The sequence below is a fragment of the Lolium perenne genome, chromosome 2, assembly GCF_019359855.2.
Source record: "Lolium perenne isolate Kyuss_39 chromosome 2, Kyuss_2.0, whole genome shotgun sequence".
Classification (NCBI taxonomy): domain Eukaryota; kingdom Viridiplantae; phylum Streptophyta; class Magnoliopsida; order Poales; family Poaceae; genus Lolium; species Lolium perenne.
The window spans coordinates 283,799,033-283,943,211 of NC_067245.2; the positions used below are offsets into that span (position 1 = coordinate 283,799,033).

Here is a 144,179-nt window from a genome sequence, read left to right on the forward strand (position 1 = left end):
ACCGCTAGGTGACCCTCCCGCAGAAGATGAATCCGATGAAGTAAAAGCTGTTTACGCGACTCGGAAAACTCGGTACTCTCAAGTTCAGTGTGCCATCCTGTGCAGTCTGGAATCCGATCTTCAAAAACGTTTTGAGCACCATGATCCTCATGAGTTGATGAATGAGCTGAAAGCTATATTCGAGACTCATGCGGTAGTGGAATGCTATGAAGCATCGAAACATTTCTTCAAATTGTATGATGGAAGAAGGCAGCTCCGTTAGTGAGCACATGCTCGCCATGACCGGGCATGCGAAGAAACTCGTTGACTTGGGAATAGTGATTCCTAACAGATCGGGATTAATCGTGTCCTTCAATCACCGCCACCAAGTTACAAGAACTTTGTGATGAACTACAATATGCAGAACATGAACAAGGAGTTACCTGAACTTTTTGGCATGCTAAAAGCTGCTGAGATTGAGATCAAGAAAGAGCACCAAGTGTTGATGGTCAACAAGACCACCAGTTTCAAGAAACAGGGCAAGTCTAAGGGAAAATTCAAGAAGGGTGGCAAGAAAGCTGCCACGCCTCCTATGAAACCTAAGAACGGCCCTAAGCCCGATGCTGAGTGCTATTACCGCAAGGAGAAGGGACACCGGAAGCGTAATTGCTCCAAGTATCTGGCTGATCCGAAGAGCGGCCTTGTCAAGAAGAAGAAAGAAGGTATATTTGATATACATGTTATAGATGTTCATTTCACTGGTTCTCGTTCTAGTACTGGGTATTTGATACTGGTTCGGTTGCTCATATTTGTAACTCGAAACAGGAACTAAAGAATAAACGACAACTGCTGAAAGATGAAGTGACGATGCGCGTTGGAAACGGATCCAAGGTCAATGTGATCGCAGTCGGCACACTTCCTCTACATCTACCTTCGGGATTAGTTTTAAGCCTAAATAATTACTATTATGTACTGCGTTGAGCATGAACATTATATCTGGATCTTGTTTAATGCAAGACGGTTATTCATTCAAGTCTGAGAATAATGGTTGTTCTATTTTTATGAATAATATCTTTTATGGTCGAGCACCACAAAAGAATGGCTTATTTCTATTAGATCTCGATAGTAGTGATACGCATATACATAACATTGATGCTAAGCGAATTAAACTTAATGATAATTCTACTTATATGTGGCAATCGCTGCCTTGGTCATATTGGAGTGAAACGCATGAAGAAACTCCATACTGATGGATTACTTGAATCACTTGACTTTGAGTCACTTGATAGATGCGAAGCATGTCTAATGGGTAAAATGACAAAGACTCCATTTTCTCGGTATGATGGAGCGAGCTACTGACTTATTGGAAATCATACATACAGATGTATGTGGACCAATGAGCGTAGCATCGCGCGGTGGTTATCGTTATGTTCTAACCTTCACAGATGATCTGAGTAGATATGGGTATATCTATTTCATGAAACATAAATCCGAAACTTTCGAGAAGTTTAAGGAATTTCAAAGTGAAGTAGAAAATCAACGTAACAAGAAGATCAAATTTCTACGATCTGATCGTGGAGGTGAATATCTGAGTTATGAGTTTGGCATGCATTTAAAGAAATGCGGAATACTTTCACAATTGACACCGCCGGGAACACCTCAACGAAACGGTGTGTCCGAACGTCGTAATCGAACTCTCTTAGATATGGTTCGTAGTATGATGTCTCTTACTGATTTGCCGTTATCATTTTGGAGTTATGCATTAGAGACAGCCGCATTCACTTTAAATAGAGCACCATCAAAATCCGTAGAAACGACACCGTATGAATTATGGTTTAATAAGAAACCTAAGCTGTCGTTCTGAAAGTTTGGGGTTGCGAAGCCTATGTAAAGAAGTTACAACCGGACAAGCTAGAACCCAAAGCGGAGAAATGCGTCTTCATAGGATACCCTAAGGAAACTATAGGGTACACTTTCTATCACAAATCCGAAGGCAAAATCTTTGTTGCTAAGAACGAAACCTTTCTTGAGAAAGAATTTCTCACTAAAGAAGTGACTGGAAGAAAAGTAGAACTCGATGAGATTGATGAATCTATACTCGTTGATCGCAGTAGCGCAAGATCGGAAGTTGTAACTGTACCGCCTACACCGGCAACAGAGGAAGCTAATGATAATGATCATGAAACTTCGAACGAGGAAACTACTGAACCTCGCAGATCGACAAGGGAACGTGCCACTCCTGATTGGTATGATCCTTGTCTAAATGTCATGATTGTAGATAACAATGATGAGGACCCTGCGACGTATGAAGAAGCGATGATGAGCCCATATTCCAACAAATGGCAAGAAGCCATGAAATCCGAAATGGGATCCATGTATGATAACAAAGTATGGACTTTGGTAGACTTACCTGATAGCCGAAAGGCTGTCGAGAATAAATGGATCTTCAAGAGAAAAACAGATGCTGATGGTAATATTATCGTCTATAAAGCTCGACTTGTCGCAAAGGGTTTCCGACAAATTCAAGGAGTTGACTACGATGAGACTTTCTCACCTGTAGCGAAGCTAAAATCTGTGAGGATTTTGTTAGCAATAGCTGCATTTTTCGATTATGAGATTTGGCGAGATGGATGTCAAAACGGCGTTCCTTAATGGAGATATTGAGGAAGAGTTGTATATGGTACAACCCAAAGGTTTTGTCGATCCTAAAAATGCCGACAAAGTATGCAAACTTCAGCGTTCAATCTATGGACCGAAGCAAGCATCAAGAAGTTGGAACCGACGCTTTGATAAGGTGATCAAAGACTTCGGGTTTATACAAAGTGTCATGGAGAGGCTCGTATTTACAAGAAAGTGAGTGGGAGCTACGTAGCATTCCCGATATTATATGTAGATGACATATTATGGATCGGGAATGATATAGAACTATTAAGCGGTATTAAGGGTTATTTGAATAATAGTTTTTCAATGAAAGACCTTGGTGAAGCATCGTATATATTAGGCATCAAGATTTATAGAGATAGATCAAGACGCCTAATAGGGCTATCACAGAGTACATATCTGGACAAGATTCTAAAGAAGTTTAGAATGGACGAAAGTAAGAAAGGGTTCTTACCTATGTTACTGTGCAAGGTATTGAGTAAAACTCAAGGACCGGCTACGGCAGAAGAAAGAGAAAGGATGTGTAACATCCCCTATGCCTCGGCAAAGAGGATCTATCATGTATGCCATGCTATGTACTAGACCGGATATAGCACATGCTGTTAGTTTGACTAGCAGATATCAAAGTGATCCAGGAATGGAACATCGGACAATGGTCAAGAATATCCCGAAGTACTTGAAAAGAACTAAGGATATGTTTCTTTGTTATGGAGGTGACCAAGAGCTCGTTGTAAACGGTTACACCGATGCAAGTTGGAACACTGATCCTGATGACTCTAAGTCACAATCTGGTACGTGTTTATATTGAATGGTGCTGCAGTAAGCTGGGCAAGCTCGAAGCAGTGCACGGTGGCGAAGTCTTCAACAGAATCGGAGTACATAGCGGCTTCAGAGGCTTCATCAGAAGCGGTATGGATGAAGAGGTTCATTGTAGAGCTCGGTGTGGTTCCTAGTGCATTGGACCCATTAATCATTTACTGTGATAACATGGGTGCCATCGCCAATGCACAAGAGCCAAGGTCACACAAGAGGCTGAAGCATATCAAGCTGCGTTACCACTCGATTCGCGAGTACATCGAAGATGGAGAAGTAAAGATTTGCAAAGTACACACTGATCTGAATGTAGCAGATCCGTTGACTAAAGCTCTCCCTAGGGCAAAGCATGACCAACACCATAATGCCATGGGTGTTAGGTATATTACAATGTAATCTAGATTATTGACTCTAGTGCAAGTGGGAGACTGAAGGAGATATGCCCTAGAGGCAATAATAAAGTGGTTATTATTTATATCTTTATGTTTATGATAAATGTTTATATATCATGCTAGAATTGTATTAACCGAAACATTAGTACATGTGTGATATGTAGACAAACAAGAAGTCCCTAGTATGCCTCTTAAACTAGCTTGTTGATTAATGGATGATTAGTTTCATAATCATGAACATTGGATGTTATTAATAACAAGGTTATGTCATTGTGTGAATGATATAATGGACACACCCAATTAAGCGTAGCATAAGATCTCGTCATTAAGTTATTTGCTATAAGCTTTCGATACATAGTTACCTAGTCCTTATGACCATGAGATCATGTAAATCACTTATACCGGAAAGGTACTTTGATTACACCAAACACCACTGCGTAAATGGGTGGCTATAAAGGTGGGATTAAGTATCCGGAAAGTATGAGTTGAGGCATATGGATCAACAGTGGGATTTGTTCATCCCGATGACGGATAGATATACTCTGGGCCCTCTCGGTGGAATGTCGTCTAATGTCTTGCAAGCATATGAATGAGTTCATAAGAGACCACATACCACGGTCCGAGTAAAGAGTACTTGTCAGGAGACGAGGTTGAACAAGGTATAGAGTGATACCGAAGATCAAACCTCGGACAAGTAAAATATCGCGAGACAAAGGGAATTGGTAATATATGTGTATGGTTCATTCGATCACTAAAGTCATCGTTGAATATGTGGGAGCCATTATGGATCTCCAGATCCCGCTATTGGTTATTGGTCGGAGTGAGTACTCAACCATGTCCGCATAGTTCTCGAACCGTAGGGTGACACACTTAAAGTTGGATGTTGAAATGGTAGCACTTGAATTATGGAATGGAGTTCGAATATTCGTTCGGAGTCCCGGATGAGATCCCGGACATCACGAGGAGTTCCGGAATGGTCCGGAGAATAAGATTCATATATAGGATGTCATTTTATGTGAAATAAAATGTCGCGGAAGGTTCTATGGAAGGTTCTAGAAGGTTCTAGAAAAGTCCGGAAGAAACCACCAAGGAAGGTGGAGTCCACAAGGGACTCCACCTCCATGGCCGGCCAGCCCTAGATGGGGTGGAGTCCCAAGTGGACTCCACCATAGGGGGCCGGCCACCCCCCACATGGGAGGTGGGAATCCCACCTTTGGGTGGGAGTCCTAGTTGGGCTAGGTTTCCCCCTCCTAAGGAAGGTTTTGGTTTCGGGTCTTATTCGAAGACTTGGACACCAACACTTGGGATCCACCTATATAATGAGGGGCCAAGGGAGGGGCCCGGCCACCCCAAGACCATAAGCTGGCCGCCCCCCATAGAGTGGCCGGCCACCCCCTCCCAAACCCTAGCCAAGCTCCTCCACTCCATATTGCCCGCATTGCTTAGCGAAGCTCCGCCGGACTTCTACACCGCCACCGACACCACGCCGTCGTGCTGTCGGATTCAAGAGGAGCTACTACTTCCGCTGCCCGCTGGAACGGGGAGGTAGACGTCGTCTTCATCAACAACCGAACGTGTGACCGAGTACGGAGGTGCTGCCCGTTCGTGGCGCCGGAACCGATCGTGATCAAGATCTTCTACGCGCTTTTGCAAGCGGCAAGTGATCGTCTACCGCAGCAACAAGAGCCTCATCTTGTAGGCTTTGGAATCTCTTCAAGGGTGAGACTCGATACCCCCTCGTTGCTACCGTCTTCTAGATTGCATCTTGGCTTGGATTGCGTGTTCGCCGTAGGAAAATTTTTGTTTTCTATGCAACGTTATCCTACACTCCCTTCCCTCAACCACCATCACCATCACGGCCGCCACACCCGCCACAGCCCTGGACTGCACCGCCGGCCGACCTCCGGGCGCCGGCAGAAGCACCACCGTGCCCCTCACGGCATGCCACTCTTTTAGGTGGAGAGGGTATCCAAGCTCACGACGCTCTATAGCGGGCCGTTGGACCAACACAACGACCCTAATAGTGTGACGTTGGGATATGGACATCATCCTCGCCCGCTACGGCTACATGTCAGCATGTCCTGCCCAACGATGCACACCGGTTGCTATCCCCATCCCCAGGCCTCCACACTCTGTGTCGAGGTCTTCATCGTCGTGTTCCTCCGCATCGCGCACTTCATCCACCCCAATGCCTAGCACATCTGGTGTCACCTTTCTGAATGCCACTAGTCGCCCCGAAGTAGGAGAACGTTCCCCTCCTCGTCCCCAAGAAGGAGAAGGAGGCAACTCCTGCCATTGCCGCCAAAGAAGGTGAAGTCGTAGCTGGAGGATAAGTGGCTAAAGGATCTCCGGCTGCAGGCAACACTACACGATCTAGACAATCCGACCAACTAGTCGGTGGTTAAGCATGCTCTTAGTGAATTGGTGTATGTTGTTCTGTTGGCGACTAAAGAGTTCAACAAATGGTGGTTGACGCGCGGTCATCGACCTAGCCGACAACGACGATGGTAGCAGCGAAAATAGTGGCCCGAATAGCCCTAGCAACCTCTCGTCGTCCTTTTGGGATGGCAATGACAACGACGACAATGGCGACAATGCAGACAATAGCGTCCTAGACCGGAGTGTGTCCGCAAGCAGCTCTAGGTTTTAGGCTGTTTCAAATTTTCCGTTCAGATTTTTATAAATTTCTAACTATTTGATTATTTTTTTGTTGGTCTGTTTGAATTTTGCTTTTAACTTTTTTTTTTGGGTAGACTGTATTGGAGGCGCCGCTTTGGATATATGTCAACAATAGAGTGACATTGTGTTGGTGCCCCCAAAACGGCTTGTCAAATGCTGTTTTGGGCTTCTATTTGGGGTTGTTCGGTGGAGATGATGTAACCTTGCACTTCGTGTTATTGTTGCTTGTAGTTTTGTGATGGGTACTTAGGGCTTCTCTGGTTGAGGGCATGCTTGGTTTGCAGAATTCTACAAACATAATAAATATATAAAACACAAGAATATGATAGAAATGCGCTTCAAAATATAGGATTGACATACACACACGAATTCAAAATATAGCATCCAGGTGTTGCAATTGCATGCATCTCCGTTCCAGCAAATAAAGGTAACATACCATGCATGACCATACTCCCGTCGGTCGGGTATATTAGTATTCCTATAAATTATCAATTTACTTATTACGAAAAGTCTCTTTGCCTTCTGAGCACTAGTGAGCCCGTTGTTATAAAGAGTATAAAAAATATATATTTACAAGTTTTTTTTTTTTTTTGAAAAGAAATCCTACCATAGCCAATGAAGTGAACTACAAGTATGCAAAATCGCAACGCGAAATTGTTTGTATTGCGGGCTACACAAAAATGAAAATTTCTGATAAATTTAAATATTTTTAAATATGCATACTCAAATCCACATGTTTGTCATTGTTGTGTAGCTTTGAATACAAAGTATTTAAAATTAATGTTTTGCACGTTTGTGGATACATGATTGGGTACATCCAGATTTTTTCAAATTATTTTGAAATTTGTAAATATGATTTCCGGATTTATTAAAATAATAGGATCTTGGTGCCCTGGAGCCAAAAAAAATTCCACTCATATATATTGCAAAAAAATATATCACTATAAACTTGAGATGTGATTTATATTATATAGGTGAAGTTGATTCTTAGGGATAATGCAAAACTAATAAACCCAACCGAGGGAGTAAGTAATCACCCTTTGTTGTTATACACGCATGTCATGTTTAATTGATTGCATGCGGCTAGTACTTTGCTCGACCTAGAACTAGATAAATTCTATGACATCACTAAGTTTTATGTGCAATTCATGTGCACTGAGAAAAATATGTGTAATTGCACACATATGTGCAATTCTCATGTGCATGAATCACGATACAAATTTAACGGTACTAGAGTCGACTTAGAACTAATTTAATTGTGATCGACTAGAACTAGCAAAAGGGATATGATTAGTCAGAATAGAAGAAAAGTGTCCCAATAAAACATACATCAAATGTGAAAGCCCTAACCTGCAATACTGCAACCTAATCTGAAAGAATGTAACAGTGGGAGTAGGGATATGACACTAGAACTTTATCTTCACACAATCTTGTGAGCCCCAGTGCTCGCTTTGTTCCCCGGCAAACTGGACCTGCTTCTTGCACAGTGTGCAATAGCTGGCTTGGCACGACCAGCAGAAAATATATTTATCATCATCCTGAATGCATATGGCCACTGGTTAGATGCAATAGAGGCAAACTGGTGATCTGTAATGTGGAACAGAATGTTCCAGTCTGAAAAATGATGTGGTTCATTACCTTATAAATTTTTTGACGGCATTTTGGACATTTTATGGTACTGCCTACAGGTTGTTTTTCAGTACGTACGCGATTTCTTGTTTCTAACTGTTCCAGCAGCTTGCCCCAGTCTGTTGTGTCTTTTTCTTTATGATGAAAGAGGTCACATCTCCCGCTGCAGTTTGTTAAAACATGCATGCATAAAGATAAGTAAGCCTAGATTATGAACCTTTGTCTTTATTTATATAAAAGACCCTGCATAGTTCAGACTGCCAACCTGAAATGGGCATAGCCAGCGATGATAGCCTTGCCACAGCGGAAGCAGAATGTCTGACCACAGCTGCTACACACAACTTTGTTGCATCCGTCAGTTTTGCTGATGGTCATTTGACATTTTGGACATGATCTAGCATTGCTGTAAAGCAGTTTTACACTAATCATGTCCTCCACCATCCCCCGTGTGGCCATCTTGCCTGATGCCTGCAAAGATAAAATTGAAGACGGCAGATGTTCAGTAACCTGAAGTTATATTTCAGCAGTCAATATGACATGTAATGCCCCCAAGGAGGTGCCAAAAGCGTATGACACTCTACGAAGATCTATGAGAGATTTGCAGATCAAATGCATATTGGATATTTGAAAGATTTGGAAAGAAAACAACAGATATTTTATGAAGGTACACCGACCCCGACTACGAAAGTGAGGACCAATTGCGCGGTATAACAACAGATGCAAGTTTCAAACATACAACATTAAAGATTTTAGATGTATTTCTACCTGCTGCCGCTGGAGCTTTTCTTCCAGAGTTAGACACAACTTTCCTGGATGGCGTGGGTCCTTGCACACCGAACAGAAAACAAAACAACATTTTGGGCATTGCGCATTGCTATCCTCGTCCTCCAAGCAACTGATTGCACACCTTGGACACTGGACCACGTCTGACATTGAGTCCAATGCCTTCTCAAGAGTAAGCTTATCCCAACGCTCAAATTCTTCCTTGCCCAGAAGCCTCTTTAGCAAATACGGCGGAATAGAAACATTGCACTTAGTATCAGGGCATACCAACTGAAAGAAAGTACCATCCTTCACATGCATCCTGCATAAGGTCTCCATGCACTTGACACAGAACAAGTGCTCGCACGGAAGCTTGATGAAGTTTGAACCTGATTTTTCCAAATGAAAGTTAGTCTACAAGGAGGATAAAATTCCATGGGCCCAATTGAATTTCCTAATATGCTTAATTAGAAGCCAGACGGTTCTTATACTATCTACTGTGAGCTATGAAAATTTTAACCGCAGATTGGTACCACCGTGGGACAGTTCAAGAAGAGCTAGCACAGCGTGGAATAGATGCCATAGAACAAGTGGTATTCTTCCAAGGAAGACCCAATAAAAGAAAATAATAACTTTTTTAAACATTAGGCATTACGCCCAGCTTTAAATTAATAAAGCCACCAACGGCCAGAAAATAATAACTAGGCATGCTCATTATTTGGCACTACCGCAGTAACAGAAAAGAAGTCAAAAAAGAAAAAAACTTACCTTTGCTCTGGTTAAGGCAAATCATGCACATGTGGAGATCCTCAAGAAAAACTTGATGACACTTCCTACTATTGTAATCGAGCATCAAAGGGATCATGAGACTCCAATGAGAGACTTCTAGAGATTGCACGGCTATCTCCTTTGTGCTTAGGAATATCTGGACCTAATGTTATTTTGTTGTCGAACCCGAGGTGTGGCAAAGAAGAAGTGTGTATCCACTCAACCCATCGGTACACAACTTCTTCCCCCGGCAGCTCTGCCCAAATGGTGTCAAGCATCTCACAGATCTGAGAAACATTAGGCCCGTCCATCCATTTAGCGGTGACTGTAAAATATGGGGGCTCTTTGCTTGGATAGGACTGCGGGAGCAAGCATGTCAATATTAGAGGGGGTAGGTGCTCAAAGCTGCAAGAATAGGAGAAGTCATCCCCTTTATCCTCCTCGTGTTGTTCTATACAATCATCAGGAAATCCTCTGTCTTCTCCAACTCTATTGACTGAGAAAACCTAGCGCACACTTCAGCGGCATTTTGCAATTCGTACCGTATGTAAATCTGGAATTAAAGAAATTTAAAAAAAAATCATCAAAACAAAGTTTTTATCACCCAAACAAAACACTGATGGACAGTATAAGTAACCTGAAAATGGCGGAGCGCTCCTTTGTTTTCTAGTACAGCGAGATCGTCCCCGTATATTGCCTCCAGTGCCATCATCTGTAGTGAAGATCAAATGAGGAAGCAAAAATTAGCCATGCTAGTATCGTGAAGTATCAAATTGTACAATGAAGCAACGCTGTTGGCAAACCCTGAAGCGACGCAGTTCGTAATTCCAAAAGCAACGCCATCACAACCTCAAAAAGTCATTTTTTTTCCTTTTTTTTACAGTATATGCGCAACTTATAAGGAAAATTAGCTAAACTTCGTTTCTTAGAAATTGAAATACGAGAATATCCCAGTTTTACAGTAAGTAATCTAATATCCACTCTATGCAGTTTTCAGCAGAACCTTCCAAAATAACAAATCAGACGCAGCGTCACGACCGTACGAATTGAGAAAATGCATTGCAACTTTTCGCTATAGCTCAGATCAAGATCATAGGTAAGATTAGTGATGAAAAATTCCAATTTTGATTTTGGTAGACCGACCTCGTCGTCCTGTCGCAGCAGGTTGTCCCGTATCTCATCTGCTTCTGCCTCGTTCTCGGCGCAAAGACGGAGTCCCGCGGCAGCCGCGGCCTCCTCCAGCCTCGAGTCCGCCTCAGCCGGCGCGACCCACGGGGAGTCGAGGTGGAGCTCGCCCTCCTCGGCGCCGCCATCAAAGGACACCGGTCCCGCCTCTGCCTCTGCGGCGCGCGATGAGGACGAGGAGGGCGCCTGGGATGACGGTTCCGGGGAGGCGTTGCGGTGGGGTTCGACCGCTCGCGAGGTCGCGGCGGCGACGGAAGCTGCTGCCATGGCGGGAGCTCGGAGTTGCCGTTGAGTCGGGGTCAGTCCCTGATTCGGGGGAGCGGTGTCGATGCTGTTTCGGTTTTTTCGGCCGATCGTCCCCCGTTGCGTTTGTGTAGGTTTCCTGGGCCCTGTTTGGATGTATACGCAATTATACTTTTAGGTTTGTACCGAGTTGAAAACAAATTCAGTTTGAAAAACTTTATAAAAAAACTCGTGGTACGAGTTTCAACGGCAAGCTATGTACACGGGCGCCAAGGAGTTGGGTGAGCTGGCCCCCAAATCTTACCCGCTACGCTACAGCTGTCACGTCCGCGATTGACTTGGTAATAATTGCGCGCGGGTTTCTTGACTTTCTTCCCACGTTTGTTCCGTTTCGGTGCAATCAAAAGAAAAGAAAAAGAGACTGCGTTACGAAAAAATAGAGAAAGATGGTTGGGTTCAGCCGGCTGGTTCCGCGCACGGCCGATCGATGCATGGAAGGCACTATTTGGATGCCGGCCTCCTTTTTCTTTTTCTTTGTTGAAGCGATACATTTTCGCGGAGTCCTACCACCCTCTCCTTTTTTTTTTCTTCTTCGCCCAAACAAATAAATAGCGCGTGCACTCAGAATCGGCAAACAGCGTGCGCGCTATTTAGCATCGCCCTGGTTCGGTCACTGTTTGCTATACTTCTTTTCTTTTCTTTTCTCCCGCAAATAATATCAAAGGAAAAAAAATAATAAGACGCGCTCTTTTGTTTCTTCGCTCGCTCCCTGCACGCTAAACCACAAAATCAAAGGAAAAAAATAACTACTTACTGTAAACACGGGCACGACGATACAGCGCACAGGTTCCCGTTTCCTTCCTTTTCATCCGTTTGCTTAATCCAATCAATTCATTATTATTATTATTCAATCAAGCTTGACGCTTTTCCCCGCGGGTTTGGTTTTTTACTCTGCGCCACCCAAACTTGCCTCTTTAACTGCGTCGATTGATTTTCAAACTCGCCCAAGTACGTGCACCCCAGCGGCAGCTACTACTCGACTCCATTTATGATGTTTCAATCATTTTCTTTCTTGATCCATCCATCGATTCCACCATCTGTACGCAACGAATTCCTGATTGAACCAAACCTATTTTTTCTCTTCCTCCATCCATTTGCAAACTTGCTTTGCTTCTTTCAATCGCACCACCCACTAGCCAAACCTGCTACAAAAACAAATCGTCCAAACATATACGTACTACTAAATAAGTGTTAATAAGAAACGCCCAGGAAATGGAGGATTTATTTTTTCAACCGAGTACTAATAAGGTTGCAAACCGAGTACATACTATCAATTACAATCTCTGAAATAAGACTCTACAGTACAAGACTTGAAGCACTAATCTTTCTACATAAACACGGCACCAACAGCATCATCTCCAAGAAGCAGCAGAGCCTCACTCTCACCCACGCCGTCTTGTACTTGAACACCATTAAACTTTCGCAAATCTGTACAGCTCTTCAAAACTACACTCTTCCGACAGATGGATACCAAATGGTAATTTTCTTCGTGCATTGATCAATCTTAGGCTTTAACTACTTGCTACAACCCACCTCCCTTGACCGGGCCGACCCGGAGCCACTCCGCCGGAATAGCCGGCCGGAGGCGGTGAAGGTGACGCGCCGGAGTAGTCTAGGTGTAGATCTTAGGTTTGCTTTGTAGTTTGGGCGCATGCCCCTTAGTGGAGGCGTCGGCCGGGATCTCCGCCGCCAGATCCAGGCCATCTTAGGGCTGCTGCTGCTTCTTCCTCTACTCCGATGGCTGGAGGGAGGAGACGCATCGAGCAGCATCGCCTTCCCCAATAAGCTGGTGGCTGCAGGTTCCTCTTCTTCCCTGGATCTCAGCACAAGTGTTGCACTCCTGGCCGGCCGTGGTGGCGTGGGGGGGAGTGGTCCTGGTGCTGTGAGGTGTGTCTCTTCTTCTCTCCTGGCCGGCCATGGTGGCGAGGAGGAGCAGAGGAAGGGCTTGCCGATTTTGGCCTGTGGGGAAGGATCCTGCCTTCTCTGCTGGTGTGGAGGCTGTCCGAGTTCGTCGTTCCCTCTTCTTGCTCTGGTTTGCCGCGGTGGTAAGCTGAGAAGTGACGGGCACACGGATTGGATGCTTCCTCATCGGAGCATGCCTGCTGGGTGCTACGGAGCTTCATCGTCGGAGCTCCTTCGTGCGGAACACGCGTCGCTCCTCGTCGACGGCGCGATCCTTGGCCGAAAAGGCGGCCCAACTACAACCTCCATGACGGAGGCCTTCTCTGCTTCATTCGCCGGAGCTCAACGCCTCTCCACCGACAAGTGGTTCCGTCCCCGGAGGAGGAGAGATGGCTGGCGGATGCTAAGCAACGCCGGAAGCGTGCTGCTGGGCATATCGGTGCCGTATCTCGACGGAGACGTCTGGAGATCACCGGCGTCTGGTGGTGGAGACATCCTTGGATCTGATTGCTTTTCCTATTCTAGTTCCAGGGTGTTTTTTGTAACTTTCGAGGTCCTTTCTTCAAATCCTAGGTTTCTCAGTGCGAGTGATGTAAAAGGGCCTAGATGTAATTTGTACCCGCCACGTATGCAATGAATTCTCTCTGGGGTCTTCCGGACCCCTCTCTTGTTCAAAAAAAAAAAAAGACAGATGGATACCATTAAAACAACAAAGGGCATGTTTCAACAAGCAAAGCTTCAGCAAAACATTATGCCAGCAACACTAAACATTTTGTATACATGCTGCTCACATGGTACGTGTATATGCATTCATTTTGCATTTAAAAAGCCGAAACACAACAGGAACAGATTTGCTACATAGTTGCATGATCACTACGACCAAATTCAACCAGATTCAGCCAAGGCGGGCATCCTAACATGACAGGCAAGGACAAACTGCCAACACATACAAGCTCTTCTTCACACGGACGGTCCATAAAAACACCAAAGGCCCATGTTGCAACTCCCAGCCAAATTGTGTACATTTCGATACGTGGTCAGATCAAAATCTTTCCATGCCATTAAATGGTTATACATCACTCTGATACAACAGCCTGACCTGATGCATGGCATGCCAATAAACACTTCAAATAATCATGTTCATGACATAGGCTCAATGGTAGGAACCAGTAACTTACCTAAACCCATGGGCATCGAAGAAGAACGCCTACGATGCCAGCGCAAGCCAGCAAGGGCGGAGGTGGACGTCGCTGATGACATTGAGCTTACCTCCCTTCTGCTCCCCTCCCCCTCCGATATGCTATGAACCTGAAAAATATGTAACCCATACATGCAGGCTTCCTCTGCTGCCTACAAATTCAGTTTATTCAACAGGAGAAAAGAAACAATTTTTTGGAAGCTAGAGATGTACATGAGACTCTAATCCAAGATGTCCACACAAGATTTGTCCAATCCACCTACTGCTCGAGCTGCTCAATAGCCGATTAGCATAAGTGAACTTCCTAACATAATAAAATTAACAAGCTACTAAATCGACCTCCTGGCACGCCAAAGCAATAACATAAACAGCTGATTGCACTACACTGTCCACTTCAATAAGAAACAAACTTTGATCTTTTTTTCACCAACCTAAAGTTTCAGCTAACTAATTAGAGCAATTGGTGAGGAAACTAGTATTAAACAATTGAAATTAGCTAACTAAATAGCTGCAGATAAGGACAGTTTGCTAACACACAAAAAATCCATGCTTAATTTACTAAACTGAAACAACTCAAATCTCCTTATAAATTGTTCAAAATGCATATTTCCCAAATGTTCACATAGACCTGGTTTGCATCTATCTGCAACCCAAAACGTGGAAAGGAGCTCTATTTCTGCTCCAACAAAAATCAAGATCTTGGGTGTACAGCTAGATTGGTCTCAGTAGTAGGCAAAAAAAAATCAACCTTGGTGGCCGTGCTGGTCGTCGGGGATGAGCGCGGACGCGTCCACCTGCCGCACGGCCATGGCCTAATTGCCGTCGGCGTCCCTTCCAGACGCCGGCGAACTGGCGCACGGCAAGGAGTCGGGCTCCAACGGCCATGCGCGCGACGCTGTCCGGCGAGCTCGACGGTGCCGCGCGCAACGACGCGCGCGTGCGCCGGCGAGCAAGCCGACAGCGCCGACATGGTTCCGGCGGACGAGTTGGAGCGCCGCCGCCGCCTCTCTCGTCGCTGGAGGGGACAGAGCGAGAAGGGGAGCAGAGAGGAAAATGGTGGGTAGGCTTAGGGTTGGCCGAATAAATCAACTCCAGCCGATGATCTTCCAAATCTCCACCGAACGGTGCCGAGCGCGAAGGAAGCAGAACGGGCCTCCTTGCTCCAGGTTGGCCGAATTTGGCTATGTACCCCGGCCCACATTTTCTCTATTTTCCATCTCCACTACACTATCTATTCTATTAGTATTGCGTTCGAGGTCGCCATTAGCTAGCTGATGCCTTAACAGCTTACATGCATGCATGTCAGCCGGTTTGATTAGTATGTAACTGCTTCTGATTATCTTTTTTTGTTGTTGAGAAATTCTGGTTTTCTTTCTTTCTTTCTCTAGCTAGCAAGGCCACTCATGGATACTCACTCTTTGTTCATGGCTAATCCTTGTGATCAAATGTACATTGGCTCTAGCTTCTACTTTTTTTCCTTTAGCAAATGCAATAACATCCACTAATAATATTTTTTCCATTTTTCCACTTTCACAAACTAATGCAATCGGTTTTATTTTTCAAACATAATTACTCCTTGACGAAATATCTAGAACTAAAATGTGTGTAGATACATTCATATTAGAGTCAATTAATATGAACCAGAGGGAGTATTATCTTTTGACATCTATAGACCTCTTCTTGACGAAATTGGCATCGATGGGTGGAATGACTATCGGGTGCACTACCTCGGAGGTGAGGTAGCGGTCTCAAAGCCTAGCATGTCACGCTCAAAGGGGTTGTCTCACGACATGCTTCCATGCACTGTCTAGGCTCTTAGCCGGACCAGTCACGTGCATGTCCGGTCGCGTGTACATGATGCACACAAACAATGGACACCTAAGTATATACGCATGGCGAAATCTCCTGGTAGACCCCCGCTGTTGAACCCACATTGTGATTATTTTAGTTTTGTTAATCTTGATCATCTAAATTTGATGATTGTCATGACCAACAATGGAAAGTACTAGTATATATTTCATGGATCAGTACTAGCAAGTAGCAAGTGTCGTGCATGTGATTGATTCATTGGTTCTAGTACACTAGCTATCTTTTGGTGGCGGCGCGACGAATGGGCGGGGGTGGGAGTGGGAGGGAGCCAGACATGTGGGATTAAGTAGTGTGGGGAGCCGGGGAGGTGAGGAAGAGGATGTGGCGGTTTTTGTTGGTAGGTCATGTGGAAAAGTCGGCGACCTGGCCCAATGGGCTACGTCGCTGGTATGTGTCAGCGGCGTCGCCTAGTGGGCCACGCCGCCCTTTTTCTGTTCGGGGCAGGTTGCCGGGCCCCACAAAAGTGACAGTGTGCCACCAATGGTATTTTGTCCAAATACCGACATCATGGAACTTTTATAGCGCGCCACTACTATTTTTATGCCTATAAGCTAATTCCTACTAGTGATACAACTACGAACTGACAACTTATTATTTGCAAGAAAAACTACCCGATAGGAAGATTGTGAACTCATAGTGCAAACTCCCGCTCTGAAGCCATCGGCCCCACTCTTGTTTGAACGTGGCCTCTTTTTGGGATGATTGCGTTGCAACGACATATTCTAGAAGAAAGGAGGTTATGTCACATGAAATAACCACTTTCGATGAAAAGCTAGGGGTGATATTGCTCACGGGTCAGGGCTTCTCATGAAAATGTGTGAAAAAGGGTCGAAAACTCTCCTACTCTTGCATGAGGTCCTTATATGGGTATATAGGGTCCTATATAGAGAAAAATCTAGCGCTCAACTTTCAAGTGACACTTTCTTCACAAACAAAATTATCATTTAAGAAGGTTCTACACTTATAATGCAAACTTTGAGGCCATCGACCTAACTCTTGTTTGGACGCGGGGTAACTTTTTTTTGTGTTGGTCATGCCCTTATGAAATATTCTAAAATAAATAAGGAGTAATTAAGTCACATGAAATAAGCATTTTAGGTGAAAAGCTAGGGGTACACGTTAGAGAACCCACGAATTAGGGTTTCACATGAAATATATGCGTGGAAAGGTCGAGAACTCTCGTCCGCTTGCATGGACTATTTTTGAGTTGGTGTTGCTCCTATGTCATATGATATTATTACTATCAAAGAGAAAAGTCACACAAAGTCACCGCTTTGGATGAAAACTTAGCATATTTATGAGTCGTATATTAGGGGGACACATGACATCACACCAAAAAACCGTTAGAAACCCAAAATAGCCGGTAGGTTGTGTTTATGGTGTCCCATGCAAAATTGCTTGGGCGTCTTGGGGTGGCGCCGGTGACTTTCGACCATGGTGGCAACACTTTGACGTTGCATGTTTGTGGTCGGGGGAATATGCATACACCGATTGCTGTCACATACTCTTATATATTGAATGCCTTTTGATCGCTCCATGGACACTCCAATGTGTTCTTGTACTTGATGTATGCATATCCCCTTTGGTTCTTCATGTGGGATTAATTCTTGGCACCTTGGGTGTTGTCAGGTTCTCGATTAACCATGTAGAGTCTAGCGCTTCATCTCAAGGTTTTCCAACGTGTCGTCTCGGTTTGTGTCCGACTCCGCATCGCCTTTCGGCGGGCAACATGCTCATGCACGTGGCTCGGTCTGGGCTCCCTAGGTCATCCACAATCATGAGATCACAAACCGCTTTTTCGAGATAAAACCTTTTACCCTCATTGCCACAATGTAGTGTGTATAACATATTTCAAAAGTCAAAAGATGTAATGTTTGAATAAATTTGTAGATAAAATTATTTTTTATCTACAAGACTTAATGTATACTGTCGTTGCCTAATCGACGGTACCTCGGAGGAGGGATCCTCACGAGGGGGAGAAGAAGTAGGGGCCATAGGGCGGAGTGCACACGGGACGGTGGTACGCGAGTTACCCAGCTTCGGAACACCTGCACGATGACAGGGCCTACTGCTGCTTGTCTGGAATTATCTGGGCGCTTTCGCGTTGTTACAATGAGTTGTGGTTGTGCCTCTAGGGCTCCCGGGATCCGGCTTATAAAGGCGCACGGATCTAGGGTTTACATGGAGAGTCCTAGCCGGATTACAGACAGCCTAGCTACGGTACAATATCTTGCCGTGCACGTCACGGATCCGCCTTCCATACACGTCGTACTGGATCCGGGTTCCTCATGGGCCTCCCTGGATCCGGGTCACTCCTAGGTCGGTACGGATCCGGCCTGCTGATCCTGGGCTGGACTTCTTCCTTCATGATCAACAGCAACTGGGCCGCCCGATGGGCCGCATGCCTCATCACCGTCTATGGGCCACCCGGGCTTGCCGGATCTAGCCACTGTCGATGGTACACCCATGAAGTATACCCACAACAGTAGCCCCCAGAGTTCTCCGAGTTTCACCTGCAGCTTCCGCCATGCTTGTTCCTTAGGTTTCCGGCATCGTCGGCAACGCGGAGAAACTTGAAGAGCTCAAACTTTGCATTTTATTCTTTTTCCAACTTATAGCCGGAAAATGCTCTCATCCTGCGGGACTTCATCCATCGACGTTCCAAAGAACATTTCCGGGTTACTCCCTGCTCGCGAACAAGAGCCAACTTATCTTCATGCACTTACCCGGAATCTTAAAAGACTCAAACGGTTCCGCCAATTCTGGCGCCATTTTCGCGCGATCCGCGCGGTAACTTATCTCTAGCCATTTTTACCGCTAGGGTTTGGGACACGTGTCACGCATCCAACGGCGCGACGCTTGCGTTCCGACCACAGGATGCGGAACACGAATCTCATCCCCTCTGCCTATAAATATCAGCCGTCGACCCCTTCTCACCTTATTCACCCTCTTCTTACCTCTCTTCCGAGCGCCGCCCGAGAGCCATTCCTCCGCCGCGCCGGAAACCACCGGAAAGTCGCCGGAGCATCGCCGGAGCGAGCCCTCCGCCGCAGTGTTCTTCGTGTTCTTAACTCCGGCGAACCACCGCGCGGAAAAACTCGCCGCCGGCAACTCCGACCACCGCACGCGCCATTACGGTAAAACCTCGAGCTCAAACTTCGCGCCGTAGTTGGTAGGGATAGATTTGGGGAAGACGAAGTGAGATCCGACTAAGGAAAGTTTCCGCCAACCTTTTTTCTTCAGATGTCTTCGACGACTCCGCCTCCGAGCTCGGAACCGATCATGGCGACGCCAATTTCCTCCGCCCCTCCTCCCTTTGTCCCCATCAGGCTGGACCCTTCAAAGGATTCCGGCAAGGAGACTGAGGGGACCTCCGCGCACCCGGAGAAAACCTCTGGGGCGGGCCAGTCGGAGCAGCAAACAGAAGAAGCTGCCAAGAAGTCAAAAGCTCGAAAGCGCGATTCCGAAGCTAAGGGGAAGTGGTGGCCCTGCACCACCACCGAGATGGAATTGAAGAATCTCGAGTCGGAGGGCTTCCTGCAACCCGGAAGCTGGAGGACAGTTCCAGATGAACCAGCTCCGGCTCCAAGGGACGACGAGATGGTGGTGACGAAGGCACTGGTGGAGCGCGGATTTTCATTTCCGCCTTCAGATTTCTTCCGGGAGATTCTGAAGACGTATGGACTCCAACCCCACAATATATCTCCGAACAGCGTGCTCGCCATCAGCAACCACGTCGCTCTCGCGAAGGTCACCTCCGGGTAACTCCGCGCTTCCCCTCTTCCAATACTATTTCTCTGTCAAAAAGGAGAAGATCCGCCAAACTTCCGAGTTGGCGACTTGCGGATCTATCACCTTCATCATCCGCCCGGGTCGCGTCTATCCCCCCACCGACCGCCATGAATCCGCGAGATACTGGTCTGGGGGTTTCTTCTATCTAAAGGACGTCTCCGACCCCGCGAGCGATAAGAAGCTACCGCCTTTCAAGAACTGCCCCGCCACCGAGCTTCCGTCTTGGACGCACTGCCCCCACTTCTCCGACTCGCCACAGCTGACCCGCGCTGTCAGGCGGATCTGCAAGCTCACGGAGGAGGGGCTTACAGGGAAGGATTTAACCCTTTCCTGGTTCACGAAGCGGATCCAGCAGCTGCAGCACAGGACCGCCTGATGTTTGAATACACAGGCGCGACGATCCGATGCGCGCCACCAAGGATAATCTCTCCGCCGACGCCATCGACAAGAGGATCCGGGTCCTCATCAAAATCCCACGTGAACTCCACGTTCACGTATGCAACAAAGACATCCACACGGAGGGAACCGGAACTGCGGTACGTCGTCTTGACTTTGGTTTATCGTTTTTCTTCAAACTTTTGCTAAGTGTAATTTTGAACTAGCTCGAGGCGCTTGAGGAAAATGAGCTCGGAACTCTCCTCCGAGTCCCATCCACCGGCCACGCGGATCCGGAGGCCACGTCAGAGGCGGAAGCTCCTGAAGCTCCACGTCCCGCGAAGAGGAAGAAACCAGCCCCTTCCAGCCCTTACGCGAAACGCCCCCGCGAAACGCTCAGCATCGCGGCTACCCGGAAAGCTGAGGCGGAAAAGAAGCGCCTCGCGCTGATTAATACCAGCAACAAAGGGCAGCCTGCCATCCAGCACTTTTTCAAGCCTTCCGGGTAAGCGTCTTCTTCCGAGACCCAAGTTCTGGTTTAACACTTGCTCTTATACTTGTATACTTTTCCTGAAGTTCCGGAAGCCAACCTCCCAAGGCCCCAAGGGTCATCAAGAAGAAAGTCAAACCATCTCCGGCTTCCTTCCCTATCACTCCTGAGGTGGAAGTTCCGCCTAAGGCTTCATCTGCCAGCAAGCCAAATCCGAAGGACATCATTGACCTCGATGACCTTCCGGAAGACCCTGCCCACCATGGCGACTCCGCCCAGAGGACCTCCTCACCCGTGCCTCCACCAGATCAACCAAGTTCCGCTTTCGCGGGACCTACTGATGAGGAGCAAGAGCAAAAGGCCAAGCTCCTCCAAGTTACCAATGCGACCCGCGTCAACCTCGAGCCAACTCCATCCCTCCAAAAACTTACACTCGCAGAGCGTCACGCGGAAGTTTCCGCCATGCTGAACAAGGTATGGGGGAAGCCGGAGGAAGAGGTGGGTTATCTCGCGGAACTGGAGGACAGCCTGAAGGAATTTTTCGTCAAGCACAAGGAAGTGCGGCAGGTAATACTAGCCCCCAAGCATTGGGTGATATAGTTCCGTGTAACATGTATTAGCCGATGCTTCTCAAAATGTACTGTTAGGCGGAAATTTGAAATCTTCGCCAAGTCTTCGAAATCTTTGCCAGCCCCCCAGATTTTAATATCCGACTCTCTCTGCTGCTTCTCAGTCCACGCGGAAACTGCACGAAGATTTGCGCATTCACGTGCTGGAGCAAATCAAGGAGATCGAGGGACTGCGCGAACACGCGGAAAATAGCCGAAAGGCTATCCAGCTGCTTGAGACCCGACTTCAAGGTACGAGATCCGGATCTTCACTTTTTGTTTTGCGCTGACAGTTGTTCAGGGTGCATAACATGTTCAATTCTGCTTTCAGAAGAAACTGCCAAGCATTCCTCGCTTGATGAACTTTCCGCCAAGGTCAAGGTGCTTGAGGCGGAGAACGAGTCCCTCCAAAACTTCATGAAAGAATCTTCAAGCAAAGAGACTGAGGCGAGGAAGGAGCTCTCCGAGAAGCACGCCCTTGAGAAGGCTGAACTGATCGACAAGCTGGAGAAAAGCCAAGGCCGCGCGCTCTCCCTGATTGCCAAGAACAAAGCCCTGGAAGCGGAGGCGGAAGCCATTGACAAGCTTATCTTCCGTAAGCATTTTTCCGCGTCGTTGCTCCGACCACCTTGCATGTTTTCTTTTGACGGAACTGAACCTCTTTCTTTCACAGCAAGCCTTGGCTTTGAGTGGACAAAGGACTCAAACCTGACGAGGACGGAGGCGTACGATGAAGCGCGGATCTCAATTGATGCGCTGTTTGGAGCTTGTCGCGGGATTGCCACGGCTCTGCGGCTAAAGAAAGCCAAAACCACAGTTGTCGACACGATGACCAAACTTATGCGACAGGTGCCGGAGTTCATGAAGGACTGGCAGAAGTCTTCAGCGCGCGGAGCCGCCTCCTTAGTCCTGGCCACCTGCAAGGCTTTCTTCCCCTCACTCAACCTGGCGCAAGTTGCACGCGGAGCCCCCGAGAGTTCCGACATGAGCGCCCTCCTCGCGGAAACTGAAGGCTATGAAGAGCTGTTTGTCAGGCGAGTGGATCACTCGTTCTGGTACAACAAGCACGATCTGCCCGAAGGTTTTTCCGATGCAGAGGAGGAAGCAGGCGAGCCAGAGTTTTATGGGGAAGGTTCCGGATCCAGCAGCGAGCACTCCGGAGAAAACTCTGGAGAAGACTCTGAAGCCGGATCTGGTGGCAGCGACGACGGCTCCAGCTACCAGCAATCTGAAGAGGAGGACTCCGAGTAGAGTTCCTGTTTGAAACATTGAAACAAGTTGCATCATTTTGGCCCCGGAGTGGGTTTGTAATAAGACTAAATTCTTAAGTAGCTAGGAACGAAACGATAATGCATGGGGCGGAAACACTTATCCTGCTATCCGTTAAATATTATGTGCATGTTTCGTTTTATGTCGGAAAGCAAGCGCTGACTTCGTTATTTTTCCGGCTTGCTCGCTTGACCTTCCACGAGCCGAAAAACCTTAGCCGGAAACGCTCGCCAGCGGCGACGAAGCCCAATGGCAGTCCGTCCATAACCGCGGAAACAAGCCCCCAGGCATAGGTGCCGGAAATCGCTACTAGGAATCCACGAGTTTGCAGCAGATAACAACTTAATCAGAAAACTTAAGCTTACGTCCTAAAGGACGATTTTGAAAATCACAACTTTCATACACGCCTAGGCGGAAATATCCAGCTCTGCGGTTTTAGTCGGAAAAAACATACACGATCTAAAATGAACAAGTAAAGGAGGTAAAAGACTCAAAGAGTGAACCAGAAGCTTTATTTCATTGATCATGTATAACTATTACAGAGTTTATAACTCGGAAAATATATGCTAAGTGTAGAAAGGACGTAGCTGTGCGATATTCCAGGGGCGATCTGTTTCATCGTAGATGTCATCCGGATCCTCACGCTTGCGTTTCCGGTGCCAGTTAGCAGGTCTATCCCTTAGCTCGCGGAAATCAACAAGGTAGTACGACCCGTTATGAAGCACTTTGCTAACGACGAAGGGTCCTTCCCATGGAGATTGCAGCTTATGGTCTTTCACCTGTCGAAGGCGGAGGACCAGGTCTCCTGCCATGAAGGAGCGTTTCCGAACTCGACGACTGTGATAACGTCGGAGCTTTTGCTGGTAGATGGCGGATCTCTGGTCTGCTAAGTTCCGAGCTTCCTCGATCAGGTCCACAGATAGCTGTCTGGCCTCGTCAGCTGTTTCTTCATTGTAGGCGGAAACTCGCGGTGAATCGTGGATGATGTCGGAGGGAAGCACGGCTTCGGATCCGTATACCAGGAAAAAAGGGGTAAACCCTGTTGATCTGTTAGGGGTAGTTCGTAAACTCCACAGAACAGCCTCCAACTCATCAGCCCAAGCTCCAGCTGCTCGTCGCAGCGGTCCTTCAAGGCGTGGTTTAATTCCTGATAATATTAGGCCGTTAGCCCTTTCAACCTGACCATTGGACTGTGGATGAGCCACAGATGCGAGGTCCAGTCGTATCCCCATTGTTTCACAATAATCCCTCAATTCTCCTTGAGCGAAGTTCGTGCCATTATCTCGTGATTATGCCGTGAGGGATGCCGAATCTCATCACGAGGTTGCAGACGAATTTTAGTGCCGTAGCACCGTCGGCTTTTCTCACTGGCTTAGCCTCGATCCATTTGCTGAACTTGTCAACAGCGACCAGGAGGTACTCAAAACCGCCAGGAGATGATCTTTTTAACTTACCAACCATATCGAGCCCCCAGACCGCAAATGGCCAGGTGATAGGTATGGTCTTCAGCTCTTGGGCTGGAGCGTTTGGTTGAGTAGCGTAGTACTGACAACCTCGGCAGGTCTTGACTATTTTATCAGCGCCTTCTTTAGCTGTAAGCCAATAGAAACCTAACCGAAAAGCTTTTGCAACGAGTGATCTGGGAGCGGCGTGATGCCCGCAGTCCCCTGCGTGGATCTCTCTGAGGATTTCAATGCCATCTTGATTGGAGACGCGTTTAAGAAATACCCCTGCTGCACTTCGTTTGTAGAGGTGTCCATCAACTATTGTGTAGGTTCTTGCTCGTCTGACGATCTGTCGTGCGAGGACCTCGTCCTCTGGCAACTTCTGATCGATGAGGTAGTCCAGGAAAGGCTGGGTCCAAGCCGGAATGATAGCCATCACTTCCCTAGCCGGAGACACTGCCACCTCTGGGTTTTCCGGGTTAGCGCCCTTAACTGAGGGTATCCGGAGATGCTCCAGGAAAATGCCAGGCGGAATTGGTTTCCTGCCGGATCCGAGCTTGGATAGCATGTCTGCCGCTGTGTTATCGTCTCTCCTGACGTACTTGACTTCGTATCCGAGGAAGCTCTTGGCAATCTCATCAACTACCGCTCTCGAGGCCGCCAGGACGGCCTTTCAGCCGTTCCAGGTTCCGGCTACTTGTTGTGCCACCAGGTCGGAATCTCCACAGCATATGATGTGCTTGATCCCAATTTCCTTAGCGATGCGCAAACCGTGTAGTAGAGCCTCATATTCCGCCATGTTGTTGGTAGCTTCGAAGTGGATCTGCAGAACATACTGCAGTTCTTCTCCGGTAGGGGATTTCAGGGTGACTCCGGCTCCTGAGCCTTGATGCTGCTTGGATCCATCGAAGTGCATGACCCATGTTTCTGGTTCCGGCTCCAGACTTGCATCCGGAGCTTCTGTCCAATCTGCAACGAAATCTGCGTAACCTGAGATTTTACCGCAGTCCTTGGCTTGTAAGCGATGTCGAAGGCGGATAATTCGATGCCCCATTTAGCCGTACGTCCTGTTGCGGCAGCGTTGTAGAGAATGGTTGACAGCGGAGCCTTGCTCACGATCACATCGGATGCTCTTGGAAATAATGCCTCAGCTTCCGGCTGCCTAGGAACACGCCATAAGCTAGCTTCTGAAAGTGAGGATATCTCTGTTTTGATTCCGTCAGCACCTCGCTAATGTAGTAGACAGGTCTCTGGACGTCATATTCATGACCTTCTTCCTTTCGCTCCACCACGATGACGAGGCTGATGACCTTGTTGGTAGCTGCCAGGTAAAGGAGCATTGGCTCTGACTCTGCTGGAGCTGCCAAGATAGGAGGGGAGGTAAGTATTTCCTTCAACCCTCGAAGAGCTGCATCGGCTGCATCATCCCAGACAAACTTGTCTGTTTTCTTCAGCAGCTTGTACAGAGGTAGTGCCTTCTCGCCAAGACGGCTAACAAACCTACTGATTGCCGCAACACAACCAGTTAGTCGTTGCACATCTTTGAGACAAGTTGGCCTTTTGATGCACAGGATTGCCTTGATCTTTTCCGGGTTAACCTCAATGCCTCTGTGAGAGACTATGAAGCCAAGGAGTTTTCCGGCTGGCACGCCAAAGACGCACTTCAGCGGATTCAACATCATCTTGTACCTGCGGAGGTTGTCGAAGGTTTCTGTGAGATCGCTGATCAAGTCGGATCCTTTCCGGGTCATGACCGCGATGTCGTCGACGTAAGCGTGCACGTTCCGGCCAATTTGGTCCTTCAGGCACCGCTGCATCGTACGTTGGTAAGTAGCACCTGCATTTTTCAAACCAAAAGGCATAGTAACATAGCAGTAAGTACCAAAGGGGGTAATGAATGAAGTCGCCTTTTGGTCGGATTCCTTCATCCGGATCTGATGATACCCGGAATACGCATCAAGAAAACACAGAAGTTCCGCCCCCGCCGTCGAATCAATGACTTGGTCAATGCGCGGCAAGGGGAACGGATCCTTCGGGCAATGTTTGTTCAAGCCAGAGTAATCGATGCACATTCTTAGTATTTCAGTGTTCTTTTTGGGTACAAGGACGGGATTCGCGACCCAATCGGTATGGATAACTTCTATTACAAAACCTGCTTCTAGTAACTTTGCTAGTTCCATTTCTATGGCGCGGCGCTTCTTATCTCCAAAGCGTCGCATAACTTGCTTCACTGGTTTGGCCCCCGGATTTATGTTGAGGTAGTGCTCGGCGAGTTCCCTAGGTACTCCGGACATGTCAGAAGGTTGCCATGCGAAGATATCCATGTTAGCGCGGAGGAACTCGACGAGCGCGCTTTCCTATTTGGGGTCCATGTTGGCTCCGACTGAAACCTGCTTGGAAGAGTCACCTGGGATGAGGTCATGCTTCTTGGTTTCTATCGCGGGCTTGAAGGAGGTTTTCTGCTCGGAGATTTGCTTCTTGGTGGTCTGCATTTCAGTCGGATCCACCGCGGCTCTGTAGCCTTTCAGCTCTTCTCCGGATATCACAGATTCTGCGAAGGCGGCTTCGCCTAACTCGCACTCATGAGCTTTTTTGTAATCTCCGGATACGGTAATCATACCTTTAGGACCCGGAATCTTGAGCTTGTTGTAGATGTAGCACGCTCTTGCGTGGAACTTGTGGTAGGTGGGCCTGCCGAAGATGACGTGGTAGGAGCTCTTGAAGGGCACAACTTCAAACGTGATCTTTTCTTCGCGGAAATTATGAACATCGCCAAAAGCCACGGGAAGTGTGATGCTGCCGAGGGAGTTCGCCTTCTTACCCGGAACCACGCCATGAAACTCAGTGGTGCTGTGTTTGAGCTGTTCCTTGGTGAGGTTCATCCGCTCTAGAGTCTCCAGGTACATGATGTTCAGGCTAGCTCCACCATCCATGAGGCACTTGGAGAAGTCATACCCATCGATGCGGGGACTTACAACCAAGGCGTAGCATTCCTTTGGCACAATTGCGGGATGATCCTTCCGATCAAATGTGCACGGGATTTCCGACCACCTGACGTACTGCGGCACAGCCGGAACTATGGCGTTCAGGATCCGGGTAGCTGACTTGGAGGCGCGTACTGTTGGGGTTCCGAGGAAAGTGTGGTAAGCCCCCACGCTCTTTTTGTCGAATGGGTTGGATTTTCCTGCGGATCCTGCCTTGGGATCCGGCGAGTTATCATCCTCATCCATCGCCTCGGAACTATCGTCCTCCTTGTCCTTGTTCTTGCCCTTGCCACCTTTTCCGCGAGGGCGGTGCTTCCGGGCGCGCTTGTATCCGGCCTCCGGGTCGTTCTTTAGATCATTGACCCACTTGCAGTTGCGGTTGGTATGAGTGGACTTCCCTGTAACCGGATCCAGATGGGCCAGGCAGGGCATGTCTCTGTACTCCTCATAGGTTTGCGGTGCGCGGGATCCGGCAGCAGTGACCTCGGAGGTATGCTGCTGACCCCTGCCGGCTCCGCCTCCGCGTCCGCGTCCTCTTCCGCCTCCTGGACCTCCGCGTTGAAACGCCATGGCGACCATCTCGGATCCGCCACTCTTACGGTCATCGTGGTTCTTGCGCTTATGGCTGCTGCTGCCGCCGTTGTCACGGTTCTTCTTTTGTTGGTGCAGGGGGATTGCTGTGGCTGCGAGATCACCGCCTGCATCGTCATCGGCGGCAGTGTGATCGCTAGCGATGGTGATCATGTCATCCAACGTCAGTTGATTTGCATTGACCATGCAGGTTAGCTTGTGTCGCAGCAATCCTCCTCGCTGCAAGCCCCCAATGAAGGCGTGCATTGCTGTGCGGTTGTCAACGTTCTCGCACTCGTTTCTGCATGCCAACCATCGGGTGAGGAAATTCCCTTATGTTTCGCCCTTCTTCTGGATGCAAGCCTGTAGGTCGCTTGTTGTGGCAGGTCTCTTGTAGGTGCCCCTGAAGTGTTTCTCAAAAGCGTTCTTCAGGTCGAACCAGCAAAAGATGGAGTTCTTCTCGAGGTCGCTGAGCCAGATCCGGGCTGGACCTACAAGGTACAAGCTGGAGCATGCGGCGGCGATGTTAGGGGTTCCTCCGGCGAAGGTTACAGCATTGTAGTAATCCTCAATCCAGGTATCCGGCCTTTCGGTGCCATCATAATGCTTCAGATTTCCGGGTAGCTTGAGGTTCATCCTTGGCTTTGGTTCCTCTCGAATCATCCTGCCAAAGCACTTCGGACCAATGTAGTCGGTTCTGTACTCGTTAAGGCGGTCCCGCGCGTCGCGCGAGCCGTGGCGAGGAGACTTGGAGCGAGAGCGAGATCTCCGGCCATTGCCTCCGCCTCCACCTCCGCCGCCACCGCTAGGTGGTGGTGAGGGAGACCTGCGAGGTGGGCGGTCTGACTTCTTGCTTCCGCCATCTGAATCTCCTCGGCCTTCCTGGTGCTGACTCCGGCTCGTGGCTGCCTTCGCCTTGGCGCCGGCTGCCCTGGTCGTTCCGGCGAGGCTCCGGGTCACGGCTCCGACGAGGCTCGGGTCCCGGCGCCGACGAGGTTCTGGCTCGCGGCTCCGGCGAGGCTCCGGACCGCGGTCTTCATGCCGACTCCTCCCGGGCTCGGGCTCATCAACCTTGGTCTGATTCCGGCGAGGTTCCGGCGAGCGCTCCCTGTTTCTGTTTCTTGGCGGCACGTTGTCGCGGATAACAAGCGCACCATGCCCTACGGGCCTGGTGTTTACGGCTGGACTACGGCGGCGAGGGGGTCGCGGGTAACCGTTGGGTGGAGGTGAGGGGTTGCGGTATTTGTCTCTTCCGGAGTACATCGCGTCCTTTCCCTTCCTTGGATCCGACGGAGGCGTCTGTGACGGAACGGGGATCGGATTTGGGTGCTCCCTGGCCCTTCTTCTCGCGCTCCGAGGATCCGGTGTGCGATTCATCGTTCTTACGCGCGGTAGATACACGATTATCCGGATTGGATTCCAACCTGCGTGAAGTATCTGCCTTGCTCGTCGCTGCATTGCTGAAGCGACAAGTGTGCGGAGATAGTTGATGTCAACTTCTTCGTCCTTCTTCTTCAGCAATTCCGCTGCTTTACGTATGTTGTCCTTGGGAGTTTCCAGCGGCTGGTGATCTGCGGGCGTGTTGAAGGGTATTCTGCGAGGCGGAATTGCTTCTCTAACAATTCGATCGGCCTCCGCCTGCGCATAGGTCATCTTTACCTCCCACTCAGCCCTCATGCTCTTGACCTGCTCGAGTGTGGTAGCAATCTCGCGATCCTGTCTCTCGAAGTTTTCCGTCCAGGCTGCATGATCTGCCCTTCCTATCCTTAACGCAGCTTCGGTATCGGCGAGCCTCTTGGCTGTGGCCAGCATTTCCTTTCTGGCGGTCTCTAGGGCCTCCAGATCTGCGGCGTCGCCCGGGGTTATAGGTGTGTTAAGAACTGCTCGCGCGGCCACCTCCTCTGCTGACAAGATTTCCTCCGAGGGAGAATCCCTTTGGGGTCGCACCCGAGACATTGGAGATCCTTGATGGGATGGTTGGGGGTCAGATTGGCTGACTTGGTCTCCGGATCCAGTTTGTCCCAGCGCTGCTACCGTTGCGAGAACCTGCTTGGGCTGGGCGGAGTCGACTTCAGGCTGATCGCCGTATCCGTACTCCCTTATCTTGCGAACGAAGTCATCAGATTCCGTGGACGGGGTGTCGCCGGAAATTGGGCTCAGATTGCCCAAAATCGACTCTTCAACCGGAGCTTCGCTTTCTCCGACAAGCTGAGCCTGATCCGGATCTGCGCCGTTTTCCGGTGCCTCTACCTGCTCAGGACCAGCTCCGTCTTCTTGAGGGGCGGTTCCGGCGGTATGGGCCAAGAAGTGTACGAAGTGGCACCTCTGCTTTTCTAACACCTGGGAAACCCAGGCGGATCTGCATTGGTCTTCCACCTTTGTTTCCTGCTCAGGGGCGGATTGGGTGGGCTTTGAAATTTCCAGATCCGAGGCGGAATCTTCCTTGGGAAGCTCCTGCATCTCAGATCGGATCTTTGCGACAGCGTCCAGCTCGGCGGCGGTCGCGTCTGCGTTACTTACCAGTGGGTTTCCGTCGGAATCGACGGTTTCCCCGATGAAGATGTGTATGCCGCCAATTGGGACGATGGAGAGCTTGACGGCATTCACTCCGCCCGCAGCACACCATGGTCGAGGTCGCCGCCTCCTCCTCTCCCCAACGCATTCCCATCCAATCTCCCCCCTCTCCCCCTCCCATCCTCTCTAGTCCCACAGCGAGGAATAGCTAAGTCGGTGGGGCGGCTCGGCGGCCACCTGCAGCAGACGTAGCCAGCCACCAGCCGCGGCCCTCGCGGATGCAGGCGTCCACGTTGTAGCGCCGGTCGCCCATCTTGGGCCCCGCATCACCGCCGGCGAGCGCGTCCGAGTGCCCCGGGTGTCTGCATCTCCCGCTGATCCTCCTCCTCCGCCCTTTTCTCCATCTCGTATGGATTGCAGTAGCTGCAGGGACAGCCTCCTCCGATGGCAGAAGGGGATGAGGGGAGGACATCCTCGAGCTCGCCCAGCCCCAGCTCGACGGAGGCGCCCTCCATGACGCCGCCCCGCAAAAGGTCTTTTTTTTTTCCTGCAAAATCGTTTGGATTTCACAGTCAAAGCTGTGTGTTGGTTCATCGATTCACCATGTTTTTAAATACTAGTACATCATCCACAAACATTGGTTCTCCGTCCTCTGTTTGGTTCATCAGATCATGATAGATTCTCTTTGCTGGTCTGTTCTTTTTCTAGGTCTGTTTCATTGCACGCTTGTTCTCTGTGTGATCTGCTAGCTATCTCTCATTTTATTACAAGATGCAATCAAACATTCATGAATTTTGGTTGGTGAGATGCAATTTTCTTTTGGAAAGCACCTAATGTATTAAATATTGGTTTGGACTGTAGTTCATCATATAATGATCAAATCTGGGTATCGATTTATTGATTCACCTTTTTTATGTACTAGCGCCGGAGTCACTAAGATAGGAATTCGAACCTGATTTGGTATGTCCTGATTTTGGTACAGCGGCCATTAAGAATCTTGTTGTGCTTGATGTTAGTACGGTGTTACATTACATTACCTAGAGCATTTCACCGCTTCTGTCTTTTTTACTTGTAAATAAAAAACCTATTCGTATTTTGACATTATCTGCGAAATGATTTTATTTCTCTATAATCTTGTCAAATTTGGGAGTTAAACTCTTAGTCGTGCTTGTGGAAATAATTTGCAGATTGATCAGACATATTCTTGAGCACCTATGTGAGAGAGATTGAACAGGAGACGCTGTGCATCTTGCCGTGAAGTGGCGACCACAGTGGCACTCTAGTTGGCGCCGAAGTCGGACAGTGACCAACGTCACCGCAACGCCATGTGCACTCCTTCTCGGTCCTCCCTGCCCTCGGACCAAGAGCTGAGAGGCATTTGGAGCGTTGCTGCCCTGACCTAGCTGACGAACCAAGGCTGCTAGCTGCTGCTACTACTGCATGTCTTCGTTTAGTTTGTTCTGCCATAGTGAGGTAGACCTCTCACTTATTTTTAGGTCTATTTCAAGTGTTTTTCTGTCCGTGAATGATATGCTAGTTAGTTCTTTCTTCTCCTAGTTATAGGATGCAATTCAAAACATCCACATATAGCTACTGTTGCTGAGGTGTTTTGGAATCAATCTCTGGTAGTACATACTTTTCGGCGATTCATTTGATTAACAAAATCAAGCCGGATTTAGCTATATTTCTTGAACATTTAAGTTCATCTCCGTTTTGGTCAAGTTGTTTTTCTGGTGGTGGTGTGGTGGCGCTGGCACCCTCCGTTGGTGTTCTGGTGGCGGTGCACTCTGTTGGTGTTCTGGTGGTGTTATTCATTGGAGCTGCTGCCGGCAACCACGGGAGCTCCTGCTGCCGCTGGTGCTGCTGGTAGTCTAGTACGACCTGCTGCCCATGCCTTCTTTGACCTGGACGTCTCCTACATCACAACGTCTCCCTCGGGAGGTCTCCCTTTCTCTCTCGATGCCTCCCTGTTTTCCCTGGACCGTGTTGTTTATGTTTGCTAGAGTGGGAAAATGTGATTCCTGCATGGAAAGATTAGATTTTTAGTTTCTCTAACTAATTTCCTTAATCCAAATTAGAGCATGGGCACTTTCGCTAATTTGAGGGCAAAATATTGTTCAAATGTTGAGGATATATTGTGCTGCCCTTATTTAACTATGCTTTGGACTAGATCCAGCATGACTGCAGATTGCAATGGCAACGCCATGAGCAGCACTTAATCTATAATGACATAAGAGTAGAATGCACATGTGTGTTTGAGTTGCTAGAATGTGCCCTTATTGATCTATGCTTTGGACTAGATCCAGCATGACTGCAGATTGCAATGCCATGAGAAGCACTTAATCTATAATGACGTAAGAGTAGAATGCACATGTGTGTTTGAGTTGCTTGAACGTGCTCTAATAATTTGCTCATCTGCCTTTGCATTATTAAGGAAAGTTTGTGCTAGTGATAATATAAATCATTGCTTGGGATTTGAGTCTATGCTACTGATGCATAGATGGTACTACTGTACCTGGTGTGGTCTTGCTCTATATGTTGGTTTCTTATTTAATAGGTGTTGACACTAGTTTCTTATATGATTTTATAATAAATATGATTTTATAATAAAACATATACTATGTTACAAGGCACACGTCCAACCCTTGCAATAATGCATTTATACATATTTGGCTTAAATTCTGTTACATTTGGTTGGTGTACCTGTTCCTCTTGGTTTTCATCATCTGGGACAAATATATTTAAGCAGGTGGTGGTGATACATTAAGCCAGTGCTTGATGTGAATAGGAGATAGTAGGTACTAGTCATTTTGAAGTTATTTATGATTAGAAATCCATCAACATAAATTGTTTTATGGATGTTTGTGGCCACAAGCAGAAGAGATTTTAACATGTTGGTTCTACTTTCTTTCCAGCCTTGCTATTTTGTCTTATAGCATTGTTTTGTATGGTGTGCAGCCCTAGTGGTGGAAGTTCATCCAGGCGGCAACATTTCGTAAAGAAGGTGTCTTGTAAAGAAGTATTCATTGGAGCACTACACGGCCCGTCCTCGTGTGGCTCCGCGGACATGGTCTATAGCCAACTGGCTCGGGCGGTGCAGCTTGCCTCCGGTCTGTTATGCCTTGACCCGGTGGCGTATGCAGTACTGTTCCATTTGTTGTAATACTAAGTAGTCGAATTGTGTCGTCCAAATCAGTAGGTGTAGTTCTTTACCTGTGTATTTCTTTATTCTCTACTTGCACTTGTCATCTTTACTACATTCATATACTCCATGTATCCTTAAATACCTATGTGTTATGCATTGTACTAGTAGTTCATTGTTTGCGAAGTGATATGGATGTCCAAAATAGAGTTAAGGTCAATTTCCAACACTTCGGCCGTCGATTGAGCCCCTTCCATGAGTAATTACCAACATGCTTCATCTTTTTAATACAAGGAATATTTCAAGTCATATTGGTTTTACAAGTTAGCTAGACCTGATGTCTTGTTCCTCTTATCGTGGTCAACCCCACCCACACCATGGTCAATCTTGCAAGTCACCGTTACACAAGCCTGATGAGCTTGCTAGCTCGAGTTGACTATGCATGGGGGCTAGCTGTTGCAAAAAAGTCCTTTCTACCAGGCTAAGTGAAAAACTATTGAAAGGGAATATTTTACATGATTCCTGTCTATTTATCTGGGATTTCAACCTCATAGATAGGGTTCTCTGATTTGGTAATCTCGATTGTGTGATTCATGGTTCCCAAATTCTCGGCCTACTTAACTACTCTAGTCCATGTTTCACGAGGTCACGCATCATCTAGAGAAGCTTGACCGATCGTCGATGTGTGGAAGAATCCACCATGCTAACCATTGCGATTGATGAAATAGCTAGGCAACATAATGGAGAAAGTGAATATTTGCAAATTAATCCATATGAAGGATTTTCGAGTCTGCCCAAAACACATGTACTATATATGCACCTCATTTTTGGACGCAGTAATTTCAGCTGAACTGACAAATGGTAAGATAAGGAGAAGACCTTGGAGACACACAAAAAAAACATGGATATGAATTCAGTGCGTGAATGAAGGAACTACTTGACAGGAATCCAACCCCTTACCTGCACAAGCAATTACTCCCATGGTATGCTCAAATTCTGCGCTCGCTCGCATATTTAAGGAAGGGTGCCTAATTTATGGGGCGTTTGTTTGTCTTCCCTAGGAAACTCACATCAGTAATCTATGAAACCGACCATCAAGCTACGAACCAAGAGGAGAGGAGAGAAGGACGAAAACTCATTCCCGCTCAGCATTTTCCCTTGATGAAAATTCAAACCAGCCTCCCTTCTCTATAAATACAAGTCCATTGTCATACACCGCGTGCGGGGATCGTGTGTGTGACTTGTGACTTTGGACTTTGGCGTCGGCGAGGAGATGAGATGAGATGGCCATGGCCTCGAGTTCACTACCTGGACGCGCGCGAGTTCCCGCACTCCCTCTTCCAAGACGCGCACGATCTCGAGGACGCCACCATCGCGGATGCGCACGAGCTTGGCGACACTCGACGGGGCGGGTCGACCTGGCGGCTGGCCGTCCAGCTAGTCGCGCACCCTCCTACGGCGCCGGTGCTCCCGTCTTCGTTCTCGTCCGCCTCCGCAGCTCCATCGCCGTCCGCCTCCGCAACTCCGTTTGGGCCCTGCCTCGCCGCCGCGCCAGAGGCCTCGCCGCGCGACCTGGGGAAGCTGCGCTTGTTGCGCCCGGCCTCACCGTCCCGGCTAGATTCCCGGCCTCGCCGTTGCGCCAGTTGCGCCCGGCCCCGACGTCGAGCCCTCTTCCTCGTCGAGCATAGCACAGGTCAACCCCTGCTGGGCTGCTGCAGGGCCGCTGGTCCTCCTCGACCTGCTCCTCTTGCCGGCGAAACCGCAACGCCAAGCATCACTGCTGGTCCTCGACCTTGTGCAGCCGGTGTCCTATAGAACCAACCTCTTCTGCCCCGACGTCCTCCTCCAGGAGCTCAAGGTGAGCTGAATCACTGAAACCTGTGCATCTTGGTACTGTTTAACTGAAACTTGTGCATGTTTGGTATCATGTTAACTGAAACTGTCTGCAGTTTTGTACTCCTGAAATGAAATCAGTGAGTATTGTTAACTGAAACTGTCTGCAGGTCTGCTATGGAAGTGCTACATGAGATCATGCAATTGTCGGATACAGAGAAGCTATTGACGGTATCTCTACTATAGTCTAACGAAGTGGAATATTAGTTGTAGACCAAAAGACCAAGGAGATTTAGGCGTGAAGGTCTTAGGTTTAAAAAACTTGTTTGCTTAGCAAGTGGCATTTTAAACTCATGAATTAATGAGGAAGGTATGTGGCGAAACGCTCCCGGTTGCGCCGCCCTTCCGCGCCGCCCACGACCTGTTCGGTCAATTGCGCCGGTAGGTTTCTACTCGTGTTTTCGGCGCTATTGTGCGCGGCCATTGATCCGCAGTTTGTACCCACGCAGATGGACATGTGGCAGATGTTGGACAAGTTCCACGCGGAGGTCGTCGACTCCTCTTCCGACGAGGAGTCCGATGAGTCGACGCAGACATTGGCAACTACTGCGGCCTCCATGATCTGTGTTTGAATGCATGCTTCGATTCCATTTTGATCAGGTCAAGTTGTTGTTCTGGTGGTGCTGTGGTGGCGCTGGCGCCCTCCGTTGGTGTTCTGGTCGGTGCCCTCTGTTGGTATTCTGGTGGTGTAGTTCACCGGAGCTGATGCCGGCAACCACGGGAACTCCTGCTGCCGCTGGTGCTGCTGGCAGTCTAGTACAACCAGCTGCCCCTGCCTTCTTCGACCTGGACGTCTCCTACATCACAACGTCCCTCCTCGGAAGGTCTCCCTTTCTCTCTCGATACCTCCCTCTTTTCCCTGGACTGTGCTGTTTATGTTTGCTAGAGTGGGAAAATGTGATTCCCGCATGGAAAGATTAGATTTTTAGTTTCTCTAACTAATTTCCTTAATCAAAATTTGAGCATGGGAACTTCCGCTACTTTGAGGGCAAAATATTGTTCAAATGTCGAGGATATCTTGTGCTGCCCTTATTTAACTATGCTTTGGACTAGATCCAGCATGACTGCAGATTGCAATGGCAATGCCATGAGCAACACTTAATCTATAACGATGTAAGAGTAGAATGCACATGTGTGTTTGAGTTGCTAGAATATGCCCTTATTGATCTATGCTTTGGACTAGATCCAGCATGACTGTTGATTGCAATGCCATGAGAAGCACTTAATCTATAATGACGTAAGAGTAGAATGCACATGTGTGTTTGAGTTGCTTGAACGTGCTCTAATAATTTGCTCATCTGCCTTTGCATTATTAAAGAAAGTTTGTGCTAGTGATAATATAAATCATTGCTTGGGATTTGAGTCTATGCTACTGATGCATAGCTGGTACTACTGTACCTTGTGTGGTCTTGCTCTATATGTTGGTTTCTTATTTAATAGATGTTGACACTAGTTTCTTATATGATTTTATAATAAAACATATACTATGTTACAAGGCACACGTCCAACCCTTGCAATAATGCATCTATACATATGTGGCTTAAATTCTGTACCTGAGCCTCTTGGTTTTCATCATCTGAGACAAATATATTTAAGCAGGTGGTGGTGATACATTAAGCCAGTGCTAGATGTGAATTGGAGATAGTTGGTATTAGTCATTTTGAAGTTATATATGATTAAAATCCATCAACATAAATTGTTTTATGCATGTTCGTGGCCACAAGCAGGAGAGATTTTAACATGTTGGTTTTACTTTCTTTCCAGCCTTGCTATTTTGTCTTATAGCATTGTTTTGTATGGTGTGCAGCCCTAGTGGTGGAAGTTCATCCAGGCGGCAACATTTCGTAAAGAAGGTGTCTTGTAAAGAAGTATTCATTGGAGCACTACACGGCCCGTCCTCATGGGGCTCCGCAGACATGGTCTATCGCCAACTGGCTCGGGCGGTGCGGCTTGCCTCCAGTCCGTTATGCCTTGACCCGGCGGCGTATGCAGTACTGTTCCATTTGTTGTAATACTAAGTATTCGAATTGTGTTGTCCAAATCAGTAGATTTAGTTCTTACCTGTGTATTTCTTTATTATCTACTTGCAGTTGTCATCTTTACTACATTCATATACTCCATGTATACTTAAATACCTATGCGTTATGCATAGTACTAGTAGTTCATTGTTTGTGAAGTGATGTGGATGTCCAAAATAGAGTTAAGGTCAATTTCCAACACTTCAGTCGTCGATTGAGCTCCTTCCATGAGTAATTACCAACGTGCTTAATCTTTGTAATACCAAGAATATTTCAAGTCATATTGGTTTTGCAAGCTAGCTAGACCTGATGTCTTGTTCCTCTTATCGCGGTCAACCCCACGTACTCACACCATGGTCAATCCTGCAAGTCACGGTTACACAAGCCTGATGAGCTTGCTAGCTCCAGTTGACTATGCGTGGGGGCTAGTGGTTGCAAAAAAGTCCTTTCTACCAGGCTAAGTGAAAAACTATTGAAAGAGAATATTTTACATGCTGGATTCCTGTCTATTTATCTGGGATTTCAACCTCATAGATAGGGTGCTCTGATTTGGTAACCTCGATTGTGTGATTCATGGTTCCCAAATTCTCGGCCTACTTAACTACTCTAGTCCATATTTTACGAGGTCAATGCATCATCTAGAAAAGCTTGACCCATCGTACGATGTGCGGACGAATCCACCATGCCAACCATTGTGATTGATGAAATAGCTAGGCAACATAATGGAGAAAGTAAAGATTTGCAAATTAATCCATATATGAATGGTTTTCGAGTCTGCCCAAAACATATGTATATATGTACATCATTTTTGGACCCACTAATTTCAGCCGAACTCACAAATGGTAGATAAGAAGAAGACCTTGGGGACACAAAAAAAGACATAGATATGAATCCAGTCCGTGAATTAAGGAATTACTTAATTAATAGGACAGGAATCCAGCCCCTGACCTGCACCAGGAGTTACTCCCATCGTATGCTCAAATTCTGGGCTCGCTCGCATAATTAAGGAAGGGTGCCTAATTTATAGGTCGTTTGTTTGTCTTCTCTAGGCAACTCACATAAGTAATCCATGAAACCAACCATCAATCTACGAACCAAGAGCAGAGGAGAGAAGAGCCGAAAACTCTTTCCCGCTCAGCTATTCCCTCGATGAAAATTCAAACCTGCCTCCCTCCTCTATAAATACAAGTTCATTGTCATACACCGCGTGCGGGGATCGTGTGTGTGACTTGTGACTTTGGACTTTAAGGCGTCGGCGAGGAGATGAGATGAGATGGCCATGGCCGGCGAGAAGAAGCTCCACTACGCGTACATCCTCGTCGTCGGCATGATCTCCTGCCAAGAAATTGGGGGTGGCCGCAGGAGGCAATGGATCGCCGGCCGGCCGGCCCTAAAGAGGATTCGACCTTTCGTGTAGGCACTCTTGCTCATCCTTCCTGGCTCTTCCGACCTGCAACTTATGTAGAATGTTTTGCCTGGGAAATGAAATACCAATACCAATAACCTTATCAGATGCATATTTATAATCAATCATATGTGTTGTGTTATTTGCCTTCTTTTATCATATTCATTATTTCACTCCTGTTGACATGATGTATGGTTCAGTAGATTGATTAGTTCGTATCGCTGGAAACTTCACATGCCATATTCATCATTTCTATTTGCACGACTTATGATTGAGTAGCCGTTCAATTAGTTTCTCTGCTGGTATCCTATCACTGTAAACTGTTCCTCTCAATATTTAAGCAATTTCGCTTGATTTGGTTCCTGTAAGTATCACACATGATTACTGCCGGTCCCTCAGACTGCAGTAGTCCAGCACGATGCGGGGCTCAAGCTCATCTGCCTCTATTATTAATTCGCGCCTCCGATCACACCACCACCACCACAGCATCCTTCACTGATAGTTTGCGACGAACCGACCACGTTGCGGGGCTCTATGTATCCTGCTCGCCGTCGTTTTCGCTGCGGCAGCGGCGGAGGAAACAGAGAAGCAGTCCTCATACATTGTGCACGTCGCGCACAAGCACGCGCCGCTGCTGCCAGGCCGCGGCGGACTGCTAGCCACCGGAGCGTAAGGCTCGCGTTCCTGCGTGACCACATCCCCGTGCACATGTCCGTCCCGGCGCCGAGGGTGCTCTACTCCTACTCCCACGCGGCGACGGGCTTCGCGGCGCGCCTCACGGGACGCCAGGCCGCGCGCCTAGCGTCCCAGCGTTCCGTCCTCGCCGTCGTCCCCGACGCGACGCTTCAGCTGCACACCACGCTGACGCCGTCCTTCCTCGGCCTCTCGGCTTCGTCCGGCTTGCTCCCGGCGTCCAACGGCGCCACGGACGTCGTCATTGGCGTCATGGACTCCGGCGTGTACCCCATCGACCGCGACTCGTTCGCAGCGGACCCGTCCCTGCCGCCGCTGCCGCCTGGAAAGTTCCGAGGGAGCTGCGTCTCGGCTCCGTCGTTCAATGCCTCCGCGTACTGCAACGGCAAGCTCGTCGGCGCCAAGGCCTTCTACGAGGGGTACGAGCTTGAACTTGGCCGTCCGATCAACGAGACGGAGGAGTCGAGGTCGCCGCTGGACACCAACGGCCATGGCACGCACACCGCCTCCACGGCCGCCGGCTCTGCCGTCGCGGACGCGGCCTTGTACGGCTACGCCAAAGGGAAAGCCGTGGGCATGGCCCCGGGCGCGCGCATCGCGTCCTACAAGGTGTGCTGGAAATACGGGTGCATGACCTCTGACGTCCTTGCCGCGTTTGACGAGGCCATCGCCGACGGGGTGGACGTCATCTCCATTTCGCTCGGCTCCACAGGCTCGGCAGAGTCGTTTGATATGGATAGCATCGCCGTTGGCGCCTTCAGCGCCGTCCGCAAGGGCATCCTAGTCTCGGCCTCCGCGGGAAACTCCGGTCCCGGCGAGTCTACTGCCCGCAACGTGGCGCCGTGGTTGCTCACAGTCGGCGCGTCAACCGTCAACCGCCGGTTCGCAGCGGACGTGGTTCTCGGCAACGGCGATACATTTCCAGGCTCTTCCTTGTACGCCGGCCCCCCGCTTGGCGCAACCAAGGTACCGCTGATATACGGCCGGACCGTCGGCTCAAAGACCTGTGAAGCCGGGAAGCTGAACGCCAGCCTGGTCGCCGGGAAGATCGTTCTATGCGACCCCGGCGTGAATTTCAAGCAAGGGGACGCTGTGAAACTCGCTGGCGGCGTGGGAGCCATCTTCACGAGCGCGAAAGAGATGGGCGAGCAGGCGTTCGGCAGCCCCCAAATCCTCCCCGCTACAGCCGTCACCTTCGCCGCCGCTAAGAAGATTCAGAAATACATAAGCAAGAATACATCCCCCATGGGGACGATCGTGTTCCAGGGCACCGTCATCGGCCCGACACCTCCTTACCCTAGAATGGCGTCCTTCTCGAGCCGCGGGCCAAACATCCTCGCGCCGGAGATCCTCAAGCCGGACATCACTGCCCCAGGCGTGGAAATTCTCGCAGCTTGGACCGGCGCCAGCTCGCCTTCAGGCCTCGAGTGGGACACAAGGCGAGTGCAATACAACATCATGTCAGGGACGTCCATGTCGTGCCCGCACGTGAGCGGCATCGCGGCGTTGCTCCGGCAGGCCAGGCCGGAGTGGAGCCCCGCCGCCATCAAGTCTGCGCTGATGACCACCGCGTACAACCTAGACAGCGCCGGCAGCGTCATCGGCGACACGTCCACCGGCAAGGCGTCCACGCCGTTCGGGCGCGGGGCGGGACACGTGGACCCCAACCGCGCCGTCGACCCTGGCCTGGTGTACGACGCCGGCGTCGAGGACTACATCACCTTCCTCTGCGCGCTCGGCTACACCGATGATCAGGTAGCCATCTTCACGAGGGATGGACCGGCGACCAACTGCTCCGCACACGCGGGCTCCTCCGTCGGCGACCACAACTACCCGGCCTTCGCGGCGGTGTTCAGCTCGAAAAAACACAAGGTCATCACTCAGCGTCGTGTCGTGCGTAACGTCGGCGGAAACGCCGAGGCCACCTACAATGCCACGGTCACCAGCCCTGCCGGCGTGCGCGTCACGGTGAAGCCGCGAAAGCTTAGGTTCAGCGTGACCGAAGACACGCAGGAGTACGAAATCACCTTCACCCGAGCCGCGGGGAGCGTCAAGGAAGCCTACACTTTTGGGTCAATCGTCTGGAGCGACGGCGAGCACACGGTGACGAGCCCCATCGCAATAACTTGGCCGTCGACGAGCAAAATAGCGGAGATATGATGTGGGTTGGTTTTGCAGTTGCTGGCTGCCTGGTGTGTCCCCTCACTGCCCTAAAGTTGCAGAGATATGATGTACTCCGTACCACACATGAGAATATTACTATATATGTGAGATTTCAGAATTCACACCCTAGGAGAACCAAGCACTGACTTAACGGCCTGAGCTCACCGCTGTGAGCTCGCCCACTCATGGTTCAAGTTGCAGGTGCGATATTCAGCCCAAGCTTCCCCACTGCCGCTTTGGAGAAAATTGGGCGAAAACCAACAACACACAGTGAACACCCTGGCCAGCCTGGCTACCCACACGGAGCACACACGCCATCGAGAAGAAAAGCCATCGATGAGGATGTCATCGAGCGTCATCGTCGTCACTCCTCCACGAGCCAACGATTCCGACTTCACCTTAGACGACCGCCACCGAGACCCTCGCCACGAACGACACTGGAGCCAATGTGAGCCTATGCCAAACAGTCGACCCCCAAGCACGTCGAGGAGGAGGCAACTCCGACTTCAACCGTGACCTTCATAGGAGAAAGTTGCACTCCTTGCATCGACACAAGCACCAATCAAGTGGCATCGTTGCCACAAGTTGCCTCGCAGCTCCGACTTCAGCATCACGGCAGGGGTGACGAAGGACATGCCGCAACTCCGATCCGCTCACCATTGTCATCGTTGCCACACAGCCCACGACGCCAACACCAACCATCTTCCACGGGTCCCTCCGACCAAAGCAGCTCCAAATCGATGCCCTCAAGAGGGGAGACGACACAAGAGCGCCGCCATCGACCGATCACGACGGATCTAGGGATTACCCCGGAGCTTTTCCAGACAGGATGACAAAACATCACCTCGGCGATACCTTCAAGAAGGAAGCGACGCCCGAAGCCGTCGCCATTGCCGGCCTCGACCAGCTGCGGCCGGCCAGCCACCGAGGACAAGGCATTAGCCCGGAGCTTATCACGCCATCCTGCTTCATGCTTACGGCTAGACCACCTCCCCGAAGGAGATATGCCCTAGAGGCAATAATAAAGTGGTTATTATTTATATCTTTATGTTTATGATAAATGTTTATATATCATGCTAGAATTGTATTAACCGAAACATTAGTACATGTGTGATATGTAGACAAACAAGAAGTCCCTAGTATGCCTCTTAAACTAGCTTGTTGATTAATGGATGATTAGTTTCATAATCATGAACATTGGATGTTATTAATAACAAGGTTATGTCATTGTGTGAATGATATAATGGACACACCCAATTAAGCGTAGCATAAGATCTCGTCATTAAGTTATTTGCTATAAGCTTTCGATACATAGTTACCTAGTCCTTATGACCATGAGATCATGTAAATCACTTATACCGGAAAGGTACTTTGATTACACCAAACACCACTGCGTAAATGGGTGGCTATAAAGGTGGGATTAAGTATCCGGAAAGTATGAGTTGAGGCAGAGGGATGAACGGTGGGATTGTTCCATCCCGATGGCGGAGAGTTTGACGCTGGGCCCTCGCGGTGGAATGTCGTCTAATGTCTTGCAAGCATATGAATGAGTTCATAAGAGACCACATACCACGGTACGAGTAAAGAGTACTTGTCAGGAGACGAGGTTGAACAAGGTATAGAGTGATACCGAAGATCAAACCTCGGACAAGTAAAATATCGCGAGACAAAGGGAATTGGTAATATATGTGTATGGTTCATTCGATCACTAAAGTCATCGTTGAATATGTGGGAGCCATTATGGATCTCCAGATCCCGCTATTGGTTATTGGTCGGAGTGAGTACTCAACCATGTCCGCATAGTTCTCGAACCGTAGGGTGACACACTTAAAGTTGGATGTTGAAATGGTAGCACTTGAATTATGGAATGGAGTTCGAATATTTGTTCGGAGTCCCGGATGAGATCCCGGACATCACGAGGAGTTCCGGAATGGTCCGGAGAATAAGATTCATATATAGGATGTCATTTTATGTGAAATAAAATGTCGCGGAAGGTTCTATGGAAGGTTCTAGAAGGTTCTAGAAAAGTCCGGAAGAAACCACCAAGGAAGGTGGAGTCCACAAGGGACTCCACCTCCATGGCCGGCCAGCCCTAGATGGGGTGGAGTCCCAAGTGGACTCCACCATAGGGGGCCGGCCACCCCCACATGGGAGGTGGGAATCCCACCTTTGGGTGGGAGTCCTAGTTGGGCTAGGTTTCCCCTCCTATGGAAGGTTTTGGTTTCGGGTCTTATTCGAAGACTTGGACACCAACACTTGGGATCCACCTATATAATGAGGGGCCAAGGGAGGGGCCGGCCACCCCAAGACCATAAGCTGGCCGCCCCCATAGAGTGGCCGGCCACCCTCCCAAACCCTAGCCAAGCTCCTCCACTCCATATTGCCCGCATTGCTTAGCGAAGCTCCGCCGGACTTCTACACCGCCACCGACACCACGCCGTCGTGCTGTCGGATTCAAGAGGAGCTACTACTTCCGCTGCCCGCCGGAACGGGGAGGTGGACGTCGTCTTCATCAACAACCGAACGTGTGACCGAGCACGGAGGTGCTGCCCGTTCGTGGCGCCGGAACCGATCGTGATCAAGATCTTCTACGCGCTTTTGCAAGCGGCAAGTGATCGTCTACCGCAGCAACAAGAGCCTCATCTTGTAGGCTTTGGAATCTCTTCAAGGGTGAGACTCGATACCCCCTCGTTGCTACCGTCTTCTAGATTGCATCTTGGCTTGGATTGCGTGTTCGCCGTAGGAAAATTTTTGTTTTCTATGCAACGTTATCCTACAGTGGTATCGAGCCGTGTCTATGCATAGATGGTTGCACGAGTAGAACACAATGGTTTGTGGGCGTTGATGCTCTTGTTATCTTTAGTTTGAGTACTTTGCATCTTTATGGCATAGTGGGATGAAGCGGCTCGGACTAACTTTACATGACCGCGTTCATGAGACTTGTTCCTCGTTCGACATGCAACTTGTATTGCATAAGAGGCTTTGCGGGTGTCTGTCTCTCCTACTATAGTAAAGATTCAATTTACTCTTCTATTGAAAACATTAGTATCAACGTTGTGGTTCATGTTCGTAGGTAGATTAGATCTCTCTCGAAAACCCTAAACCACGTAAAATATGCAAACCAAATTAGAGACGTCTAACTTGTTTTTGCAGGGTTTGGTGATGTGATATGGCCATAATGTGATGATGAATATGTATGAGATGATCATTATTGTATTGTGGCAACCGGCAGGAGCCTTATGGTTGTCTTTAAATTTCATGTTGAGTAGTATTTCAAAGTAGTTGTAATAGTTGCTACATGGAGGACAATCATGAAGACGGCGCCATTGACCTTGACGCTACGCCGACGATGATGGAGATCATGCCCGAAGATGATGGAGATCATATCCGTGCTTTGGAGATGAAGATCAAAGGCGCAAGAACAAAAGGGCCATATCATATCACATATGAACCGCATGTGATGTTAATCCTTTTTATGCATCTTATTTTGCTTAGATCGCGACGGTAGCATTATAAGATGATCCCTCACTAAAATCTCAAGATAATAAAGTGTTCATCCTTAGTAGCACCGTTGCCAAGTCTTGTCGTTTCGAAGCACCTCGTGATGATCGGGTGTGATAGATTCAATAAGTACATATAACGGGTGCAAGACAGTTTTGCACATGCGGATACTAAGGTGGCCTTGACGAGCCTAGCATGTACAGACATGGTCTCGGAACACGTGATACCGAAAGGTAGAGCATGAATCATATGGTTGATATGATGAACACTTTGAGTGTTCGCCATTGAAATCACACCTTTTCTCGTGATGATCGGGTTTAGGTGCGGTGGATTTGGTTCGTGTGATCACTAAGACAATGCGAGGGATATTGTTTTGAGTGGGAGTTCACTTAGGTTTTTAATTATGTTGAATTAAAATTTGAACTCAATTTGTCATAAACTTAGTCTAAACTATTGCAAATATATGTTGTAGAGATGGCGTCCCCAATCAATTTTAATCAGTTCCTAGAGAAAGAGAAACTTAAGAGCAACGGTAGCAACTTCACCGATCGGTTCCGTCATGTGAGGATCTTCCTCTCTGGCGGAAATCTGCAATTTGTGCTTGATGCACCGCTAGGAGCCCCTCCAGCAGAAGATGAATCCGAGGAAGTACAAGCAGTTTACGCAACTCGGAAAACTCGGTACTCTCAAGTTCAGTGTGCCAACCTGTGCAGTCTGGAATCCGATCTTCAACAACGTTTTGAGCACCATGATCCTCATGAGTTGATGAATGAGCTGAAAGCTATATTCGAGACTCATGCGGCGATGGAATGCTATGAAGCATCGAAACATTTCTTCACTGTATGATGGAAGAAGGCAGCTCCGTTAGTGAGCACATGCTCGCCATGACCGGGCATGCGAAGAAACTTCGATGACTTGGGAATAGTGATTCCTAACAGATCGGGGATTAATCGTGTCCTTCAATCACTGTCACCAAGTTACAAGAACTTTGTGATGAACTACAATATGCAGAACATGAACAAGGAGTTACCCGAACTTTTTGGCATGCTAAAAGCTGCTGAGATTGAGATCAAGAAAGAGCACCAAGTGTTGATGGTCAACAAGACCACCAGTTTCAAGAAACAGGCAAGTCTAAGGGAAAATTCAAGAAGGGTGGCAAGAAAGCTGCCACGCCTCCTATGAAACCTAAGAACGGCCCTAAGCCTCGATGCTGAGTGCTATTACCGCAAGGAGAAGGGACACCGGAAGCGTAATTGCTCCAAGTATCTGGCTGATCCGAAGAGCGGCCTTGTCAAGAAGAAGAAAGAAGGTATATTTGATATACATGTTATAGATGTTCATTTCACCGGTTCTCGTTCTAGTACACTGGGTATTTGATATCGGTTCGGTTGCTCATATTTGTAACTCGAAACAGGAACTAAAGAATAAACGACAACCGCTGAAAGATGAAGTGACGATGCGCGTTGGAAACGGATCCAAGGTCAATGTGATCGCAGTCGGCACACTTCCTCTACATCTACCTTCGGGATTAGTTTTAAGCCTAAATAATTACTATTATGTACTGCGTTGAGCATGAACATTATATCTGGATCTTGTTTAATGCAAGACGGTTATTCATTCAAGTCTGAGAATAATGGTTGTTCTATTTTTATGAATAATATCTTTTATGGTCGAGCACCACAAAAGAATGGCTTATTTCTATTAGATCTCGATAGTAGTGATACGCATATACATAACATTGATGCTAAGCGAATTAAACTTAATGATAATTCTACTTATATGTGGCACTGCTGCCTTGGTCATATTGGAGTGAAACGCATGAAGAAACTCCATACCGATGGATTACTTGAATCACTTGACTTTGAGTCACTTGATAGATGCGAAGCATGTCTAATGGGTAAAATGACAAAGACTCCATTTTCTCGGTATGATGGAGCGAGCCATCGACTTATTGGAAATCATACATACAGATGTATGTGGACCAATGAGCGTAGCATCGCTGCGGTGGTTATCGTTATGTTCTAACCTTCACAGATGATCTGAGTAGATATGGGTATATCTATTTCATGAAACATAAATCCGAAACTTTCGAGAAGTTTAAGGAATTTCAAAGTGAAGTAGAAAATCAACGTAACAAGAAGATCAAATTTCTACGATCTGATCGTGGAGGTGAATATCTGAGTTATGAGTTTGGCATGCATTTAAAGAAATGCGGAATACTTTCACAATTGACACCGCCGGGAACACCTCAACGAAACGGTATGTCCGAACGTCGTAATCGAACTCTCTTAGATATGGTTCGTAGTATGATGTCTCTTACTGATTTGCCGTTATCATTTTGGAGTTATGCATTAGAGACAGCCGCATTCACTTTAAATAGAGCACCATCAAAATCCGTAGAAACGACACCGTATGAATTATGGTTTAATAAGAAACCTAAGTCATCGTTCCTGAAAGTTTGGGGTTGCGAAGCCTATGTAAAGAAGTTACAACCGGACAAGCTAGAACCCAAAGCGGAGAAATGCGTCTTCATAGGATACCCTAAGGAAACTATAGGGTACACTTTCTATCACAAATCCGAAGGCAAAATCTTTGTTGCTAAGAACGGAACCTTTCTTGAGAAAGAATTTCTCACTAAAGAAGTGACTTGGAAGAAAAGTAGAACTCGATGAGATTAATGAATCTATACTCGTTGATCGCAGTAGCGCAAAGATCGAAATTGTACACTGCACCGCCTACACCGGCAACAAGAGGAAGCTAATGATAATGATCATGAAACTTCGAACGAGGAAACTACTGAACCTCGCAGATCGACAAGGAACGTGCCACTCCTGATTGGTATGATCCTTGTCTAAATGTCATGATTGTAGATAACAATGATGAGGACCCTGCGACGTATGAAGAAGCGATGATGAGCCCGTATTCCAACAAATGGCAAGAAGCCATGAAATCCGAAATGGGATCCATGTATGATAACAAAGTATGGACTTTGGTAGACTTACCGATAGCCGAAAGGCTGTCGAGAATAAATGGATCTTCAAGAGAAAAACAGATGCCGATGGTAATATTACTGTCTATAAAGCTCGACTTGTCGCAAAGGGTTTCCGACAAATTCAAGGAGTTGACTACGATGAGACTTTCTCACCTGTAGCGAAGCTAAAATCTGTGAGGATTTTGTTAGCAATAGCTGCATTTTTCGATTATGAGATTTGGCAGATGGATGTCAAAACGGCGTTCCTTAATGGAGATATTGAGGAAGAGTTGTATATGGTACAACCCAAAGGTTTTGTCGATCCTAAAAATGCCGACAAAGTATGCAAACTTCAGCGTTCAATCTATGGACCGAAGCAAGCATCAAGAAGTTGGAACCGACGCTTTGATAAGGTGATCAAAGACTTCGGGTTTATACAAAGGTCATGGAGAGGCCTGTATTTACAAGAAAGTGAGTGGGAGCTTCGTAGCATTCCCGATATTATATGTAGATGACATATTATTGATCGGGAATGATATAGAACTATTAAGCAGTGTTAAGGGTTATTTGAATAATAGTTTTTCAATGAAAGACCTTGGTGAAGCATCGTATATATTAGGCATCAAGATTTATAGAGATAGATCAAGACGCCTAATAGGGCTATCACAGAGTACATATCCGGACAAGATTCTAAAGAAGTTTAGAATGGACGAAAGTAAGAAAGGGTTCTTACCTATGTTACTGTGCAAGGTATTGAGTAAAACTCAAGGACCGGCTACGGCAGAAGAAAGAGAAAGGATGTGTAACATCCCTATGCCTCGGCAAAGAGGATCTATCATGTATGCCATGCTATGTACTAGACCGGATATAGCACATGCCGTTAGTTTGACTAGCAGATATCAAAGTGATCCAGGAATGGAACATCCGGACAGCGGTCAAGAATATCCCGAAGTACTTGAAAAGAACTAAGGATATGTTTCTTTGTTATGGAGGTGACCAAGAGCTCGTTGTAAACGGTTACACCGATGCAAGTTGGAACACTGATCCTGATGACTCTAAGTCACAATCTGGGTACGTGTTTATATTGAATGGTGCTGCAGTAAGCTGGGCAAGCTCGAAGCAGTGCACGGTGGCGAAGTCTTCAACAGAATCAGAGTACATAGCGGCTTCAGAGGCTTCATCAGAAGCGGTATGGATGAAGAGGTTCATTGTAGAGCTCGGTGTGGTTCCTAGTGCATTGGACCCATTAATCATTTATCGTGATAACATGGGTGCCATCGCCAATGCACAAGAGCCAAGGTCACACAAGAGGCTGAAGCATATCAAGCTGCGTTACCACTCGATTCGCGAGTACATCGAAGATGGAGAAGTAAAGATTTGCAAAGTACACACTGATCTGAATGTAGCAGATCCGTTGACTAAAGCTCTCCCTAGGGCAAAGCATGACCAACACCAGAATGCCATGGGTGTTAGGTATATTACAATGTAATCTAGATTATTGACTCTAGTGCAAGTGGGAGACTGAAGGAGATATGCCCTAGAGGCAATAATAAAGTGGTTATTATTTATATCTTTATGTTTGTGATAAATGTTTATATATCATGCTAGAATTGTATTAACCGAAACATTAGTACATGTGTGATATGTAGACAAACAAGAAGTCCCTAGTATGCCTCTTAAACTAGCTTGTTGATTAATGGATGATTAGTTTCATAATCATGAACATTGGATGTTATTAATAACAAGGTTATGTCATTGTGTGAATGATATAATGGACACACCCAATTAAGCGTAGCATAAGATCTCGTCATTAAGTTATTTGCTATAAGCTTTCGATACATAGTTACCTAGTCCTTATGACCATGAGATCATGTAAATCACTTATACCGGAAAGGTACTTTGATTACACCAAACACCACTGCGTAAATGGGTGGCTATAAAGGTGGGATTAAGTATCCGGAAAGTATGAGTTGAGGCATATGGATCAACAGTGGGATTTGTCCATCCCGATGACGGATAGATATACTCTGGGCCCTCTCGGTGGAATGTCGTCTAATGTCTTGCAAGCATATGAATGAGTTCATAAGAGACCACATACCACGGTACGAGTAAAGAGTACTTGTCAGGAGACGAGGTTGAACAAGGTATAGAGTGATACCGAAGATCAAACCTCGGACAAGTAAAATATCGCGAGACAAAGGGAATTGGTAATATATGTGTATGGTTCATTCGATCACTAAAGTCATCGTTGAATATGTGGGAGCCATTATGGATCTCCAGATCCCGCTATTGGTTATTGGTCGGAGTGAGTACTCAACCATGTCCGCATAGTTCTCGAACCGTAGGGTGACACACTTAAAGTTGGATGTTGAAATGGTAGCACTTGAATTATGGAATGGAGTTCGAATATTTGTTCGGAGTCCCGGATGAGATCCCGGACATCACGAGGAGTTCCGGAATGGTCCGGAGAATAAGATTCATATATAGGATGTCATTTTATGTGAAATAAAATGTCGCGGAAGGTTCTATGGAAGGTTCTAGAAGGTTCTAGAAAAGTCCGGAAGAAACCACCAAGGAAGGTGGAGTCCCCAAGGGACTCCACCTCTATGGCCGGCCAGCCCTAGATGGGGTGGAGTCCCAAGTGGACTCTACCATAGGGGGCCGGCCACCCCCCACATGGGAGGTGGGAATCCCACCTTTGGGTGGGAGTCTTAGTTGGGCTAGGTTTCCCCCTCCTATGGAAGGTTTTGGTTTCGGGTCTTATTCGAAGACTTGGACACCAACACTTGGGATCCACCTATATAATGAGGGGCCAAGGGAGGGGGCCGGCCACCCCAAGACCATAAGCTGGCCGCCCCCCATAGAGTGGCCGGCCACCCCCTCCCAAACCCTAGCCAAGCTCCTCCACTCCATATTGCCCGCATTGCTTAGCGAAGCTCCGCCGGACTTCTACACCGCCACCGACACCACGCCGTCGTGCTGTCGGATTCAAGAGGAGCTACTACTTCCGCTGCCCGCTGGAACGGGGAGGTAGACGTCGTCTTCATCAACAACCGAACGTGTGACCGAGTACGGAGGTGCTGCCCGTTCGTGGCGCCGGAACCGATCGTGATCAAGATCTTCTACGCGCTTTTGCAAGCGGCAAGTGATCGTCTACCGCAGCAACAAGAGCCTCATCTTGTAGGCTTTGGAATCTCTTCAAGGGTGAGACTCGATACCCCCTCGTTGCTACCGTCTTCTAGATTGCATCTTGGCTTGGATTGCGTGTTCGCCGTAGGAAATTTTTTGTTTTCTATGCAACGTTATCCTACACTCCCTTCCCTCAACCACCATCACCATCACGGCCGCCACACCCGCCACAGCCCTGGACTGCACCGCCGGCCGACCTCCGGGCGCCGGCAGAAGCACCACCGTGCCCCTCACGGCATGCCACTCTTTTAGGTGGAGAGGGTATCCAAGCTCACGACGCTCTATAGCGGGCCGTTGGACCAACACAACGACCCTAATAGTGTGACGTTGGGATATGGACATCATCCTCGCCCGCTACGGCTACATGTCAGCATGTCCTGCCCAACGATGCACACCGGTTGCTATCCCCATCCCCAGGCCTCCACACTCTGTGTCGAGGTCTTCATCGTCGTGTTCCTCCGCATCGCGCACTTCATCCACCCCAATGCCTAGCACATCTGGTGTCACCTTTCTGAATGCCGCTAGTCGCCCCGAAGTAGGAGAACGTTCCCCTCCTCGTCCCCAAGAAGGAGAAGGAGGCAACTCCTGCCATTGCCGCCAAAGAAGGTGAAGTCGTAGCTGGAGGATAAGTGGCTAAAGGATCTCCGGCTGCAGGCAACACTACACGATCTAGACAATCCGACCAACTAGTCGGTGGTTAAGCATGCTCTTAGTGAATTGGTGGATGTTGTTCTGTTGGCGACTAAAGAGTTCAACAAATGGTGGTTGACGCGCGGTCATCGACCTAGCCGACAACGACGATGGTAGCAGCGAAAATAGTGGCCCGAATAGCCCTAGCAACCTCTCGTCGTCCTTTTGGGATGGCAATGACAACGCATTTACAATGTATGCACAATGCAGACAATAGCGTCCTAGACCGGAGTGTGTCCGCAAGCAGCTCTAGGTTTTAGGCTGTTTCAAATTTTCCGTTCAGATTTTTATAAATTTCTAACTATTTGATTATTTTTTTGTTGGTCTGTTTGAATTTTGCTTTTAACTTTTTTTTTTTGGGTAGACTGTATTGGAGGCGCCGCTTTGGATATATGTCAACAATAGAGTGACATTGTGTTGGTGCCCCCAAAACGGCTTGTCAAATGCTGTTTTGGGCTTCTATTTGGGGTTGTTCGGTGGAGATGATGTAACCTTGCACTTCGTGTTATTGTTGCTTGTAGTTTTGTGATGGGTACTTAGGGCTTCTCTGGTTGAGGGCATGCTTGGTTTGCAGAATTCTACAAACATAATAAATATATAAAACACAAGAATATGATAGAAATGCGCTTCAAAATATAGGATTGACATACACACACGAATTCAAAATATAGCATCCAGGTGTTGCAATTGCATGCATCTCCGTTCCAGCAAATAAAGGTAACATACCATGCATGACCATACTCCCGTCGGTCGGGTATATTAGTATTCCTATAAATTATCAATTTACTTATTACGAAAAGTCTCTTTGCCTTCTGAGCACTAGTGAGCCCGTTGTTATAAAGAGTATAAAAAATATATATTTACAAGTTTTTTTTTTTTTTTTTGAAAAGAAATCCTACCATAGCCAATGAAGTGAACTACAAGTATGCAAAATCGCAACGCGAAATTGTTTGTATTGCGGGCTACACAAAAATGAAAATTTCTGATAAATTTAAATATTTTTAAATATGCATACTCAAATCCACATGTTTGTCATTGTTGTGTAGCTTTGAATACAAAGTATTTAAAATTAATGTTTTGCACGTTTGTGGATACATGATTGGGTACATCCAGATTTTTTCAAATTATTTTGAAATTTGTAAATATGATTTCCGGATTTATTAAAATAATAGGATCTTGGTGCCCTGGAGCCAAAAAAAATTCCACTCATATATATTGCAAAAAAATATATCACTATAAACTTGAGATGTGATTTATATTATATAGGTGAAGTTGATTCTTAGGGATAATGCAAAACTAATAAACCCAACCGAGGGAGTAAGTAATCACCCTTTGTTGTTATACACGCATGTCATGTTTAATTGATTGCATGCGGCTAGTACTTTGCTCGACCTAGAACTAGATAAATTCTATGACATCACTAAGTTTTATGTGCAATTCATGTGCACTGAGAAAAATATGTGTAATTGCACACATATGTGCAATTCTCATGTGCATGAATCACGATACAAATTTAACGGTACTAGAGTCGACTTAGAACTAATTTAATTGTGATCGACTAGAACTAGCAAAAGGGATATGATTAGTCAGAATAGAAGAAAAGTGTCCCAATAAAACATACATCAAATGTGAAAGCCCTAACCTGCAATACTGCAACCTAATCTGAAAGAATGTAACAGTGGGAGTAGGGATATGACACTAGAACTTTATCTTCACACAATCTTGTGAGCCCCAGTGCTCGCTTTGTTCCCCGGCAAACTGGACCTGCTTCTTGCACAGTGTGCAATAGCTGGCTTGGCACGACCAGCAGAAAATATATTTATCATCATCCTGAATGCATATGGCCACTGGTTAGATGCAATAGAGGCAAACTGGTGATCTGTAATGTGGAACAGAATGTTCCAGTCTGAAAAATGATGTGGTTCATTACCTTATAAATTTTTTGACGGCATTTTGGACATTTTATGGTACTGCCTACAGGTTGTTTTTCAGTACGTACGCGATTTCTTGTTTCTAACTGTTCCAGCAGCTTGCCCCAGTCTGTTGTGTCTTTTTCTTTATGATGAAAGAGGTCACATCTCCCGCTGCAGTTTGTTAAAACATGCATGCATAAAGATAAGTAAGCCTAGATTATGAACCTTTGTCTTTATTTATATAAAAGACCCTGCATAGTTCAGACTGCCAACCTGAAATGGGCATAGCCAGCGATGATAGCCTTGCCACAGCGGAAGCAGAATGTCTGACCACAGCTGCTACACACAACTTTGTTGCATCCGTCAGTTTTGCTGATGGTCATTTGACATTTTGGACATGATCTAGCATTGCTGTAAAGCAGTTTTACACTAATCATGTCCTCCACCATCCCCCGTGTGGCCATCTTGCCTGATGCCTGCAAAGATAAAATTGAAGACGGCAGATGTTCAGTAACCTGAAGTTATATTTCAGCAGTCAATATGACATGTAATGCCCCCAAGGAGGTGCCAAAAGCGTATGACACTCTACGAAGATCTATGAGAGATTTGCAGATCAAATGCATATTGGATATTTGAAAGATTTGGAAAGAAAACAACAGATATTTTATGAAGGTACACCGACCCCGACTACGAAAGTGAGGACCAATTGCGCGGTATAACAACAGATGCAAGTTTCAAACATACAACATTAAAGATTTTAGATGTATTTCTACCTGCTGCCGCTGGAGCTTTTCTTCCAGAGTTAGACACAACTTTCCTGGATGGCGTGGGTCCTTGCACACCGAACAGAAAACAAAACAACATTTTGGGCATTGCGCATTGCTATCCTCGTCCTCCAAGCAACTGATTGCACACCTTGGACACTGGACCACGTCTGACATTGAGTCCAATGCCTTCTCAAGAGTAAGCTTATCCCAACGCTCAAATTCTTCCTTGCCCAGAAGCCTCTTTAGCAAATACGGCGGAATAGAAACATTGCACTTAGTATCAGGGCATACCAACTGAAAGAAAGTACCATCCTTCACATGCATCCTGCATAAGGTCTCCATGCACTTGACACAGAACAAGTGCTCGCACGGAAGCTTGATGAAGTTTGAACCTGATTTTTCCAAATGAAAGTTAGTCTACAAGGAGGATAAAATTCCATGGGCCCAATTGAATTTCCTAATATGCTTAATTAGAAGCCAGACGGTTCTTATACTATCTACTGTGAGCTATGAAAATTTTAACCGCAGATTGGTACCACCGTGGGACAGTTCAAGAAGAGCTAGCACAGCGTGGAATAGATGCCATAGAACAAGTGGTATTCTTCCAAGGAAGACCCAATAAAAGAAAATAATAACTTTTTTAAACATTAGGCATTACGCCCAGCTTTAAATTAATAAAGCCACCAACGGCCAGAAAATAATAACTAGGCATGCTCATTATTTGGCACTACTGCAGAACAGAAAAGAAGTCAAAAAAGAAAAAAAAAACTTACCTTTGCTCTGGTTAAGGCAAATCATGCACATGTGGAGATCCTCAAGAAAAACTTGATGACACTTCCTACTATTGTAACTGAGCATCAAAGGGATCACAGACTCCAATGAGAGACTTCTAGAGATTGCACGGCTATCTCCTTTGTGCTTAGGAATATCTGGACCTAATGTTATTTTGTTGTCGAACCCGAGGTGTGGCAAAGAAGAAGTGTGTATCCACTCAACCCATCGGTACACAACTTCTTCCCCCGGCAGCTCTGCCCAAATGGTGTCAAGCATCTCACAGATCTGAGAAACATTAGGCCCGTCCATCCATTTAGCGGTGACTGTAAAATATGGGGGCTCTTTGCTTGGATAGGACTGCGGGAGCAAGCATGTCAATATTAGAGGGGGTAGGTGCTCAAAGCTGCAAGAATAGGAGAAGTCATCCCCTTTATCCTCCTCGTGTTGTTCTATACAATCATCAGGAAATCCTCTGTCTTCTCCAACTCTATTGACTGGAGAAAACCTAGCGCACACTTCAGCGGCATTTTGCAATTCGTACCGTATGTAAATCTGGAATTAAAGAAATTTAAAAAAAAATCATCAAAACAAAGTTTTTATCACCCAAACAAAACACTGATGGACAGTATAAGTAACCTGAAAATGGCGGAGCGCTCCTTTGTTTTCTAGTACAGCGAGATCGTCCCCGTATATTGCCTCCAGTGCCATCATCTGTAGTGAAGATCAAATGAGGAAGCAAAAATTAGCCATGCTAGTATCGTGAAGTATCAAATTGTACAATGAAGCAACGCTGTTGGCAAACCCTGAAGCGACGCAGTTCGTAATTCCAAAAGCAACGCCATCACAACCTCAAAAAGTCATTTTTTTTCCTTTTTTTTACAGTATATGCGCAACTTATAAGGAAAATTAGCTAAACTTCGTTTCTTAGAAATTGAAATACGAGAATATCCCAGTTTTACAGTAAGTAATCTAATATCCACTCTATGCAGTTTTCAGCAGAACCTTCCAAAATAACAAATCAGACGCAGCGTCACGACTGCATTTAATTGAGAAAATGCATTGCAACTTTTCGCTATAGCTCAGATCAAGATCATAGGTAAGATTAGTGATGAAAAATTCCAATTTTGATTTTGGTAGACCGACCTCGTCGTCCTGTCGCAGCAGGTTGTCCCGTATCTCATCTGCTTCTGCCTCGTTCTCGGCGCAAAGACGGAGTCCCGCGGCAGCCGCGGCCTCCTCCAGCCTCGAGTCCGCCTCAGCCGGCGCGACCCACGGGGAGTCGAGGTGGAGCTCGCCCTCCTCGGCGCCGCCATCAAAGGACACCGGTCCCGCCTCTGCCTCTGCGGCGCGCGATGAGGACGAGGAGGGCGCCTGGGATGACGGTTCCGGGGAGGCGTTGCGGTGGGGTTCGACCGCTCGCGAGGTCGCGGCGGCGACGGAAGCTGCTGCCATGGCGGGAGCTCGGAGTTGCCGTTGAGTCGGGGTCAGTCCCTGATTCGGGGGAGCGGTGTCGATGCTGTTTCGGTTTTTTCGGCCGATCGTCCCCCGTTGCGTTTGTGTAGGTTTCCTGGGCCCTGTTTGGATGTATACGCAATTATACTTTTAGGTTTGTACCGAGTTGAAAACAAATTCAGTTTGAAAAACTTTATAAAAAAACTCGTGGTACGAGTTTCAACGGCAAGCTATGTACACGGGCGCCAAGGAGTTGGGTGAGCTGGCCCCCAAATCTTACCCGCTACGCTACAGCTGTCACGTCCGCGATTGACTTGGTAATAATTGCGCGCGGGTTTCTTGACTTTCTTCCCACGTTTGTTCCGTTTCGGTGCAATCAAAAGAAAAGAAAAAGAGACTGCGTTACGAAAAAATAGAGAAAGATGGTTGGGTTCAGCCGGCTGGTTCCGCGCACGGCCGATCGATGCATGGAAGGCACTATTTGGATGCCGGCCTCCTTTTTCTTTTTCTTTGTTGAAGCGATACATTTTCGCGGAGTCCTACCACCCTCTCCTTTTTTTTTTCTTCTTCGCCCAAACAAATAAATAGCGCGTGCACTCAGAATCGGCAAACAGCGTGCGCGCTATTTAGCATCGCCCTGGTTCGGTCACTGTTTGCTATACTTCTTTTCTTTTCTTTTCTCCCGCAAATAATATCAAAGGAAAAAAAATAATAAGACGCGCTCTTTTGTTTCTTCGCTCGCTCCCTGCACGCTAAACCACAAAATCAAAGGAAAAAAATAACTACTTACTGTAAACACGGGCACGACGATACAGCGCACAGGTTCCCGTTTCCTTCCTTTTCATCCGTTTGCTTAATCCAATCAATTCATTATTATTATTATTCAATCAAGCTTGACGCTTTTCCCCGCGGGTTTGGTTTTTTACTCTGCGCCACCCAAACTTGCCTCTTTAACTGCGTCGATTGATTTTCAAACTCGCCCAAGTACGTGCACCCCAGCGGCAGCTACTACTCGACTCCATTTATGATGTTTCAATCATTTTCTTTCTTGATCCATCCATCGATTCCACCATCTGTACGCAACGAATTCCTGATTGAACCAAACCTATTTTTTCTCTTCCTCCATCCATTTGCAAACTTGCTTTGCTTCTTTCAATCGCACCACCCACTAGCCAAACTTGCTACAAAAACAAATCGTCCAAACATATACGTACTACTAAATAAGTGTTAATAAGAAACGCCCAGGAAATGGAGGATTTATTTTTTCAACCGAGTACTAATAAGGTTGCAAACCGAGTACATACTATCAATTACAATCTCTGAAATAAGACTCTACAGTACAAGACTTGAAGCACTAATCTTTCTACATAAACACGGCACCAACAGCATCATCTCCAAGAAGCAGCAGAGCCTCACTCTCACCCACGCCGTCTTGTACTTGAACACCATTAAACTTTCGCAAATCTGTACAGCTCTTCAAAACTACACTCTTCCGACAGATGGATACCAAATGGTAATTTTCTTCGTGCATTGATCAATCTTAGGCTTTAACTACTTGCTACAACCCACCTCCCTTGACCGGGCCGACCCGGAGCCACTCCGCCGGAATAGCCGGCCGGAGGCGGTGAAGGTGACGCGCCGGAGTAGTCTAGGTGTAGATCTTAGGTTTGCTTTGTAGTTTGGGCGCATGCCCCTTAGTGGAGGCGTCGGCCGGGATCTCCGCCGCCAGATCCAGGCCATCTTAGGGCTGCTGCTGCTTCTTCCTCTACTCCGATGGCTGGAGGGAGGAGACGCATCGAGCAGCATCGCCTTCCCCAATAAGCTGGTGGCTGCAGGTTCCTCTTCTTCCCTGGATCTCAGCACAAGTGTTGCACTCCTGGCCGGCCGTGGTGGCGTGGGGGGGAGTGGTCCTGGTGCTGTGAGGTGTGTCTCTTCTTCTCTCCTGGCCGGCCATGGTGGCGAGGAGGAGCAGAGGAAGGGCTTGCCGATTTTGGCCTGTGGGGAAGGATCCTGCCTTCTCTGCTGGTGTGGAGGCTGTCCGAGTTCGTCGTTCCCTCTTCTTGCTCTGGTTTGCCGCGGTGGTAAGCTGAGAAGTGACGGGCACACGGATTGGATGCTTCCTCTTCGGAGCATGCCTGCTGGGTGCTACGGAGCTTCATCGTCGGAGCTCCTTCGTGCGGAACACGCGTCGCTCCTCGTCGACGGCGCGATCCTTGGCCGAAAAGGCGGCCCAACTACAACCTCCATGACGGAGGCCTTCTCTGCTTCATTCGCCGGAGCTCAACGCCTCTCCACCGACAAGTGGTTCCGTCCCCGGAGGAGGAGAGATGGCTGGCGGATGCTAAGCAACGCCGGAAGCGTGCTGCTGGGCATATCGGTGCCGTATCTCGACGGAGACGTCTGGAGATCACCGGCGTCTGGTGGTGGAGACATCCTTGGATCTGATTGCTTTTCCTATTCTAGTTCCAGGGTGTTTTTTGTAACTTTCGAGGTCCTTTCTTCAAATCCTAGGTTTCTCAGTGCGAGTGATGTAAAAGGGCCTAGATGTAATTTGTACCCGCCACGTATGCAATGAATTCTCTCTGGGGTCTTCCGGACCCCTCTCTTGTTCAAAAAAAAAAAAAAAAAGACAGATGGATACCATTAAAACAACAAAGGGCATGTTTCAACAAGCAAAGCTTCAGCAAAACATTATGCCAGCAACACTAAACATTTTGTATACATGCTGCTCACATGGTACGTGTATATGCATTCATTTTGCATTTAAAAAGCCGAAACACAACAGGAACAGATTTGCTACATAGTTGCATGATCACTACGACCAAATTCAACCAGATTCAGCCAAGGCGGGCATCCTAACATGACAGGCAAGGACAAACTGCCAACACATACAAGCTCTTCTTCACACGGACGGTCCATAAAAACACCAAAGGCCCATGTTGCAACTCCCAGCCAAATTGTGTACATTTCGATACGTGGTCAGATCAAAATCTTTCCATGCCATTAAATGGTTATACATCACTCTGATACAACAGCCTGACCTGATGCATGGCATGCCAATAAACACTTCAAATAATCATGTTCATGACATAGGCTCAATGGTAGGAACCAGTAACTTACCTAAACCCATGGGCATCGAAGAAGAACGCCTACGATGCCAGCGCAAGCCAGCAAGGGCGGAGGTGGACGTCGCTGATGACATTGAGCTTACCTCCCTTCTGCTCCCCTCCCCCTCCGATATGCTATGAACCTGAAAAATATGTAACCCATACATGCAGGCTTCCTCTGCTGCCTACAAATTCAGTTTATTCAACAGGAGAAAAGAAACAATTTTTTGGAAGCTAGAGATGTACATGAGACTCTAATCCAAGATGTCCACACAAGATTTGTCCAATCCACCTACTGCTCGAGCTGCTCAATAGCCGATTAGCATAAGTGAACTTCCTAACATAATAAAATTAACAAGCTACTAAATCGACCTCCTGGCACGCCAAAGCAATAACATAAACAGCTGATTGCACTACACTGTCCACTTCAATAAGAAACAAACTTTGATCTTTTTTTCACCAACCTAAAGTTTCAGCTAACTAATTAGAGCAATTGGTGAGGAAACTAGTATTAAACAATTGAAATTAGCTAACTAAATAGCTGCAGATAAGGACAGTTTGCTAACACACAAAAAATCCATGCTTAATTTACTAAACTGAAACAACTCAAATCTCCTTATAAATTGTTCAAAATGCATATTTCCCAAATGTTCACATAGACCTGGTTTGCATCTATCTGCAACCCAAAACGTGGAAAGGAGCTCTATTTCTGCTCCAACAAAAATCAAGATCTTGGGTGTACAGCTAGATTGGTCTCAGTAGTAGGCAAAAAAAAATCAACCTTGGTGGCCGTGCTGGTCGTCGGGGATGAGCGCGGACGCGTCCACCTGCCGCACGGCCATGGCCTAATTGCCGTCGGCGTCCCTTCCAGACGCCGGCGAACTGGCGCACGGGAAGGAGTCGGGCTCCAACGGCCATGCGCGCGACGCTGTCCGGCGAACTCGACGGTGCCGCGCGCAACGACGCGCGCGCGCGCCGGCGAGCAAGCCAACAGCGCCGACATGGTTCCGGCCGACGAGTTGGAGCGCCGCCGCCTCTCTCGTCGCTGGAGGGGACAGAGCGGGAAGGGGAGCGGAGAGGAAAATGGTGGGTTGGCCGAATAAATCAACTCCAGCCGATGATCTTCCAATTCTCCATCGAACGGTGCCGAGCGCGAAGGAAGCAGAACGGGCCTCCTTGCTCCAGGTTGGCCGAATATGGCTATGTAACCCGGCCCACATTTTCTCTATTTTCCATCTCCATCTCCACTACACTATCTTTTTTTTTTTTTTTTTTTGAAACTCTACACTATCTATTAGTATTGCGTTCGAGGTCGCCATTAGCTAGCTGATGCCATAACAGCTTACATGCATGCATGTCAGCCGGTTTGATTAGTATGTAACTGGTTCTGATTATCTTTTTTTTTTTGAGAAATTCTAATTTTCTTTCTTTCTCTAGCTAGCAAGGCCACTCATGGATACTCACTCTTTGTTCATGGCTAATCCTTGTGATCAAATGTAACAACGGGTACATATGCTCTAGCTTCTACTTTTTTTTCCTTTAGCAAATGCAATAACATCCACTAATAATATTTATGTTATACGCATGTCCAGACCAGTCACGTGCATGTTCGGTGGCGTGTACATGATGCACACAAACAGTGGACACCTAAGTATATACACATGGCGAAATCTCCTGGTAGACCCCGCCGTTGAATCCACATTGTGATCATTTTAGTTTTGTTAATCTTGATCATCTAAATTTGATGATTGTCATGACCAGCAATGGAAAGTACTACTATATATTTCATGGATCAGTACTTGCAAGTAGCAAGTGTCGTGCATGTATGTGATTGATTCATTGGTTCTAGTACACTAGCTATCTTTTGGTGGCGGCGCGACGGACGGGGCGGGGTTGGGAGTGGGAGGGAGCCAGTCATGTGGGATTAAGTAGTGTGGGGAGCCGGGGAGGTGAGGAAGAGGATGTGGTGGTTTTTGTTGGTAGGTCATGTGAAAAAGTCGGCGGCCTGACCCAATGGGCTATGTCGCTGGTATGCGTCAGCGGCGTCGCCTAGTGGGCCACACCGCCCTTTTCTGTTCGGGCCAGGTTGTCGGGCCCCACAAAAGTGACAGTGTGCCATGCCCTGGCGCTACACCGTTGATATGCCACTACTAGCGGTGTTCGAACATTGTGCACGTCAATGGTATTTTGTCCAAATACCGACATCATGGAACTTTTATAGCGCGCCACTATTATTTTTACGCCTATAAGCTAATTCCTACTAGTGACACAACTACGAACTGACAACTTATTATCTGCAAGAAAAACTACCCGCTAGGAAGATTGTGAACTTATAGTGCAAACTCCCGCTCTGAAGCCATCGGCTCCACTCTTGTTTGAACGTGGCCTCTTTTTGGGATGATTGCGTTGCAACGACATATTCTAGAAGAAAGGAGGTTATGTCACATGAAATAACCACTTTCGATGAAAACCTGGGGGGGTGATATTGCTCACGTGTCAGGGCTTCTCATGAATATGTGTGAAAAAGGATCGAAAACTTTCCTACTCTTGCATGAGGTCCTTATATGGGTATATAGGGTCCTATATAGAGAAAAATCTAGCGCTCAACTCTGAATTGACACTTTCTTCACGGACAAAATTATCATTTAAGAAGGTTTGACACTTATAATGCAAATTTTGAGGCCATCAACCTAACTCTTGTTTGGACGCGGCGTAACTTTTTTTTTGTGTTGGTCGTGCCCTTATGACATAGTCTAACATAAATAAGGAGTAATCAAGTCACATGAAATATGCATTTTAGATGAAAAGCTATGGGTAGACCTCAGAGAACCCACTAATTAGGATTTCGCATGAAATATATGCGAGGAAAGGTCGGGAACTCTCCTCCGCTTGCATGGACTATTTTTGAGTTGGTGTTGCTCCTACGTCATATGATATTATTACTATCAAAGAGAAAAGTCACACAAAGTCACCGCTTTGGACGAAAACTTAGCATATTTATGAGTCGTATATTAGGGGGACACATGACATCACACAAAAAAAAAACCGTTAGAAACCCAAAATAGCCACTAGGTTGTGTTTATGGTGTCCCATGCAAAATTGCTTGGGCGTCTTGGGGTGGCGCCGACTTTTGACCATGGTGACAACATTTTGATGCCGCATGTTTGTGGTCGGGGGAATATGCATACACCGATTACCGCCACATACTCTTATATATTGAATGCCTTTCAATGGCGCCATAGACACTCCAATGTGTTCTTGTACTTGGTGTATGCATATCCCCCTTTGGTTCTTCATGTGGGATTAATTCTTGGCACCTTGGGTGTTGTCAGGTTCTCGACGAACCATGTAGAGTCTAGCGCTTCAGCTCAAGGTTTTCCAACGCATCGTCTTGGTTTGTGTCCGATTTCGAATCGCCTTTCGGCGGGCAAAATGCTCATGCACGTGGCTCGGTCTGGGCTCAATGGGTCATCCACCATCATCAGGTCACAAACCGATTTTTCGAGATAAAACTTTTTACCCTCATTGCCACAATGCAGTGTGTATAACATATTTCAAAAGTCAAAAGATGTAATGTTTGAATAAATTTATAGATAAAATTATTTTTATCTACAAGACTTAATGTATATATATTGTATGAAAATATAAATGATGATGAATCTAATGGTATTTCATTTGGTATTCCAAATGTTGATGTTTTATTCTATACATACTTGGTCAAACTTTACATTGATTTGTCTAAAAATTCATATGCACTACATCTATAATATCTAAATAGGAGCAACCCACTAAGTTGATTTCTCTCAACATGCAAGCATGCCACATCAGCAAGCTTCTAATTGGTTCATGTTATTTATTCATCTACATTAGCAAACCTCTAATTGGTCCATGTAATTTATTCATACATGCATACTTTTCCACCGAGTGGCTTATCAGTTAATTCTTCTTTTCATAGAGAGCTCATCTTCTGGGAATCTCTTCACGTTCCATCTTCTCCTGACGCTATGCATTGATGCCTTCTAATCTTTTTGAATTCTTCTACCCCTCAATCTCATATGTATATATGAATCTACTGGTCAGTGTCTCTTTGCCCATACTTCCTCTTAGTATCCTTTCTTACTCTTCTAGACCGATTCCCATTCCCCTCCTCATGAGGTGACTGCCTTCTCCACCTGGTTGTGGTCTACACATCACCGCCAAGACTCTCCTGCCATGCTGCTGCTAATGTCCTCTCCTACCAGTTTCCATTCTCCCTCTACGAGGACCACAAAGTTTCTGCTTTGCAGCCTCCATCACGTACAGTAAGATGATGGGGATCCACTGAACTCTTAGTGATCGATAGGAGAAGAAGCCTACAAGATGATATCTTAAGACCAATTATTCCCTACCAATATCTGATGTTCGTTGCTCGGTCCATGGATTTTAAGTGCCGCTATATTTACCCCTCTTTTAGCCCGATATTTGTCTCACAAGCTACCTAAACCTTTCCAGGAACAGTTGGCATTGGTACTGATATTGCATTGGAGGTGAAGACATGAAGTCGGGTAACTTTGCATTGCATCGTGTTGATATTTATTGGGTAGCCACTTGCTATTACCTCTCCTGATTAATGTTTTCTTTAAATTAATTTCCTATTTTCAGGATTAAATAATTGTTGAGGTATATTATTATTATCTTGGTTGCCATTTTGTAGATTCCTCAAGTAGGGATGCATTCCTCCAGGTTAACCTTAATATTCTGTCAATTATATTTCCTTTTGTGCATTGATGTACAATTGGGAGTTCAGCTATCGTAAATATCTAATATATATAACTATTTTGAACTCCTCCGGCTGCATATTTCTTTCTAACATCATTGGTCCTTCTGTCGATTTGCTTCTGAACAGGGCATTTCTCAAAAGTTCATGTCTGGGTGCAGACTATTAAGAGTTCAGATATCATAAATGCAGTACGTAACTATTTTACATTCCTCCGGCCGAATATTTCTTTCTATCATCATATGTCCTGCTATCGATTTGCTTCTAAGCAGGGTAATGGATTCATATGAGTTATTGGTCAAGCAAATGATTTGAACACAATAAACATGGTGATTTCGCTATCTACTAATAAAGATTTTCTTAGATGAATAAAGAATGTTAGAGCAATGCAAACAATCTTCAATTGTTATGAGATGTTCCTGCATTTTGCGGAGACTGGATGGGTATTATCAATCATGCAATGCGAACTAAAAGAATAATTCCGCTCTTCATATTGACATTGGTTATGTGTAGTCAAATATAATCTCTTCAAAGTATAATGCCTAATTTCTCGCAACAACGCGCGGGGTATCCTCTAGTTTTACTAGTAAGGAGGGAGTTCGTAACACGTGTGGATGCATGCATGGCCATATTGCAAATCCTTTACTCCGGCACCCCCCATTTTAAAACAAAATCCAGCGCGAAACGAAAATGGAGTCAATGCGACAACAGATTGTCCAGTAGTAGTAGTATGATCTGATCCAACGCCTCTTGATCTAGCCAATGCGACAACAGATTGTCCAGTAGTATGATCTGATCCAACGCCTCGAGCCTCCCGAAGACCTTTCGACTCCCCCGCCATCCACCCGCCGGCATTCACTCCGCCCGCAGCACACCATGGTCGAGGTCGCCGCCTCCTCCTCTCCCCAACGCATTCCCCTCCAATCTCCCTACCCAGCACACCAGCTCCCCCCTCTCCCCCTCCCATCCTCTCTAGTCCTACAGCGAGGAATAGCCAGTCGGTGGGGCGGCTCGGCGGCCACCTGCAGCAGACGTATCCAGCAAGCAGCCGCGGCCCTCGCGGATGCAGGCGTCCACGTTGTAGCGCCGGTCGCCCATCTCGGGCCCCGCATCACCGCCGGCGAGCGCGTCCAAGTGCCCTGGGTGTCTGCGTCTCCCGCTGACCCTCCTCCTCCTCCCTTTTCTCCATCTCGGATGGATTGCAGCTGCTGCAGGGGCAGCCTCCTCCGATGGCAGAAGGGGATAAGGGGGGGCAACCTGGACATCCTCGAGCTCGCCCAGCCCCAGCTCGACGGAGGCGCCCTCCATGACGCCGCCCCGCAAAAGGTCATTTTTCCCCTGCAAAATCGTTTGGATTTCACCATCAAAGCTGTGTGTTGGTTCATCGGTTCACCATGTTTTTAAATACTAGTACATCATCCACAAACATTGGTTCTCCGTCCTCTGTTTGGTTCATCAGATCATGATAGAATCTCTTTATGGGTCTGTTCTTTTTCTAGGTCTCTTTAATTGCACGCTTCTTCTCTGTGTGATCTGCTAGCTATCTCTCATTTTATTACAAGATGCGATCAAACATTCATGAATTTTGGTTGGTGAGATGCAATTTTCTTTTGGAAAGCACCTAATGTATTAAATATTGGTTTGGATTGTAGTTCATCATATACTGATCAAATCTGGGTATCGATGTATTGATTCACCTTTTTTATGTACTAGCGCCGGAGTCACTAAGATAGGAATTTGGGCCTGATGTGGTACGTCCTGATTTTGGTACAGCGGCCATCAAGAATCTTGTTGTGCTTGATGTTAGTACGGTGTTACATTACATTACCTAGAGTATTTCACCGCTTCTGTCTTTTTTACTTGTAAATGAAAAACCTGTTCGTATATTGACATTATCTGCGAAATGATTTTATTTCTCTATAGTTTCTGAGTGTGGATTTTGTACACCCACGCATGGGTGTGGGTGTATTATGTACCGTTCATTTTTTCTTGAGATTCGTGCTTCTGTGGACATTTTGTTTGCCTCCCGCAATTTATCTGTCATCTCACTCTCCTTTTCTTCTGGCTTTCCTTCGTACAATCCGCTGCACAAGGTTAGGTGTTGTCCCATGTCCAGACCTAGCAGTAGCAGTAGATAGGGATGCTGCCAAGCAGAGCGAGGCTCCGCGGCTGCATTTTCCCCTCTCTCCTCAAATTCCTGATGCTCTCGCCGCGGACAAGATTCGAGCATTTGCCCCGCCGCCACCGTGCCCGTTGTCTATGGCCGTAAGATCTGCAATGGCCGTGACGGCTGCTCCGCATCACATCCGTGACTCCAGTCCTCTCCACAGCGTGGTGCCCCCTCCAAGACAGAGTGCCGCCCCCTGGGATCCATTTTCCCCTTCTCTCCTCAACTTCCTCCGCCGACCCCTGCTCTCCCAAGCCATGGGACAGGGTGGGTTGCAACTCCGACGGCCGCCATCACCGCCATCTAGGTCGGGCTCAAGGTCCACAACCTCACCGAACTCTGGAGGTCTTCTCCAACAGGCTCACCGGCGAGCTGCTCTTGCTCGCTGGTCTCGCCTCGCTCGTCATCCTCATCAACAACAACAACTTCACCTCCATCGTCGATGGCTTCTTAAGGGGTTGACTGCGCTCACCGCGACGAAAACCTGCTAGCCTTGATGACGATACCCGACGACCTCGCCTACTGCGCGTCCCTCCTCAACTTCTCGGCCAACAGCGTCAACCTCACCTGCGCGCTCCCGGAGTTCATCGGCGCGATGCCGTCGCTCCAGCAGTTTCACCTATCGTAGCGAAGATGTCTGGCTCGTGCCGTAGTCTCTCAGCTTGGTTGAGGACAGCGTGAGCCATTTTCTCTCTCTCCTCGCCGCCGGCAAGATCCCATCTTTTTCCTCCACTCCATCTGCGCGCCTGCCTTTTGCCGCTGCCCCGGCTCCTCCGCGTTGCAGCTCATGCACCTCCCGTCGTCTCCGACATACCGCCAACGCGCATGTACATTACGTCGCTGCCCGGCCGGAGCTCCTTTTCTTATCTCCAACGCGCAATCCCTTCTGCCAATGCTAATTTCTTCTTCGGTTACAGCTTGACATGCTGCTGTTTCAGCTTGCTGAGGTGAATTTGGTTTGTTTTATTATTTGTGAAATGTGAAACAGAGAAGCTGTTCAATTTAACTGTTTTTCGTCCAAAACAAACAGGTTACTGATGACGCCGGAGTTAGGGAAGAACAGGATCGCCCGCTCTCTGACGCTGAATTTGCATCCCTTATGTGCTGCTCGAAGACGGCAACTCGTTCTCTGACCTTGCGAACCAAACTGTCGATTCTTGCAACCACGAGTTACTGAGTCACCGGCGGCGTTTTGTCGACGCCGAGTCTGGAACACAATGCAACACCAGTTCCGCGCTCGACGCCTGTACTGATTGGAAGCCACGATTTGTACTGTGAGAGATGTTATCATTTGTTCAAGTCTTCCTTTAGCAGCTAGCCATGTAGGAGTTAGCAGATAGTTTTGGAATACTGATGTGTGATGTACTTTGTGTGATGTAGCGTAAGCTGTTTCCTGAACTGCTACTCTGCTAGCAATGGATGCCATGTAGGAGTACTATGTTTTGTTCCAAGGATTACTGTCGCCAATGCTGTTCTATATGCTTTATGGATGTGCTCTCCTCCTTCGACCCATCAGTTAGATTCGTGCTAATCATACCACAAAGTTCTGGATCGAAAATCATTAACAAAGTCTATTCAACTAATCTTAACAAATACGGAGTACTCTACATCAGATTCAGTTTGAGTGGAAAAAAAGTAGTTCAACCAGCATGGAGAGCAGCCCGGCGACGGATTTCATCTTCCTTTGCATGGCGCCGCACATGGCGCTCTGGACGGAGTGGATGGCCTCTGCCACCGCCGCCGCCCCATGCTTCGCGTACAGCATGGCGCCGTGCGGCTCAGCGACTGCCACTCCTCCAGTACCGGTCGTGGTCACCACAGTCACCCAGCGCTCGCTCGTCTGCCGTCGCCGACGCAGCCGAGATGTCGAGCCCGACGGCACCGTGCCCTTTGGCTTCGCGGCGAGCGCCTCCTCCGCTGGTAGGCGTCCCAGACGACGCTGCTGTCCGACGGCATGGTTCACCGGCTCTTCGGCAGCAGTGCGGGCTCCACAGACCTCGCCGGAGATCGCGGCCGGCACCGTCGCCGAGGCAGCGGCTCGCAGGTCGCAGCCCCGTGCATGAGCAGGTGCTCGAGCGCCGCGTCGGATGGGCACTCGCCGCCGCCCGCCGGGAATGTAGTCCATGTACCGCTCCAGCTCGTCCTGGAAGCGACCACAGGCGTTTCCCAAAGCCGTCTCTCTTCCGCCGGTAACGTTCTCGATGGCCCAGAGCGAGAAAGGAGAAAGAAGCGCGGCTGGAGAAGGAGAGGAGAATAGCTGTGACTGTGAGAGACAAGCCAATGAATAGTGTCGCGGTTTTTAGGGGAATCCTGCACCTAGCTCTGCCTATGACGACGCAACCGTCCATGCCCCGGGATTCCTGCATGTCTGCTTACTTTTCGCCTCGTCTCACGGCTGTAGCAGCTAGAGAAAATGGCACAAAACATTTTTTCTCACATTCCTCTTTTACGGATCTTAAAGCAAATGGATGGTAGAAATAACATCCACACCCATGCTTGTAAGCACAAATGTATTTCCCTTTCTCTATAACCTTATCAAATTTGGGAGTTAAACTCTTAGTTGTGCTTGTGGAAATAATTTGCAGATTGATCGGACATATTCTTGAGCACCTATGTGAGAGAGATTGAACAGGAGACGCTGTGCATCTTACCGTGAAGTGGCGACCACAGTGGCGCTCTTGTTGGCGCCGAAGTCGGACAGTGACCAACGTCACCGCAACACCATGTGCACTCCTTCTCGGTCCTCCTTGCCCTCGGACCAAGAGCTGAGAGGCATTTGAAGCATTCCCACCCTGACCTAGCTGACGAACCAAGGCTGCTAGCTGCTGCTACTACTGCATGTCTTCGTTTAGTTTGTTCTGCCATAGTGAGGTAGACCTCTCACTTATTTCTAGGTCTATTTAGAGTGTTTTTCTGTCTCTAAATGATATGCTAGTTAGTTCTTTCTTCTCTTAGTTACAGGATGCAATTCAAAACATCCACATATAGCTACTGTTGCTGAGATGTTTTGGAATCGATCTCTGGTAGTACGTATTTTTTGGCTATTCATTTGATTAACAAAACAAAGCCGGATATAGCTCTATATCTTGAACATTTAAGTGCATCTCCGTACATTTGTATGACCACGGCTGTGTCTCCTGAAATAAAAAAAAACTATCTTCTCAAGTTATTAACAGAAGGTTTTTGTTTCTACTTACTAACATGGCATGGCAGGTTCTACTTATTATCTTTTCAAGTATCATTGTTTGCATTTCAATGTATTCACTTTGTTTATTTCCTATCTCTATACATGCAATTCTTCATAATGGTTTCAACTTTCAAAAGTAAAACATATTTGCTCATGCTACTCGTTTTATACATGATTAACAGGTGGTTAGTTGTGGTAGACAGAGAGAGGAGATGCGTGCCTCACTGGAAGGTGACAACCATGTACAACACAACTCTTGCCAACGAACAGTGACACCTCCACGCTATGTTCCGTGTTGCCCTACTCGGCCCTCCCCGCCGCTTGGATAGAGAGGTTGATGGCCCGCACCTCCATCAGCAACTCCTATGTTTTTTCACTGTCCGTGCCACCTGGAGCAAGGAGTGGGCTGGAGTAGGGTATGGATGTGGATGATGATCCAGAAGGGGTGGAGGAGAATGAGCTAGATAATCTCGATGAGGAATTCGTCCATCCCCATCTCGAGCTCGAGGGAGATGTTGATGATGCCATGCAAAAGGTCCATTTTTTTACTGTTCTGCCTTGTCCTCTAGCCTACTTGCTATGTCCTGCTCCAGCCATCCTTTGGGTATCTAGGTGATTGCTTTGTACACATTACTTGGTAGTCCTGATTAATCATTGTTCTCGTATCATGATAATGGATTCAGCTTTTGTACTAAAAGACTAAATCTCTAGAAGGTTACCGGATTTTTGGCGATTCATTTGAGCAACAAAAAGTCAAGCTATGGCTGATTTAGCTCTATTTTTTGGAAGCTATCTTCCTAACTTGTTAACTCAAGTTCTTGTTTCTTTTTGCTGACATGGCAGGTGCTACTTAATAACGTGTCAACCATTGGTTTCATTTCAATGTACTCAGCTCAATCATGGTTTACGCTAGAATTTCTTATTTTGCACTTACATTTCCCATCTATATATATGTAATTCCTGATAATGGTTTTAGCTTGCAAAAGTACACTTATTTTGTCATGCTCTTTATTTACCTGATTAACAGTCTTATTGTCCTCCAGTAGTTAGCCCTCTTGATGGTTTGACTAGGAGTATTTTCCTTACTTGGTATAGGCTTAAGAGTAAAGTGATAACAGCTGACTATTCCTATTCTTATGTTGCGAGTAAAATGAAATCCCTTTTGCCAATATCTAAGTGTTTTTTTAAGTTTGGATGTTATGTACCTTTTTAGAAGTTGATATCCATGCTTTACTCACAGGATTTATCAAACTGGGACATTCTATTGTGGAAGGGCCAGTATGAACACCGGTTGCTAGAATGCTGCCTCTACTACGAGCTACAAGGCCAGAGATAGTACCAGCGGGGCCTGCGACCTCTGGGAGCTTCTCTTCATGTTCTCCATGAGTGCTATCTGTTGTTGTGATTAAGCTCTGAAGGCCCCAAGTTTGCGCTTGTCTGATGCGATGAAATCATGTGCGATATGCTCTCCTTGTATCTGAGATTCTCCTACTTTAATTTATCACGGCTGCTAGCTACTGATGCAAAGAGCAAAGCTTGATAATGTAGAGGTATAGTTTTGTAGTGACTCTTATCTATATTTCTACATTTCTTATGCTTGCTTATCTATAAGGCACATAATCTTTTCATTTTGTTCAATTAGCTGAACGGACCATATCATTGTATCAAAACTGGTGATGTTTTTCTATTGCATTATGGAAATTTGGTTCACCCATTTTAAGGTGGTAGTTAGTGCTATTTCTCTGTTACGATGTTGCATCCTCTTGGCTTGCGTCACATCGAGAAACTAGCACTTGTTACAGACCAGGTTGGGGAAGGGTTGTGCCTTCCTTGAATTTTCTTATTTATTTTTGTTCCATCGAGCTAGTGGTTTACATTTTCCCCATGTTGTGAATATTTCAGAGTTTTGCACCTACATACCTTCTCCTGGTATGTCCGAACACCGATGCCCAGTCTTGTCATCGATTGGAGTAGCAGGGCTCGTTGGAGCTATGGGATTCAGAGTAAGATCAATCTTCTTACTCTGAATGATGTGCGTGTGTTTCCTTCAGTACATTGCACTTCCATATGACTACTGAGTGGGTAGCCTTATGGATGTAGACGGACACGTCCGTGATATCCGTAGCATCAATTGCCTGAGCCATTTCAACTAATTCTGCTGTCCGTGATTTCCGTGTAAATTAGTTCAGCTTCGTGGACTTCCGCTGGTCATACACGGATAGAACGCATGGCAGCGACGAGGTCATGAGGAGGGAATCGGGCAAGGGGAAGCGCACCCATGGAAGCGACGAGGAGGGAATCAGGCAAGGGGAAGCGCACCCATGGCAGCGATGAGGGAATCGGGCGGCGGCCGACGACCAAGCGCTCGGCGGCGGAGGCCTTCTGAGATCTGCGAAGAGCTCCTTGGCGGCTCAAAGGAGATCACCTAGGTAGTTGGAGGGTGGCGACGAGCTGAGCCCAGGCTGGCGGCGACGAGCTGAGCGCAGGCTCGCGGCGACGAGCTGGGCACCACCCCGACGGTTATTTTCTCTCTAATTTCCAGTCCAAGATGCATTCATTATCTGTACTTAGCGTTCATATCTTTTTGAAATTGATTTGAATATGTCCAAGTTGAGATGGTACAAATAAATAGATTGTCTGCCGAATTTGTTTGGGATATGACTGAATTGTGTTTCAAATTCAGTGAATTTTGACCAAAATTACTTCTATAAAATTGAGTTGAATTGTGTTTCAAATTCAGTGAATTTTGACCAAAATTACTTCTATAAAATTGAGTTGGATTTGTATAAAATGCTTTGTCACATCCTGTTGTAATTTGTGAAGTTGTGACAGTTTTAGATATATCTTTAATTTTCAAGATCATCTGATTTGTGTTGAGCCAGGTAGCTGACATGTAGGTTTTGGTTCAGTTTGATTTGTACTTTCCTATCTATTACTTCCTTGACATTTTTGTTCCGATATTATCTTAATACCACCTAGACCTAGTCATCTCCTAGCTGGTCCGAGCCTCCAGGTTGCATGTTATGTTGATGTACGATGTTGAAAGTTGAAACTAGAAGTAAGATATCATATCAGTGACAATATATTTCACAATCTATTTGAGGTTTGATTCACTAGTGTTTTCTTACAGTCCCATTAGATATATGTGTTGGTAACCATCTTTGGTGGTTCTGAAATGAAGACTGTCAAAGCTACATGTCAGATATCCAAGCTAGATTTGAAGTTTTTTTGTATCCTTAATGGATATAGATATCTTTCCCTTTAGCAACTGTTAATTTTTATTTCCTGGAGTGCATGGTAGTTAGAATAACCATGTTCTTTTTCTATGATGACACTAAAAATTAAAGAAGCATTGTTGTCGCACTGGGGCGAATGTTGGCTGCTACGTTGCGTTTCTGGTGTGGTGCACTTTACAAAAAGGGTTTGCCTTGATATGGGGAAGGCGGTGGCGCTCAGTACGGGCGGGCGGTACGGTCGGCCCCGCCCGTACGGATGCCCGATAAACTCCTTGCCTAGTCAGGATGAAATTGGCCTCTAAAGGAAATGTCTTTATTTTGTTGCAATTAACTCATAAATTTCCTCGGATCCTCCATAAATGAAGGTTTCCTGAAATACGTAATTCAAAAGCAAGGTTTTCCGCTGTGAGCTCAAGAATTTATTCCAGGGGGGACTGATGAGGATGAGCCTGCTCAGCATACCATGGTGAAGTTCATTCCTAGAAATTGTACTTGGAGATTATATTAGTACTGCAAATACTTGTAACTTCTGAGCTATTGCTCTCCTATATGAATCTGAATATTATGTCATATTTGAATCGAGCACTGAAAAAAGTTTTATATTTTGCTAGCTAAACCAAAGCTTTTCTCTACTTATCTACTTTAACACTTTGACTAGCTAGTGCCTTTTCATGGATACGTGAACCTAGATTGCTGGTTTGTCTGTCTGGACATAGAAGAGATTGTTTGCGTTAGGAAACCCTCTTATTGATTACACTAAGGGAAACATGAGCTATTTAGTGTAGCGAATATAGGGAGAAAATTACCTGAACATGCCCATTCATTTTTAAGTTGCACAACATCAAATATAGCAATCCATTGAGTCTGAGATGGTCTGTTGTCCTTTATTTGGAATCTCAGACCTTGTTGTATACCAGCCACTTCAACATTTTTGCTCTCCTGGAAAAAAATCATCTCTTTGGATCTAGAAGAACTTAAGCAATTGTAGTTCAATCAGCATGATAAAGTGATACCACCTCTGTTCCAAAATATAAGGCTTATACTTCGGAATGGAGGTAATACTTGTTATTTAGGAAGATGTACCGATTTTTAGCATTTAATTTTTATTCTTGAAAATTCTGCATGCCAAGCATAGAGAATGTCATGCATGCTTATACTTTTCATGTACTGAACTGTAGCAATTATTTTTTATCTTGATGATCTGTACCTAATGTTTTTTTTCTGCAGTGCACCCTTGGTTGCTCTGTGGGACACATGTTTCTGCTCTTTCTGGTGTCGGCGGAGAGGCCACTGCCAATATCTTGTTGCTCGGTTGTGGATGAGCTGGAGCGCAAGTTAAATGGCATCAAGGTAATCTACTCTCTTAAGCCCTGGCGCTTTGTTATTGTTACTACAGATGTGCATTATCTTCTTGCCAAATGCAAATAAATAGGCTAGACAAGAATAAGAATTCAGCTGCCAGAATTTTTGTGTCCTTAAGCAAGTGTTGATTCACTCAAACACAACGAAAATACACATTCTTGATTTATTATTCATTGGTTTGACTGAAACCATTTTTTGCTTATCATTTTCTTGTAGATTGGTGGAGTGAGTGAAGAAGCAGATAGCCAAAAGAAGATGAGGTGCAGTATAGGTATTACAGGACCAAGTTTTATACTGAAATTCTATTGTTGGCAAAAAAGTTGATCTGATGGTATACTCGGTATTGTTGTATGCTTTAGCGCTGATATTTACTGGTTAGCGTGTGCATGGACTAAAGAAAGTGTCTTGACATTCATTTGATTTGATTCAAACAACAATATGCATTCTCCCCAAGTTCCGTTGGAAGAACATGTTCGAGCCATCATCAGATGCCAGTAGTGTGTCCATGGTTTTCTTGAGGGACAAGTGAATGAGCTGTGTAAGCATGTGCATGTCTATGTACACAGAGTCAGCATGAAGATTAATTGTATTGACTGAAAGTGAAGCATGTGCTTGTGATTTAGAACTGTTAACTCAAATTGTGAAATAGGTTCATCTTTATATTCCTGTTGATGCAAGCGTGTGTGCTTAATATGTTAGACTGATAGGATTTTTAGCATCGTCCATAAATAAATTTTGTTGGTCCAGCATGGCTATATATGTCTAGTGAGATTTCTATTCAAGAATTGTCAATGGTATGTCCGTCTGTGTGATGCTTCTCTGGTAAGTATATACATATATGCATATATTAGCGAAGCTTGTGCATGTTTCTTATTCATTTTAGAATGGTGGATTCAAATATCTGAATACATTCATCTTTACATTCTTGTTGATGAAAGATGTACTAAGTCTGGTAGACTGATATGCCATTCATATGTGCAATTGTTGGCTTTTGAGGATTTTTCACATATGCTCATTAGTTTTCTTCTTCAGCCAGAGTGTTTTTCAAACTCGATACTCATGGAGGTGTAGCTTCTTACTGATTCACCAACTATGAAATGCAGGGTTCGGCCTTTGTTTAATTGAATAGTTTGGAGGTTGAATCTACATTCGTGGAATGCAAGATTGAGTATCCATTCTCGTGTTGATTGATCTCTTTCCGCCGTCAGCCTGATGGTGGTGGGCTCACAGCAACACAACCATGGTGGCGGTGGTGTTCTTCTGCTACAACCGAACGGTACATGCTCCTTCTATCTTGCAACCACCTCTGTGGTGCTCTGAATCATGGCCCTCATGGCCTGGTGGTGTTATTTCTTGTTGCTATTTTATTAATGGCATGAATCTGTATATGTATAATTGATCATGCTTGTGCCCATTCAGAAAAGGAGGAGACCTACCCAAGCGCGTGTTGTTGGTCGCATGCTTGAGCTGCTACTCTGATGTCCTCCCTGACTACGTCCCTCTGCAGCTGCAGGCATAGTTTCCCTAACCCTCCAATGGTTGCCGCGTGCTTGACCGGTGGTGGTCTCGCTTGCTGGCGGGATGACACCTCTAAGTGCTTAGAGATCGGCATCAGCCGCCGCCATTCTCAGGTGAGTAAATCCCTCAGTTCTATATTAAATAAAGTGTTGATTCGTGTGTGATCTGCTGATTAGGTCTCTGAATCACCTACTAGATCAATCGTACATTCAAATGTGTTACTCCATAACCGCAACTACCTTACTTGATGTAAGCATAACTGTGTTTCAGGTCTAGTTCTTGAGTTGGTCCGCAAAAGTACTCCATAGGCCATCATTATGTTCGTGTCGAGCAATATGTAGCAGTTTCCACTCAGAAGACTCCATGTGCACAACAAGATGCTTTACTTCTGCTAGGAACGCCAAGGGGAACAATGGTTATAAACCTAGTTCAAACAGTACCGTGAAGGTGACTGGCTGTGTTCTTTGGCTCGAACTCTGTTCATTTATTTAGGAGTTAAAATTATAATTCCATATACTAAACATTTGAGGCTGATCTTTCTGTTTGCGATTTTCAGTTAAATAAGAAAAGAGCTAAGACCTAAAGTAACTAGTTTCTTCTTGTGCTCGTCCTCGCTATCTCACTACATCGACCAAGCCTGTTTCTGCTCTGACTACGTCCCCATGTCCAAAAGTAAGCACCTTTATTTCTATCTCCCTCCTCCTTGAATTGCTTGGCTCGGATATGCGTTTGAATTCATGCTTTGATTCCATTTTTCTCAGGTCACATTGTTGTTCCAGTGGTGGTGTGGTGGCGTTGGTGCCTTCCGTTGGTGTTCTGGTGGTGGTGCCCTCTGTGTGTTCTGGTGGTGGTGCCCTCTGGTGGTGTTGTCCACCAGAACTGCTAGCGGCAACCATGTGAGCTCCTACTAGTGTTGCTGGCGTCCAGTACAACCTGCTTCCCCTGCCTTCTTCGACCTGGAGCTGATGCTCCAACTGCGTCCCCGTGCCCGAAAGTAAGCACTTTTCTTTCTATCTCCCTCCTCCTTGAACCGCTTGGCTCAGATCTGCGTTTGAATGCATGCTTCGATTCCATTTTGCTCAGGTCAAGTTGTTGTTCTGGTGGTGGTGTGGTGGCGCTGGCGCCCTGTGTTGGTGTTCTGGTGGCGGTGCCTTCTGTTGGTGTTCTGGTGGTGGTGTCCTCTAGTGGTGTTGTTCACCGGAGCTGCTGCCGGCAACCACGGGAGCTCCTGCTGCCGCTGGTGCTGCCAGCAGTCTAGTACGACCTGCTGCCCCTGCCTTCTTCGACCTGGACGTCTCCTACATCACAACGTCCCCCCCTCGGAAGGTCTCCCTTTCTCTCTCGATGCCTCCCTGTTTTCCCTGGACTGTGCTGTTTATGTTTTCTAGAGTGAGAAAATGTGATTCCTGCATGGAAAGATTAGATTTTTAGTTTCTCTAACTAATTTCCTTAATCAAAATTAGAGCATGGGCACTTCCGCTAATTTGAGGGCAAAATATTGTTCAAATGTCGAGGATATCTTGTGCTGCCCTTATTGAACTATGCTTTGGACTAGATCCAGCATGACTGCAGATTGCAGTGGCAATGCTATGAGCAGCACTTAATCTATAACGACGTAAGAGTAGAATGCACATGTGTGTTTGAGTTGCTAGAATGTGCCCTTATTGATCTATGCTTTGGACTAGATCCAGCATGACTGCAGATTGCAATGCCATGAGAAGCACTTAATCTATAATGACGTAAGAGTAGAATGCACATGTGTTTGAGTTGCTTGAACGTGCTCTAATAATTTGTTCATCTGCATTTGCATTATTAAGGAAACTTTGCGCTAGTGATATAAATCATTGCTTGGGATTTGAGTCTATGGTACTGATGCATAGCTGGTACTACTGTACCTTGTGTGGTCTTGCTCTATATGTTGGTTTCTTATTTAATAGGTGTTTACACTAGTTTCTTATATGATTTTATAATAAAACATATACTATGTTACAAGGCACACGTCCAACCCTTGCAATAATGCATCTATACATCTGTGGCTTAAATTCTGTTACATTTGGTTGCTGGTACCTGAGCCTCTTGATTTTCATCATCTGGGACAAATATATTTAAGCAGGTGGTGGTGATACATTAAGCCATCGCTTGATGTGAATAGGAGATAGTAGGTACTAGTCATTTTGAAGTTATATATGATTAGAAATCCATCAACATAAATTGTATTATGCATATTTGTGGCCACAATGTGGAAAAGATTCTAACATGCTGTCGGTTCTACTTTGTTTCTAGCCTTGCTATTTTGTCTTATAGCATTGTTTTGTATGTTGTGCAGCCTGGAAACATTTTGTAAAGAAGGTGTCTTGTAAAGAAGTAGTCACTGGAGCACTACACGGCTCGTCCTCGTGCGGCTCCGCAGACATGGTCTATCGCCAACTGGCTCGGGTGGTGCGGCTTGCCTCCGGTCCGTTATGCCTTGACCCGGCGGCATATGTAGTACTGTTCCATTTGTTGTAATACTAAGTAGTCGAATTGTGTTGTCCAAATCAGTAGGTGTATTTCTTTCCCTGTGTATTTCTTTATTCTCTTGTTCTCTACTTGCACTTGTCATCTTTAGTACTAGTAGTTCATTGTTTGCGAAGTGATGTGGATGTCCAAAATAGAGTTAAGGTCATGTCGGAAATTTCCAACACTTTAGCCGTCGATTGAGCTCCTTTCATGTGTAATTACCAACGTGCTTCATCTTTTTAATACCAGGAATATTTCAACTCATGTTGGTTTTACAAGCTAACTAGACCTGATATGTCTTGTTCCTCTTATCGCGGTCAACCCCACCCACATCATGGTCAATCCTGCAAGTTACCGTTACACAAGCCTGATGAGCTTGCTAGCTCGAGTTGACTATGCGTGGGGGCTAGCGGTTGCAAAAAAAAAGTCATTTCTTCTGGGCTAAATGAAAAACTATTGAAAGAGAATATTTTACATGCTGGATTCCTGTCTATTTATGTGGGATTTCAACCTCATAGATAGGGTTCTCTGATTTGGTAACCTCGATTGTGTGATTCATGGTTCCCAAATTCGCGGCCTACTTAACTACTCTAGTCCATATTCCACGAGGGCGGAAGAATCCACCATGCCAACCATTGTGATTGATGAAATAGCTAGGCAACATAATTGAGAAAGTGAGGATTTGCAAATTAATCTATATGAAGGGTTTTCGAGTCTGCCCAAAATATATGTATATATGTACATCATTTTTGGACGCACTAATTTCAGCCGAACTGGCAAATGCTAGATAAGGAGAAGACCTTGGGGACACAAAAAAAACAAACATGGATATGAATCCAGTACGTGAATTAAGGAATTACTTAATTAATAGGACATGAATCCAGCCCTTGACCTGCACCAGCAATTACTCACTTCGTAATTCGTATGCTCAAATTCTACGCTCGCTCGCATAATTAAGGAAGGGTGACTAATTTATGGGGCGTTTGTTTGTCTTCCCTAGGCAACTCACATCAGTAATCTATGAAACCAACCATCAAGCTACGAACCAAGAGGAGAGGAGAGAAGGACCGAAAACTCATTCCCGCTCAGCATTTCCCTCGATGAAAATTCAAACCAGCCTCCCTCCTCTATAAATACAAGTTCATTGTCAAACACCGCGTGCGGGTATCGTGTGTGTGACTTGTGACTTTGAACTTTGGCGTCGGCGAGGAGATGAGATGAGATGGCCATGGCCGATGAGAAGAAGCTCCTCTACACGTACATCCTCGTCGTCGACATGATCTCCTACCAAGAGACTGGGGGTGGCGGCAGGAGGCAATGGATCGCCGGCCGGCCGGCCCTAAAGAGGATTCGACCTTTCGTGTAGGCACTCTTGCTCATCCTTCCTGTCTCTTCCGACCTGCAACTTATGTAGAATGTTTTACCTGGGAAATGAAATACCAATAACCTTATCAGATGCATATTTATAATCTATCAGATGTGTTGTGTTATTTGCCTTCTTTTATCCCCGTATATTGCCTCCAGTGCCATCAGCTGTAGTGAAGATCAAATGAGGAAGCAAATTAGCCATGCTAGTATCGTGAAGTATCAAATGGTACAATGAAGCAACGCTATTCGCAAACCCTGAAGCGACGCAGTTCGCAATTCCAAAAGCAACGCCATCACAACCTCACAAAGTCATTTTTTTCCTTTTTTTGCAGTATATGTGCAACTTATAAGGAAAATTAGCTAAAATTCGTTTCTTAGAAATTGAAATACGAGAATATCCCAGTTTTACAGTAGTAATCTAATAATCTCCACTCTATGCAGTTTTCAGCAGAACCTTCCAAAATAACAATCAGACGGGTGCATGACCTCTGACATCCTCGCCGCGTTTGACGAGGCCATCGCCGACGGGGTGGACGTCATCTCCGTTTCGCTCGGCTCCACAGGCTCGGCAGAGTCGTTTGATATGGATAGCATCGCCACACGAGGGCAGGTCAGGGGGCCACACGAGGGCCCCACACACCAGGGCCGCGCCGCCCTGTTGTGGCGGCGCCTCGTGGCCCCACTTCGTAAGTCCTCCGGTCTTCTGGAAGCTTCATGGAAAAATAGGCCCCTGGGCGTTGATTTCGTCCAATTCCGAGAATATTTCCTTACTAGGATTTCTGAAACCAAATACAGCAGAAAACAACAACTAGCTCTTCGGCATCTCGTTAATAGGTTAGTGCCGGAAAATGCATAAATATGACATAAAGTATGCATAAAACATGTAGATATCATCAATAATGTGGCATGGAACATAAGAAATTATCGATACGTCGGAGACGTATCACTTTGCGCGAATGGCAGCAGCGAAGGAGGTCGGCTGCATAGACAATATTCTCAGAGATACGACGTCCAGAAAGGAACCCCGTTTGGTCCGCGTCCACCAAGGTTTGGATAGCCGCCTGAAGCCTGGTGGTGAGGACCTTGGTGATAGCCTTCATGACGCAGTTTTGGAGCGAGATGGGACGAAATTGAGACGGGTGGGTGGCGGCATCCACCTTAGGGAGAAGGACGAGGAAGGCGCGGTTAATACGGCCGAGGTCAATGGTACCGTTATAGAAGGCGCGGTTAATGGCTCCTTCTATCTTGCAACCACCTCTGTGGTGCTCTGAATCATGGCCCTCATGGCCTGGTGGTGTTATTTCTTGTTGCTATTTTATTAATGGCATGAATCTGTATATGTATAATTGATCATGCTTGTGCCCATTCAGAAAAGGAGCGCGTGTTGTTGGTCGCATGCTTGAGCTGCTACTCTGATGTCCTCCCTGACTACGTCCCTCTGCAGCTGCAGGCATAGTTTCCCTAACCCTCCAATGGTTGCCGCGTGCTTGACCGGTGGTGGTCTCGCTTGCTGGCGGGATGACACCTCTAAGTGCTTAGAGATTGGCATCAGCCGCCGCCATTCTCAGGTGAGTAAATCCCTCAGTTCTATATTAAATAAAGTGTTGATTCGTGTGTGATCTGCTGATTAGGTCTCTGAATCACCTACTAGATCAATCGTACATTCAAATGTGTTACTCCATAACCGCAACCACCTTACTTGATGTAAGCATAACTGTGTTTCAGGTCTAGTTCTTGAGTTGGTCCGCAAAAGTACTCCATAGGCCATCATTATGTTCGTGTCGAGCAATATGTAGCAGTTTCCACTCAGAAGACTCCATGTGCACAACAAGATGCCACTACGTAAATGGGTGTTTATAAAGGTGGGATTAAGTATCCGGAAAGTATGAGTTGAGGCATATGGATCAACAGTGGGATTTGTCCATCCCGATGACGGATAGATATACTCTGGGCCCTCTCGGTGGAATGTTGTCTATATTAGCTTGCAAGCATATGAATGGTTCATAAGAGACCACATACCACGGTACGAGTAAATAGTACTTGTCAGGAGATGAGGTTGAACAAGGTATAGAGATACCGATGATCAAACCTCGGACAAGTAAAATATCGTGTGACAAAGGGAATCGGTATCGTATGTGAATGGTTCATTCGATCACTAAGTCATCGTTGAATATGTGGGAGCCATTATGGATCTCCAGATCCCGCTATTGGTTATTGGTCGGAGAGAGTTCTCAACCATGTCCACATAGTTCGTGAACCGTAGGGTGACACACTTAAGGTTTGATGTCATATTAGTAGATATTGAATATGGAATGGAGTTCGAAGATTTGTTCGGAGTCTCGGATGTGATCCAGGACATCACGAGGAGTTCCTGAATGGTCCGGAGAATAAGATTCATCTATAGGAAGTCATTTTATAAGTTTGAAAATGATCCGGTGCATTTATGGAAGGTTCTAGAAGGTTCTAGAAAAGTCCGGAAGAAATCACTATGGAAGGCGGAGTCCCGGAGGGACTCCACCAAGCTTGGCCGGCCAACCCTAGAGGGGTGGAGTCCCAGGTGGACTCCACCAAGGGGGCCGGCCACCCCCCCTCATGGAAGGGTGGGAGTCCCACCTCAAGTGGGAATCCCACCTTGGGTAGGTTTCCCTACACATGAAAGGTTTTAGGTTGGGGTCTTATTCGAAGACTTGTAGTCCAACACTTGGGGGTTCCACCTATATAATGAGGAGCAAGGGGAGGGGGCCGGCTACACCAAAGCCACCACCTTGGTCGCACCCCATAGAGGCCGGCCACTCCCTCTCCCAAACCCTAGCCGCCCCACCTCCTCCACCTCTCCCGCAATCGCTTAGCGAAGCTCCGCCGGAGATCTCCATCAACACCGCCACCACACCGTCGTGCTGCCGGGATTCAAGGAGGAGCTACTACTTCCGCTGCCCGCTGGAACGGGGAGAAAGACGTCATCTTCATCAACACCGAACGTGTGACCGAGTACGGAGGTGCTGCCCGATTGTGGCAATGTCAAGATCTTCTACGCGCTTTTGAAAGCGGCAAGTGATCATCTTCTGCAACAACGAGAGCCTCCTCTCGTAGGCTTTGGAACTCTTCAAGGGTTAGTCTCGTTTATCCCCTCGTTGCTACCATCTTCTAGATTGCATCTTGGCTTGGATTGCGTTCTCGCGGTAGGAATTTTTTTGTTTTCTATGCTACGAATCCCAACAGAAAGTTCTCCCATATTTTTTTGAGCCGCCATGCCAAGGCTGCGTGCACGCACGCAACCATTAAAGCAGCCATACAACATCGGCAAGAGTACCAACACCAGTATGTCAGGAAATAATAACCGACTAGCTTTGTCATTGTCAATGGAGAGCGAGAGTACGAATCACCATTGTCGAGGACGTAGCAACCGGGACAAAAACTACGAGGATAATCCTCCTCGCGGCAACAACGACAAAAGATCCAAAATCGATCTAGCGAAGCAAGATCCGAAGACCCATACCTAGAAAATTGTGATTGTTCAGCACCACCATTGACGCTGGGAAGAAGATCTCGTCACCGAACGAAAAACCGAAGATCACTTATTGCAGACGATGCCATCTCCATTGAGGGGAAACCAACAAGAAGACGGCTACCAAAATCCTAACATAATCTAATGAAAACAATACTTTTATTCGAAACTCCACACATAGATCAGGTTCCCCACTCCTCCCGACGCCGGCGAAGCCGACCGGAGGAGGGGGAACCAATCTATGAAGGAGAAGAAACTGGAGGCGGCGGCTGAGGGGAGAGATCCAAAACTGCTAATGTTTATTTACTAGTTTGTTTTATGTTATATATAGCTGCAATGCTTTGGGTGAGAGAGATGAAGTCCCTCTCCGACTTACTGAAGAACATTAGAATACCTTTTCCTAATGAGGAATGTATCTTGTGTATGTCCTTGTCCTCGCACCCCTATCATGTTGATCCACGATTTGTTCGCGTTAGCTGCATCAACGGAGCACCGCATCTCTATGCTTCATGCTAAAACTGATACCTGCTATCCTACAACGGCCTATGAAGGACCTCACGTCGTCATCATCGCTGCGTACGGTGGCGGTATTAGACCATCCTACCTCCAGGAGCTACACCTACCCCATATGGGCTATGCGCCACAAACCAAGATGCCGCCCTCTTCATCGGTCACCTTCGGCAACAACAAGAAGTCGCAGGTCATCTCACAGTTATGTGGCATGACAAGACACACGCCTTCGCGATGCTACAACTATTCAATACCTCATCTAAAAAAAACTATTCAATACCTTGGCATCGGTAATGACAACAACGACACGGAGTGGAAAATACCAATGGTTATGGTTGCCGCCTAAGGCGCTAAAGGTGGCCAGTAGTTGTATGTCGAACCGTGTGGTGCGTGGACTCGGGTGCTGCTTATCACATCACCCATGAGCTTGACAAGCTGACTACGAGGAAACCCTAACCACGACACTAAAAAGGTTCATGCGGCAAATGGGACATGTGTGTACTCATACTATTGTTCATGCAATTCTCCCTACTCTACCGTCCAAACCATTAAATCTAATTCATGTCATTCATGCTCTTGATGCCATTAATAATCTTTTGTCTATGAGTAAAATTTCATATGACAACAATGTTTATTGAAGCTTCATACTTATGCTCTTTTTGGAAAGGACCAGGACACAAGAGAACCCACTCTTAATTAGAGGTCGTTGCGATCGTAATCCTTACGGTATTAAATATCATGTTATCAACCAAGCACTCTCCAGTTTCAAGGTGTCACATGATATGTTGCACAACCTCTCATCCAGCTTAATTTGCAAGTGGTTCAATATGTTTTTGTGTAGTCATGATTTGCCATCTATCATAGAATCCAATAAAAAATAATGGTTTCCTATTTTCGTGCCCCTCGGTCTTTAGTTTTACTCGGTTTTGTTCAGCCTCAAAACCTTTCCTCAGTTTTCCCCTCTCTCGTGTACCAAACCCTCACAAATCTCAAGCAGCACATTCCCGTCAGGTCAAACTCCTTGAGTGTTACTTGCTGACAAGTGGAACTGACTAGGGCCTAGTCTAGAAATGACACGTCGGACTAGCCATCTCTCTCATATAAAGCATTGGACCTATATCGGCTGATGAGTGGACCGCTTTATATCTAATGTCGGGTCCGTGACCATGATGTTGAGGCCGAAGAAGCTCCTCCCCTACCCATTTTGTTGCCCAAAATTCCAACCGGCGATCAGCAAGCTTTGTCCTGCGAGCCCCTCCACCGATTTGGTCGCCCATAGTTGCCATTGCCGGAATCAGCCCATAGATCCATCGCGGTCGCGTCAACTTAGTCGACGGAAAATCCAACCGAAGACCTGCAAGGTTCATCCTTCAGCCCCTCCATCAACTTATGGCAGTCTCGTAGCCCATTCGGCCTTCTCACAGTTTCGGCATTGGCTCAACACCACCAACTGACGAGCTCACCTCATATATCCCTCAAGTGTTTGATGAGTTGACTAGGTTAATTTCTTTGCTTAGAAAGTTAAGTTCACGGAAATATGGCAAGTAACCATTTTTATTTAGCGCATTAAGCATACGGAACTAAAAAAATTAAACCTTTTAAATAATAAAACATCATTTATAGAAAATATAAGAAATGAAATGATAGGGAATCGTCTGCGGGGCTTGCTTATAAGATATCTAGAGATGCCCTAAATGAGGCGTCAACCTACGCTCAAGAAATCGGGGTTGGGTCCCGGACATGGTGATTATCTATCACCTATAATTTTTTAACATAGTTGTGGATATGCAAGCAATTTTAATTTACAGGGTGACAGAGGACAGTCATGTAGGGGGACTTATTCCACATCTAGTTGATGGCGGGAGTCTATCCTACAATATGTTGATGATACTATCATTTTATAGAACACGATATGCAAAAAGCTCTTAATACGAAACTAATACTTTGCATCTTTGAGCAATTATCGGGGTTAAAGATAAATTTTCATAAGAGTGAGATTTTTTTGTTTAGCAAGGCAAAAGTGGCCGAGAATGACTATAGGATTCTTTTTTGGGTGCGACCTAGGGTTCCTCCCTTTTAGATATCTGGGAATTCCAACCCATTACCGTAAATTAACAAATAGCGAGTGGAAACTGATAGATGATATATTTGAGAGAAAAAAATGAGTAGTTGGATTGGAAATTGTCGTCTTATGGGATAGGTTAGTCTTAATCAATTCTGTCCTTACCAGCCTACCAATGTTTATGTTCTCATTCCCTAAAATACCTGAAGCTGTTAAAAAGAGAATCCTTGTTTACAGGTCTATATTCTCTTGGCAAAGCGATGAGCACAAGAAAAGATATAGTCTAACTAAGTGGAATATTAGTTGTAGACCAAAAGATCAATGAGGTTTAGGAGTGAAGGTCTTAGGTTTAAAAAACAAGAGTTTGCTTAGCAAGTGGCTTTTTAAACTCATGAATTAATGAGGAAGGTATGTGGCAGGAACTCTAAAAAAACATACATATTTAAACTTTGTCTCAGGCGGACTCTCTTCTGGAAGGGTTTGATGAATGTTGAAGATAATTTCTTCAAGAGAGGTTCTTTTGTGGTCGGCAACGACCAGAAGACATGATTTTGGGAGGATACTTGTTTAGGAGACAAGTCTTTAGGCGAGGAATACCCAAGTCTATAACATTGTCTATCATAAAAATGTTACAGTTGCAAATGTGCTAAGTTCCAATCCTTTAAACATAGGTCTTAGGTAAACTTTAAGTGGAAGTAAATGGGCTAGATGGGTTCACTTGCTGCATCATCTAATATTGGTTCAGCTAACAAATGAGGACGATTCATTTACATTTACATGGAGTTTAAACTTAGCTGGAGTTTTCACGGTCGAGTCAGTATCTAGATCTTCTTAATGGTCATATGGTCTATCTAAAGAAATATACCTAGGAAATAAAATTACCAATGAACATTAAGATTTTTATGTGGTTTCTCCACGGAAAGGTGATTCTCACAAAGGATAACTTGATTAAACGGAACTGGCATGGATGGACCAAATATTGCTTTTGTGATCAAGATGAGACAATACACCATCTTTTTATTCCATGCCCTTTTAAAAAAAAATATGGAGAATTGTATACATGACTTTCAATATCCAACCTCCCGCCAATATTGCAAGTATGTTTCGGAATTGGTTAAATATAGTAGCTCAAAAAGATAAAGACCACATTAGAGTTGATGCGTGCACTTTACTTTGGATATATAGAAAGTGTGAAATGACTTTATCTTTAACAAAAAAAAATGTTTACTACCATTTTTGCAGGTTATTCCTTTGGCTACGCATTGAATCTATATGTGATCATATCTTCAGCCGGTGGAGGGTCCCCAGGCCATGGAGTTTGAGTGTAACCGTTTGGCAATGGTGCATGGAATTTCTCTAGCCGATGCAGTTGGCCTGGTAATCTAAGATTGAAATTATAGTGCCAAGTACCTTTTAAGCTATAATACATTTGCAATAAGATTTTATATAAATCTTGAATAAAGATCTGTATGCATCAATTGATGCAAAGGCTGAAGCCTCCCCATTTTGAAAGAAAAATCTCTCAAAACAAAAGATGCATATGCTGAATTTGTTGCCAGTGCGAGTGAGCAATCCAAATGTGTTGTTAGCGCGTCACACATTGGATGCTTCAACCAGTTTGATTTGGACTAGACCTACATAACGGGATTGCTGGCTCGAGATAAACCTCTCAATATTTAAGCAATTTCAAATAGATATGCAAAAACTAATAGTTTGCATCTTTGAGCAATTGTCGGGGTTTAAGATAAGAGGCCTGCTCCGGTGCTCCCCCCTAAACAAGTTAAAGGATTATAGTTGAATTTTTTTCTGTGTTCGGTCCTCCGAAACCAATATCCAATCCATGTATACCTGTCTATGTTGATACGGTAAGTGTACGTCATGTAAGAAAAAAAAATGGTCACGCGAGCAAAATCTTTATAGAACCTTTCTATTTTGGTACACACACGTGACCGTAGATACATACAAAAACGAGGTGCAAGTGCAACACAACGCGAGCCATACGGATCTATACATGGTTATACGAACGGTGCACCTACACTGAAATTACGATCGTGCCCCGTTTATGAGCAAATATGGGAAGATCTCCACCATTGTTATGTTTAACGCGCCTAAAATTTTACCAGGGGAGGAGCACCGGAGCAGAAGTGTAAAGATAAATTTTCATAAGAGTGAGATTTTTTTGGTTTAGCAAGGCAAAAGTGGTCAAGAATGACTATATGATTCTTTTTTTGGGTGCAATAGGGTCCCTCCCTTTTAGATATCTGGAATTCCAATCCATTACCGTAAATTAACAAATAGCGAGTGGAAACTGATTGGGGATATCTTTAAGAAAAAATGAGTAGTTGGATTGGAAATTGTCATCTTATGGGGATCGGTTAGTCTTAATCAATTATGTCCTTACCAGCATACCAATGATTATGTTCTCTTTCCGTAAAGTACCTAAAGAGGTTACACAGGGACTTGGCATTTACAGGTCTAGATTCTTTTGGCAAAGTGATGAGCACAAGAAAAGATGTAGTCTAACTATGTGGAATATTATTTGTAGACCAAAAGACTAAGGAGGTTTAGGCGTGAAGGTCTTAGGTTAAAAAAAGAGTTGCTTAGCAAGTGTCTTTTTAAACTCATGAATTAATGAGGAAGGTATGTGGCACGAACTCTACAAAAAATACATACAAACTTAAACTTTGTCTGAGGCTGACTCTCTCTTCTGGAAGGGTTTGATGAATGTTAAAGATAATTTCTTCAAGAGATGTTCTTTTGTGGCTGGCAACAACGAGAAGACATGATTTTGGGAGGATACTTGGTTAGGGGACAAGTCTTTAGCCGAGGAGTACCCAAGTCCTTATAACATTGTCCATCATAAAAATGTAACAGTTGCAAATGTGCTAAGTTCTAATCCTTTAAGCATAGGTTTTAGGCCAACTTTAATTGGAAGTAAATGGGCTAGATGGGTTCACTTGCTGCATCATCTAATATTGGTTCAACATACAATTGAGGATGATTCCTTTACACGGAGTTTAAACTCAGCTGGAGTTTTCACGGTCAAGTCAATGTATCTAGATGTTCTTAATGGTCATATGGTCTATCTAAGGAAATATATCTGGAAAATAAATGTACCAATGAAGATTAAGATTTTTATGTGCTTTCTCCATGGAAAGGTGATAATCACAAATGATAACTTGATTAAATGGAACTGGCATGGATGGACCAAATATTGCTTTTGCGGTCAAGATGAGACAATTCAACATCTTTTTATTCCCATGCCTTTATTTAATGTATGGAGGATTGTATACATGACTTTCAATATCCCACCTCCCGCCAATATTACATGTTTCGGAATTGGTTTAATAGATTAGCTTAAAAAAATAAAGACCACATTATAGTTGATGTGTGCGCTTTACTTTGGACTATATATGGAAAATGTAAACTGACTTTATCTTTAACAAAAAAAAAATCCTATCATTTTTGCAGGTTATTCTTTTGGCTACGTATTGGATCCATATGTGGTCTTATCTCAGCCGGTGGAGGGTGTTCATGCCATGGAGTTTAGGTGTAACCATTTGGCAATGGTGGCATGAAATTTCTACAGCCTATACGGTTGACCTGCTGATCGAAGATTGAAATGATAGTGGCAAGTACTTTTTAGATGGTTGGTTCGTGTGGAGACTTTACGTGATCCGTGAGCTATAATACATCTTTAATAAGACTTTATATAAATCCTTAGTAAAAAGGGTTTTCTGCATCAATTGATGCATGTGCTGAATTTGTTTCCAGTGCGAGTGAGCAATCCAAATGTGCTGTTAGCGCGTCACACATTGGAAGCTCCAACCAGTTTGATTTGGACTAGACCTACATAACGGGATTGCTGGCTCGAGATAAACCTCTCAATATTTAAGCAATTTCGCTTGATTTGGTTCCTGTGTGTATCACACATGATTGCTGCCGGTCCCTCAGACTGCAGTAGTCCAGCACGATGCGGGGCTGAAGCTCAACTGCAACTATTATTAATTCGCGCCTCCGATCACCCTTCTCTGCACACCACCACCACCACAGCATCCTTCACTGATAGTGTGCGACGAACGATGGCCCGACCACGATGCGGGGCTCTATGTATCCTGCTCGCCGTTGTTTTCGCTGCGGCAGCGGCGGAGGAAACAGAGAAGCAGTCCTCATACATTGTGCACGTCGCGCACAAGCACGCGCCGCTGCTGCCGGACCGCGGCGGACTGGTAGCCACCGGAGCGTACGGCTCGTTCCTGCATGACCACATCCCCGTGCACATGTCCGTCCCGGCGCCGAGGGTGCTCTACTCCTACTCCCACGCAGCGACGGGCTTCGCAGCGCGCCTTACGGGACGCCAGGCCGCGCGCCTAGCGTCCCAGCGTTCCGTCCTCGCCGTCGTCCCTGACGCGACGCTTCAGCTGCACACCACGCTGACGCCGTCCTTCCTCGGCCTCTCGGCTTCGTCCGGCTTGCTCCCGGCGTCCAACGGCGCCACGGACGTCGTCATTGGCGTCATGGACTCCGGCGTGTACCCCATCGACCGCGACTCGTTCGCAGCGGACCCGTCCCCTCGCCGCCGCCGCACCGGAAAGTTCCGAGGGAGCTGCGTCTCGGCTCCGTCGTTCAATGCCTCCGCGTACTGCAACGGCAAGCTCGTCGGCGCCAAGGCCTTCTACGAGGGGTACGAGCTTGAACTTGGCCGTCCGATCAACGAGACGGAGGAGTCGAGGTCGCCGCTGGACACCAACGGCCATGGCACGCACACCGCCTCCACGGCCGCCGGCTCTGCCGTCGCGGACGCGGCCTTGTACGGCTACGCCAAAGGGAAAGCCGTGGGCATGGCCCCGGGCGCGCGCATCGCGTCCTACAAGGTGTGCTGGAAATACGGGTGCATGACCTCTGACGTCCTTGCCGCGTTTGACGAGGCCATCGCCGACGGGGTGGACGTCATCTCCATTTCGCTCGGCTCCACAGGCTCGGCAGAGTCGTTTGATATGGATAGCATCGCCGTTGGCGCCTTCAGCGCCGTCCGCAAGGGCATCCTAGTCTCGGCCTCCGCGGGAAACTCCGGTCCCGGCGAGTTCATCGCCCGCAACGTGGCGCCGTGGTTGCTCACGCCGGCGCGTCAACCGTCAACCGCCGGTTCGCGGCGGACGTGGTTCTCGGCAACGGCGATACATTTCCGTGCTCTTCCTTGTACGCCGGCCCCGCTTGGCGCAACCAAGGTACCGCCGATATACGGCCGGACCGTCGGCTCAAAGACCCGTGAAGCCGGAAGTCGAACGCGCCACGGTCGCCGGGAAGATCGTTCTATGCGACCCCGGCGTGAATTTCAAGCAAGGGGACGCTGTGAAACTCGCTGGCGGCGTGGGAGCCATCTTCACGAGCGCGAAAGAGATGGGCGAGCAGGCGTTCGGCAGCCCCCAAATCCTCCCCGCTACAGCCGTCACCTTCGCCGCCGCTAAGAAGATTCAGAAATACATAAGCAAGAATACATCCCCCATGGCGACGATCGTGTTCCAGGGCACCGTCATCGGCGGCCCGACACCTCCTTCCCCTAGAATGGCGTCCTTCTCGAGCCGCGGGCCAAACGTCCTCGCGCCGGAGATCCTCAAGCCGGACATCACCGCCCCCGGCGTGGAAATCCTCGCTGCATGGACCGGCGCCAGCTCGCCTTCGGGCCTCGAGTGGGACACGAGGCGAGTGCAATACAACATCTCACGCGCGCGCCTGCTGCTGGGCCCGGGCTGCTAAGCTCAGTTAATTGATTAGTATTCAATCAAGCTTGACGCTTTTCCCCGCGGGTTGGTTTTTTTTTTTTTACTCTCCGCCACCCAAACTTGCCTCTTTAACTGCGTCGATTGATTTTCAAACTCGCCCAAGTGCACGCTAGCAGCACCTACTACTCCACTCCATTTATGATGTTTCCTAATAAAACAATCATTTTCTTTCTTGATTCCATCCATCCATCGATTCCACCATCTGTACGCACCGAATTCCCGATTCAACCAAACCTATTTTTTCTCCATCCATTTGCAAACTTGCTTTGCTTCTTTCAACCTCAACCGCACCACCCACTACCCAAACCTACCTACCTTGCTACAGAAACTAATCGTCCAAACATACTACTAAATCAAGTGGCCCAGGAAATGGAGGATCTTTTTTCTTCAATACAACAAAAAATACCTACCTACTACCTTTCTACCATAATTCTACACATACTTGGTCAAACTTTACATTGATTTGTCTAAAAATTCATATGCACTACATTTTACTAGTAAGGAGGGAGTTCGTAACTGGTGTGGATGCACGCGTGGCCATATTGCAAATCCGTTACTCCAGCACCTCCCATTTTAAAACAAAATCCAGCGCGAAACGAAAATGGAGTTGAGCACGCCGCTGAAATTTTGGAGATGCTGAAATTAGCGGAGAAAATTTAGCCTCTTGATCTAGAGCCAATGCGTCAACAGAAAGCCAATCCTCAAATTCTGATCCAACGCCTCGAGCCTCCCGAAGACGCGACCCAACCTCGATACCCCCGCCATCCACCCACCGGCATTCACTCCGCCGCCACCCGCCGGCATTCACTCCACCCGCAGCACACCATGGTCGAGGTCGCCGCCTCCTCCTTTCCCCAACGCATTCCCCTCCAATCTCCCCCCTCTCCCCCTTCCATCCTCTCTAGTCTAGTCCCACAGCGAGGAATAGCTAGTCGGTGGGGCGGCTCGCCGGCCACCTGCAGCAGACGTAGCCAGCCACCAGCCGCGGCCCTCGCGGATGCAGGCGTCCACGTTGTAGCGCCGGTCGCCCATCTTGGGCCCCGCATCACCGCCGGCGAGCGCGTCCGAGTGCCCCGGGTGTCTGCATCTCCCGCTGACCCTCCTCCTCCGCCCTTTTCTCCATCTCGGATGGATTGCAGCAGCTGCAGGGGCAGCCTCCTCCGATGGCAGAAGGGGATGAGGGGGGCGACCTGGACATCCTCGAGATCGCCCAGCCCCAACTAGACGGAGGCACCCTCCATGACGCCGCCCCGCAAAAGGTCATTTTTCCCCTGCAAAATCGTTTGGATTTCACGATCAAAGCTGTGTGTTGGTTCATCGATTCACCACGTTTTTAAATACTAGTACATCACCCACAAACATTGGTTCTCCGTCCTCTGTTTGGTTCATCAGATCATAATAGAATCTCTTTATGGGTCTGTTCTTTTTCCAGGTCTGTTTAATTGCACGCTTGTTCTATGTGTGATCTGCTAGCTATCTCTCATTTTTATTACAAGATGCAATCAAACATTCATGAATTTTGGTTGGTGAGATGCAATTTTCTTTTGGAAAGCACCTAATGTATTAAATATTGGTTTGGATTCTAGTTCATCATATAATGATCAAATCTGGGTATCGATGTATTGATTCACCTTTTTTATGTACTAGCACTGGAGTCACCTTTTTTGTATTGATTCACCTTTTTTATGTATTGATTCACCTAATGTATTAAATTTTCTAGGTCTGTTTCATTGATCGGACATATTCTTGAGCACCTATGTGAGAGAGATTGAACAGGAGACGCTGTGCATCTTGCCGTGAAGTGGCGACCACAGTGGCGCTCTTGTTGGCGCTGAAGTCGGACAGTGACCAACTTCACCGCAACGCCATGTGCACTCCTTCTCGGTCCTCCCTGCCCTCGGACCAAGAGCTGAGAGGCATTTGGAGCGTTGCTGCCCTGACCTAGCTGACGAACCAAGGCTGCTAGCAGCTGCTACTACTGCATGTCTTCGTTTAGTTTGTTCTGCCATAGTGAGGTAGACCTCTCACCTATTTCTAGGTCTATTTCAAGTGTTTTTCTGTCTGTGAATGATATGCTAGTTAGTTCTTTCTTCTCTTAGTTACAGTATGCAATTCAAAACATCCACATATAGCTACTGTTGTTGAGATGTTTTGGAATCGATCTCTGGTAGTACGTATTTTTTGGCGATTCATTTGATTAAGAAAACCAAGCCGGATTTAGCTCTATATCTTGAACATTTAAGTGCATATCCATACATTTGTATGACCACGGCTGTGTCTCATGAAATAAAAAAGCTATCTTCTCAAGTTATTAACAGAAAAGGTTTTTGTTTCTACTTACTAACATGGCATGGCAGGTTCTACTTATTATCTTTTCAAGTATCATTGTTTGCATTTCAATGTATTCACTTTGTTTATTTCCTATCTCTATACATGCAATTCTTCATAATGGTTTCAACTTTCAAAAGTAAAACATATTTGCTCATGCTACTCGTTTTATACATGATTAACGGGTGGTTTGTTGTGGTAGACAGAGAGAGGAGATGTGTGCCTCACTGGAAGGTGACAACCATGTACAACACAACTCTTGCCAACGAACAGTGACACCTCCACGCTATGTTCCCTGTTGCCCTACTCGGCGCTCCCCGCCGCTTGGATAGAGAGGTTGATGGCCCGCACCTCCATCAGCAACTCCTATGTTTGTTCACTGTCCGTGCCACCTGGAGCAAGGAGTGGGATGGAGTAGGGTATGGACGTGGATGATGATCCAGAAGGGGTGGAGGAGAATGAGCTAGATAATCTCGATGAGGAATTCGTCCATCCCCATCTCGAGCTCGAGGGAGATGTTGATGATGCCATGCAAAAAGTCCATTTTTTACCTTGTCCTCTAGCCTACTTGCTATGTCCTGCTCCAGCCATCTTTTGGGTATCTAGGTGATTGCTTTGTACAAATTACTTGGTAGTCCTGATTAATCATTGTTCTCGTATCTTGATAATGGATTCAGCTTTTGTACTAAAAGAATAAATCTCTAGAAGGTTACCGGATTTTTGGCGATTCATTTGAGCAACAAAAGGTCAAGCTATAGCTGATGTAGATCCATTTTTTGGAAGCTATCTTCCTAACTTGTTAACTCAAGTTCTTGTTTCTTTTTGCTGACATGGCAGGCGCTACTTATTAACGTGTCAACCATTGGTTGCATTTCAATGTACTCAGCTCAATCATGGTTTACGCTATAATTTCTTATTTGCACTTACTTTTCCCATCTATATATATGTAATTCCTGATGATGGTTTTAGCTTGCGAAAGTACACTTATTTTGTCATGCTCTTTATTTACCTGATTAACAGTCGTATTGTCCTCCAGTAGTTAGCCCTCTTGATGGTTTGACTAGGAGTATTTTCCTTACTTGGTATAGGCTTAAGAGTAAAGTGATAACAGCTGACTATTCCTATTCTTATGCTGCGAGTAAAATGAAATCCCTTTTGCCAATATCTAAGTGTTTTTTTAAGTTTGGATGTTATGTACCTTTTTAGAAGTTGATATCCATGCTTTACTCACAGGATTTATCAAACTGGGACATTCTATTGTGGAAGGGCCAGTATGAACACCGGTTGCTAGAATGCTGCCTCTACTACGAGCTACAAGGCCAGAGATAGTACCAGCAGGGCCTGCGACCTCCGGGAGCTTCTCTTCATGTTCTCCGTAAGTGCTATCTGTTGTTGTGATTAAGCTCTGGAGGCCCTAAGTTTGCGCTTGTCTGATGCGATGAAATCATGTGCGATATGCTCTCCTTGTATCTGAGATTCTCCTACCTTAATTTATCACGGCTGCTAGCTACTGATGCAAAGAGCAAAGCTTTATAATGTAGAGGTATAGTTTTGTAATGACTCTTATCTATATTTCTACATTTCTTATGCTTGCTTTATCTATAAGGCACATAATCTTTTCATTTTGTTCAATTAGCTGAACGGACTGTATCATTGTATCAAAACTTGTGATGTTTTTCTATTGGATTATGGAAATTTGGTTCACCCATGTTAAGGTGGTAGTTAGTGCTATTTCTCTGTTACGATGTTGCATCCTCTTTCATTGCGTCTCATCGAGAAACTAGCACTTGTTACAGACCAGGTTGGGGAAGGGTTGTGCCTTCCTTGATTTTTCTTATTTATTTTTGTTCCATCGAGCTATAGGTTTACATTTTCCCCATGTTGTGAATATGTCAGAGTTTTGCACCTACATGCTTGCTCCTGGTATGTCCGAACATCGATGCCCAGTCTTGTCATCGATTGGAGTAGCAGGGCTCGTTGGAGCTATGGGATTCAGAGTAAGATCAATCTGCCACTTCTTACTCTGAATGATGTGCGTGTGTTTCCTTCAGTACATTGCACTTCCATATGACTACCGAGTGGGTAGCATGTGTGAATGATTATAGCATGAAATATTTCTCCGACTTGTAGAGGAATGTCATCTTGGGCATCTTGTGGGAGAGATATTGAGCTGGAGAGGAGCCCTGCAGCTTGCCAGCGGTGGCGACCGCATCGGTGCTCTTGCCTGGCATTGACGCCGAATGGCGACCAGCACCGCCACCCTCCTGCCTGAGCCTCCTTGTCGCCCAGACCAAGGGCTGAGAGGCGTGCGACGGACCCAACGCTGCTATTGTCTGCCTTCGTCGATAGTAACTGGCTTTACATGCTCATCTATGTAGATAGTAGGTACGTTTTCTAAGTTATTTTCTCTCTAATTTTCAGTCCAAGATGCATTCATTATCTGTACCTAGCGTTCATATCTTTTTGAAATTGATTTGAATATGTCCAAGTTGAGATGGTATAAATAAATAGATTGTCTGCCGAATTTGTTTGGGATATGACTGAATTGTGTTCAAATTCAGTGAATTTTGACCAAAATTACTGCTATAAAATTGAGTTGGATTTGTATAAAATGCTTTGTCACATCCTGTTGTAATTTGTGAAGTTGTGACAGTTTTAGATATATCTTTGATTGTCAAGATCATCTGATTTTTGTTGAGCCAAGTAGCTAACATGTAGGTTTTGGTTGTTTGATTGGTACTTTCCTATCTATTACTTCCTTGACATTTTTGTTCCGATATTATCTTAATACCACCTAGACCTAGTCACCTCCTAGCTGGTCCGAGAGCCTCCAGGTTGCATGTTATGTTGATGTATGATGTTGAAAGTTGAAACTAGAAGTAAGATATCATATCAGTGACAATCTATTTCACAATCTATTTGAGGTTTGATTCACTAGTGTTTTCTTACATTCCCATTAGATATATGTGCTGGTAACCATCTTTGGTGGTTCTGAAATGAAGACTGTCAAAGCTACATGTCAGATATCCAAGCTAGATTTGAAATTTTTTTGTATCCTTAATGGATATAGATATCTCTCCCTTTAGCAACTGTTAATTTTTATTTCCTAGAGTGCATGGTAGTTAGAATAACCATGTTCTTTTTCTATGATGACACTAAAAAATAAAAGAAGCATTGTTGTCTCACTGGGGCTAATGTTGGCTTCTACGTTGCGTTTCTGGTGTGGTGCACTTTACAAAAACGGTTTGCCTTGATATGGGGAAGGCGGCGGAGCTCAGTACGGGCGGTACGATTGGCCCCGCCCGTACGGATGCCCGATAAACTCCCTGCCTCGCCAGGATGAAATTGTCCTCTAAAGGAAATGTTTTTATTTTGTTGCAATTAACTCATAAATTTCCTCGGATCCTCCATAAATGACGGTTTCCTGAAATACATAATTCAAAAGCAAGGTTTTTCGGATGAGTCTGCTTAGCATACTGTGGTGAAGTTCATTCCTGGAAATTGTACTTGGAGATTATATTAATACTGCAAGTACTTGTAACTTCTGAGCTATTGCTCTCCTATATGAATCTGAATATTATGTCATATTTGAATTGAGCACTGAATTTTTTTTCATATTTTGCTAGCTAAACCAAAGCTTTTCTCTACTTATCTACTTTAACACTTTGACTAGCTAGTGCCTTTTCATGGATACGTGAACCTAGATTGCTGGTTTGTTTTTCTGGACATAGAAGAGATTGTTTGCATTAGGAAACCCTCTTATTGATTACAGTAAGGAAAACATGAGCTATTTAGTGTAGCGACTATAGGGAGAAAATTACCTGAACATGTCCATTCATTTTTAAGTTGCACAACATCAAATATCGCAATCTATTGAGTCTGAGATGGTCTGTTGTCCTTTGTTTGGAATCTCAGACCTTGTTGTATACCAGCCACTTCAGCATTTTTGCTCTCCTGGAAAAAATCATCTCTTTGGATCTAGAAGAACTTAAGCAATTGAAGTTCAATCAGCATGATAAAGTGATACCACCTCTGTTCCAAAATATAAGGCTTATATTTCGGAATGAAGGTAATACTTGTTATTTAGGAACATGTACTGATTTTTAGCGTTTAATTTATATTCTTGAAAATTCTGCATGCCAAGCATAGAGAATGTCATGCATGCTTATACTTTTCATGTACTGAACCGTAGCAATTATTTTTTACCGTGATGATCTGTACCTAATGTTTTTTTTCTGCAGTGCACCCTTGGTTGCTCTGTGGGACACATGTTTCTGCTCTTTCTGATGTCGGCGGAGAGGCCACTGCCAACATCTTGTTGCTCGGTTGTGGATGAGCTCGAGCGCAAGTTAAATGGCATCAAGGTAATCTACTCTCTTAAGCCCTGGCTCTTTGTTATTGTTACTACAGATGTGCATTATCTTCTTGCCAAATGCAAATAAATAGGTTAGACAAGAATAATAATTCAGCTGCCCAGAATTTTTTTGTCCTTAAGCAAGTGTTGATTCACTGAAACACAATGAAAATACACATTCTCGATTTATTATTCATTGGTTTGACTGAAACCATTTTTTTGCTTATCATTTTCTTGTAGATTGGTGGAGTGAGTGAAGCAGCAGACAGCCAAAAGAAGATGGGGTGCAGTATAGGTATTACAGGACCAAGTTTTATACTGAAATTCTATTGTTGGCAAAAAAAGTTGATCTGATGGTATACTCGGTATTGTTGTATGCTTTTAGTGTTGATATTTACTGGTTAGCGTGTGCATGGACTAAAGAAAGTGTCTTGCCATTCATTTGATTTGATTGAAACAACAATATGCATTCTCCCCAAGTTCCGTTGGAAGAACATGTTCGAGCCATCATCAGATGCTAGTAGTGTGTCCATGTTTTTCTTGAGGGACAAGTGCATGAGCTGTCTAAGCATGTGCATGTCTACGTACACAGAGTAGTCAGCATGAAGATTAATTGTATCGACTGAAAGCGAAGCATGTGCTTGTGATTTAGAACTGTTAACTCAAATTGTGAAATAGGTTCATCTTTGATTTAGAACTGTTAACTCAAATTGTGAAATAGGTTCATCTTTATATTCCTGTTGATGCAAGAGTTTGTTCTTAATATGTTAGACTGATAGGATTTTTAGCATCGTCCATAAATAAATTTTGTTGCTCTAGCATGGCTATATATGCCTAGTGAGATTTCTATTCAAGAATTATCAATGGTATGTCCGTCTGGGTGATGCTTCTCTGTAAGTATATATATGTGCATATATTAGCGAAGCTTGTGCATGTTTCTTATTCATTTTAGAATGGTGGATTCAAATATCTGAATACATTCATCTTTACATTCTTGTTGATGAAAGATGTACTAAGTCTGGTAGTCTGATATGCCATTCATATGTGCAATTGTTGGCTTTTGAGGATTTTTCACATATGCTCATTAGTTTTCTTCTTCAGCCAGAGTGTTTTTCAAACTCGATACTCATGGAGGTGTAGCTTCTTACTGATTCACCAACTATGAAATGCAGGGTTTGGCCTTTGTTTAATTGAATAGTTTGGAGGTTGAATCTACAGTCGTGGAATGCAAGATTGAGCATCCGTTCTCGTGTTGATTGATCTCTTTCCGCCGTCAGCCTGATGGTGGTGGGCTCACAGCAACACAACCATGGTGGCGGTGGTGTTCTTCTGCTACAACCGAGCGGTACATGCTCCTTCTATCTTGCAACCCCCTCTGTGGTGCTCTGAATCATGGCCCTCATGGCCTGGTGGTGTGTGTGCGTTCGTGTGCGTCTTGTGTTGATGTTGATGAGGACGACATGTTTGAATACCCCCTGACACATGAGGTTGTACTTGTATATATTCCTTTAAAATTGTAGTGTTTCTACGTCTCCAAAAATGTTGTTCTAGTCCAAAAATTCATGTCTTCTTTGTTTTTCAATAGCAGACCTTCGTGAAATACTTATATTCGTGTCTCCAAAAATTCAAATGTATTACTCCATAACCGCAACCACCTTACTTGATGTAAGCAAAACTGCGTTTCAGGTCTGGGTCTTGAGTTGGTCCGCAAAAGCACTCCATAGGCCATCATTATGTTCGTGTCGAGCAATATGTAGCAGTTTGCACTCAGAAGACTCCATGTGCACAACAAGATGCTTTACTTCTGCTAGGAACGCCAAGGGGAACAATGGTTCTAAACCTAGTTCAAACACTACCGTGAAGGTGACTGGCTGTGTTCTTTGGCTCGAACTCTTTACATTTATTTAGGAGTTCAAATTATAATTCCATATACTAAACATTTGAGGCTGATCTTTCTGTTTGTGATTTTCAGGTAAAGAAGAAAAGAGCTAAGACCTGAAGTAACTAGTTTGTTCTTGTGCTTGTCCTCGCTAGCTCACTACATCGACCAGGCCTGTTGCTGCTCTGACCTGTAGGAGAACTAATGCTCCAACTACGTCCCCGTGTCCAAAAGTAAGCACCTTTATTTCTATCTCCCTCCTCCTTGAATTGCTTGGCTCGGATGTGCGTTTGAATTCATGCTTTGATTCCATTTTGCTCAGGTCACATTGTTGTTCCAGTGGTGGTGTGGTGGCGTTGGTGCCCTCCGATGGTGTTCTGGTGGTGGTGCCCTCTGTGTGTTCCGGTGGTGGTGCCCTCTGGTGGTGTTGTCCACCAGAGCTGCTAGCGGCAACCACGTGAGCTCCTACTAGTACTGCTGGCGTCCAGTACAACCTGCTGCCCCTGCCTTCTTCGACCTGGAGCTGATGCTCCAACTGCGTCCCCGTGCCCGAAAGTAAGCACTTTTCTTTCCATGTCTCTCCTCCTTGAACCGCTTGGCTCAGATCTGTGTTTGAATGCATGCTTCGATTTCATTTTGCTCAGGTCAAGTTGTTGTTCTGGTGGTGCTGTGGTGGCGCTGGCGACCTCCATTGGTGTTCTGGTCGGTGCCCTCCGTTGGTATTCTGGTGGTGTAGTTCATGGGAGCTGATGCCAGCAACCACGGGAACTCCTGCTGCCGCTGGTGCTGCTGGCAGTCTAGTACGACCAGCTGCCCCTGCCTTCTTCGACCTGGACGTCTCCTACATCACAACGTCCCTCCTCGGAAGGTCTCCCTTTCTCTCTCGATACCTCCCTCTTTACCCTGGACTGTGCTGTTTATGTTTGCTAGAGTGGGAATATGTGATTCCTGCATGGAAAGATTAGATTTTTAGTTTCTGTAACTAATTTCCTTAATCAAAATTTGAGCATGGGCACTTCCGCTAATTTGAGGGAAAAATATTGTTCAAATGTCGAGGATATCTTGTGCTGCCCTTATTTAACTATGCTTTGGACTAGATCCAGCATGACTGCAGATTGCAATGGCAATGCTATGAGCAACACTTAATCTATAACGATGTAAGAGTAGAATGCACATGTGTGTTTGATTTGCTAGAATATGCCCTTATTGATCTATGCTTTGGACTAGATCCAGCATGATTGCTGATTGCAATGCCATGAGAAGCACTTAATCTATAATGACGTAAGAGTAGAATGCACATGTGTGTTTGAGTTGCTCGAACGTGCTCTAATAATTTGCTCATCTGCCTTTGCATTATTAAGGAAAGTTTGTGCTAGTGATAATATAAATCATTGCTTGGGATTTGAGTCTATGCTAGTGATGCATAGCTGGTACTATTGTACCTTGTGTGGTCTTGCTCTATATGTTGGTTTCTTATTTAATAGGTGTTGACACTAGTTTCTTATATGATTTTATAATAAAACATATACTATGTTACAAGGCACACGTCCAACCCTTGCAATAATGCATCTATACATACGTGGCTTAAATTCTGTTACATTTGGTTGCTGGTACCTGAGCCTCTTGGTTTTCATCATCTGAGACAAATATATTTAAGCAGGTGATGGTGATACATTAAGCCAGTGCTTGATGTGAATAGGAGATAGTTGGTATTAGTCATTTTGAAGTTATATATGATTAAAATCCATCAACATAAATTGTTTTATGCATGTTCGTGGCCACAAGCAGGAGAGATTTTAACATGTTGTTGGTTTTACTTTCTTTCCAGCCTTGCTATTTTGTCTTATAGCATTGTTTTGTATGGTGTGCAGCCCTAGTGGTGGAAGTTCATCCAGGCGGCAACATTTCGTAAAGAAGGTGTCTTGTAAAGAAGTATTCATTGGAGCACTACACGGCCCATCCTCGTGGGGCTCCGCAGACATGGTCTATCGCCAACTGGCTCGGGTGGTGCGGCTTGCCTCCGGTCCGCTATGCCTTGACCCGGCGGCGTATGCAGTACTGTTCCATTTGTTGTAATACTAAGTAGTCGAATTGTGTCGTCCAAATCAGTAGATTTAGTTCTTACCCGTGTATTTCTTTATTCTTTATTTGCACTTGTCATCTTTACTACATTCATATACTCCATGTATCCTTAAATACCTATGTGTTATGCATAGTACTAGTAGTTGATTGTTTGCGAAGTGATGTGGATGTCCAAAATAGAGTTAAGGTCAATTTCCAACACTTCAGCCGTCGATTGAGCTCCTTCCACGAGTTATTACCAACGTGCCTAATCTTTGTAATACCAGGAATATTTCAAGTCATATTGGTTTTACAAGCTAGCTAGACATGATGTCTTGTTCCTCTTATCGCGGTCAACCCCACCCACACCATGGTCAATCCTGCAAGTCACCGTTACACAAGCCTGATGAGCTTGCTAGCTCCAGTTGACTATGCGTGGGGGCTAGCGGTTGCAAAAAAGTCCGTTCTACCAGGCTAAGTGAAAAACTATTGAAAGAGAATATTTTACATGCTGGATTTCTGTCTATTTATCTGGGATTTCAACCTCATAGATAGGGTGCTCTGATTTGGTAACCTCGATTGTGTGATTCATGGTTCCCAAATTCTCAGCCTACTTAACTACTCTAGTCCATATTTTACGAGGTCAATGCATCATCTAGAAAAGCTTGACCGATCGTACGATGTGCGGACGAATCCACCATGCTAGGCAACATAATGGAGAAAGTGAAGATTTGCAAATTAATCCATATGAAGGGTCTTCGAGTCTGCCCAAAACATCTGTATATATGTACATCATTTTTGCACCCACTAATTTCAGCCGAACGGACAAATGGTAGATAAGGAGAAGACCTTGGGGACACAAAAAAAACATAGATATGAATCCAGTCCGTGAATTAAGGAATTACTTAATTAATAGGACAGGAATCCAGCCCCTGACCTGGACCAGGAATTACTCCCATCGTATGCTCAAATTCTGCGCTTGCTCGCATAATTAAGGAAAGGTGCCTAATTTATGGGGCGTTTGTTTGTCTTCCCTAGGCAACTCACATCAGTAATCTATGAAACCAACCATCAAGCTACGAACCAAGAGCAGAGGAGAGAAGAGCCAAAAACTCTTTCCCGCTCAGCTTTTGCCTCGATGAAAATTCAAACCAGCCTCCCTCCTCTATAAATGTAAGTCCATTGTCATACACCGCGTGCGGGGATCGTGTGTGTGACTTGTGACTTTGGACTTTGGCGTCGGCGAGGAGATGAGATGAGATGGCCATGGCCTCGAGTTCACTACCTGGACGCGCGCGAGTTCCCGCACTCCCTCTTCCAAGACGCGCACGATCTCGAGGACGCCACCATCGCGGATGCGCACGAGCTTGGCGACACTCGACGGGGCGGGTCGACCTGGCGGCTGGCCGTCCAGCTAGTCGTGCACCCTCCTACGGCGCCGGTGCTCCCGTCTTCGTTCTCGTCCGCCTCCGCAGCTCCATCGCCGTCCGCCTCCGCAACTCCGTTTGGGCCCTGCCTCGCCGCCGCACCAGAGGCCTCGCCGCGCGACCCGGGGAAGCTACTGCGGCCTCCATGATCCACGAGGAGTCCGATGAGTCGACGCAGACATTGGCAACTACTGCGGCCTCCATGATCCACGAGTTCACCTCTAACCCAGGGCCACAGCACCGGGGCTCTGTGTAGGGGCGCTCCAAAAACCTGCCGCGCAACATAGTGGAAGGGCAGGCCCGCCTCCACAAGGACTACTTCCACCTCACTGATCCGATCTTCCCGGAAAAACTGTTCCGGCGCCGATACAGGATGTCAAGGGACCTGTTCTTGGTCATTCTAGGGGGCGTCAGAAACTACGACCCCTACTTTCAATGCAGGCGCGATGCAACAGGTGCTTTAGGCTTCACCTCCTACCAAAAATGCTCCGCGGCTATTCGCATGCTCTCATATGGAATGGCTGCGGATATATTCGATGAGTATCTTCGAATGGGTGAGAGCACCTGTCTTGAGGCCATGTACAGGTTTTGCCTCAGGATGGAACCATGGCAGGGCAGATTCTTGTCGTCTGCGGCTCGCCTAGTTTTGATCAATGCATGCCTGTCAAACCTTCCAATCTATTCTATGGGCCTCTTCCTCCTCTCGGATGGTACTCATGAAGGCTTTGACAGACACAGATGCAGATTCTTCTGGGAGGGACAAGGTAATAAGAGGAAATATCATATGGTGGCCTGGGAGGACATCTGTAAACCCAAGGCCCAGGGTGGGCTTGGCGTTATGAACACGAAGCTCATGAACCTTGCCCTTATGACTAAATGGATTTGGAGAATGTTAACGGAGGACGACAGCAAACTGCTCTGGCTTCAACTCCTCAAGGCAAAGTATCCAAACCAGCCTCCCTCCTCTATAAATACAAGTCCATTGTCATACACCGCGTGCGGGAATCGTGTGTGTGACTTGTGACTTTGGACTTTGGCGTCGGCGAGGAGATGAGATGAGATGGCCATGGCCGGCGAGAAGAAGCTCCTCTACGCGTACATCCTCGTCGTCGACATGATCTCCTACCAAGATTGCTGGGGGTGGCCGCTGGAGGCAATGGATCGCCGGCCGGCCGGCCGGCCGGCCGGCCCTAAAGAGGATTCGACCTTTCGTGTAGGCACTCTTGCTCATCATTCCTGTCTCTTCCGACCTGCAAAGTACCTTCCTTCACATGCATCCTGCATAAGGTTTCCATGCACTTCACACAAAACATGTGCTGGCACGGCAGCTTGATGAAGTTCGAACCTAATTTTTCCAAATTAAAGTTAGTCTACAAAAGGATGAACTGCTATGAGACTAACTCAATTTCCCAAGTAGCCGAATGAGCAGCCCAGCCGGTCCATATAGTATCTACTATGAGCTATGGAAATTTAGTCGCATATTGGTATGCTACCACTGTGGGATTGTTGAACTAGAATACAGAGTGGAACGGATGCTCCAGAATAGGTGGTATTCTTCCGAGGAAGAACCAAGAAAAGTAAATAACAAGAGAGCATGCTCAATTGGTACGACTTCGGTATGACTGCACAACAGAAAATAAGTCAAAGAAAAGGAAAAAAAAAACTCTTACCTTTACTCTCATTAAGGCAAATCATACACACATGTAGATCCTCAAGAAAAACTTGATAGCAGTTCTTACTACTGTAACTGAGCATCAGTGGGATTACAGACTCCAATGAGAGACCTCTTGAGATTGCCCCGGCAGCCCCCAGATCCTCCCCGCTACAGCTGTCACCTTCGCCGCCGCCAAGAAGATTCAGAAATACATAAGCAAGAATACATCCCCCATGGCGACGATCGTGTTCCAGAGCACTGTCATCGGCGGCCCGACACCTCTTTCCCCTTTTTTTCGATAAGGGGCGCTTTATTACTCAAAAAGTTTTAAGCATTACACCCAGCCTCTGCATAACCAGGATGCACACAGCCGTTCAGTAGTCTAGGATCCATCAAAGAGCGATACAAAATAAGATAAAAGCCAACTACTATGACGCTCCGTTGGCTTCAATCCTCCGACTATGCAGCCACCCATGTTGGGAGATAAACTCCGTGGCCGTGTTCTCCAATCGTGTAGACACCTCCATAAAGAGATCGCGATCCTCCAAACGCTAAAGTGGCTTGTTAGATGCTGTTTTGGGCTCCTATTTGGGATTGTCGGTGGAGATGATGTAACCTTGCACTTCATGTTATTGTTGCTTGTAGTTTTCTGATGGGTACTTAGGGATTCTCTGGTTGAGGGCATGCTTGGTTTGCAGAATTCTACAAACATAATAAATAAATAAAACACAAGAATATGATAGAAATGTGCTTCAAAATATAGGATTGACGAGAACCAACCTGTGGTTGGATGGTTAGGAGGGCAGTGGCACCCCCAGCCCACCAGAGTTCAAATCCCAGATTTGACACTTTGGTGTCTCATAAAGGCGGAATATTCTTCAGTGGGAGGCGACGTTCCCGTCGACAGCGAGGCGCCTGTGGTGACTTCGTCAATCTCAAGATCCGCCGGATCAGTTCTTCAACGCAGTCTCTTGGAGGTGCTCATAGGGGTAGGGTGTGCGTGTGTGCGTTCATAGGGGTGAGTGTGTGCGCGTATGTATGAGCGTCTTTGATTGTACTGTGTTTCGCAAAATATAGGATTGACATACACACACGAATTCAAAATATAGCATCCAGGTGTTGCAATCGCATGCATCTCCGTTCTAGCAAATAAAGGTAACATACCATGCATGACCATACTCCCGTCGGTCGGGTATATTAGTATATTCCTATAAATTATCAATTTACTTATTACGAAAAGTCTCTTTGCCTCCTGAGCACTAGTGAGCCCGTTGTTATAAAGAGTATAAAAAAATATTTACAAGTTTAATTTTTTTTGAAAAGAAATCCTACCATAGCCAATGAAGTGAACTACAAGTATGCAAAATCGCAACGCGAAATTGTTTGTATTGCGGGCTACACAAAAATGAAAATTTCTGATAAAATTTAAATATTTCTAAATATGCATACTCAAATCCACATGTTTGTCATTGTTGTGTAGCTTTGAATACAAAGTATTTAAAATTAATATTTTGCACGTTTGTGGATACATGATTGGGTACATCCAGATTTTTTTCAAATTATTTTGAAATTTGTAAATATGATTTCTGAATTTATTAAAATAATAGGATCCTGGTGCCCTGGAGCCAAAAAAATTCCACTCATATATATTACAAAAAATATATCACTATAAACTTGAGATGTGATTTATATTATATAGGTGAAGTTGATTCTTAGGGATAATGCAGAACTAATAAACCCAAAAGAGGGAGTAAGTAATCACCCTTTGTTGTTATACACGCATGTCATGTTTAATTGATTGCATGCGGCTAGTACTTTGCTCGACCTAGAACTAGATAAATTCTATGACATCACTAAGTTTTATGTGCAATTCATGTGCACTGAGAAAAATATGTGTAATTGCACACATATGTGCAATTCTCATGTGCATGAATCACGATACAAATTTAACGGTACTAGAGTCGACTTAGAACTAACTTAATTGTGATCGACTAGAACTAGCAAAAGGGATATGATTAGTCAGAATAGAAGAAAAGTGTCCCAATAAAACATACATCAAATGTGAAAGCCCTAACCTGCAATACTGCAACCTAATCTGAAAGAATGTAACAGTGGGAGTAGGGATATGACACTAGAACTTTATCTTCACACAATCTTGTGAGCCCCAGTGCTCGCTTTGTTTGCCGGCAAACTGGACCTGCTTCTTGCACAGTGTGCAATAGCTGGCTTGGCACGACCAGCAGAAAATATATTTATCATCATCCTGAATGCATATGGCCACTGGTTAGATGCAATAGAGGCAAACTGGTGATCTGTAATGTTGAACAGAATGCTCCAGTCTGAAAAATGATGTGGTTCATTACCTTATAAATTTTTTGACGGCATTTTGGACATTTTATGGTACTGCCTACAGGTTGTTTTTCAGTACGTACGCGATTTCTTGTTTCTAACTGTTCCAGCAGCTTGCCCCAGTCTGTTGTGTCTTTTTCTTTATGATGAAAGAGGTCACATCTCCCGCTGCAGTTTGTTAAAACATGCATGCATAAAGATAAGTAAGCCTAGATTATGAACCTTTGTCTTTATTTATATAAAAGACCCTGCATAGTTCAGACTGCCAACCTGAAATGGGCATAGCCAGCGATGATAGCCTTGCCACAGCGGAAGCAGAATGTCTGACCACAGCTGCTACACACAACTTTGTTGCATCTGTCAGTTTTGCTGATGGTCATTTGACATTTTGGACATGATCTAGCATTGCTGTAAAGCAGTTTTACACTAATCATGTCCTCCACCATCCCCCGTGTGGCCATCTTGCCTGATGCCTGCAAAGATAAAATTGAAGACGACAGATGTTCAGTAACCTGAAGTTATATTTCAGCAGTCAATATGACATGTAATGCCCCCAAGGAGGTGCCAAAAGCGTATGACACTCTACGAAGATCTTTGAGAGATTTATATATCAAATGCATATTGGATATTTGAAGGATTTGAAAAGAAAACAAAAAAAAAATTTCCCTTGCAGTGCACCTAGGCTTCGATAAATTTCTAGGTCCACCTCTGCTCTGGTCAAAAAATCAATAAAGATAAATCCTCAATTTTGTTTACTAAGGGATGCCCACAGGTTATTCGTAATGAGGTCAAACAGATACTCGAGGTGAATGTGGAGGCCCTTAATGAAAGGTACCTTGGTATGCCAACACATGTTGGGAGCTCACGGTATGGAACTTTCAAATTCTTGAAGGACCGGGTTTGGGGTAAAGTAAAAGGATGGATTGAGAAAATTTTATCTTTAGGTGGGAAGGCGCTTTTAACAAAGTCCATTGCCCAAGCTATACCGGTGTATTCGATGGCCCTGTTTCAGGTTACCCCGTAAGCTATGCGAGCATATAAACTCCCTCATTAGACAGTTTTGGTGGGGCTGCAAACAAGGGAAGAGGAAGTCATGCTGGGTGTCTTGGTAGGTTATGTCTAGATCAAAGCACTTGGGAGGTTTAGGTTTCAGAGATCTCGAAAATTTTAACTTATGCTTGTTAGCTCGCCAATCTTGGAGGCTACTACATGAACCTAATACCTTGGCTGCAAGAATTCTAAAGGGCCATATATTTTCCCAACTATTCTATACTTGATGCAACTCTGGGAGCTCACCCATCGCAGATTTGGAGATCCATCTTGAATGCGGCTTGTTTGGCCTTCCATGCCTTCCCGTACTTGACGTCGTACGCAAACCGGGATTTAACCGTATCTTGCACGGACCTAATGCTCATTATAGGAAGTGATGAGATCTCCGCCGAGAGCTTGTATGCAATGAACTCGGATGTGAGTTGACGGTGGTCCGGCTGCGCATCCTTGCCATCAAGCTTCGGCCCCCGGCACATGTGAGTGGCTACACAACTTGTTATGTGCCAAGAGGGCCCTTTTTTGAAAGGTCGTGCACGGACAACCCATGGGCACCTTTTATCCACACATTTTAGCGTGTACCGCTTCTTCAAGTCCGAGTGAACAACGAGGTAAGGGCGATGATGCTTAATGGAGAACTCCTTCAACCATATCTTCAATTCCAAGAAGGTATCAAACGTTAGCCCTTTAGAGATCATAGCCGTCCTACCATCCACATCTCTCTTGGATAGTGGCCTAGCTCCAAGAAGTAAACTTTTGCCACCATCAACCACGGCTCCATCCGCAAGACTAACATCACGGAACAATGGTACCCGGATATCCCGTCCGGTTACCTTCTTGAAGATCTCGGCTCTTTCGGCTTCCTTAGCCGTGAAGCCATCCTCGTCAACCTCCTCTTCGGGTCCATCATCATCCGAGTCCGACGCATAGCATCGGGAATAAGGAATGGAGTGGTCCATCTCCTCTTGCGTCCAATATTTATCCAAATCACCGATATTGTTGCCATTCATCTCGAAACCATCATCACCATCGTCATGCTCGTCATACTCATTATCCAACGGAGGTTGTTGGGCAATGGGAGATTGGACAATGGGAGATTGGGTGGCCTCTTCTTGGCTCATGGGTGGAGGAGTCCTCTCTCGAATGGGGGAGGAGGGCCGGTTAAGGTCAAGCTCGATACGAGCATCAACCGTCTTGGTTGCAAACAACTCCAAAGCCTTATCTTGTGACCCGGCCACCGTCTCCTTGTAAATGGACCAACGTTGCTCGGAGTTGATACGCATTATCTTCCAACGGGTGTGCATTCCAAACCCCACATTATGCCTTCTCTCTAGCTCAACACCATCATTTGGCTCATTCCAATTCAACTCAACCCTAACTTGTGCTACCACCTCCGCAAAGCTAGGGCTAACGTCAAACACCAAGTCAACCTCTTCCGGGTCCGGCTCTATGTTTCCCTTCAAGAAAGCATCCTTCTCCACATGATGAACATGAACAATTCTTTCCATCCCCCTAGCATAATGGGAACAACACATACACACATGTGTTCATTAGTTACCATAATCAACATAATCTACCCATACAAACTAGCACACTACCATTTCTCCTACTTCAACAACCCTAACATCCAACCAAATCCATCTCCACCCTCAAATCAACCAAATCCACATCTAGGGTTTCACATATAGATTGGAGCAAATACACAAAATCAATGGATGAAAAGAGGGGGAACGGAGGAGATTACCTCAAGGAACGAGTTGGGAACGATCTCCACGCACAGATCTGAAGATTTGGTGGTGGATTTGGTGGGGGGGAGAGGGAGGGAGAGAGAGAGAGAGCCGGCCGCCTGTTCTTGGAGCGAAGAAGAGAAAGAAAGAGAAGGGTCGGGCTGGGCTGGGCGCGCGGCCGAAACTTAAGTGGATGTGTGGCGCCCTTGCCAGGGGCGCCACACTTTCAAAGTGTGGCGCCGGCGGGAAAGGCGCCACACGTGCTGCCACGTCGGATCGGGGTCACCAGCTCAGCGTCGACTGGCCACGTCGGATGGGTCTGTGGCGCCAGCGCCAGGGGCGCCACATGGGCATATGTGGCGCCCGTGAGAGGGGCGCCACACAAAAGGGTTAGATCCGTGAAATAGTTTCGCCGGAGGGACAGTCTGTGTTTTTCTTTCAGTTTTGGGTTATTTTTTGTGCAAATCGCCATGCGGCGATACTTACTTCTGGAGGCATTCTCTGCTGAATTGTAACATGTCGACAAGTGTATCTGTGTATGGGCCCTCTCTGACGACCTGATGGTGCAACTCATATCTCAAGGAGTTACAAGCGGTGGCTAAACCAATGGCTAGCCAGATACACCTGGTCGTCTCGGCCTCAAAGGCTAGATGGTTGCCTCCCCAACCTAGACTGGCCAAATTCAATGTTGACGCAGCTTTTTCACGTCATGGAGATAGGGGAGCGGCATGAGCTATATGCAGAGATGACAATGGCGCATACCTGGGTGCTTCTGTCATGGTCTATCCTAGGATTACTGATGCTACGCTTGAATCTCTTGCATGTAGATAAGCATTGGCGCTTGCGGAGGATCTTTGTTTAACAAAGATGGTGGTTGCATCGGATTGCAAAAATGTTGTTTCGGAGATTGCTGAAGGTACTTGAATAACTGAACATTGCAGACATACATCAAAATTTCAGTGTCCATTCACCCTTGATGTAAAAAAAGAGGCATAGCCTTGATAATGAAATCATACATTTTCATCTATGAAGTTCAGTACTACTCCCTCCGTCCCATAAAAGATGTCTTCAATTTGTCTAAATTTGAATTTTTAGTGTCCAGTTACATCCAAATTTACACAAGGGAGTAGTATTTTTCATTTTATCGAGAATGAAATACCCCAGCCTCGCGTCTGCGTGAAAACCAGCAAATCTTCCATGTACACACTGTTGGCAAAAAATGCTTAGCCGCAAATGTATAAGCTTTCACGCAGAAATAGAAAAGCAAGACTTTTCCAGAAGATGAGAGAGAGTAATAATACCATTAAAGTAATTTACCATGCATGGTCAATATATAATTCCCCTTGCTTGTAATATATATCATGTTCAAGTGATTTGTCAGGATTGTGAAAGTCGCAAGACTACAACCTAACCTACAAACGTGTAACAATGGGAGCAGGGAATTGACGTTAGAACTTTGTCCCGATGCATTCCGGTGAACCCCAGTGCTCTCCCTGTACCCCTGTAAACTGGACCGGCTTTTTGCACATTGTGCAATAGCTAGCTTGGCAAGCCCAGCAGAAAATATATTTATCATCATCCTGAATGCATGTGGCAATTTGTTAGATGCAATAGAGTCAGACTAGGGATCAGTAATGTGGATCAAAATGTTACTACATTCACGCCATGTTGCAGATTGAAAAAATAAAGTTCCTTACCTTGTAAATTTTTTGACGGCATTTTGGACATTTTACAGTACTGCCCACAGGTTGTCTTTCAACTTGTCGGGCTAGCTGTTCCATTAGCTTCTCCCAATCCCTTGTGTCCTTTTCTTTCTCAAAGAGGCCACAATTCCCTCTGTAGTTCGTCAAAACATCCATGCATAAAGATTAGTAAACCTAGATTATGGACCCATGTTTTTAATTTAAAACAACCTGGATAGCTCAGGCTGGGATACCTAAAATGGGCATAGCCACCGATTGCAGCCTCGCCGCAGAGGAAGCAGAATGCCTGACCACAACTGATACATACCACTTTATTGCATCCTTTAGTTTTGCTGATGGTCATTCTGCATTTTGGGCATGATTTAACATCGCTGTAAAGCACTTTTATGCTCAACATTTCAACCATCCCCCTTGTGGCCGCCTTGCCTGATGCCTGTAGGCATAAAATTGAAGTCAACAGATGGGAGAATATTCATTAAAATGAAATTATTCTCCAGCGGTTAACACAGCATGTAATGGCGCAACAAGGAGGCGCCAAAAGCCTCTTACACTCTTCAAATATTCATGATAGACTGCAGTCAAATGCATATTGTATGTTTGAAGGATTTATCAACAAAACGCAACATGTTTTGTCGTTGTATAGGTACTCTGGCCCCAACTACTCAAAATAGTATGAATTGCACAGTATAACTATAAATGCAAGACGGTAACATAAATAATCTAAAGTCTCAGTTGTCAAGTCATGTCGCATACGAGATTTTAGATGCATTTCTACCTGCTGTCTCTGAAGTTTTTCTTCCAGAGTGAGACACAGCTTCCCTGGATGACGTGGATCCTTGCACACCGAGCAGAATACAAAGCAACATTTTGGGCATTGTGCATTGTTATCCTCATCTTCCACGCAACCGATTGCACACCTTGGACAGTGAACCACGTCTGACATCGAGTTCAATGCTTTCTCAAGAGTAAGCTTATCCCAACGTTCAAATTCTTCCTCGCCGAGAAGCCTCTTTAACAAATACGGTGGAATCGAAGCACTGCACTTAGTATCAGGGCATACTAACTGAAACAAAGTACCTTCCTTCACATGCATCCTGCATAAGGTTTCCATGCACTTCATACAAAACATGTGCTGGCACGGCAGCTTGATGAAGTTTGAACCTAATTTTTTCAAATTAAAGTTAGTCTACACAAGGATGAACTGCTATGAGACTAACTCAATTTCCTAAATAGCCGAATGAGCAGCCCAGCCGGTCCATATAGTATCTACTATGAGCTATGGAAATTTAGTCGCATATTGGTACGCTACCACTGTGGGATTGTTGAACTAGAATACAGAGTGGAACGGATGCTCCAGAATAGGTGGTATTCTTCCAAGGAAGAACCAAGAAAAGTAAATAACAAGAGAGCATGCTCAATTGGTACGACTTCGGTATGACTGCACAACAGAAAATAATTCAAAGAAAAGGAAAAAACTCTTACCTTTACTCTCATTAAGGCAAATCATGCACACATGTAGATCCTCAAGAAAAACTTGATAGCACTTCTTACTACTGTAACTGAGCATCAGTGGGATTACAGACTCCAATGAGAGACTTCTTGAGATTGCCCGGTTATCTACTTTGTGCATAGGAACATCTAGACCTAATGTTATTTTTGTATCGAAACCGAGGTGTAGTAAAGAAGAAGCTCGTATCCACTCAACCCATCGGTATACCACTTCTTCCCCCGGCAGATCCGCCCAAATGGTGTCAAGCATCTCACAGAGCTGAGAAACATTAGGCCCATCCATCCATTTAGCGGTGATTGCAAAATATGGTGGCTCTTTGCTAGGATAGGACTGCGGAAGTAAGCATGTCAATATCAGAGGGGGCAGGTGCTCAAAGTTGCAAGAGTAGGAGAAGTCATTTGGTTCATCCTCCTCATGTTCTTCTGTACAATCATCAGTACATCGCCCATCATCTCCAGTTCTATTGACTGAATGAAACCTAGCGCACACTTCAGCGCCGTCGCGCAATTCGTAACGTATGCAAATCTGGAATTAGAGAAATAAAAAATCAATCAAAACAAAGCTTTTATCACCAAAAACACTGATGGAGAATAAAAGAAACCTGAAAATAGCGGAGCGCTCCTTTGTTTTCAAGCTCAGTAAGATCATCCCCATATATTGCTTCCAATGCCATCAGCTGTAGTGAAGATCAAACGAGGAAACAGATGAGGGCATGTTATAATCGTAAAGCACCAATTGTTCAAATGAGCAAACCCTGAAGCAACGCAATAGCAGCACCAACACAACCTCACAAAGTCTATCCGAACAAAGCTTCCTTTCCTTCGTTTTTTTTTTATGTATGCAACTCATCAGAAAAAAATTCTATACTTCGTTATTATAAATTAAAAATATTCCCTCCGGTCCAACTTAATCGGTGCAGCCACATACTATGTCCAGTAAGTGTACTCCTGACCTGAATTCCAAGTTCACCCTAAACAGAGTAAGTACAGTACTAGTTGGTCGAGAGAAAATTAATAGCTACCCTATTTCAGCAAAACAATCGCAGAACGTACGAATTGAAAAGATGCATTGCAAATCTTCGCCATAGCTCAGATCAAGCTCATAGATAAGATTAATGAAAAATTTCAACTCGATTTGAGCAGACCAACCTCGTCGTCCTGTCGCTGCAGGTTGTCCCGTATCTCATCTGCTTCTGCCTCGTTCTCGGCGCAAAGACGGAGTCCCGTCGCAACCGCGGCCATGGCGGCCTCCTCCAGCCTCGAGTCCGCCTCAGCCGCCGCGACCCACGGGGAGTCCAGGTGGAGCACGTCCTCCTCGGCGCCGCCATCACACGACACCGGCCTCGCCTCTGCCTCTGCGGCGCGCGACGAGGACGAGGGAGTCGAGGAGGATGCCTGGGGTGACAGTTCCGGGGAGGGGATGCGGTGCGATTCGACCGCTCGCGAGGTCGCGCCGGCGACGGAAGCTGCTGCCATGGCGGGAGCTCGGAGTTCTGTTGAGTCGGGATCAGTCCTTGATTCGGCGGAGTGGTGTCGATTCTGCTCGTCCCCGGTTGCGTTTGTGTAGTTGGTTTCCTAGGAGAGGACTGTACCACAAAGAAGTAATTTTAGGTTTTGTACTGAGTTAAATTTTAAAAAATCGACCAATTATGAAAGATTGTAGCAATATTGATGATATAAGGGCATCTCGGACATCCCAAATGTCCGTTTGCGTTGGCCCGTGGACGCGATGTGGCCCAGGGCGACCGTTTGCGTCTGGGGTACCTCCAGCGGTGCGGACTCATTTTTTAACCGGGGACAGCGTCAAACTCGCTAATGGCGTTTTACGTCCCGTCGAGGACTGCCACCGGCGATTAACTGTTCCCGCGCGACGACGCGCGCGCGGGAAAAGGCCCTGCACGCCAACGCCGTTTCCCGCCCCGCCGTGGCTATATATGGTGGACACCGGAGGGGGCGACGGGCACACCTCACCCTACCATCCATCCATGGCCGACCACATTAGTTGGGGGCACGTTGTTCACATGTGCCGCCAGCTCCACCCGGAGGAGGAGGAGGAGGTAGCCGCCGCCTGCGTTGAGGCCCAGTGACCTGGAGGCGGCGGAGGCGGAGGTTGCGGAGGCTGCAGAGCGCGCGGAAGGGCGCCTTGCGGCGATCAAGGCGGAGATCGCCAACGCCATGACCGAGCTCGCGGAGGCGCGGGCGGCCATCGCGGCCCCTCCGGCGGACACCGTCATCCACGTCATCGCGGACGATGCCCCCCTCCCCGTGCCCAGCCGCTTCGCGTGCGCCGGCGACCACCGGTTCTGCTCGCATCCTTCGAGTCCCCTAGCCGGGGACGCCCAACGCCGTCATGCTTGGGTGGCGGAGGAGGAAGCCCACGGCTATGCGATGGCCATGGCTCGGGGGTTAATGTGCTCCGACCTGGACTCGCTCCAGCGTAGGGGCCCTTCTCCCGCGCGGGTCGAGCAGGAGAACCAGGAGCTGGAGGCCGCCACCGCCGCCAGGGACGAAGCGGTGGCGGAGGCGGCTAGGGACAGGGCCCGCTTCATCCCCGACGTGGTGGCGATCCAGGCGGCGGCCCAGGCGAACGAGGACGCGGCGGCGGCAGTCCAGGCGGCGGAGGAGGAGGAGGCCCAGGCGGCGGCGGCTACCCAGGTGACGTTGGCCCAGGCGGAGGCCATGTGGGACAGCTCCCTGGCCGAGGCCCTCGAACGACGCAGGCGATAGGACAAGATGTCCGTTCGCCGGCGTGCGCGGCGAGCGTGCGCGAAGCGCTCCCGCTTCGACGACGGCGCCAGCCCTTCCGGCGGCCAGTAGTAGGCCACGCGACTGCGAGTAACCGAGACCGGTGTAGGCTGCGCGACGGCGAGTAGGTACGACCGTTGTAGTTTTAGGTTAACTCGACTAACCATCTCTGTAAAGATGGTCCTTTTGGCCAATCAATAGTAATGAAAAAATCTTTTGCTTACCTACTCACTGCCGACCGGGCCCGGATGCACCCAACGCGGACAGTTTCTGCGACCGCCGAGCATCCACAGAGACGCAAACCGGGCGCATATTTGGGCCAGGTTTGCGTCTCCGCGGACGGCCCGGTCACTTTCCGTCGCCTGTTGGAGGTGGTGCCAGACGCATTTCCGGTCACGGCGGACGAAAACGGTCGCTCATCGACCGTTTGCGTCACGCCGCTGGAGATGGCCTAAAGTTTATCAAAAAATATAAAGTTAATATCACTATATGCATCTTAGGATTTTTTTTTTTTGACAATCAATACCACATATATTCATAGCAACAAATAATACATGGTAGAGATACATGAACTGACTCCAACGATTACAAAATAAAGTCTAAAAGATAGTAACAAATCTTCGAGGTCTTCAATTTCTTTCTTCTTCCAGAACACAATCTTGTACTCTTCTGAAGGAAGCCAAAGATAGATAACGGACCATAGACCTGTAAATACCGATGAAAGTGTTGGAGATATGCCCAAGAGGCAATAATAAAAGTGGTTATTATATATCTTTGTGTTTATGATAAATGTTTATATACATGCTATAATTGTATTAACCGAAACATTGATACATGTGTGTTATGTAAACAACAATGAGTCCCTAGTAAGCCTCTTAACTAGCTTGTTGATTAATAGATGATCATAGTTTCATGATCATGAACATTGGATGTTATTAATAACAAAGTTATGTCATTATATGAATGATGTAATGGACACACCCAATTAAGCGTAGCATAAGATCACGTCATTAAGTTATTTGCTATAAGCTTTCGATACATAGTTACCTAGTCCTTTCGACCAAGAGATCATGTAAATCACTTATACCGGAAAGGTACTTTGATTACATCAAACGCCACTGCGTAAATGGGTGGTTATAAAGGTGGGATTAAGTATCCGGAAAGTATGAGTTGAGGCATATGGATCAACAGTGGGATTTGTCCATCCCGATGACGGATAGATATACTCTGGGCCCTCTCGGTGGAATGTTGTCTATATTAGCTTGCAAGCATATGAATGGTTCATAAGAGACCACATACCACGGTACGAGTAAACAGTACTTGTCAGGAGACGAGGTTGAACAAGGTATAGAGATACCGATGAGCAAACCTCGGACAAGTAAAATATCGTGTGACAAAGGGAATCGGTATCGTATGTGAATGGTTCATTCGATCACTAAGACATCGTTGAATATGTGGGAGCCATTATGGATCTCCAGATCCCGCTATTGGTTATTGGTCGGAGAGAGTTCTCAACCATGTCCACATAGTTCGCGAACCGTAGGGTGACACACTTAATGTTTGATGTCGTATTAGTAGATATTGAATATGGAATGGAGTTCGAAGTTTTGTTCGGTGTCTTGGATGTGATCCAGGACATCACGAGGAGTTCCGGAATGATCCGAAGAATAAGATTCATATATAGGAAGTCATTTTATAAGTTTGAAAATGATCCGGTGCATTTATGGAAGGTTCTAGAAGGTTCTAGAAAAGTCCGGAAGAAATCACTATGGAAGGCGGAGTCCCGGAGGGACACCACCAAGCTTGGCCGGCCAACCCTAGAGGGGTGGAGTCCTAGGTGGACTCCACCAAGGGGGCCGGCCACCCCCCCTCATGGAAAGGTGGGAGTCCCACCTCGGGCCTGTTCGGTTGTTCCCATCCCGGCGGGGTTTGTGGCCCAATCCCGGTCAAATCCCGTGGTTCAGTACCCACCGGGATGAATTCCGGCCCATCTCCATTGATGCGTTCGGTTAACCCCCGGGCGAGATATTTCCCGGCCCAATCCACCCCAATCTCCTCCAAACCACCGGGGAAAGAAATATCGTCTCGTACCTCGTGGAATCATTCCCTGAAGCGACCAAAAAATTCCTCTCGCAAAGCTAAGCGGAGGCGGCGGCGGTGACGTATCCCGGATTGGTGGCGGCGGCGGCGACGCATTCAGCAGCCGGCGGCGGCGCGGCCGGCTCCGGAGCTGACGGAGGCAGAGGCAACACCAACGGCTGTGCCGGCAACGCATTTAGACAGCGGCGATGCATCCTGGATCGGGGGCGGCGGCGATGCATCCTGGAGCAGGCAGCGACGGTGACCCGTCCTGGAGCCGGCGGTGGCGCGACGCATCCTGGAGCCGACGGCGGCGCGCCTCGAGCTGACAACAGCGATGCGTACGATGGCGGTGCTGCTTGCTGAATGCAGGGATTTACCGAATAGTATCAAATGACAGGAATTAGCAGGGAACATGGGAGAGAGGTTAGTGGGGGATTCGGGTGATTGATTCGGGTTCACCCAGACTCTCCCTGGAATACATCCACTAGTGGATCTAATCCCTTGCAACCGAACGAAGCCTCAAGTGGTAATCCCACCTTGGGTAGGTTTCCCTACACATGGAAGGTTTTGGGTTGGGGTCTTATTCGAAGACTTGTAGTCCAACACTTGGGGGTTCCACCTATATAATGAGGAGCAAGTGGAGGGGGCCGGCCACACCAAAGCAACCACCTTGGCCGCACCCCATAGAGGCCGGCCACCCCCTCTCCCAAACCCTAGCCGCCCCACCTCCTCCACCTCTCCCGCAATCGCTTAGCGAAGCTCCGCCGGAGATCTCCATCAACACTGCCACCACGCCGTCGTGCCGTCGGGATTCAAGGAGGAGCTACTACTTCCGCTGCCCGCTGGAACGGGGAGAAGGATGTCGTCTTCATCAACACCGAACGTGTGACCGAGTACGGAGGTGCTGCCCGATTGTGGCACCGTCAAGATCTTCTACGCGCTTTTGAAAGCGGCAAGTGATCATCTTCTGCAACAACGAGAGCCTCCTCTCGTAGGCTTTGGAACTCTTCAAGGGTTAGTCTCGTTTATCCCCTCGTTGCTACCGTCTTCTAGATTGCATCTTGACTTGGATTGCGTTCTCGCGGTAGGAAATTTTTTGTTTTCTATGCTACGAATCCCAACAGTGGTATCAGAGCCGTGTCTATGCATAGATGGTTGCACGAGTAGAACACAATTGTTTTGTGGGCGTTGATGCTTTGTTGTCTTTAGTTTGAGTACTTTGCATCTTTGTGGCATAGTGGGATGAAGCGGCTCGGGCTAACTTTACATGACCGCGTTCATGAGATTTGCTCCACGCTCGACATGCAACTTGTATTGCATAAGTGGCTTTGCGGGTGTCTGTCTCTCCTACTATAGTGAAGATTCAATTTACTCTTCTATTGACAACACTAGTATCACCTTTGTGGTTCATGTTCGTAGGTAGATTAGATCTCACTCGAAAACCCTAAACCACGTAAAATATGCAAACCAAATTAGAGACGTCTAACTTGTTTTTGCAGGGTTTGGTGATGTGATATGGCCATAATGTGATGATGAATATGTATGAGATGACCATTATTGTATTGTGGCAACCGGCAGGAGTCTTATGGTTGTCTTTAAATTTCATGTTGAGTAGTATTTCAAATAAGTTGTAATAGTTGCTACATGGGAGAACAATCATGAAGATGGCGCCATTGACCTTGACGCTACGCCGACGATGATGGAGATCATGCCTGTTGATGATGGAGATCATGTCCGAGCTTTGAAGATGAAGATCAAAGGCGCAAAGACAAAGGGGCCATATCATATCACATATGAATTGCATGTGATGTTAATCCTTTTATGCATCTTATTTTGCTTAGATCGCGACGGTAGCATTATAAGATGATCCCTCTCACTAAAATATCAAGATAATAAAGTGTTCATCCTTAGTAGCACCGTTACTAATACTTGTCGTTTTGAAACATCTCGTGATGATCGGGTATGATAGATTCAACAAGTGTACACAACGGGTGCAAGCCAGTTTTGCACACGCGGATACTAAGGTTGCCTTGACGAGACTAGCATGTACAGACATGGTCTCGGAACACGTGATACCGAAAGGTAGAGCATGAATCATATGATTGATATGATGAACACTTTGAGTGTTCGCCATTGAAATTACACCTTGTCTCGTGATGATCGTACTTGGTGTGGTGGATTTGGCTCGTGTGATCACTAAGACAATTCGAGGGATATTGTTTTGAGTGGGAGTTCACCTAGTTTTTAATTTTGTTAAATTAAAATTTGAACTCAATTTGTCATAAACATTAGTCTAAACTATTGCAAATATATGTTGTAGATTATGGCGTCCCCAATCAATTTTAACCAGTTCCTAGAGAAAGAAAAACTTAAGAGCAACGGTAGCAACTTCACCGACTGGTTCCGTCATGTGAGGATTTTCCTCGCTGGCGGAAATCTGCAATATGTGCTTGATGCACCGCTAGGTGACCCTCCTGCAGAAACTGAAACCGATGAAGTAAAGAATGTTTACGCGACTCGGAAAACTCGTTACTCTCAAGTTCAATGTGCCATCATATGCAGTCTAGAAGCCGATCTTCAAAAACGTTTTGAGCACCACGATCCTCATGAGTTGGTCAATGAGCTGAAAGCTATCTTTGAAACTCATGCGGCAGTGGAATGCTATGAAGCATCAAAACACTTCTTCAGTTGCATGATGGAAGAAGGCAGCTCTGTTAGTGAGCACATGCTCGCCATGACCGGGCATGCGAAGAAACTTAGTGACTTGGGAATAGTGATTCCTAACAGGCTGGGGATTAATCGTGTCCTTCAATCACTGCCACCTAGTTACAAGAACTTTGTGATGAACTACAATATGCAGAACATGAACAAAGAGTTACCTGAACTCTTCACCATGCTGAAATCTGCTGAGGTTGAGATTAAGAAAGAGCACCAAGTGTTGATGGTCAACAAGACCACCAGTTTCAAGAAACAGGGCAAGTCTAAAGGAAAATTCAAGAAGGGTGGCAAGAAAGCTGCCACGCCTCCTGTGAAACCTAAGACTGGCCCTAAGCCTGATGCTGAGTGCTATTGCTGCAAGGAGAAGGGACACTGGAAGCGTAATTGATCGAAGTATTTGGCTGATCTGAAGAGCGGCCTTGTCAAGAAGAAGAAAGAAGGTATATCTGATATACATGTTATAGATGTTTATCTTACTGGTTCTCGTACTAGTATATGGGTATTTGATACTGGTTCGGTTGCTCATATTTGTAACTCGAAACAGGAACTAAAGAATAAACGAAGACTATTGAAGGATGAAGTGATGATGCGCGTTGGAAATGGATCCAAGTTCAATGTGATAGATGTCGGCACACTCCCTCTACATCTACCTTCGGGATTAGTTTTAAACCTCAATAATTGTTATTTTGTACCCGCGTTGAGCATGAACATTATATCTGGATCTTGTTTAATGCAAGACGGTTATTCATTCAAGTCTGAGAATAATGGTTGTTCTGTTTTTATGAATAATATATTTTATGGTCGAGCACCTGAAAAGAATGGTTTATTTCTATTAGATCTCGATAGTAGCGATACACATGTTCATAATGTTGATGCTAAACGAATTAAACTGAATGATAACTCTACTTATATGTGGCACTGTCGTCTTAGTCATATTGGAGTGAAACGCATGAAGAAACTCCATACCGATGGATTACTTGAATCACTTGACTTTGAGTCACTTGATAGATGCGAAGCATGTCTAATGGGAAAAATGACTAAGACTCCATTCTCTGGTATTATGGAGCGAGCTACAGACTTATTGGAAATCATACATACCGATGTGTGCGGACCAATGAGTGTAGCCTCGCGCGGTGGTTATCATTATGTTCTAACCTTCACAGATGATCTAAGTAGATATGGGTATATCTATTTCATGAAACATAAATCCGAAGCTTTCGAGAAGTTTAAGGAATTTCAAAGTGAAGTAGAAAATCAACGTAACAAGAAGATTAAATTTCTACGATCTGATCGCGGAGGTGAATATCTGAGTTATGAGTTTGGCATGCATTTAAAGAAATGCGGAATACTTTCACAATTGACACCGCCGGGAACACCACAACGAAACGGTGTGTCTGAACGTCGTAATCGAACTCTCTTAGATAGGGTTCGTTCTATGATGTCTCTTACTGATTTGCCGTTATCATTTTGGAGTTATGCATTAGAGACAGCTGCATTCACTTTAAATAGGACACTATCTAAATCCGTTGAAACGACACCGTATGAATTATGGTTTAATAAGAAACCTAAGCTGTCGTTCCTTAAAGTTTGGGGTTGCGAAGCCTATGTAAAAAAGTTACAACCGGACAAGCTAGAACCCAAAGCGGAGAAATGCGTCTTCATAGGATACCCTAAGGAAACTATAGGGTACACTTTCTATCACAGATCCGAAGGCAAAATCTTTGTTGCTAAGAACGGAACCTTTCTTGAGAAAGAATTTCTCACTAAAGAAGTGACTGGAAGAAAAGTAGAACTCGACGAGATTACTGAATCTTCTCTCATTGATCAGAGTAGCGCAGTACCGGAAGTTGTTCCTGTACCGCCTGCACCGGAAACAGATGAAGCTAATGATAATGATCATGAAACTTCGAACGAGATAGCTACTAAACCTCGCAGATCGACAAGGGAACGTACCACTCCTGATTGGTATGATCCTTGTCTAAATGTCATGATTGTGGACAACAATGATGAAGACCCTGCGACGTATGAAGAAGCGATGATGAGCCCAGATTCCAACAAATGGCAAGAAGCCATGAAATCCGAAATGGGATCCATGTATGATAATAAAGTGTGGACTTTGGTAGACTTACCTGATAGCCGCAAGGCTGTTGAGAATAAATGGATCTTCAAAAGAAAAACAGATGCTGATGGTAATATTACTGTCTATAAAGCTCGACTTGGCGCAAAGGGTTTCCGACAAATTCAAGGTGTTGACTACGATGAGACTTTCTCACCTGTAGCGAAGCTAAAATCTGTGAGGATTTTGTTAGCAATAGCTGCATTTTTCGATTATGAGATTTGGCAGATGGATGTCAAAATGGCGTTCCTTAATGGAGACATTGAGGAAGAGTTGTATATGGTAGAACCCAAAGGATTTGTCGATCCTAAAAATGCTGACAAGGTGTGCAAACTTCAGCGTTCAATTTATGGACTGAAGCAAGCATCCAGAAGTTGGAACCGACGCTTTGATAAGGTGATCAAAGACTTCGGGTTTATACAGTGTCATGGAGAGGCCTGTATTTACAAGAAAGTGAGTGGGAGCTCTGTAGCGTTCCTGATATTATATGTAGATGACATATTATTGATTGGGAATGATATAGAACCATTAAGCAGTGTAAAAGGTTATTTGAATAAGAGTTTTTCAATGAAAGACCTTGGTGAAGCATCGTACATTTTAGGCATCAAGATTTATAGAGATAGATCAAGACGCCTAATAGGGCTTTCATAGAGTACATATCTGGACAAGATTCTAAAGAAGTTTAGAATGGACGAAAGTAAGAAAGAGTTCTTACCTATGTTACCAGGTAAGGTCTTGAGTAAGACTCAAGGACCGGCTACGGCACAAGAAAGAGAGAGGATGAATCAGATCCCCTATGCCTCGGCAGTAGGCTCTATCATGTATGCCATGCTATGTACTAGACCGGATATAGCACATGCAGTTAGTTTGACTAGCAGATATCAAAGTGATCCAGGAATAGAACACTGGACAGCGGTCAAGAATATCCTAAAGTACTTGAAAAGAAATAAGGATATATTTCTTTGTTATGGAGGTGACCAAGAGCTCGTTGTAACCAGTTACACCGATGCAAGTTGGAACACTGATCCTGATGACTCTAAGTCTCAGTCTGGGTACGTGTTTATATTGAATGATGCTGCAGTAAGCTGGTCAAGCTCGAAGCAGTGCACGGTGGCGAAGTCTTCAATAGAATCGGAGTACATAGCGGCTTCAGAGGCTTCATCAGAAGCGGTATGGATGAAGAGGTTCATTGTAGAGCTCGGTGTGGTTCCTAGTGCATCGGACCCACTAGTCATTTATTGTGACAACATGGGTGCCATCGCCAATGCACAAGAACCAAGGTCACACAAGAGGCCGAAGCATATCAAGATGCGTTATCATTCGATTTGCGAGTACATCGAAGATGGAGAAGTAAAGATTTGCAAAGTACACACTGATCTGAATGTAGCAGATCCGTTGACTAAAGCTCTCCCTAGGGCAAAGCATGACCAACACCAGAATGCCATGGGTGTTAGGTACCTTACAATGTAATCTAGATTATTGACTCTAGTGCAAGTGGGAGACTGTTAGAGATATGCCCAAGAGGCAATAATAAAAGTGGGTATTATATATCTTTGTGTTTATGATAAATTTTTATATACCATGCTATAATTGTATTAACCGAAACATTGATACATGTGTGTTATGTAAACAACAATGAATCCCTAGTAAGCCTCTTAACTAGCTTGTTGATTAATAGATGATCATAGTTTCATGATCATGAACATTGGATGTTATTAATAACAAGGTTATGTCATTATATGAATGATGTAATGGACACACCCAATTAAGCGTAGCATAAGATCACGTCATTGCGTAAATGGGTGTTTATAAAGGTGGGATTAAGTATCCGGAAAGTATGAGTTGAGGCATATGGATCAACAGTGGGATTTGTCCATCCCGATGACGGATAGATATACTCTGGGCCCTCTCGGTGGAATGTTGTCTATATTAGCTTGCAAGCATATGAATGGTTCATAAGAGACCACATACCACGGTACGAGTAAATAGTACTTGTCAGGAGACGAGGTTGAACAAGGTATAGAGATACCGATGATCAAACCTCGGACAAGTAAAATATCGTGTGACAAAGGGAATCGGTATCGTATGTGAATGGTTCATTTGATCACTAAGTCATCGTTGAATATGTGGGAGCCATTATGGATCTCCAGATCCCGCTATTGGTTATTGGTCGGAGAGAGTTCTCAACCATGTCCACATAGTTCGCGAACCGTAGGGTGACACACTTAAGGTTTGATGTCATATTAGTAGATATTGAATATGGAATGGAGTTCGAAGATTTGTTCGGAGTCTCGGATGTGATCCAGGACATCACGAGGAGTTCCTGAATGGTCCGGAGAATAAGATTCATATATAGGAAGTCATTTTATAAGTTTGAAAATGATCCGGTGCATTTATGGAAGGTTCTAGAAAAGTCCGGAAGAAATCACTATGGAAGGCGGAGTCCCGGAGGGACTCCACCAAGCTTGGCCGGCCAACCCTAGAGGGGTGGAGTCCCAGGTGGACTCCACCAAGGGGGCCGGCCACCCCCCCCTCATGGAAGGGTGGGAGTCCCACCTCAAGTGGGAATCCCACCTTGGGTAGGTTTCCCTACACATGAAAGGTTTTAGGTTGGGGTCTTATTCGAAGACTTGTAGTCCAACACTTGGGGGTTCCACCTATATAATGAGGAGCAAGGGGAGGGGGCCGGCCACACCAAAGCCACCACCTTGGTCGCACCCCATAGAGGCCGGCCACTCCCTCTCCCAAACCCTAGCCGCCCCACCTCCTCCACCTCTCCCGTAATCGCTTAGCGAAGCTCATGGAGATCTCCATCAACACCGCCACCACACCGTCGTGCTGCCGGGATTCAAGGAGGAGCTACTACTTCCGCTGCCCGCTGGAACGGGGAGAAAGATGTCATCTTCATCAACACCGAACGTGTGACCGAGTACGGAGGTGCTGCCCGATTGTGGCAACGTCAAGATCTTCTACGCGCTTTTGAAAGCGGCAAGTGATCATCTTCTGCAACAACGAGAGCCTCCTCTCGTAGGCTTTGGAACTCTTCAAGGGTTAGTCTCGTTTATCCCCTCGTTGCTACCATCTTCTAGATTGTATCTTGTCTTGGATTGCGTTCTCGCGGTAGGAATTTTTTGTTTTCTATGCTACGAATCCCAATAGAAAGTTCTCCCATATTTTTTTGAGCCGCCATGCCAAGGCTGCGTGCACGCACGCAACCATTAAAGCAGCCATACAACATCGTCAAGAGTACCAACACCAGTATGTCAGGAAATAATAACCGACTAGCTTTGTCATTGTCGATGGAGAGCGAGAGTACGAATCACCATTGTCGAGGACGTAGCAACCGGGACAAAAACTACGAGGATAATCCTCCTCGCGGCAACAACGACAAAAGATCCAAAATCGATCTAGCGAAGCAAGATCCGAAGACCCATACCTAGAAAATTGTGATTGTTCAGCACCACCATTGACGCTGGGAAGAAGATCTCGTCACCGAACGAAAACCCGAAGATCACTTATTGCAGATGATGCCATCTCCATTGAGGGGAAACCAACAAGAAGACGGCTACCAAAATCCTAACATAATCTAATGAAAACAATACTTTTATTCGAAACTCCACACATAGATCAGGTTCCCCACTCCTCCCGACGCTGGCGAAGCCGACCGGAGGAGGGGGAACCAATCTATGGAGGAGAAGAAACTGGAGGCGGCGGCTGAGGGGAGAGATCCAAAACTGCTACTGTTTATTTACTAGTTTGTTTTATGTTATATATAGCTGCAATGCTTTGGGTGAGAGAGATGAAGTCCCTCTCCGACTTACTGAAGAACATTAGAATACCTTTTCCTAATGAGGAATGTATCTTGTGTATGTCCTTGTCCTCGCACCCCTATCATGTTGATCCACGATTTGTTCGCGCAGTTGCATCAACGGAGCACCGCATCTCTATGCTTCATGCTAAAACTGATACCTGCTATCCTACAACGGCCTATGAAGGACCTCACGTCGTCATCATCACTGCGTACGGTGGCGGTATTAGACCATCCTACCTCCAGGAGCTACACCTACCCCATGTGGGCTATGCGCCACAAACGAAGATGCCGCCCTCTTCATCGGTCACCTTCGGCAACAACAAGAAGTCGCAGGTCATCTCACAGTTATGTGGCGTGACAAGACACACGCCTTCGCGATGCTACAACTATTCAATACCTCATCTAAAAAAACTATTCAATACCTTGGCATCGGTAATGACAACAACGACACGGAGTGGAAAATACCAATGGTTATGGTTGCCGCCTAAGGCGCTAAAGGTGGCCAGTAGTTGTATGTCGAACCGTGTGGTGCGTGGACTCGGGTGCTGCTTATCACATCACCCATGAGCTTGACAAGCTGACTACGAGGAAACCCTAACCACGATACTAAAAAGGTTCATGCGGCAAATGGGACATGTGTGTACTCATACTATTGTTCATGCAATTCTCCCTACTCTACCGTCCAAACCATTAAATCTAAATCGTGTCATTCATGCTCTTGATGCCATTAATAATCTTTTGTCTATGAGTAAAATTTCATATGACAACAATGTTTATTGAAGCTTCATCCTTATGCTCTTTTTGGAAAGGACCAGGACACAAGAGAACCCACTCTTAATTAGAGGTCGTTGCGATCGTAATCCTTACGGTATTAAATATCATGTTATCAACCAAGCACTCTCCAGTTTCAAGGTGTCACATGATATGTTGCACAACCTCTCATCCAGCTTAATTTGCAAGTGGTTCAATATGTTTTTGTGTAGTCATGATTTGCCATCTATCATAGAATCCAATAAAAAATAATGGTTTCCTATTTTCGTGCCCCTCGTTCTTTAGTTTTACTCGGTTTTGTTCAGCCTCAAAACCTTTCCTCAGTTTTCCCCTCTCTCGTGTACCAAACCCTCACAAATCTCAAGCAGCACATTCCCGTCAGGTCAAACTCCTTGAGTGTTACTTGCTGACAAGTGGAGCTGACTAGGGCCTAGTCGAGAAATGACACATCGGACTAGCCATCTCTCTCATATAAAGCATTGGACCTATATCGGCTGATGAGTGTACCGCTTTATATCTAATGTCGGGGTCCGTCCAGCCAATGAAATATGGGACCATGATGTTGAGGCCGAAGAAGCTCCTCCCCTACCCATTTTGTTGCCCAAAATTCCAACCGGCGATCAGCAAGCTTTGTCCTGCGAGCCCCTCCACCGATTTGGTCGCCCATAGTTGCCATTGCCGGAATCAGCCCATAGATCCATCGCGGTCCCGTCAACTTAGTCGACGGAAAATCCAACCGAAGACCTGCAAGGTTCATCCTTCAGCCCCTCCATCAACTTCTGGCAGTCTCGTAGCCCATTCGGCCTTCTCACAGTTTCGGCATTGGCTCAACACCACCAACTGAACGAGCTCACCTCATATATCCCTCAAGTGTTTGATGAATTGACTAGGTTAATTTCTTTGCTTAGAAAGTTAAGTTCACGGAAATATGGCAAGTAACCATTTTTATTTAGCGCATTAAGCATACGGAACTAAAAAATTAAACCTTTTAAATAATAAAACATCATTTATAGAAAATATAAGAAATGAAATGATAGGGAATCGTCTGCGGGGCTTGCTTATAAGATATCTAGAGATGCCCTAAATGAGGCGTCAACCTACGCTCAAGAAATCGGGGTTGGGTCCCGGACATGGTGATTATCTATCACCTATAATTTTTTAACATAGTTGTGGATATGCAAGCAATTTTAATTTACAGGGTGACAGAGGACAGTCATGTAGGGGGACTTATTCCACATCTAGTTGATGGCGGGAGTCTATCCTACAATATGTTGATGATACTATCATTTTATAGAACACGATATGCAAAAAGCTCTTAATACGAAACTAATACTTTGCATCTTTGAGCAATTATCGGGGTTAAAGATAAATTTTCATAAGAGTGAGATTTTTTTGTTTAGCAAGGCAAAAGTGGCCGAGAATGACTATAGGATTCTTTTTTGGGTGCGACCTAGGGTTCCTCCCTTTTAGATATCTGGGAATTCCAACCTATTACCGTAAATTAACAAATAGCGAGTGGAAACTGATAGATGATATATTTGAGAGAAAAAATGAGTAGTTGGATTGGAAATTGTCGTCTTATGAGATAGGTTAGTCTTAATCAATTCTGTCCTTACCAGCCTACCAATGTTTATGTTCTCATTCCCTAAAATACCTGAAGCTGTTAAAAAGAGAATCCTTGTTTACAGGTCTATATTCTCTTGGCAAAGCGATGAGCACAAGAAAAGATATAGTCTAACTAAGTGGAATATTAGTTGTAGACTAAAAGATCAATGAGGTTTAGGAGTGAAGGTCTTACGTTTAAAAAACAAGAGTTTGCTTAGCAAGTGGCTTTTTAAACTCATGAATTAATGAGGAAGGTATGTGGCAGGAACTCTAAAAAAACATACATATTTAAACTTTGTCTCAGGCGGACTCTCTTCTGGAAGGGTTTGATGAATGTTGAAGATAATTTCTTCAAGAGAGGTTCTTTTGTGGTCGGCAACGACCAGAAGACATGATTTTGGGAGGATACTTGTTTAGGAGACAAGTCTTTAGGCGAGGAATACCCAAGTCTATAACATTGTCTATCATAAAAATGTTACAGTTGCAAATGTGCTAAGTTCCAATCCTTTAAACATAGGTCTTAGGTAAACTTTAAGTGGAAGTAAATGGGCTAGATGGGTTCACTTGCTGCATCATCTAATATTGGTTCAGCTAACAAATGAGGACGATTCATTTACATTTACATGGAGATTAAACTTAGCTGGAGTTTTCACGGTCGAGTCAGTATCTAGATCTTCTTAATGGTCATATGGTCTATCTAAAGAAATATACCTAGGAAATAAAATTACCAATGAACATTAAGATTTTTATGTGGTTTCTCCACGGAAAGGTGATTCTCACAAAGGATAACTTGATTAAACGGAACTGGCATGGATGGACCAAATATTGCTTTTGTGATCAAGATGAGACAATACACCATCTTATTATTCCATGCCCTTTTTTTAAAAAAAATATGGAGAATTGTATACATGACTTTGAAGGAGATATGCCCTAGAGGCAATAATAAAGTGGTTATTATTTATATCTTTATGTTTATGATAAATGTTTATATATCATGCTATAATTGTATTAACCGAAACATTAGTACATGTGTGATATGTAGACAACAAGAAGTCCCTAGTATGCCTCTTAAACTAGCTTGTTGATTAATGGATGATTAGTTTCATAATCATGAACATTGGATGTTATTAATAACAAGGTTATATCATTATATGAATGATGTAATGGACACACCCAATTAAGCGTAGCATAAGATCTCGTCATTAAGTTATTTGCTATAAGCTTTCGATACATAGTTACCTAGTCCTTATGACCATGAGATCATGTAAATCACTTATACCGGAAAGGTACTTTGATTACATCAAACGCCACTGCGTAAATGGGTGGTTATAAAGGTGGGATTAAGTATCCGGAAAGTATGAGTTGAGGCATATGGATCAACAGTGGGATTTGTCCATCCCGATGACGGATAGATATACTGGGCCGTCTCGGTTGAATGTCGTCTAATGTCTTGCAAGCATATGAATAAGTTCATAAGAGACCACATACCACGGTACGAGTAAAGAGTACTTGTCAGGAGACGAGGTTGAACAAGGTATAGAGTGATACCGATGATCAAACCTCGGACAAGTAAAAATATCGCGTGACAAAGGGAATTGGTATCGTATGTGAATGGTTCATTCGATCACTGAAGTCATCGTTGAATATGTGGGAGCCATTATGGATCTCCAGATCCCGCTATTGGTTATTGGTCGGAGTGAGTACTCAACCATGTCCGCAAAGTTCACGAACCGTAGGGTGACACAATTAAAGTTGGATGTTGAAATGGTAGAACTTGAATATGGAATGGAGTTCGAATATTTGTTCGGAGTCCCGGATGAGATCCCGGACATCACGAGGAGTTCCGGAATGGTCCAGAGAATAAGATTCATATATAGGAAGTCATATTCCAAGTTTGGAAATGATCCGGTGCATTTATGGCAGGTTCTAGAAGGTTCTAGAAAAGTCCGGAAGAAATCACCATGGAAAGTAGAGTCCCGGAGGGACTCCACCTTGCATGGCCAGCCAACCCTAAAGGGGAGGAGTCCAAGGTGGACTCCCCTAGGGTGGCCGGCCAACCCCCCTCATGGAAGGGGGGAATCCCACCCCAAGTGGGATTCCCACCTTGGGTAGGTTTCCCTACATATGGGAGGTTTCATTGTTGGGGTCTTATTCGAAGACTTGGATACCAACACTTGGGGATTTCCACCTATATAATGAGGAGGAGAGGGAGGGGGCTGCCCACTCTTGTCCGCACCACCTAGGGCTGCCCTTGGCCGGCGCCCTAGCCTCCCCCTCTCTCCCCAAACCCTAGCGGTATCTCTCCTCCACCACATCCCGCACGCTTAAGCGAAGCTCCGCCGGATTTCTCCACCACCACCGACACCACGCCGTCGTGCTGTCGGATTCAAGAGGAGCTACTACTTCCGCTACCCGCTGGAATGGGGAGGTGGACGTCGTCTTCATCAACAACCGAACGTGTGACCGAGTACGGAGGTGCTGCCCGTTCGTGGCGCCGGAAGCGATCGTGATCAAGATCTTCTATGCGCTTTTGCAAGCGGTAAGTGAACGTCTACCGCAGCAATAAGAGCCTCATCTTGTAGGCTTTGGAATCTCTTCAAGGGTGAGACTTGATATCCCCACGTTGCTACCGTCTTCTAGATTGCATCTTGGCTTGGATTGCGTGTTCGCGGTAGGAAAATTTTTGTTTTCTATGCAATGTTATCCTACAGTGGTTTCAGAGCCGTGTCTATGCATAGATGGTTGCACGAGTAGAACACAATGGTTTTGTGGGCGTTGATGCTCTTGTTATCTTTAGTTTGAGTACTTTGCATCCTTGTGGCATAGTGGGATGAAGCGGCTCAGACTAACTTTACATGACCACGTTCATGAGACTTGTTCCTCGTTCGACATGCAACTTGTATTGCATAAGTGGCTTTGCGGGTGTCTGTCTCTCCTACTATAGTGAAGATTCAACTTACTCTTCTATTGACAACACTAGTATCACCGTTGTGGTTCATGTTCGTAGGTAGATTAGATCTTACTCGAAAACCCTAAACCACGTAAAATATGCAAACCAAATTAGAGACGTCTAACTTGTTTTTGCAGGGTTTGGTGATGTGATATGGCCATGATGTGATGATGAATATGGATGAGATGATCATTATTGTATTGTGGCAACCGGCAGGAGCCTTATGGTTGTCTTTAAATTTCATGTTGAGTAGTATTTCAAAGTAGTTGTAATAGTTGCTACATGAGGTGAACAACCATGAAGCCGGCGCCATGAACCTTGACGCTACGCCGACGATGATGGAGATCATGCCCGTTGATGATGGAGATCATGTCCGTGCTTCGGAGATGAAGATCGAAGGCACAAAGACAAAAGGGCCATATCATATCACATATGAATTGCATGTGATGTTAATCCTTTATGCATCTTATTTTTCTTAGATCGCGACGGTAGCATTATAAGATGATCCCTCACATTAATATCAAGATAATAAAGTGTTCTCCCTCGTATGCACCGTTGTATGATTCGTTGTTTCGAAGCATCTCGTGATGATCGGATGTGATAGATTCAACGTTCACATACAACGGGTGTAAGCCATGTTGCACACGCGAAATACTTGGGTTTGCTTGACGAGCCTAGCATGTACAGACATGGCCTCGGGACAACGGAAACCGAAAGGTTGAACACGAGTCATATGGATGATATGATCAACATGTTGATGTTCACCATTGAAGCTACATCATCTCACGTGATGATCGGTTTTGGTGTAGTGGATTTGGATCGTGTACCACATAACAACTATGAGGGATGTTGTATTAAGTGGGAGTTCATTAGTAATTAGATTAAAACATGAACTAATTATCATAAACATAGTCTGAGTAGTATTTTGAATTAATTTTGTAGTATTGGCATCCGTTTTCTACCATGCGCTAGTCTTGTTATTGAGATAGAAATACTGTTAAAATCTGACAAGAAACTTTACGGATTGGTACCGTATTGTTAAAGAATCAAGAATTGATTAAGTCCTATTGCAAACTTTTAGTAAACCTCACATTGTTGATTCAAAGAGCTAAGGTTTCAATTAGTACCTAAAGTTATCTTGTCTCCGTCAAACTTAAAGTTCAAATTTGTTTGAAAAGTAAGGAGCTGAAAATTTAGTTTTCAGAAATAATCAAGGTATGAGATATATGTGATATCTAAGACCTTATTACAAGATGATAGAATATAAATTTGGTGAGACTACATAAACTCATAAGTTTTATGGGAATGTATGAAGGTTGAAGATGCCAGGCGTCACAATCCTCCAACTATTGGGGCACTAACGATATTCGCATATCCATGAAGTGATTGTCCTTAGTATGCACCGTTGCTAAGACTCGTCGTTTCGAAGCATCACGTGATGATCGGGTGTTATAGATTCCACGTGTGCTTACAACGGGGACAAGCTAGATTTGCACATGCGAATACTAAAGGTTAAACTTTATGAGCCTAGCATGTACAGACATGGTCTCAGAAAGTTATCATGAATTAGTGGATAAAATTATGAGTGAAATTGTTCATCGTATTACAAAGTTACTAATAGTGAAATCTGGAACACTTGTCATATGATGATTAACTTCAAAATAAGAACCTCAAGGTTATTGGTATTAGACCAACAAACCTAGAAGTTATTGATGTTGAAGTGTTTTTCTGAATAATGAGGAAAGCTAAAAGAGAAACTGCAAAAGATATTTTGGCAAAAAGAAAAGAAAAGACTAGAAAGTCTAGCTCAGGTGTATATAAATGATATACATGTTATGGTTGTATTCCTAGTTAAGTCACACTAAGAAATTCTTGGGTATTAGTACTATATTGGTTGGTATGAAGTGTCATACAAAACAACGCAATACAAGAATACAATGGCCTAAGTGACTGACAAGGAATATGATAGAAATGCACGACTGGAACAAAATAAAGTGTTATTATGTTCGTCGTTAGCATTCTATCTAGCCCTTAGAATTTATAATAAAGAACTTAATAATTGTTATTTTGCTCTGGTCAAATGAAAACAATGAGTTGTTCAAATTATGACATTACTCCATATACGATGGATAAGTTATTATAAATCTTAATGGTGAAACACACATACATAACACTGACGCTAAAATGCCATAAGGCAAATGATTTGAATTCCACTTATTTGTGGAACCGCCATTTAGGTCATGTTAGAAAGGAACGCATGAAGGAACTCCATGCAAATGGATTTTTGGAGTCATTTGTTTTTTGAATCATTTGGCGCTTGCAAATCTTTTCTAAAGAGAATGATTAAAATACCGTTCATAGGCCAAAAGTTGAACGGGCAACTAACTTAGTGGAAAAATACATGATGATGTATGTGGTTCACTGGGCATAGTTATGTGCGGAGATTCTTCTACTTCATGAAAACTTTCAACAATGAATTGAGTATATATATGTGGATATATTCAATAAGGAAGAAGTTTGAAACATTTGAATGGATTCAAATAAATTTCAGTATGAAGTGGAAATCATCGTAATAGAAATCAAATATCTATGATTGGATCATGGTGGAAATATTTGAATTACGAGTTTTAGCGAACATCTAAGAGAGTTATGAAATTGTTCTACAACTTACGTTTCTTGGAGTATCATAGTGATGATGAAGTATCCAAGAGATATATCCAAACTTTGTTGGATCAATGATGAGATAAAATATTGATGCCATTATATTTTTGTGGATTATGCTTTAGTGACTACCGCTTTTACACTGAATAGAGCATCATCATGATCCGTTGAAATGACACCATACAAGTTATGGCATGGGTATAAACCCTAATAGTCAACCAAAATCGGATGAATGTCTTTGTTGGTTATCCCAGAGATTTAATTGGAAATTCTTCCCACAAGACAAAGACAAAAGTGTTTGTCAATGTTTCTTATTTCCGAGAAATTGTTTCGAGTGAAGTATTTGAGTGGGAGGACAATGTAATTTGATAAGGTTTATGAACCTAAGCATAATGATCAGAGTAGCGCAGCATCGGAATTGGTTTCGGAAGCGGCCATGACGACCATGGCTCTCATGACTACAAAGTGTTTTAGCCATGGAGATCGAAGTACATATTGAACCTTGTAGGTATGGTTTACTTTGTGATCAAATAAATGATTTGTGGACAAAGGATTGATTTTGAACAATGATAAACCAACTACAAAACAAAGAAGTTATGATGGGCCATGACTCCGTTAAAATGGCCATGCGCCATGAAATCCAAGATAGATGAATACTTTATGAAAGTAAATGGATCTATGAAATTGATAGACTTGGATGAAATATCCTTGAAGAAAGCTTGACTTATCGAAAAATTATTTACGACAAAGTTCAAAGAGTTGAATACGATAAGATTAGATCTTCCGTAGCAATGCTTATAGTCTATGTGGATTATTCTAGTAATCACTACATATTTCTTTTATGAGATATGCTAGTAGGATGGCAAAATACACTATTTAACAGAAGTATGTATACAAGATACAACCAAGAGTTTTGCTGGTCCGTGGAATACTAGATAGGTATACAAGCTTCAATTGGATGAAGTAAGTATCACGGAGTTGGAATCTTCACCAGATGAAATAGTCAAAGAGTTTTTGATTTCATCAGAGACGATGAAGAGGCTTGCATTTGCAAGAAATTAAGTGGGAGTGCTAAGACACATTTATAATACTTTATGTAGGTGACATATAGTTGGTTATAAATGATGTAATTATATACTTGATTAAAAAGGTTTCATTGAGAATTAACTTCAATGAAAGGATATGGACTGAAATAAATTTAGTGTCAAGATCTATGAAGATAGATTGAAACACATAAATAAGTTTAAGTCAAAGTACATATGATGGATATTGAAGTAGTTCAATATAGAAATATTAAGAAAATGTTCTTGTCATCTAAAGGTTTAACAATACTTGAGTGTATCTGACACTCAATGAGTAAAAACACATGAGTGATTATAGATCACGAATAATATGTACACAATCAGATATCATGTGCAATAAAGTGTTATGAGCATATACCAGAATGATTCATATGATGATCATTGGACGACAGTAAGAATATCCTTGAGTACTTTAGAAGAACTAAGGATATATATATATATATTTTTTTGTATGAAGAAATGACAAACAAATCGCTGTAAGGTGTTACACCGATATTGTTTTTGTCACATATAAAATATAATTTCAATCTCAAATTAGACTAAGTGTTGTTTAAAAGGTAGCACAATAAGCTAGAAGTTGTCTATGCTAGATTTAGAAAAGTTCTAAATATTGTGATGGATTCTACAAATGAAGGCAGAATATGTCATTGTTTTGACAATGACAAAGGATGTTAAGTCAGGAGGTTCTTTGAGAACTTGGTTTAGTTCCGACAGAGTCAGAACTTTGAAGCTATATTGTGTGTGACAATATTAGTGACATATTTTCAGACCGCAGAATTAAGGTTCCACCAGAAGACCAAACATATTTAAATGCCGACTCATTTGGAAATGAGTGATGCGTTGAGACGCAAATGAATTACAAAATACATACGTTTCTGAGCGTGTCAGATCCGTTGACTAAAACCTCTCCCGTAAGCAATACATGATAAAGCACCAGAAGGCCAAGGTGTTATATCTTTACAAATGTAAACTAGATTATTGACTCTAGTGCAAGTGGGAGACTGAAGGAGATATGCCCTAGAGGCAATAATAAAGTGGTTATTATTTATATCTTTATGTTTATGATAAATGTTTATATATCATGCTATAATTGTATTAACCGAAACATTAGTACATGTGTGATATGTAGACAACAGGAAGTCTCTAGTATGCCTCTTAAACTAGCTTGTTGATTAATGGATGATTAGTTTCATAATCATGAACATTGGATGTTATTAATAACAAGGTTATATCATTATATGAATGATGTAATGGACACACCCAATTAAGCGTAGCATAAGATCTCGTCATTAAGTTATTTGCTATAAGCTTTCGATACATAGTTACCTAGTCCTTATGACCATGAGATCATGTAAATCACTTATACCGGAAAGGTACTTTGATTACATCAAACGCCACTGCGTAAATGGGTGGTTATAAAGGTGGGATTAAGTATCCAGAAAGTATGAGTTGAGGCATATGGATCAACAGTGGGATTTGTCCATCCCGATGACGGATAGATATACTCTGGGCCCTCTCGGTGGAATGTCGTCTAATGTCTTGCAAGCATATGAATAAGTTCATAAGAGACCACATACCACGGTACGAGTAAAGAGTACTTGTCAGGAGACGAGGTTGAACAAGGTATAGAGTGATACCGATGATCAAACCTCGGACAAGTAAAAATATCGCGTGACAAAGGGAATTGGTATCGTATGTGAATGGTTTATTCGATCACTGAAGTCATCGTTGAATATGTGGGAGCCATTATGGATCTCCAGATCCCGCTATTGGTTATTGGTCGGAGTGAGTACTCAACCATGTCCGCATAGTTCACGAACCGTAGGGTAACACACTTAAAGTTGGATGTTGAAATGGTAGAACTTGAATATGGAATGGAGTTCGAATATTTGTTCGGAGTCCCGGATGAGATCCCGGACATCACGAGGAGTTCCGGAATGGTCCGGAGAATAAGATTCATATATAGGAAGTCATATTCCAAGTTTGGAAATGATCCGGTGCATTTATGGCAGGTTCTAGAAGGTTCTAGAAAAGTCCGGAAGAAATCACCATGGAAAGTAGAGTCCCGGAGGGACTCCACCTTGCATGGCCAGCCAACCCTAAAGGGGAGGAGTCCAAGGTGGACTCCCCTAGGGTGGCCGGCCAACCCCCCTCATGGAAGGGGGGAATCCCACCCCAAGTGGGATTCCCACCTTGGGTAGGTTTCCCTACATATGGGAGGTTTCATTGTTGGGGTCTTATTCGAAGACTTGGATACCAACACTTGGGGATTTTCACCTATATAATGAGGAGGAGAGGGAGGGGGCTGCCCACTCTTGGCCGCACCACCTAGGGCTGCCCTTGGCCGGCGCCCTAGCCTCCCCCTCTCTCCCCAAACCCTAGCGGTATCTCTCCTCCACCACATCCCGCACGCTTAAGCGAAGCTCCGCCGGATTTCTCCACCACCACCGACACCACGCCGTCGTGCTGTCGGATTCAAGAGGAGCTACTACTTCCGCTGCCCGCTGGAACGGGGAGGTGGACGTCGTCTTCATCAACAACCGAACGTGTGACCGAGTACGGAGGTGCTGCCCGTTCGTGGCGCCGGAAGCGATCGTGATCAAGATCTTCTACGCGCTTTTGCAAGCGGCAATTGAACGTCTACCGCAGCAACAAGAGCCTCATCTTGTAGGCTTTGGAATCTCTTCAAGGGTGAGACTCGATATCCCCTCGTTGCTACCGTCTTCTAGATTGCATCTTGGCTTGGATTGCGTGTTCGCGGTAGGAAATTTTTTGTTTTCTATGCAACGTTATCCTACAGACTTTCAATATCCAACCTCCCGCCAATATTGCAAGTATGTTTCGGAATTGGTTAAATATAGTAGCTCAAAAAGATAAAGACCACATTAGAGTTGATGTGTGCACTTTACTTTGGATATATAGAAAGTGTGAAATGACATTATCTTTAACAAAAAAAAATGTTTACTACCATTTTTGCAGGTTATTCCTTTGGCTACGCATTGAATCTATATGTGATCATATCTTCAGCCGGTGGAGGGTCCCCAGGCCATGGAGTTTGAGTGTAACCGTTTGGCAATGGTGCATGGAATTTCTCTAGCCGATGCAGTTGGCCTGGTAATCTAAGATTGAAATTATAGTGCCAAGTACCTTTTAAGCTATAATACATTTGCAATAAGATTTTATATAAATCTTGAATAAAGACCTGTATGCATCAATTGATGCAAAGGCTGAAGCTTCCCCATTTTGAAAGAAAAATCTCTCAAAACAAAAGATGCATATGCTGAATTTGTTGCCAGTGCGAGTGAGCAATCCAAATGTGTTGTTAGCGCGTCACACATTGGATGCTTCAACCAGTTTGATTTGGACTAGACCTACATAACGGGATTGCTGGCTCGAGATAAACCTCTCAATATTTAAGCAATTTCAAATAGATATGCAAAAACTAATAGTTTGCATCTTTGAGCAATTGTTGGGGTTTAAGATAAGAGGCCTGCTCCGGTGCTCCCCCCTAAACAAGTTAAAGGATTATAGTTGAATTTTTTTCTATGTTGGGTCCTCCGAAACCAATATCCAATCCATGTATACCTGTCTATCATGTAAGAAAAAAAATGGTCACGCGAGCAAAATCTTTATAGAACCTTTCTATTTTGGTACACACACGTGACCGTAGATACGTACAAAAACGAGGTGCAAGTGCAACACAACGCGAGCCATACGGATCTATACATGGTTGGTGCACCTACACTGAAATTACGATCGTGCCCCGTTTATGAGCAAATATGGGAAGATCTCCACCATTGTTATGTTTAACGCGCCTAAAATTTTACCAGGGGAGGAGCACCGGAGCAGAAGTGTAAAGATAAATTTTCATAAGAGTGAGATTTTTTTGGTTTAGCAAGGCAAAAGTGGTCAAGAATGACTATATGATTCTTTTTTTGGGTGCAATAGGGTTCCTCCCTTTTAGATATCTGGAATTCCAATCCATTACCGTAAATTAACAAATAGCGAGTGGAAACTGATTGGGGATATCTTTAAGAAAAAATGAGTAGTTGGATTGGAAATTGTCATCTTATGGGGATCGGTTAGTCTTAATCAATTATGTCCTTACCAGCCTACCAATGATTATGTTCTCTTTCCGTAAAGTACCTAAAGAGGTTACACAGGGACTTGGCGTTTACAGGTCTAGATTCTTTTGGCAAAGTGATGAGCACAAGAAAAGATGTAGTCTAACTATGTGGAATATTATTTGTAGACCAAAAGACTAAGGAGGTTTAGGCGTGAAGGTCTTAGGTTAAAAAAAGAGTTGCTTAGCAAGTGTCTTTTTAAACTCATGAATTAATGAGGAAGGTATGTGGCACGAACTCTACAAAAAATACATACAAACTTAAACTTTGTCTGAGGCTGACTCTCTCTTCTGGAAGGGTTTGATGAATGTTAAAGATAATTTCTTCAAGAGATGTTCTTTTGTGGCCGGCAACAACGAGAAGACATGATTTTGGGAGGATACTTGGTTAGGGAACAAGTCTTTAGCCGAGGAGTACCCAAGTCCTTATAACATTGTCCATCATAAAAATGTAACAGTTGCAAATGTGCTAAGTTCTAATCCTTTAAACATAGGTTTTAGGCCAACTTTAATTGGAAGTAAATGGGCTAGATGGGTTCACTTGCTGCATCATCTAATATTGGTTCAACATACAATTGAGGACGATTCCTTTACACGGAGTTTAAACTCAGCTGGAGTTTTCACTGTCAAGTCAATGTATCTAGATGTTCTTAATGGTCATATGGTGTATCTAAGGAAATATATCTGGAAAATAAATGTACCAATGAAGATTAAGATTTTTATCTGCTTTCTCCATGGAAAGGTGATAATCACAAAGGATAACTTGATTAAATGGAACTGGCATGGATGGACCAAATATTGCTTTTGTGGTTGTTTGACACGAGAAAAACGTATGACGCGACTCCCGCGAGTAGGGCGGAAGGGCGTGGTTTCTCTCATGCGCACCGGGGATCGGTAGAGGAAAAAGATGCGGGCGTGCCAGTGTATAATGATACACAAAGTAACAAAAGAAAAGAGATGCGGGAACAGTATTTCATTAATCATATAGTTAACAAATACAATTCCCATGTGTTGCGCTCCGTGGCCTACTAGCGCGGCCAGCCTGACTAGGGCGATTGCAGTCTCCTGATTCCCGAGGCCTCGGAAGGCTCCCGGTTAATTACTCCCGCGGGTTACGCCGCGAGACACCTCCGATTAAGCCGTGTGGTCGTCTTCGTCGTCTTCGCTTCACGTCCTGCATGCATGATGGTGGTGAAAATGTGTGTGGGCAGCGGCAGAGCCCATGTCCTCGTCGGTACATGCGCCGCTGTAAGCGTGGCCTGTGCTGCGGCCTCGCCCGCCCTCGCCGTCGCGCCTCGTCGGTCTTGAGCGGCGATGATGAGTGTTGTTGAAGTAGCATGATGCAGTCCGGTTAGCTAGGACTTCTTGACGACTTAGCGGCATCGTCGGGGTGCGCAAGGGGTACGCCTCGTGGGAGTAAATTATCGGGAGACCGGCGTCGGTGTAAAACCAACACGCGCTCATGTCGGCATGGCCGGTGTGGTCAGCGCCGTGACTGGGCCTGACGCCGAGTACACGGCTGTCAGCGCAGCTTGGGCGCCGTCTCACGAGGTCACGGTAGAGTCCGTGTCGGGGCGCCGTCCAGCGGTGCATCGTAGTGGTATGGTACTTGAAGCAGCACCGCAACAACATGTATGTCGCGAGCAACCTGTACGTCGCAAGCATAGCAGCTCATGGCTCGTCGTCTCGAGTTGGTCAGTTCATCAGCCTGCATGGAACACTCATGGCCTGGTGCATCACACACCATGGTCTAGTGCATCACGTGTACTTGGACTCTGCAAGCTGTATACATGCATAGCTGCCTCCGCTGCTGCTCCTCATCTGCGCCACTTGAACCTGTACATCAGGGACAAACCGAGTCCCACGCCGGCAAGCTGCAGCTATATCTGTTCGCCATGATGTGCGCTGCTACTATACGCCGAGATGCACGTCAAGTCGAACTTGTACGCCGATGAACATAGGCCCGTAGGTGCCTCCGAGGGTTCAATGAAGCCAGCAGTAACAGGCTGCACACCCGCAGCGCCTCGGTGCCATTGTCTCGTCCCTGGTTCAAGGTGTGGAGATGGCCGCGACGTGCGCTGCACCGGCGCTCCGTATTAAACCTGTACATCGGTGATGCTTCCCCTCGACCTGTCCACCAAGCAGTATGTCGAGCTTGCGCGGAGTGAAACCTGTCCGCCGCGCCGAGCTTGTAGCTTGGCATTGCCCCTGTGCACCAAGCGCCGTCGAACTGCCCTGTACGTCACCGCCTGGCTGCACCTGTCCGCCAACCGCCGAGCTGTTTCGAGCTCCGAGTTGCACCTGTACTGCTCATGCCTGTCGCCGTCGAGCTGCCGGGAGTACGTCCAAGCGTGTACGTGTACGTCAACCTCCTGGGACTGCGTCGATCCATCAACGTCCTGGGCTGCGCCTGAACTTGCACGCCGACGGCATGGCTCTCCTTGGTCATTGCCTTCGACCTCTGATGAGTCGCGGCCTTGGTACCGCACTGAACACCGTCGCGCAGGCTCCGGTGAAGTCCGCGTCGATGGGCTGCACGGCCGCAGCGCCTCGGCGTCCTTGACTTGGCCTAGCTCATGGCGATGGAGATGGCGGTGGGCTGCACGCCGGCAGCTCCGGCGCCGGTACTTCGTCACCGTCCACGGCCTTGCCGGTGTGTGTGCTGTAGAGAGAAATAGGGAGAGTTTGGCAATATTAACCGTGATTCTCACCATTGGAGAAGCTCATCTTCGCTTCCATGGCCGCTCCTCCTTCTTGAACCTGTACGTCTTGCTCCAAGTGCGGTTGCCGCTGGCTATGGTTGAGTGCTGGATGCGATCTCTCCCTTGCCAACTCCTCCCTTCGCGTCTTCTCTGTATCTTTTTCTCTGTCTCCTCGCACGGTGCATGGTTGCTTCTATTTATAGGCGGCCTGCCCAGCATCAAGATAAAGATCGCAGCGTGTTTTCCGGAACAAACTCCCCGATGGATTCCTCTGATTTCTTTCGTCGACCGCACGTCTGCTGTTTAAAATTTTATCTGTTTTGCTTCTAGAAGATTCTCTTCTGAACCAAGTTGTTATGCATCGGACTCTCGGCTGATCGGTTCGTCGCGTGCGCGGGGAGATGCTGGGCCGGACAACATCATGCTCGTATACGTGCTGAATCCATTAGCATACCAGAGGTATACATACACATGTATTTAAATGGTTTCTTGGCTGACGAGTGGACCTGGCCGATCGATGCATACTCATGTACGCGTGATGAGCTAGCTCACGTATATGTTAGGTCTTTTCAGACCTTAGAGCTCTGCATACTTATACGTATATAAAATTTGCTGATAATTTAGCAGCCGAACTCTGTCATTTAAACGCCAAAAATTCATCGAACAGATTGCCCCCTCACCAAGAAAAATTCGAGCGTGAAGCTGATCGAACTTGGCTTGGTGAAGATTTTTTTACTCGTGTCTTCAGAGACAACCATTCGTGTCTCATCACCAGAACAAGGAACAGTCATGAGGCATGAGAGCAACACTTTGGCCAGAGTGCCGTCACGCCATGGAGACAACGCGCCGAGTCCTGAATCAGTGAATCGTGCTGCGACCAGCACCGCTTGTCAATCGGCCGCTGACTGACGTGTTGACAGTACGCCCACCATGTGCCGCTCACGATCGATGACATCT

General features: G+C 45.7%; 3 protein-coding genes, 3 long non-coding RNA genes and 2 pseudogenes across 16 annotated transcripts; 5 read left to right on the forward strand and 3 right to left on the reverse strand.

Moving 5' to 3' along the window:
• Positions 1–7,795: 7,795 nt before the first annotated feature.
• Positions 7,796–11,205, reverse strand: LOC139830089 (uncharacterized; annotated as a pseudogene).
• Positions 11,206–30,276: 19,071 nt separating this feature from the next.
• On the forward strand, positions 30,277–78,860 carry LOC139836170 (uncharacterized). 6 transcript variants are annotated; one of them, XR_011752705.1, is made up of 15 exons: positions 30,277–30,720; positions 69,374–69,659; positions 70,158–70,510; positions 71,216–71,525; positions 71,878–71,978; positions 72,160–73,677; positions 74,439–74,561; positions 74,790–74,844; positions 75,677–75,849; positions 75,993–76,204; positions 76,362–76,538; positions 76,648–76,763; positions 76,853–77,085; positions 77,175–77,417; positions 78,418–78,860. It is a non-coding gene; the product is annotated as an uncharacterized lncRNA (long non-coding RNA). The 6 variants fall into 6 exon arrangements; XR_011752701.1 differs by having other exon boundaries at positions 70,175–70,510; XR_011752703.1 differs by having other exon boundaries at positions 70,175–70,510; positions 76,081–76,204.
• Positions 31,901–33,638, forward strand: LOC139836171 (uncharacterized). The gene is made up of 2 exons (XR_011752707.1): positions 31,901–32,128; positions 33,146–33,638. It is a non-coding gene; the product is annotated as an uncharacterized lncRNA (long non-coding RNA).
• On the forward strand, positions 39,149–41,498 carry LOC139835336 (subtilisin-like protease SBT1.4). Its single transcript, XM_071825197.1, has one exon. It carries the CDS (start codon positions 39,180–39,182, stop codon positions 41,496–41,498), a length of 2,319 nt encoding a protein of 772 aa, XP_071681298.1. The 5' UTR covers positions 39,149–39,179.
• On the reverse strand, positions 53,416–56,828 carry LOC139835337 (uncharacterized). Its single transcript, XM_071825198.1, has 7 exons — positions 56,450–56,828; positions 55,943–56,017; positions 55,306–55,858; positions 54,539–54,924; positions 54,039–54,241; positions 53,783–53,936; positions 53,416–53,682 (listed from the first exon to the last, which is right to left on the reverse strand). Exons 1-7 carry the CDS (start codon positions 56,756–56,758, stop codon positions 53,551–53,553), a joined length of 1,812 nt encoding a protein of 603 aa, XP_071681299.1. The 5' UTR covers positions 56,759–56,828; the 3' UTR covers positions 53,416–53,550.
• Positions 78,861–90,098: 11,238 nt separating the features above from the next.
• On the forward strand, positions 90,099–91,792 carry LOC127336597 (subtilisin-like protease SBT1.4; annotated as a pseudogene).
• Positions 91,793–92,554: 762 nt separating this feature from the next.
• Positions 92,555–102,642, forward strand: LOC127336600 (uncharacterized). Of its 5 annotated transcripts, XR_011752711.1 has the most exons (14): positions 92,555–93,077; positions 93,539–93,833; positions 94,349–94,752; positions 95,380–95,521; positions 96,043–96,143; positions 96,277–96,531; positions 98,388–98,510; positions 98,741–98,865; positions 99,602–99,845; positions 100,187–100,363; positions 100,473–100,612; positions 100,702–100,934; positions 101,024–101,247; positions 102,251–102,642. It is a non-coding gene; the product is annotated as an uncharacterized lncRNA (long non-coding RNA). The 5 variants fall into 5 exon arrangements; XR_007873421.2 differs by lacking the exon at positions 101,024–101,247 and having other exon boundaries at positions 92,558–93,077; positions 102,251–102,637; XR_011752708.1 differs by lacking the exon at positions 101,024–101,247 and having other exon boundaries at positions 92,558–93,077; positions 98,741–98,856; positions 102,251–102,637.
• A 4,845-nt stretch (positions 102,643–107,487) lies between these two features.
• On the reverse strand, positions 107,488–115,408 carry LOC127336594 (uncharacterized). Of its 2 annotated transcripts, none has more exons than XM_051363427.2 (7): positions 115,006–115,408; positions 114,459–114,533; positions 113,830–114,382; positions 113,123–113,508; positions 108,141–108,343; positions 107,885–108,038; positions 107,488–107,784 (listed from the first exon to the last, which is right to left on the reverse strand). In XM_051363427.2, the coding sequence occupies exons 1-7, from the start codon at positions 115,330–115,332 to the stop codon at positions 107,653–107,655; spliced, it is 1,830 nt and encodes a 609-aa protein (XP_051219387.1). In that variant the 5' UTR covers positions 115,333–115,408; the 3' UTR covers positions 107,488–107,652. The 2 variants fall into 2 exon arrangements, with proteins under 2 accessions (XP_051219387.1, XP_051219386.1); XM_051363426.2 differs by lacking the exons at positions 107,488–107,784; positions 107,885–108,038; positions 108,141–108,343 and adding exons at positions 111,929–112,224; positions 112,342–112,480; positions 112,581–112,780 and having other exon boundaries at positions 115,006–115,407.
• Between the last annotated feature and the right edge of the window lie 28,771 nt (positions 115,409–144,179).

What these genes read in the sequence shown, in the direction of transcription:
- LOC127336594 (XM_051363427.2), bottom strand. Translation starts at nt 115,332, where the DNA reads ATGGCAGCAGCTTCCGTCGCCGGCGCGACCTCGCGAGCGGTCGAATCG. An exon ending in TTGCCTTAATGAGAGTAAAG is followed by an intron (nt 113,509 to 113,829) that starts GTAAGAGTTTTT and finishes TGAAAAAATTAG; the next exon opens with GTTCAAACTTCATCAAGCTG. An exon ending in AAAAACTTCAGAGACAGCAG is followed by an intron (nt 108,344 to 113,122) that starts GTAGAAATGCAT and finishes TTATCTTTGCAG; the next exon opens with GCATCAGGCAAGATGGCCAC.
- LOC139835336 (XM_071825197.1), top strand. Translation starts at nt 39,180, where the DNA reads ATGTATCCTGCTCGCCGTCGTTTTCGCTGCGGCAGCGGCGGAGGAAAC.
- LOC139835337 (XM_071825198.1), bottom strand. Translation starts at nt 56,758, where the DNA reads ATGGCAGCAGCTTCCGTCGCCGCCGCGACCTCGCGAGCGGTCGAACCC. An exon ending in GAGCGCTCCGCCATTTTCAG is followed by an intron (nt 55,859 to 55,942) that starts GTTACTTATACT and finishes CTTTAATTCCAG; the next exon opens with ATTTACATACGGTACGAATT. An exon ending in GCCGTCAAAAAATTTATAAG is followed by an intron (nt 53,683 to 53,782) that starts GTAATGAACCAC and finishes ATATGCATTCAG; the next exon opens with GATGATGATAAATATATTTT.